The 115,316-nt window shown below is 37.6% G+C and overlaps 5 protein-coding genes across 6 annotated transcripts; 3 read left to right on the forward strand and 2 right to left on the reverse strand.

Annotated features, from left to right (window-relative positions):
• The first annotated feature begins 5,027 nt into the window (after nucleotides 1–5,027).
• On the forward strand, nucleotides 5,028–10,715 carry LOC104214299 (cytochrome c). Its single transcript, XM_009763951.2, has 3 exons — nucleotides 5,028–5,319; nucleotides 7,201–7,334; nucleotides 10,372–10,715. The coding sequence occupies exons 1-3, from the start codon at nucleotides 5,208–5,210 to the stop codon at nucleotides 10,462–10,464; spliced, it is 339 nt and encodes a 112-aa protein (XP_009762253.1). The 5' UTR covers nucleotides 5,028–5,207; the 3' UTR covers nucleotides 10,465–10,715.
• A 25,150-nt stretch (nucleotides 10,716–35,865) lies between these two features.
• Nucleotides 35,866–40,762, reverse strand: LOC138874176 (uncharacterized mitochondrial protein AtMg00810-like). The gene is made up of 3 exons (XM_070152690.1): nucleotides 40,183–40,762; nucleotides 39,935–40,086; nucleotides 35,866–36,054 (listed from the first exon to the last, which is right to left on the reverse strand). Exons 1-3 carry the CDS (start codon nucleotides 40,760–40,762, stop codon nucleotides 35,866–35,868), a joined length of 921 nt encoding a protein of 306 aa, XP_070008791.1.
• A 1,667-nt stretch (nucleotides 40,763–42,429) lies between these two features.
• LOC138886407 (uncharacterized) lies at nucleotides 42,430–44,688 on the reverse strand. The gene is made up of 2 exons (XM_070167521.1): nucleotides 43,089–44,688; nucleotides 42,430–42,768 (listed from the first exon to the last, which is right to left on the reverse strand). The coding sequence occupies exons 1-2, from the start codon at nucleotides 43,693–43,695 to the stop codon at nucleotides 42,734–42,736; spliced, it is 642 nt and encodes a 213-aa protein (XP_070023622.1). The 5' UTR covers nucleotides 43,696–44,688; the 3' UTR covers nucleotides 42,430–42,733.
• A 3,256-nt stretch (nucleotides 44,689–47,944) lies between these two features.
• Nucleotides 47,945–78,077, forward strand: LOC104214298 (uncharacterized). Of its 2 annotated transcripts, XM_070167522.1 has the most exons (20): nucleotides 47,945–48,072; nucleotides 51,030–51,088; nucleotides 57,495–57,605; nucleotides 58,054–58,110; nucleotides 58,190–58,263; nucleotides 58,695–58,794; nucleotides 60,325–60,386; nucleotides 60,603–60,703; nucleotides 60,784–60,887; nucleotides 60,983–61,036; nucleotides 61,195–61,250; nucleotides 61,943–61,981; nucleotides 62,112–62,256; nucleotides 64,257–64,438; nucleotides 64,527–64,594; nucleotides 64,778–64,850; nucleotides 64,920–64,981; nucleotides 65,066–65,990; nucleotides 66,281–66,571; nucleotides 77,482–78,077. In XM_070167522.1, exons 1-20 carry the CDS (start codon nucleotides 48,048–48,050, stop codon nucleotides 77,756–77,758), a joined length of 2,865 nt encoding a protein of 954 aa, XP_070023623.1. In that variant the 5' UTR covers nucleotides 47,945–48,047; the 3' UTR covers nucleotides 77,759–78,077. The 2 variants fall into 2 exon arrangements, with proteins under 2 accessions (XP_070023623.1, XP_070023624.1); XM_070167523.1 differs by lacking the exons at nucleotides 47,945–48,072; nucleotides 51,030–51,088; nucleotides 57,495–57,605; nucleotides 58,054–58,110; nucleotides 58,190–58,263 and having other exon boundaries at nucleotides 58,699–58,794; nucleotides 60,614–60,703.
• A 1,438-nt stretch (nucleotides 78,078–79,515) lies between these two features.
• On the forward strand, nucleotides 79,516–81,619 carry LOC104218355 (mitogen-activated protein kinase kinase kinase 18-like). The gene has a single exon (XM_009768830.2). It carries the CDS (start codon nucleotides 79,904–79,906, stop codon nucleotides 80,972–80,974), a length of 1,071 nt encoding a protein of 356 aa, XP_009767132.1. The 5' UTR covers nucleotides 79,516–79,903; the 3' UTR covers nucleotides 80,975–81,619.
• The last annotated feature ends 33,697 nt before the right edge of the window (nucleotides 81,620–115,316 follow it).

Here is a 115,316-nt window from a genome sequence, read left to right on the forward strand (position 1 = left end):
CGCCTTTACTCAGTCATCAACCTCTTTAGTCTCACAGACTCAGTAATCATGAAAATCGGTCCAAAACAGAAATAATATAACATATCAACAAGGAATAACAGAGACGGAGGTAAGATATGCAAGTAAGATTACGACTGAGTACAAGTATCAATTAACAAGTAATTCAACTGGTATCACGGCCTCTGTGGGTCCCTCCAGTACTAACACATAGCCTAAACATGATTTAGAATCAAATTTCTATAACACATGGTGAGCATATAGCTAACAATAAGTTATTCAACTTTACAGTTCCACAGAATGGACCAAGTCACAATTCTCATGGTGCACGACCACGCGCCCGTCACCTAACATGTGTGTCACCTCCAAAACAATCACATAACACATAATCTAGGGTTTGTACCCTCAGAACCATATTTAGAACTGTTACTTACCTCAATCCAAGCCAAAACTCTACTCCAATACGCCTTTGGCTCGTAAATTGGCCTCCAAATATCCCTAATCTAGCCACAAGAAGTATAATACAATTAATACGGACTAAAGGAATCAATTCTATAAGAAATTACGAAGTTATAGCTCTAAATCCGAAATCGGCTCAAACCCGGCCAACGGGACCACGTTTCGAAGTCTGACAAAAGTTACAAAATCCGAAAGTCCATCCAACCATGAGTCTAACCTTACCAAATTTGCTCAAAGCCAATAACAAAATTCCATTCAAAACCTCAAAAATCTAGCCCAAGAACTCTTCCTCATTCTCCCCAATATTCCACCCTAAATCACAAATTTAATGGTAGAATCAAAGGTATAATCATGGAAATTAACCAAATCTAGATAGAAATCACTTACCCCAAACATCCACGTGAAAATCCCTTCAAAAATCACCTTCTACCGAGCTCTCAATTCAATTTTGTGATATGAACTCGAAACCCTCATTTTGAATCTTTTAAACCTGCCCAGTTAAGCCTTCATCGCGAACGCGGAAGAATCCTTGCGTTCGCATAGAACAACTTAGACTGCCCCTTAAATTTACTCTACACGAATGCGGTGACCTTCCCGCCATCGCGGACCTCTGCCTCTTTCAATCTATGTGATCGCGTCTCACATCACGCGATCGCGAAGCACAAACATTAGAAAGCCAACTGCCATCCTCATATCTTCACGAACACGGCATAGCCCACGCGTTCGTGACTCACAGCCTAGCCACACCTACGCGATCGCGAACCCGCCCACGTGATCGCATAAGAGGAAACCAAATCAGAGACACCAGAAAACTTCAGCTAACAAGCTAAGTGCAAAAATGATTTGCTACCACCTGAAACTCACTCGAGGCTCTCGAGACCTCAACCAAACATACCATCAAGTCCCAAAATATCATACGAACTTAGTCGAACCCTCAAATCACCTCAAACAAAATAAAAAATACGAATTGCACATGGATCCAAGCCTAATGAACTTTGAAATTTCCAAATTCTACAAACGACACTGAAACCTATCAAATCACGTCCGATTGACCTCAAATTTTGTACACAAATCACAAATGACACAACAGACCTACTCTAAACTGGCTCGTTACAAAATCGAGCTATTTTTTCTTTTTGCATTTTGTATAACTATCGTAATTTATATTAGTATAAATTAAAAGTATAAAAAAAATCTTATGAAAAGAGTGTTTGAATAAATGATGCAAAGGATTTAAAATCCTTATATTTGAAATTTTGAATATTTCATTAAGAATGTAAGATAATAGAATACAATGAAGATGGAAAAAAATTGCACTTATAATTTGCAAGTGCTTTTTTTATTTCAAACTTACAAATTAAAGTTTACATTTAACAACAAGTAAATTAATGAAACAAGAGTAAATTCAAAGGTTTTGCATTGTCTTAGTAAGTTATTCATAATCAATATGAACTTCTTGGCCATCTTCTGGAGTGTTAAATTCAGATAGGTTACCATGTGTTAATATATCTCCAAGTTCCTCGTCTTTTGGTCTATCAACATCTTCACGTCCCTGATTTCTTCGTTCCGATCTAATCCAATCTCTGAAATATACTAAAACTTCTAAGGCATTGCTTCTCAATGAGTGACGGGTGTCTCCTAGTTATTGTCTTGCTTGACTAAATGCACTCTCTGATGCAACAATTGAAATTGGCACAGCACGTCCCGAGCCATAGCGGAAAGAATAGGAAATTGCTTTTCATTCTCATTCCACCATCCTAACGGTGAAAATTCATTTGTGCGAGGCTCTTTTTGCTTTTGCAAGTAGAATTGAAGTTCATCAATGTTCCTGCTACTGGTTTGAGTGGTAGAAAATGTAGAACAAATATTAAAACCATCAAGGCCTTCATCATCATCCATAGTAGTAGATGTAGTAGAAGTGGTACAATGCATAGTGGGATTAACATTGCCTACATTAAGAGCAACATCATCAACTATATTTGCATAATAATTATATTATTGATGTAAATAATCATTTAGCTTGTTCATACAACAATATATATATCTAGGGTTTCAGTTGGTCCAATCTCAATATAAGTATATAAAGCATTAATTAATTGGTGATAATCAGACATCTTAATAGAAAGATTTAAAATAGTACCAATTAAGTAAATCAGAGGAATTGGAATGAAATATTTTTTGAATTTTGCTTGCATTTTTTCAACAACATCCTTATATTTTTCTTTCTTCTTAAATTCAGAGAGTAGAAAAGAAATTTCAGCTATATATACTAAAGCCATAGTAACAGTAGGGTAATATGCTCCAGAAAACTCAACAGTAGCTGTATAAAATTTATGTAAAAATTTAACAACATCATTAATGGCCTCCCAAGTAGTAGTTGTTAACATACGGTTTGGATCAGTACAATGTGCATTAGTAACTTCAGTTATTGACAATCTATATTTGTAGCAACATTTTAAAAATAAGTATGTATAATTCCATCTAGTAACAATTTTGTCTGGCATGAATATGAGGTTAAGGTTATGCTCGGTACACTTATTCTTAAATTTTCTAATTCAAGATTGTCTATTATTTCCTTGAATAACACCAACTGCTCTTTTAACATGAGTAATCATAGTTGAAAATAAATCAAGGCCACTTATAACATAAACATGACATGCACACCTAACATGAAAATTTTCGTCAAGTGGTGATTGCAAATACAGTCTTAATATTGAAATTGCGGCATTATTGTTAGAAGCATTATCAAAAAACATACACAATACTTTTTTCTTAAGATTATAAAATTCAACAACTTTGTAAATAGTAGTACTTATAAACATAGCAATATGACTTTGATCTTCATCAGATTTAAAGCGATAATACGTTTTTGCATACAATAATTATTATATATCCAATGACATGTAATTGTCAAATAATCATTTTCATTAACAACATGGCCAATATCAGAAGCTAGAAAAACTCTACAAGGAATGTGGTCAAACAAATAACGTATGTATGTCTGATATTGTCCATGAGGTCTAAAGATATCAAATCTACAAGTACTTCTAGGGATACCTTTAAATAAAGGATTATAAATCCTTTGAATATACATAATAAGATATGATGAAAAAGCAAAAGAAAAAAGGTAGACAATCCAAAACAATCATTTTTGCTAACTCCTCACGATCCTTCATTTTATCATATTTCATAAGTTCTCCAGTACTAGGGTTTAGAGTTTCTTGATTTTCATCTAAATCAGAGCCCCATTCTATAGGATGAGTAATTCTCATATGTTTACTAAGTGTCTCAGTCCCCCCTAATTGTCCTCCAGTCTTATGTTTAAAATCATCTTTATAAAGTTTGCATCTAACTCTATCAGTATTCTCTATTTTGACAAAAAAATTCCAAACCTTACTTCTTTTTCTCCGATTAGTAGTCGGGACCACAGGTGGTCTACTACTACCACCACGACCACCACCCTTGCTACCAACTCCAGCACTACTAGGTGTAAGTGGTGTCTCATCTTCAACTTCTAATTCATTATCTTCTTTACCGAATTTTCTTGTAATTGTTCATAATCTATATTATTATCAGGTGATGCTTCAGAAACATGTGTAAAATTATTTAAATTACTACTAGATGTTGAAGTAGTACCTCTTTTTCTATTTCCCCGATTAGCAACCTTATTACAAACTCTTTTTGCAGCATTAAACATATTGTGAAAATTTAACTACTAGCAAAAATTAAATATGCAAATAAAATAGTAATTAAGAGAAAGAGTTGGAGGGAGTGCACCGAATTCCGCAATATTGAACACTTGATGATTTTCGCAACTCTAATGTTACCACGAAGAACGTCAATTGTTCAAAGTTAGAAGTTCAATTGTTCAAACTTCAAATAATAAATAATACGATAAATTAAATTCAAAAAAAAAAAATAAGAGCCAAATAATTGATTGTAATTTAGGTGAAGAATGAGAGAATGATAATTGAGAATTTGAGTTTGAGAAATGATAGATGAGTGAAGAAATGAAGAAGAGAGGGGTGTATTTATAGTTTTTCAAAGGGCTAAATTAGTAATTACTAAAAGTGTTATCTTTTTAAAAAATTGCCCAAAAAAGGGCTATTCTTGCAATCAACCCGTTGGGCAACGACCAAATTTCAAGCTGACCGTTGCCAACGGTCATATCCCTTCTTTTTTTTTAAAACTGAAAATAGTCGTTGAACCGGTCCGGGCCGGTTAACCAATTCAATAGTATTTTTTATTTATCGAGTTTGACTATTCCAGTTAACCAAATTTATTTTTATATGGACCAACCCCCTAACCCAGCTCCCTAACTATTGGTCCGGGCTGGTCCGGTTACAACCGGTATGGTCCGATTCGGTAACGGATCTACCCGGCCCGTTAAGCAGGTATATTTGAAAGTTATATAAGTCAACAAGTCTTCTATACTATAGTATCGCTTTTCCAATTTTTTTGTTAAACAAAATTCAGCTTAATTCATGGTTTGCACGGAAAGTCAGCAAACGCAAGCGAGGGGTCGTTTTGTCATTTTTTATAAAATAGAAGAGACGCGTGCCACCGCCCTCGAGACACGTTCCACTTTGCATTTTCACTAACCCGAAAAGGCTCTTCGTTGAATCAGAAAGCTCTAGAAACCTCTCCAAAACCCTGAAGAATTTCCCTTTTTATTTCGCCTGAACCTCAAAACTAAACTTGTCATTTTGCTACTTCTCAATTTGCTTTTGCTTATTGGAAATCAGAAAACAATGGCAACGTTCGAGGAAGCACCAGCAGGTAATCCCAAAGCCGGAGAGAAAATCTTCAAAACCAAGTGCGCTCAGTGTCACACCGTCGATAAAGGCGCTGGTCACAAACAAGGTATTTTTCTGTTACACACAGAAACACAGTAAGATTGAGTGTATCGCTGTGTTTTTCTGCTGTTTCTTTACATGTATTATTATTTTCTGAGTTCCTATGGTGTTTTTGGTCCTTTTTTTAGTTCACCGCTTATCATTCATCATGGATCTGAATTTTCTGTGTAGTAGATTCACGTGTCGTACAATTATAGACTCGTTTCATCGTTAGTCGTTACTTTTATATATTACGAGTATTCTGTTTGCTTTAAATTTCGTTGAGTATATATCATGTTTGTTTTTGCATGAATTTTTGTTTGCTTTCCTGCGGAGCTTTTACTCTTTAGTTGATTTGCTGTTTCTTATTCATCGCGCGGATCTGCCTTTCTATAAGTGGATTCACTGACTTTCATGGAATTTAAAAGCAGTCACTAACTTTTAGATAGCGTCTGATGGTTCCTTGTGGATTTAACTTTTTGGTTTGGACTTTTGAGGTGGTGCGTATGTTTGTTTTGATTTTCAATAAATTTATACTGACTGCTAATGCAGCATTGTTATTGAGACATGACCTGTAGAATTAAGAATTAAACTGGTTAGGTAGTGAAAGGAGAGGTTGAGAGAGGGAGAAGAGGGAAGGAATTAACTCCATGAGAGAAAACCAGAAGAGTAAGTCATATGAGAGACTTTTATTTATTTTTTTGAGAAGGATCATATGGGAGACATTTTACATAGTAATTTTTTTTTGTTTCCGCAGCTGAGGATGCAATTAGTGAATATTCCTTGTCACAGTTTCCTTGAATGAGGTTCCAATGGAGTAAAATTCGAAGTGTAAATGTGTGTCTATCCATAGTTGGTATTGGTAAACCTGTCTATGTTACTTATCAGTGTGCTGTGCCGCTTTCCATGTGTATTTTTATTTGCTTCTAGATTACTTTTTAGAACTAATTTAAGGAGGTCGTGATAAATATGTCTATAATTTTTTTATTTTTTTATTTTTTTTGATAGGTAGGTACATATCGATAAGATACACAATTTTGGTTGATATCTGCTACATTTATTATAACGAAATGGTAAATCTGTAGTTGTTAGGAGTCAAAGGTGGATCAAGGTGCCACAATGTACTATTTGAGATGCATGTGCATGATTTTGCCTTATGGACATGGATATTATAATAAACTGCAGAATTCAGGGGAATTAGCAATTGAAAATTTATGCTATATTTTCCAAATTGCATTAGACTGTGTTTAAGGAATTTTATAATTTATGATTTTATATCATGTGTCCTGGAAACAGCCTCTCTGCCCCTCGGGTAGGGGTAAGGTCTACGTACATATTACCCTCCCCAGACCCCACTTGTGGGATTATACTGGGCCCGTTGTTGTTGATTTTATATTATGTGTACCTCTTATTTAGTTTGAAATATAGAAAGGGGAAAGAAAATAAAATAGTGGTATTGAGGTATGAAACTTGCTCTTTTAATTTCTCTCCTTCGTAAGGGTTGGGAAAGGATAGGCACGTGTCGGCTGCTATAATAGTTCACCCTTTTAACTAAAATTTAGCTGCGCTTGCAAGATTTTCGATCATCGTCAGGTGTACATCATTATGGAATTGTCTTCAACTGTTCGGATTGTGCATGTATGATAGTTCAGGTATTTCAGGAGGCATGGCAATCAATATTTGTGTGGATTCTGTTAAGCTTGTTCTTGAGATTTTCAATTTTCATCCTTCTCTGTCTCTGTCCATATTGTCCTCTTCCATTCTTCTGTATTCTACCATATGGTTGATGCTTGAGCACACAATTTACTTTATGCATTTCCCTCCTCCTGCATATAATTTTGCAGAAGAGGCGGCAATTAGTCTGCTTTGCACACATTCAAAGTTTTCTAACATGTCTAACTTTTTCCAGGGCCAAACTTGAACGGGCTCTTTGGAAGACAATCTGGTACAACTCCAGGTTACTCTTACTCTGCTGCAAATAAGAATATGGCTGTGATCTGGGGAGAGAACACATTATATGAATACTTGCTCAATCCGAAGAAGGTGAGGGTCATCTATGTTTGTGTATGACTTTTGTTTTGTAATGTGGTGACTGGTTTTAGTGCTTCACATATGTGTTCTTACCTGTATGTGTTCTCACATGTGTGTTTTGTGTTCTGGCATTCTGTGTGCTTTTGAGTCCTACTTAAAGATAGTTTTGGCGGATTTCATCTGTCTGAATAATTATCTCTCTCTATGTTATCCCAATTTGTCTGACCAACTTTAGCTCTTTACCTGTGCTTTTTCCCTTACCATGCAAGATGAAACATGTGCCAGTTGAGGTCCATTTGTTATGGTCTCACACATCCATTCACTGATCATTTGGTCTGTTTCTCAAGTCAAGTCCCATTGTGATTTGGCAGCCAGTTATGTTGAGTTTTCTATTTGAATGCTTTATTGTGAAAGCGATTAAGGAGGAACGCCTTGTGGGGCTCCTTCTCGACCATGGATAACTTTTAAGGGTTTAGTATGTTAAAAAACATCCTGGTCATTAAAATAAAAGATATTTTTCATCTCTGAAACAGCTGTAGATTTTACTTAGCCTCGTAATTCTTGTTTGTTAGTTTGTTATGACATTTGAGTCTCTTGACCGCGTAAGTTGAAATGAATGAAAGAGGTCCAGATTGGAAAAATCCAGCAAAAATAGGTGGTAGCGAGAAAGTAATGAGGATAGAAATCGAGTGGCAGCCTATCCTGGTATTTAACTCGCAATAACCAAGGTGTAAAGCTTTTAGGAAGATCTTCCCCGCATGTAGTAATCGGGCATCCCCTGCTTCTCTTGGTCACTCCTGTGAAGCTGTGAGTTGATGAGCAAGTGAATGAACCATGTTAAAAAATGATCCTCTTTGTTCTGTTTCATCCCTTCACATATCTTAAAAACCCTTCTGCAGGTTGGGTGTTGGCACTTGATTAATCTAGTTAAAGTCGGGCTGTTCTGTTGAGTGAAGCTGATTTATAGCCTGTTTGGCCAAGCTTCTAAAATCAGCTTATTTTGAGAAGTGCTTTTCTCAAAAACACTTTTTTCAAAAAGTGCTTTTGGTGATAAGAGCCCGTTTGGCTTAGTTGATTTAGAGTAGCTGATAAGCATTAGGTGCTGAAAAACACTTTAAGTGTTGAAGCTGATTTAAAAAATAAGCAGTTACGTGTTTGGATAAAAGTGCTGAAATAAATAATAAGCAGCTGAAGAATTGGGTATATGAAGAATTCTGTTTTTAAAAAAAAGTATTTTAGGGATAGAATAGTAAATATTTTGGTCAAACCTAAAGTGCTTATAAGCTGAAATTTGATAAGTTGGGGAGACCAACTTATGGCTTTTGGCTTATTTTTGGCTTATAAGCACTTAACTTATAAGCACTTTTAATTTTACCAAACGTGTAGATAAGCCAAAAAGCGTTTATAAGCCAGTTTGACCAGCTTATAAGCTTAGCCAAACACCCTCTAACTAGTTTGTGTTTGGCTAATTAATTTGAAAAGCACTTTTGAGCAGTAATTAGTGGTTGGCCAAGCTTTTGAAAACTGCTTCTATGTGTATTTTTCTCAAAAGTGCTTCTCAGAGAGGTGCTTTTGGAGAGAAACTACTTTTTTCTGCTTTTCCAAAACTGCTTCTGCTTCTCCTCAAAAACAATTTTTTTTCCTTCTAAAAGCTTGGCCAAACACCTCAATTTTTTACCAAAAGCACTTGCGGCAAAAAAAAAGCATTTTTGGTCCCAAAAAAAGAGCTTGGCCAAACAGGCTGTTAGATGTAGATTATGCATACCGAAGCCCAACTTACTGAAATAAAGCTTCAGCAGGCAAAGCAAGCTTTTCCCTTTGTTCTTTGATCTTTAGTGTTTAGATACCATAAATTCCTGGAAGTCAGTTCGTCAGTGTTGCACTTGGATTTTTTTTGTTCTAACATGATGACTTTAACAATGATATCCAAAAAGATGTCTATGCTTACTGAATTAGCCGGGTTTAAGGTTTTTGAATGTTATTTCCTACTCAAGTAAGGGAGGTACTGCAAGATATTGCTAAGATGTGCGAAAATGATGGGATGAGTAGAGAACTTGAGCATTGAGGAAATCATACCTTTATCTAAGCAGCATTGTCCTGAGATTTATGCTCTTTAAGCAGAAAGTTGATGTCCAAAACCTGAGATCCTAATGTTGGAAGTGAATTTGAGATATTTGCACCTGTAGACTCGAGAAATTTTGAGTATCAATTTGTAACTAATGCTGCACTAGTTTAAATGTTTTTCACCTCAAGATGGCCTGAAATACTTACAAGTCAGCTTCTAACTATGGGCTTAAGAAACATTGAAGAACATTTTTTTTGTAGTCACTCAATTGCTCAGTGTCTCCTCTGGATTCTAAAGGTGTTAAAATTGGACCAATTCAGGATTGAATAGGACCATAAAAAATGGAGGTTGTATAGTGTGAAAATAGAGTAAACTTTAGCCGCTTGATCATCTTTAGGAGCTCAAGGCCTTCGACTTTGTTGTTCACATAGTTTCTTTTTTGATAAAGTTATGTATACATAGTTTCTTTTCTGATAAAGTTGTGGTGTTTACATAGTTGAACCACCCATCGACATATGTGATAATATGCATTTAAAGGAAAGTAAAAAGAGGGAGGTCAGAATGGAGTATAGTTACGTCCTTTTTGCGGGGTGATGTGTAGTATTCCATTTGGTGGCGTTAACAGGGGATCAATGATACTATCTTATTTTAAAAATAAATTGCTGTGGGAAGCTATATACGAGTTGAAGCCAAGCATGCATGACCACGATCATACAGCACCCAAATGCGAAAGTTTTATTTCTGCAGGTTCAGGGGTAGTCAATATCAATTGCTCTGGTGTGAAGTGACTCTGTACATTGATCCTCTGGTTGATTGCATATTTCTTGTGTTTATCATTTCTTGCTTTACATGGTCGTGCTCTTTAATTTTTTTTTTATGTGATGCTGACATAAGCAACAATTGAATGTGCTAGAATTATCTTGATATTAGTTTTTCATGAATGCTATGTGTATCATCTAATCATCTGAGGTGTTTTTTGTGCAGTATATTCCTGGGACGAAAATGGTCTTCCCTGGGTTGAAGAAGCCACAGGAGCGTGCAGATCTTATAGCTTATCTGAAGGAATCAACTGCATGAAGATCTCTTTGGAAAATCATGATACTTTTGCTAGTGGCCTAGAGTTGTATCCAATGGTAGCCTTACACATTTTATATTTTTAAAGTCATCCTTTAGCCGATCAAATAACACCACATACTTTATCATGTCATTCTTCTGGTTGAGCAAGCCAGTCTTGAGGAATTTTGTCAAGAGTTTGTTATTTGAAGTCTTTTCAAATCTTTACGTGCTCATGAATGTGTTTGGAGCCAGTTCGTTGTGAACAGCTTACATATCTGGTGTTCCTGTGTTTTATCCTTCACAAGTTGCTCTGTTGGTATTTTATTCAAAAAAAAAAAAAGGATTCTTCTGACACTATCTGGTCATAGACTAATTTTCCCCGTGGCTGTTCAAGTGTGTTTCTGGGTTTGAATAGGTGGTTATGTTGTGAAAAGATGGGGGGAGTTGTACCTGTGAACAACTAATTTTTTGAGTCCGAAATTGAAATGTTACCTTTTTGGATATAAAATACATTTATATAGTTAAAAAAAAGGTTACATTTCTACATAAAATGCAGTATTATACTGCATTTTATTAAAAAATTATTTTTAAGGGAAACGTAGTATAATATTGTGTTTAAGGAAAACGTAGTATTATACTGCATTTCCCTATAAAATTGGGCCCACCAATAATAAGAGTTTTGCAGGACTGCAGAGAATATTTGTTTTTTTAGTGTAAAACGTATTATAATACTACGTTTTACACTGAAATGTAGTATTATACTGTGTTTTATACTACTTTTTGGACCCACCAATAAGTATTCTGCGGATAACTAACATAACAATAATTCAAATATATAAAACGCGATATTATACTGCGTTTTACATAAAAAAAATTCTACATCCCGATCTCGGACTTACCTTATTTAAAGGCGTTTGATTTTTATGAAAATCCATTCAAAACTTTCTTTCAAACTTTCGTTCATACTTCTCTCTTCTTCTTATCAAGCATTTTGTTTATAATGTCTGAAGAGCCAAAAATAAGGGTTTCATTATATTGGGAGGGGGGTGAGGCGGGGGTGGTGAGGTTGTTATGGAGAATAACTCTGTGAGGTATAGCTCACCTCCACAGTGTCATGTTAAATTACCGCTTATAATGGAGTACGATAAATTGATATCGTTGTTACGTAAAAAAATGAGTGTGGGGAAACGCTCGGTGAACCTTAAAGTAACCGGTAGATTTTCGTATTCAGTGACTCCGCATGGGTTTGCTTATTATTCTGAGTTTAACATCGAAGATGATGAAACTCTTAGAGATTTTTTGCGAATTCCGGATGAATACAAAGAATTTATTGTAATAAAATTGTTGGAAATGTACGTTAAGGTTGAAGAATAATGAGGGTGTGCATAGTAGGGATAACCGGGTGGTTATTCTGGAGCAATTTTTGCCGGACAGATTGCTGATGAAAGAGCTTGCCTTGATTTAAACTTGTCACCACCGGCGAATGAGCAGCCACAAAATAATTTTTCGACTTTATTAATCCACAAGACGACTGGTAAACTTCAATTTTCTACGCTTTAGCGATGTTTATTTTATGTTTTAATTGGATTCTGTATTAACACTCTTATTTTTCATAGGGGGTACCGTCCGGATATGAATTTTACAAGTTATGATCCCGCCCCTAGTTGGAATATGCGTAGTTCTGGTGTATTGGACCACGGTGGTCCATTCGGGAGTCATCACCAACAAGAAAATATCCATCATGGAACGTCAACACAGTACGACTTGTAAGTAAAATGATATAACTGTATGTAAAGTATTTATCTGGTTGGGTAGCTTATCATTTTGTTCTTTTTGTGTAGTGAAAACGAGCAACTTGATTTTCCTGACCTCACACAGTTGCCCATAGACGACGTACTGACTCGTGATTTGGCAGATGCGCAGAGTCAGGAAGATGATAGTGATTATGACAACAATGCCGATGAGTCTGGAGATGACACACCCTTCCATGATGAGGATGATGACGAGGAGGAAGTGGATGCCGAACTTGAACTGACGAGGGAGCATGCTCCTCCACCTCCTGTTAGATCAAGAGTGTACGAGTCTCACGTGCCCTTTCATGAGCGAAATATTCCCTACCTTGATAATTTGCCAAGTATACCGGACGAGGATGCCCTCACAAGGGATGATGATGAATTTTGGTCAACGATGTGGGATGAGTCTAGACCAGCGGTGCTTGCAAAGGGCATGTATTTCCCTGATAAAGCTCGCCTAATCAGGGCTGTAAAAATCTACAACGTAAGAGAGTGCTGTGAGATGACGGTAAGGAAGTCAACTACGGAGGTATACAAGGTTGTATGCCGTAGAGACTTTATGGGTTGTCACTGGATGTTGCGTGCCAGCAAGAAGAAATCAGGTTTGTGGAAAGTGGGTAAATTTATTAGCACTCACAGATGTGAAATGGGTACATTCACTGAGAATCACTACAATCTGGATGTAGACTTGATTTCTCTTGTCTTGATTTCATATTTGGAAGTTTCCATTAGGTTCAAGATTAAAAAGTGTATTGCAGCTGTCTACCAGGAGTATGGTAGTACTATAACCAAAAGAAAGGCATATCTCGGTCGCAAACGTGCCTTTGAACTTATTTATGGCGACTGGGATAAGTCTTTTTCATCTCTGCCCAGGTACATGGCCACACTACAACACTTTAACCCCGGGACTGTTGTTGAATGGAGGTGTGAGCGGAGTCCGGACAGACCCGAATATAATTTTAACTATGTGTTCTGGTAATTTAAACCAGCAATTGACGGTTTTGTGCATTGTCGTCCTGTAATTTCCATAGACGGTATTCATGTCTATGAAAAGTATGATATTAAGCTTTTGATTGCAGTAGATGCCAACGGACAAGTATTTCCACTAGCTTTTGCCATTTGTGCCAACGAAAGCGAAGAGACATGGACGCTTTTTTTAACCACTTGAAGCAGCACGTTGTCAAACAGCGTTTAGGTATTTGTCTAATATCTTATCGATATGGTGGTATTTTAAGTTCTGTACGGCACTTGCATGAATGACAGGAACCCTATGCATACTACTGTTACTGTGTGAGGCACCTGAAGGCCAATTTCCAGAAGAAATATCCTGACAAGGCCTTGCATGATTTAATGTGGATGGCTGCAACTAAGCACCAGCAGTGCAAATTCATGAGGCGCATGGAAGCGATCCGGTAGTTAGATCCACGAGCCTATACTTGGCTGATGGGACATGAGCTTCACATGTGGACATTGCATGCTGATGGCAGCAGACGATGGGGAGCCCTGACTATAAATGTGTCGGAGTCATTCAACAGCTTGTTGAAGTCTGCCCGTGGATTGCCTGTCAGTGCCATGGTCCTCATGACATTCAAACAGAGTGCGGAGAGGTTTGTTAAAAGGCATGGAGCTGCATCGGCATGGATGGACAGAGGTGTTCAATTTATGCCAATACTGATGAGAAGATTTGAAAGGTACAAGAGGCGAGCACATTGGCATTCATTTTTACAGTACGATCACGACCGGGGTATTTTTTAAGTTAAGACCGCTATACGCGGACACCGGGGGAATAATCTGCAGACGGTGAATGAAGCCAGCAGGTTGTGTTCATGTGGGAAATGGACCATCTACCACATGTCGTGCGCACATGCCTTGAAGTGCTTTCAACAAGTTTGTTTAGAGGCAACCAACTATATTGATAGGCAATACAGTGTTGCTACATGCGTAGACACGTATAGTGAGCAGTTATAGCCATTAGGTGCTGAGCATTATTGGCCGCCGGAACCTTTTAAGATGGTGTGTAACAAGGACTATTTGCGCAAGCTGCACGTGCAAAAGAGAATGCGTATACGGAACCAAATGGATGTTGGTGACACCGTTTATGTGCGTAAATGTGGCATATGTTCGCAAACAGGACACGACCGTCGTAAATGTCCTTCAGGTGGTGTGCGTGGCGGTGGTAATCCAGCTTCTGGTGCAAGTTCGTCGAATGTACCCACTATCAAGGAAACACCTAGTCTTTTGTTTTCGTATTTTTTTTGTAATACGTGTCTGTACTTGTGTATGTTGCAATATCTATCAAATAAAATTATGTTCCGAGGTCTCGTTACATTTTATTTTTTAACATGACCTTTTGAATTGGGATGCTGATATGGTTGTTCAAATATTAAACTTATTGGTGTTAGTAAAGAATACCAATCTAAAAATTAAAAAAAAAACTATAAAATCAAGACATCCTTTATTATCCTTCTTAAAATTAAATATGTAAAGCGTGGTATAATACTATATTTTGTGAGTTGTCTTGTCGTTCTGAAAAAGCTAAAAACCATGTGAAAAAGCTGTTTTGTTCCAGAAAAATTAAAAATGTAAAGCGTGGTATAATACTACGTTTTGTGAGTTGTCTTGTCATTCTGAAAAAAACTATTTCGTTTCAGAAAAAATTAAATATGTAAAGCGTGGTATAATACTACGTTTTGTGTGTCTATAAAGCGTGGTATAATACTACGTTTTATGCGAAATTTTGCCTATAAACAGGCGCATTCTAATTATTTTCTACACTTAACAATAACCAATAGCAAATATTTTCATAAAAACAAAGTTTCTCTTTAAGAAATGTCTCAACAACCCCTTTATGTCCCAAGGTGCGAGTGCGGGAAAAAAAATACATGATGTACGATTGTTGGGAAGAAGCTGGACGCCGCTACTGGGCGTGTATGAACAAGTTTTATAGGCAACCCGACGAGCCTCCATGCAATTTTAAGGTATGGATTGATGAACCCTGTCAGCAGAAATACTACAAAGGCCAGTTGTATTTTCTTCATAATTTGTGTACAAGGTACCGGGAAAGAGAGCGTCAATCCAAGCAAGAAGTTGAGGATTTGAAGGCGAAACTCAATGAGGTGGAAGAAGAAAAAAAAACTGGAAGACCAACTCAAGTGGTTGGAGCAGAGAATACTAGGCGGTCGTGACTAAATAATGTCATGTACGTGTTGAGCGTCGTAGTGTATCTTTATATTTCCCTTGTCAAGCATTTTTATTAGTTGTACTGTTTGTGTTGTGTTAGGTTTGCTATGTTTGTGTTTGTATTGTACTGTTAAAATAAAATTGTTGTTAAAATAGAATTGTTACCATTATTTACATAATGTAGTATTTACACAAAATACAAACAAAAGTAAATCAATGAGTCCCGCATCCTGTGTGCTTCAGTGCTGCCGCTGGCCTGAGTCGCATCCTTTGTCGTCCGGGTACACTATCAGTATCATCATCATCAAGTCGCTTCTTTATGTGAGGATGTGCAGCAGCATCGACAATACAGCTGGCAGGATCGGTAGAATGGTCGTCGGGCCGTCAGCAACCTACAAAACAATTACTAAGCTTAGCATGTGAAAATGTATATTAGTATTGTACGTGTTAACTCAAAAACATTTTCTCACCATGGTCTCGTCGGCCTCCTGAGTATACGCATCCGTGGTGTTCTCATCATCGCATACAGTGGCCTCCGTGATGGGCTATGATGAAGCCTTAATAAGAAAATTAAAAATTAATTTATGGCAAATCATTAAGGAAAAGGAAACCAATTGAAATTTTACAGTAATACAAATATACCTGCGCCTGTGGTAGATCAGCATCAACCGCGGGGATGAGGCATAACTCAACCTGCGCCCGCCATCCACGTCTCGGGTTGGCCGATCCTCAGCTGTGGTCGATGGGCCTGAAAAGAACTGGCCTATATCTCCGTCGAATGTACCCGTGATCAATAATGTATCTGACGGGGTGACCTGCGATGCTGGCAGAGACAGCTGAAGGCTGTATGACGGCATGCTGCTGGAAGGCTCATCTAACTGAGGGAAATAACCCGGCTGATCATCTCCAAGATCCTCATCATGTGCCTCAACAGGTGGGTCGATAGGTGCCTCAACGCCCCCTTGCTGGGGACCACCTCCTCGCCGTCCCTCGCGACCCCGTGGGGCACCCCTGCCTCGTGGGGCAGCCCTGGCTCGTGCCCTACCCCTGCCTCATGGGACAGGCCTACCCCGATGGTTCTCCTCTGGTGCCGCATACTCAGCCTCGTGATCCAACCTCGCGCCTTCTCTGGCTTGCTGCAGGGTCCGGAGAGCCAGCTCTTCCACCCGCCAGCCATACTCAACGACTGCAGCATTGTCGCCATGCTGCTGCATCTCCTGTCCCAACCGGTAGAACATGTGATGCCCAATAGCCTGCGCAACATTTATAATATTGATTAAATAACGCTATATCACAATTATAAGATATTAATAAGCCACAAAAACATACCAGTGCCTCGTGTCTCTCGGCGTATGGTCTGTAGCGATCGCCAAGTACATGAATGGGGTTCCCAATCATCAGCCGGGTGTGACGGCGGTACCATGACATATACAATTCAATAGTCGCCTCGTGGATCTGTGAAGGTGGTGGCGGAATCAAGTCCTCTCACTGGTCCCAAATATGGACCTGCGCCTCTAGCCATCGTACATTTGGTATATCTCATTTTTTAAATTTGACTGCTCCAATTAACTATGTCGGAAGCAGGAATTCTTTGATTAAATTTATCTTCTCTATATCCTTTCGCCCTAACCTACATTCTAGAGCTAGTTGTGTTACAAAACTTAAGCTTTTTAATACTTTATTAGAGTTGTCTTGTAATCTTGTTTCACATAAAAAAAAATTGAGATACAGGAAATAAATAGTTAGAGAAGAAAGAGCAAAGTATCAATAAGAAAAAGGACTATAGTTAAAGTTTCGAATAAATTTATAACTCTAAAGCTTAAAATATTTTGGAAAAATTATTATCAAAAAAATTAATTATTTAACTCACGTAAAAGTATAATAGAACTCCATTGCCGCAATTTATTTGACATAGGTTGAACGTACTCCAAATTCAAGATAGAAAGATTAAAGGCACATAAATTAAAATATGAATAAAATACAAAAGTGATCTTGGGAGTTAATATTTATTTTTAGGACAATTCAAGTTCATGCCTCAAAACAATTTATTTGTTCTGAAAGCTCCTAACATGATCGTAAAGAATGAAAATACGGGACTTGAACTCGTGATTAATTTATTTAAAATATGGCTAGGGAATCCTTTTAGTCTTGGATATGATGTCCATGAAAATTAAGAATACAGAAATATATTTTCCAAAAACATGTCATATGTATGTCTAAGTGTGTCCAGTAATTTCTGTGAGATGCAATGCCATATAATGAACCAAAAAAATAAAATATTAACATGTCAAAAGTATACAAGGGCGAGAAATAGTATGTGTTGTGCATTTTAATACGAGAGAAATTATAATGATGCATATATAAAAATACTCTGTACGCGATAATAGTGCAAAAAACTTTATACTGTGACGTCCTACAAATCTGAAGTGCTATAAGATCAAATTCGTTGGCTCTTGCCTTACATCCTAAATGTGTATTGTCCAAATCCCCATTCTTTTTCTTAAACCTAAGCTAAAATGTTCTTCAGGTATATGTATAAAATGACTTACATATGCAAATTAAAATAAGAAGTCCAAATTAAGTACAACTAATAACAAAAAAAACAGAATCTTAAGTGATTGGTAGAATAGTAGATGGCCGTATAGGATTATAAGTCTTATTGGAACTTAAACAACGAAATTATTCAAAGCACAAACAAGAAAAAAAAGAAAACTAAATGTGCCGGAGTGGTAAATAACAAATTTGAACATAGAAGAACAAGAGTGAGGAGAAATAGTAACCACATGGGCAATTATTTTTTATACCGAATGAAACTAAAGTTTAGTTACTAAACAATTGCAACTTTTCGCCAAACGCGCCAATTCCGTGACTACTGGTAATTGGTAGTTGTTTGTAGTGTTTTTATTTTATTTTATTAAATAGATTATTTAAGTTTTCCTGAGTCGAGGGTCTTTTGGAAAGATCTCTCTATCCTCATAAAGTAGGGGTACGGTCTGCGTACACATTACCCTCCGTAGACCCCTTTGTGTGGAATAATACTGGGTATATTGTTGTTGTTCTAGAGTATTTAAGTTAATATGAGGATATTTTAGTAATTTAACTTTGATCTAAGGACTTCCCATTTTTAAATATAGTAAAAATATAGATTATTCTAGTGCTTTAAATGAGTTCCTAATAACTTGAAATAATTTTGGGTCCATTTTTTTTTAATTTGAAATAGCTTCAAGAGCTGGATTAGCTTGCTGCATCCTACTTTAGAGTTAAGAATTGATGTCATAAATGTGATTCTTTAAATGCCTCTCTATTAAAACTTTGACTCATTTTTTGCATTAATTGCTTACAATTATCACGACTGATTTTTTGGCCGAGTTGTTACTCGCATCTATACGTCCATTTTAGCGAAGATGGGCTATGAGGATTTAGAGCAAGGGCGACCCTTCAATAAAGCAACTAAAACAACTGCTTTAGGCCCTACATTTGTGAGGGCCTCATTTTTTGTTACATCTAATATGTTATGTATAAGTTTTAAAAAAAGGTTTTGTGAAGTGAAAAAATTTAATTTCTTTCTTTAACAAGTATAGAGAAGAAGGATTTACTACTGCTATGATTTCTGCCACGAAAATTGCACTTGAAATGAATATCGAACCCGAATTTCGTAAGAAACGTATGATATATAGGAAGTAACAATTTGATGAAAATGTTGATAATAAAATCTCAAAATATTTTGAAGAGTCATTTGTAGTTGATTACTTTATACATAGTAGACAAGGCTGTTTTCTTACTTCAAAATAGATTTGAACAATTCAAAGCATATGAAAATATTATTGGTTTTCTATTTAGCGATAAAAATTAAGATCGCTAGATGATAGAAATTTGAAAAAATATTGCCTTAATCTTGAATGTTCCTTAAAGCATAATAATCAATTCGATATTGATGGTTTAGATTTATTTTCAGAAATAAAAATATTAAGAAAATAGCACAATTAGAAGACAACAGATTAATTGATACACTTGGCCAAATAAAAAGATTTGATTCTTTTTCAATGCCTATATTACTTATGGAATTATGTTAATAACTCTTGTTACACTCGTTTCAGCAGAAAGAAATTTTCAAAATTAAAATTGATAAAATCTTACCTAAGATCATCAGTGTCTCCAGAAAGGTTAAATGAATTGGCTATATTGTCAATTAAGAAAGACTTATTAAGAGTTATTGATTATAATAAAATTATTCATAACTTTGTATCTAAGAAACGATAAAAAAGTAGACTTCAAATAAATAAATGAAATTTAAAAAAAAGTTAAGGCCCCTTATAAAATTTGGCTTTAAGCCACAGAATTGGTCGGGCCGCCCCTGATTTAGAGTAAAAATTACGTGGGGTGGCCATTTTTTAAAGTGATATTTATTTTTTATCTAGCATTTTTAATGTTGAGTAAAAGTAGCCACTAGTCTATTAAAATTAATATGAAAAGACGGTGTTACCCTTTCTTCTATCTCTTTTCCTTCCCAAACGGCGTGAGTGAAAGCGTCGGATTTTCATGAGCTGTAACTTGGCTATAGTCTATTCTTTGTCAGCAGTCTTCCATCCGACATAAAATTCCTGCAAGCTACTGTTATGCTCGATCTTTAGGATTTTTCTTGTTAGGATAAAGATTGAGGAAAAGTAAGTATATAGCTTAAAAAGGTGAGTGTGAAGAAGAGAGAGTGGGAATTGCAAGTTGCCTGAAAAAATAGAGGAGGGCCATCGAAGTAGGGAGGTTATCGGAATAGTTAAGGACAGGTGATCCTTAACTTAGACTTACAAGCTCATAAATTATGGACAGCTAATCCTGAACTTACAGTAACAAGTTCATAAGTTAAGGACACTTGGTCCTGAACTTAGAGTTGGAAGTTCAAAAATTAAGGACATTTGGTCCTTAACTTAGAGTTACAAGCACAGAAATTAAGGACATGCAGTCCTTAACTTAAGAGTTACAAGCACAAAAATCAAGGATAGGTAGTCCTGAACTTCGAGTTCCAAGTTCCAAGTTAAGGACATGTAGTCCTAAACTTAGAGTTACAAGTTCAAAAGTTAAGGACAGGTAGTCCTAAACTTTGACTTACAAGCTCATAAGTTAAGGACACTTGGTCCTGAAAGTTACTAGTAGAAGGTATTTGTTCTTGTTGTTTCCTGTATAGTACTTCTTATCTGGTATAAATATGGAATGATGGAAGATCAAGTTTTAACTTTTCCACTCTTAGATATATATTATCCTCTTTATCAGCTACCTACAGCAGTAACATACGTAAATATAAATGATATAACTGAAACAAAAGTTAATTCGAGCCCACTGAATTCACAATGTTTCCTTGAGGAATTTAATCCCCTCCTAGTACCTAAGGTTATGGATTATTTCCTCCCAGGATAGAACGAATTACACACTGGTGCAACGGTACTTCAAACCCCAGTATTTCAGCGAACGCAAAGTTCGGCAGCAAATCACACTTACAATTGCTTTGTTTGTAGTTTTAAAACAATGCAGAACAAGGGAGGAGAACTCAGAAGTCGAATGGAAATTTTGAGAGGAAGGAATGCAATGTATAGCTGATGTTGAATTCTTACTGAAGAGGATATCAGATTGCAATTTGTTTTTCCAGTGTATACACAGTGTATACAGAGTGTAGTTTGAGCGTATACAGAGTGTATATCAATTATATACAGAGTGTATATCAATTGTATACTGAATGTTTCGAGTGTTTTTTTCCGGTGTGTTCTTCTTTCTCTACAACTTCTGCTCTATTTATAGCAGTCATGTGAGAGAAATTCTCCCCTTCCATGGTGGGACAAGCATTAGGATATCATGGAGGAAGCACTTACATGGTGGAATGAACACTTGCTTGGTGGGAGGAGCACTTGGCCATGGTGGGAGGTGCACTAGGCATCTTGTTGCTTTCTTGGTGCAACACAATACACGGATTGGAAAATATCCGTTACAAACACGGATTATATCACGTTAATATTCACTATTAACAAATAAATTTGGTCCAAATAATTAATCAATCGATCGATCATTTGATCAAATCCGAATCCAAATCCAAATCCAAATCCCATATCTCATTCACTCTCATTTTAAGACTATTTCATCTTAAACAAAAACTCAACAATCCAAAACTCAACAATCCAAAACTCAACAGTATTTTCGTCCGAGTGAGTAAAAATTTATTAAAGTCTTGGCTTAAAACTAAAGATATTTTAAACAGTGGCTTAAAGTAAATATATGTCTTATTACTGGCTAACTGTGCACTTCATTTGGACCGTGAAATTGGCTTGAAGTGCAAGTAAGAAAGCTTAGGGGCATTTGCATCTATACCCGCTTTTTGTGTTACGTTTTAACTTGTGCCCGCTTTGCAAAAAAAATTGCAAGCGTACCCACTTTTTCGCATAACTTCAGCATACGGGGCTGAAATAGCAAAGACAATCACGCAAAACTTCAGCATTCTAGTAGACGGGCCTGAAGTAGCAAGTGTGCCGAACCAAGTGTGCTGAAGTTTTTATTTTTGTAACTGGCGAACTTCAGTTCTAGAGCAGAAATTTTTGTTTTTGTAACTGGCGAACTTCAACTCTAGTATTGAAGTTTTTATTTTGTAACTTGTGAACTTCAGCTCTAGAGCTGAAGTTCTTGTTTTTGTAACTGGCGAACTTCAGCTCTAGAGCTGAAGTTTTTGTTTTGTAACTCGCGAACTTCAGCTCTAGAGCTGAAGTTTTTGTTTTTGTAACTGAAGTTTTTGTTTTGTAACTGGCAAACTTTAGCGCTGAAATTTTTATTTTATAAATAGCTTGTATGAAAGAATAAGTCATTGCACCAGTTGAAGTAACCTTGGACAAATTTTGTTTATCAATTATAAGTCATAATTAGCTTGCTTAGGTTGATTAACTCTATTTATTTGAAAGAAAGATCAAAACTTAAGATGGAAAAAAAAAAAGAATTTTACTTCTGTTTCTTGAAAGTTTTGATGATCGTCGCAACCACTGAAGGATATAACCTCTCCTCCATTTGTTCCTTTCCATACTCCTGAAGCAGTAGTGTTATCAGTAGAAGGAAAGTCAAAATCTTGAAAAAAACTGAAGAAATTTGAAGGATAATTCTCCGGAGTGGGAAATGGGAAAGACGAAATTTCCATTAAAAGTACGGAATTTAAAAGGAAGAAGAAGAAGAAGAAGAAAAGGAAGGAGGAGAAGAAGGAGGAAAAAGGGGGCTGGAGTTATTTAAAAAGTGGGTACAAGTTAAAAAAATTTAGAAAAATGGATATAGGTTATATGGGGGCGACCAAATAAGGTGCCCCGTGCAATTTTTACGAAAGCCTAAGGTACTAAGAGTTGGGCCTCAACAAGATGGCCTGGGAACTAATAAATACATTTAATTGGCCCATTTATATAATAACTCAATCAATTTCATAAGTGTTTGGCCAAATAAATGGAATAATTTAAAAATGAATATTTTTTCATTCCTATACACTATTTAAAATCTTATTACGAAAATGTTCATATTTTTGAATTTACCCGACCTAAATACGGTTTAGCTACAAAATATATACAATCAATTATTAATACCTTAAATTAGGGGATTTAGTTATATCTTTTTCCTATTTTCTCTTCACTCATCTTTTAATAAGACTCTTTCCAATTGGGTATTTGAAGCCATAACAAACGGAACTATGTTACCCAATTGATATATGCCTTTAATTGGATGGAAGGTTTCTTCGCAGATTATATTCTGATAATTTCAGACAAGGCAAAGCATATTAAATTTAGAAGAGAAAACGAAGTTATGTTTATTATTGGGAAGATTTCTTTCAAGCAGATTCAATCCTTGCTTTGAACGCAATTTGCCAAATTTGTCCCTGTTTCCATCTCTACGATTGCTCTAGTTTATTTTTACTAAACAATTTCTTAATAAATTGTCAACCTACAACACCAGTCGCAGTTGAATCAAAAAACATAATTAGCAGATTCAAAGTTTTACTAGATGTCAAAATTTAATCGCCTCCAAACTTCGGATTCAACTTTGTATTAGTATTCCCAACAAGAATATATGCTACCTAGTTAATTTCTCACACAAAATTCAGATCTCACATAAAACTCAGTTTCTCCAAAAGTGCGACGATGACGCTTTAATGTGAAACTCGAAATTTCTCCACCTAAATCATTCAGTTCACATCAATATTCAAGTTTTTCAGTTCATACAAATATGAATCAATGCACATGAGCCTATTTGGAATTCATTCTCTATTTTATTTTCTTAATAAATCAATTGAGAAAAGAACAATATATAGCACATTAACATACAAATTATAAACAAATTTCATATAAAATTAATGCAAACTTGAATATCTACAACAACATGCATAGTAAAAAGGAAAAAGGGTCAGATTTACCCATTTACTATCAAATATTGTCTACCCCATTACTGTCTATTTTGGAGGTAAGAAAGTTTTTGCTCCTCCCACTTTTCATCTTCATTCAAACGAAGGAATTATGAGAATATGTTACGTTAACTTTCTCCTCTGCTAGCTCTTCCATTTTTCTTTCCTTGACCAGTGAACTGCATATATGAACAAAGTAAAGCATCGAAATTACATATGAAAGTCGAAGAAGGTTATTCCAGAAATTCCCAAAGAAAGGAACTAGAAATCTTTAAGTAACTTTTAGCATCACTATAATTTTCTGTTAACTTAGAGCATTTTCCTACTTTCATGTCACGTCAACTGTGGCATTATAATAGCTGGGTCCACTGCCACTTAGGAGCACCTTTTAAATTAAGGGTAGATTTGAATACTTTGCTAACGGTAGGGGTACTTATGTTCCGAAAGTACAACGGAGATTAAATATAGACAATATTTGAAAATAAAGGGGGTATTTCTGACCCTTTTCCCTAATAAAAACAAATCTCACAACTAATTATCTATTATACAACTTATTTACAAGTTATCTACAACTTTCATACATTATTTCTACATAGTTAAATACAATTACAATATCATACAAATTTTATACAATATTGTCTTTTGTATATTTTGTATCTGATTTATACATAATAAAAAAATAAATTCATACAACTAATTATATATTTTACAACTTATTTACAACGTATCTACAACTTTTACACATTATTTGTACACAGTTAAATACAATTACAATATCATACAACTTAAATATAATTTTTATACAAATTTTATATAATATGTCTTTTATATATATTTTGTATCTGATTTATATATATATTGTCTGTGGTGTATGCTTCTTCCTCTCTAAAATTCAATCAAAACTTACTCTCTTAATACAATTTTGATACATATCAATAACTTTGTGTAAAAATATTTTATTGATAACTTAAATACAAATTTTACTACAATGGTTCATATATTATACAATTATTTTTCAACTTTCATACAATATTCAAATAAAAAATATATATAACTACAACAGAATACAATTTACATACAATTATACTACAGCTTTACTACAATTTCGTAAGTATATTAAAATTCAGCCAAAATCAAATCTAATCTTCACCAAACACCCTCAAAATTGAAATATAAACTCCAAATAATATTCCCAATTGTTTGCAACAACATCCAATCCAAACAAATAATGATTTTGAAAATTTATATTCGAATTCAAAGTTTCAAAGCTTTTCAAAGTTAAACAAGTGTGGTGTCATAAGTCCTCCATTTGATGTTGGAGTTAAGGAGATTGAAGGATGGACTGCTAGATTACTCCCTTCTCGTCAGGTATGGTGATTAATATATTCACTTTGTTCCTTTAAACAATATGTGAAACTCCATTTCTGGTCATCTCCAATTACGGCTTCTATTCTTTAGCTTCCCCAATTGATTGTAGGGATGAATGTTTAGTTATGGTCATATAAGCTTGTGAATTAAACATTTGAAAAGTTTTTTTTTTTCTTTTTTGATCAATCATGATTTGCTTAATGCTTCTATACCTTTTTGGTTCGTCTTAAGCTTCAACAATTCTCTGTAATTGGGGCAAGCATCTGTATGCTCACAAAGAGAGAGACGGAAAGAGACAGCGCACACAGGAGAGAGACAGGAGGGAGAGAATAAAAATGAAAAATAATTGATTCTTTATTCAATGCCTAATATAAAGGGATACTTATTTAATTCTTAAAGTGTATATAATTGGTAAATTGTATATACCTATGTAATTAAATTGAACCTTGAGCAGGGACAGTAATAAAGTTTCAAATAGTGTATAGGAATATAAAAATGCTAGAAAAGCTTTACACATGCTTTAAATATTAGCCCATGTATTCATACCCGAACCTTGAATTGATATACATGAATTTTAATAAAAGGATCATGTGTGCATTTCCGCGTCTTAATACCTTTAAATTTAGAATTATTATGCTTTAATCATGTGTACATTCCGTATCTTTGTTTAACATTCAATTTCAAAGAAGTACCTTGTGTGCATGCCGCATCTAGATCAAAATAATTAATAAAATACAATAATAAGTTAAGTGATAATAGGCATATCATAACCAGTGGCGGAGCCACATGCATTCAAGGGGTGTCAACTGACACCTCTTAGTCGAAAAATTATACTATGTAGTGATCACGTCAACTATGCCTATTAAAAGGACACGCGGACGTTGCAAATATAATCTGAGTATTCAGCCCAGAGTCCAACCCACAAGGAATCAACCTATCAATTACTTTCGTTGGATTTACTAAATTCTACGGAATCAACTTCCCAAATGTTGCCAATAACAATTGATGGTGTTTCTACTAACTAAGAATGAAAGTAAATAAGCAACTGAAAACTAACTATGATTAAGTTGTAACCAATTAAGAGAAGGTTCTAAGGTTATGATTTCCCCTTTTGATGGAATCCCTTCCATTTATATTTCATGTAGATTCACCAAATCATCTCTATCAATCATGAGCACTCCTATTACCATAAATCTCTCCCGAGTAATCACGATAATTTACTAGACGCACTCTCCCGAGATACGCTAGCTGACTTTGTTTATTACAACTCACTTTAGATTGCACTTAAAGCTTCGTTATCCCTAATCCCGCCTTTAAACCCGTAGTTATTGATCCCTCGTATACTTTGGGAGTGGTGTTGTTCAACAACTGTCTAAATATACACTCTCTCCCAAGTTATGCACACTAAATAGGCATAGCTAATTAAGGATCCTGTCAATTGAACAAATAGAGATTAAACTGGCAAACTATATTAACATCACAAGAATTTCACCCTTCAATAGGTTCCATCAAAACCCTAGACTAAGGAATTAGCTACTCATGACAAAACAAGATGAAAATACTAAATTATTCATAATGGGTAATTGCAAGAAAATAAAAGAGATAGAAAAACTCTAATATTTGGTTGTTCTTCTCACACTTGTTCTTGCCTCCAAAATAGTCTAAAAGCAAGCTTAAAACAATCTTGGGCGGGTTTCTATAGCTTATAAGGGTTTGGAACAAGTTTTTCCGAAGTTACACTTTGGTCCAAAAATTTCTGACGCGTGAACAGTGCACCGCGATCGCGGCTCGACCGCGGTGGGAGCTGATCATTCTGCCTCGAGCTTTAGTCTGTCGCGGTCACGGTGGAATTTGCTCAGGCCATTTTCTCGCTTCTTTGCGCTCGGGTACTTCTCGAGTGGGGCGTTTTCTTCACATTATTGCCTCCAAAACACTCTGTGGTGCTTCCTCACTTAGAATATTTCCTGCGAAACAAAAGAACTCCATTTAGAGCATTTTGTTGGCAATTTACCTATAAAACAACAATAAAGCATGGTACTATTAAGGTGTAAATATCATCTATATAGCCTAATATCAACACCCCACACTTAAATCATTGCTAGTCCTCGATCAATCCACCACACTCCATCAAAGTTCCTTCCCTCAGCTTTTCCCTTAACGACTCACACCTTGAACATTTTTCCAAAGTTGCACCTAGTAGTGAACAACCTTTACCTCAAAAGTCAAATCTCTCGTACCATGCAACATTTACACTTACTCAAACTACTCTATACAAGAGTCAAGACTTACCTTTCCTTTGTGAATCACATGCCCTCACATCACACAAGAGAGTAGTTCCACATATGATGATAATTAGAGCAATTAGGAACTTAGATAGACAAAATTCGCTCACTCTCAAAAAGAACATTCACATGCCACAAAGATGCACCATAAGCTTTCCCGTAGTATAATACTCTACTAATTGAGCTCACTCAGTCTAAGATCAATAGAACTTCACGTGGTTGTAATGTAGGCTAAAGGACGGGTAGGATATATTTGGATATAGTGACTAACCTCCCTAAGCACTTTTAATACAATTATATTAACCTTCAAGACCATACTTATGTCAACCAAACACTCCACCACTTTTATTTAAAAACATCCTTATCCATTAGGTGCAGTTGTAACAAACCACCACTTATCAATTACTACATTTTACTCTTTTTTTATGGTTCTCATTCTTTTACTCTTTAACACTCTTCACATTTTCTCTATTTCAATGGTTCCACTCAAAAACCAAACCACCACCCCACACTTGTGCTTTTTACAAAATTTCAATACCATTCAAGTGTTTATGGGAGGTAAAAGGGTTCAAACAGCATGCTATTCAAACAATTGGGTAAGGCTCGCAATGTGGTTGCCAAAAAAATAGGCTTATAGGCTCAACGGGGTTGACTAAGATGTATTACATTCAGGTGGGTTTACTTTATGTGTCTGGCTCAACAAAGAAATGTCTATATCACTTCTAAAACTGAATGAAACTACTATTTCACTTTGCAAACACACAAGACAAGTTCTAGGCATCAAATGTGAATCATAGAATATAGTAAAACTCACACACACATGGCACATGACTCACTTAGGATTGATTTATCAAGACATTCCCTTTTGAGTGTTCAAGTTAGATACAAATATACAATTTTAAGGCACTTTAGCAAGATTCAACCATTGAGACTAAGCGTTACACTCTAGTGTCTATTGTGTTCAAGTGTATCAACGCTAAGGGTTTCTCCTTTGATTTTAGCTCATAGTCCATTAATCCTAATCTAAAAATTAAAAAGAAACAAAATGAACAAAAACTACCTACACCTGGTTCAAGCTAAACCATTGAAAAAGAACTGTGGCCCAAAGCAAAACCAAGGGGGAGTTACTACACTACCTAAAAATAAAATAAAAAATCTTTTTGGTATTTTCTCTAGACTAACTTCCCTCAAGAAAATTGTCTAAAGGATCCGTCATTAGGAAGAGTCTCTATATTCCCTTTTTTTCTCGACTTAGTCCCTCAAGAACCCCGCCGAAAGAGATCCGTCGTCGGGACAAGTCACTTACCTATTTTAACTTACCTAATGAACAATTACTCAAAACACCAAAACAATCAAAGAAAAACAAAACAAACTCAAACAGTTAATTGTTACAAATACATACATACAGTGAAGTATCCCCCACCCCACACTTAAATTGTAGACATGTCCTCGTGGCTTAAAAATTTAAAGAACAGTGAGGTAAAGGAACTTCCCTAGAGGATCACTTCTGATCGGAGACGGTGTCTGGGTTCACATTGCAAGCACGACCTAGAGCTCTCAGCCAGCCTAAGAATTTCTTCTCCGACTTCACCTGCCAGTCAGCCACCGCGTCTACGCGGGCACCCAAATCAGTGACTGAGGTACGCAACCCAGCCATCTCTTGCTCCAAATATGTCATGCAGGTACTTCGGTGGAGCTGTGATGGGCCCGCCTCTTCAACTCTTGGAGGTGGTGGGACCTCAGCTGCCTCAGCATCATCATCATCATCATCATCAGATTCATCATCTGATTCATCAACATTCACCACCGGCTCCATCCCAATTATGATTTTTCTTGCCAAGAACGGGGCTTTTAGTGGTAATTTCCCATCAATTCTAAGGTCTTCAAGGACTCTAGCAAGGCGGCATAGCCTGGTGACTAGAGAAGGGAAGTAGAAGCCTTTGAGCAACTCAGGTGATCTAATGAGCATCTCGTCATGGAGAAGCCGGGCCACATCAAAATCCCTGTAAGCCATGAAACAGTAGATTGTTGACGCCCGTGGTAGATTGACATCAGTCGTGTTGCTGGAAGGCAACAACCGACTGTTGATAATAGTTAGCCAATACTTAGCCTCCCAATTGATAGACTGGGAGTTAAGTGTGATCCTGGGCTTTATCCATATGTATTCTCTGTCTGGCACACAGATAGTTTCAAGAAGAGTTCCCCACAAGGCATTTGTTCGGCTAAAAGTACGATACTTATCAGTTTCTCCCCTGAATACTGGCAGCCGATAAACCCAGCGGATGGCCTCGATAGATGCATTTTCCGGAGTATTGCGCACATTAACAACCCCATTCATACGCTCCAGGCAGTTCATGTAGAACTCCCTGACCATCTGAACATTGGCCACCTCCAGTACCTCGAAAAAGATGTCCAGCTGACACCTCCTCAATTCATTGAAGATGTTCGGGCATTCCACCTCTAAGGCTTGTCTGTCAATATGCACCTCATGTAGCAATTTCTTTGCTGCCTTTGCATTGTATCTGTCCTCTGCCGGTTAGGAGACAAACCTAGTGCTGTCAAACTGTGGTGCACTGGCCTGACTCCTGGCTCTCGAGGAGCATCCCGGTCCACTAGTGGAGGACCTGGTGTTGCGTCTCTTCCTAGATAAACTCATTGTACCTGTCAAACAGAGAAACGCCTATTAGTGAGTGTGTGAAATGTGTGACTATGGGTGGTTGCTTAGACTTCACCATAACCATGTCACATTAGCCCTTATAACTCCATTGGGGCAATTTCCCAAACACCTTGTGGCAAGGCACTATCCTAACACATATAGCCCTCATGGGTACATCAAAACATCCCCCAAATCAAAGATACTACTACACCATCACACCCCACAATACTTCATTCAACACCCACAAATATACACCTTTCCAGCACATTAAACACATAGCCCATTCACCAACCATTCTCAAAAATGAAATTCACAAGAAAAACAAGAAAAAACTAACAAAAATCGACTAACATTACTACAACATTACAAATACTAGGCTAGCATATACTACAATAAAATACAAAAAGAAAAGAGAAGGGAGAGATGAGTATTACATACCTGGAAGGGTGAAGGAGTAAGAGGAATGGAGATGGGGGAAGTGGGACGAGTGAAGAAGAAGAAGAAGAGAGGGATTTGGGATTTTGGGGGGTTAGGGTTTAGAGAGAGAGAGAGGGATTGAGAGTTAGAGAGAGGGGTTAGTTGTTTATGGGGGGGGGGAGATTGTTTAAGTGGGGGTTATAAAATTAAAAAAAAAAGATAAAGAAAGAAAAACGGGAAAAAATAAAAGAAATTAAAAATACCTGGTACCCACCGCGGTCGACCGCAGTCCCACCGCGACCGCGGTGGGTTTAAAAATCGGAGGCAGAAAGGTTAGTCTCACCGCGGTCGTGGTGGGTTCGACGATGTTGAGGCAGAATGCCTGGCTTCTACCATGGTCGCGCCGCGGTGTTGACGCTATTTTTTTTATAGGAAGTTACAAAAAAACACTAACAACAACATTCGTGGGTTGCCTCCCACGCAACGCCTGATTTAACGTTGTGGCACGACACAGACAAGTGCATTTAAGGCTCGCTCGACCTCTGAGGTTCCATCAGGTGGATCTCTAACACTTCCTTTGGTTCTTTCATGCCTATGTATAGCTTCAATCTCTTCCCAATGACTCTAAATGTGTAAGAGTCTTTCTCCGAGGTAATCTCCACAGCTCCTGAAGGGAATACTTCTACCACTCGAAATGGACCAGACCATTGTGACTTAAGCTTACTAGGGAATAACCATAATCTTGAGTTATAGAGCAATACCATGTCTCCGGGTTTGAAATGTCGCTCAACAATGTTCTGGTCGTGTAACCTCTTTATTCTTTCCTTGTACAACCTTGTGCTCTCAAAAGCAAGATATCTGAACTCGTCAAGCTCATGCAATTCAGTGATTCTCGTTGTGCCTGCAGCCTCAATGTCTAGGTTCAGCTGTTTCAGTGCCCACCAAGCTTTATGTTCAAGTTCCACTGGCAAGTAGCAGGCCTTCCCAAACACCAACTTATATGGTGACATACCAATTGGTGTTTTAAAAGCAGTTCTATAAGCCCAGAGATCATCTATCTTTTTTGCCCAATCAGTTCTTGTGGCATTCATAGTCTTGGTTAGCACACTCTTTATCTCTCTGTTGGGCACTACAACCTGCCCACTAGTCTGGGGATGATATGGGGTAGCCACCTTGTGGCGTACATCATACTTTGCTAGCAACTTCTCGAAGGCTCTATTACAGAAGTGGGTGCCTCCGTCACTGATAATCGCTCTTGGTGTCCCAAAGTGGGTGAATATGTTCTTCTTCAAAAATCCCACCACCACTCTTGCATCATTAGTGGGCAACATTACAGCTTCTACCCATTTGGACACGTAATCCACAGCAACAAGTATGTACTTATTGCCAAAGGAGCTGACGAAGGGTCCCATGAAGTCAATCCCCCAGATATCAAACACTTCCACCTCTTGAATCGGGTTCATGGGCATCTCATGGCGACGGGAAATGTTCCCGGTTCACTGACATTCATTGCAGGCCTTCACCCATTGGTGCGCATCTTTAAACATTGTTGGCCAAAAGAAGCCGGCCTCTAGAACTTTTACAGTTGTCCTGACTCCTCCAAAATGCCCTCCATATGCCGATGCATGACATGCCTGCAAAACAGAAGATTGTTCTATCTCGGGGACACACCTCTGGATCATATTGTCAACACATATTTGAAACAGGTAAGGTTCATCCCAATAATACATGCGGCAGTCACGATAAAACTTTTTCTTTTGTACAGAGGAAATGTCATAGGGAACTATACCGCTGGCCAGGTAATTTCCAAAGTCTGCATACCATGGCACTTCCTCAAGACTAGTAGCGAGCAGCTGCTCGTCTGGAAAGGTCTCCAAAATATCCTCGACCTCAACTGATTTTTCAGCTCCCTCAAGTCGTGATAGATGATCAACGACTTGGTTTTCTGTGACCTTACGGTCACAAATTTCGAGGTCGAATTCTTGCAGTAGCAACACCCAACGAATCAGGCATAACTTAGACTCCTTCTTCTTAATCAAGTACCTAAGAGCTGCATGATTAGTGTATACAATTACCTTAGAGCCAATTAGGTACGATCTGAACTTGTCGAAAGCAAACACCATAGCCAACATCTCCTTTTCAGTCACAGTGTAGTTTAGCTGGGCTCCACTCAGCATTCTACTAGCATAGTAGATTGGATGCATTAGCTTGTCTTTCTGCTGTCCCAGCACTGCCCCCATTGCGTAGTCACTAGCGTCACACATTAGTTCGAAAGGTTGCTCCCACTAGGGGCAACAATGATAGGTGTTGTGAACAGCCTCTTTTTCAGCTCATCGAATGCTACCCTGCAATCATCAGAAAACAAGAAAGGGTGATCTTTTTCTAACAACTCACAAAGGGGGTTGGCAATTTTTGAGAAGTCTCTTATGAATCTCCGGTAAAAACCGGCATGCCCGAGGAAGCTCTTGATTGACTTGACTGAAGTTGGAGGGGGAAACTTTGCTATCATATCCACTTTAGCACGATCCACCTCAATTCCTTTGCTTGACACCCAGTGGCCCAAGACTATGCCTTCTTATACCATGAAATGACACTTCTCCCAATTAAGAACCAGGTTAGTCTCGATACATAGTTTTAGCACACGAGTCAGATTTATAAGGCACTCATCAAATGAGTTCCCCACTACTGAGAAATCATCCATGAACACCTCCATTATGTCCTCTACCATGTCAGTAAATATGGCCATCATGCACCTTTGGAATGTGGCGGGTGCATTACATAGGCCAAAGGGCATCCTCCAAAAGGCATAAATGTCATACGGGCAAATGAAGGAAGTCTTCTCTCTGTCCTATGGTGCAATAGAGATCTGATTGTACCCTAAGTACCCATCCAGAAAACAGAAGTGTGACCTCCCTGCCAATCTGTCTAACATCTGATCAGTGAAGGGAAGTGGGAAGTGGTCTTTTGGGGTGGCGAGATTTAACTTTCTGTAATCCATGCAAATTCTCCAGCCCGTGACGGTTCTCGTAGAGATCAGTTCATTATTTTCATTTTTAAATACCGTTATGCCACCCTTTTTAGGTACACATTGAACCGGGCTAACCCAGCTGCTGTCAGAGATTGAGAAAATGATTCTTGTATCTAACCATTTTATCATTTCTTTCTTCACCACTTCCTTCATATTGGGGTTCAGCCTTCTTTGGTGTTCCCTGGAAGGTTTGTCTCCCTCTTCCAACAGAATTTTGTGCATACAGTAGGCGGGGCTGATCCCCTTTACGTCTGTCATATTCCACCCAATGACAGTCGTATACTCTTTGAGTACCTGCAAAAGTTGTTGTGCCTGCACATCTAACAAACTAGATGAGATAATAACAGGTAATGTGGAGTCAGGTCCAAGGAACTCATACCTGATATGGGCTGGCAGTGGCTTTAACTCCAGCTTTGGTGGCTCTTCGATGGATGGCTTGGCTAGGGGAGTTTCTCAATTTTCCAGGTGTAGAGGCTCAAATTCAAGAGTTCTATCCCAAAACCCTCTGCCCTCTAATGCCAACACCCATTCCACCAGTTCTTCTCCATTTACCTCATCTAAATTCATCAGACATGCAGTAAGAGGGTCTTAATAGTCAGCATCTCAATCATCAGTCTCTACAATTACATTCACGACATCAATAAGATAGCAATTGGCAAATTCACTTGGTCGCCTCATAGATTTCTGCATATTGAATGTTATCTCTTCGTCGTTCAATCTCATCTTTAGCTCCTAGTCTCACAATCTATGGGAGTTATCCCAGTGGCCAAGAACGGCCTTCCCAAAATTATGGAAATCTCTTCATCCACTTTGTAGTCTAAGATCACAAAATCTGCAGGGAACACAAACTTCCCTACCTAAATCAACACTTCATCCAGGATACCAGAGGGTCTTTTTACAGTCCTGTCAGCCAGCTGCAACAACATGGAGGTGGGTCTAGCTCTTCCAATCCCCAGCCTCTTATAAATTGCCTGGGGTATAAGATTTATGTTGGCCCCTATATCGCACAGTGCCTTAGCAAAAGCAAAATTACCAATAGTGCATGAAATTGTAAATCTCCCTGGGTCAGACAGCTTTTCCGCAATTGGTCTAGTCACCACTGCACTACAGGTCTGAGTAAGAGTAAATGTGGCCAAGTCTTGGAAATCGAATTTTCCGAACATCAAGTCCTTCATCATTTTTGCATACCCAGACATCTCTTTCAAAGCATCAATCAATGGAATATTTACCTGGATTTGTTTCAGCATCTCCAAAAATTTCTTCTATTGCTCCTCTTTTTGGTACTTAACCAACCTTTGAGGGAATGGTGCAGGAGGTCTATTTTTTCCAATGATTTGGGATTGATCTTTGTCAGCTGCCACCTCAACGACTGGTTCTTACACTGTCTCAACTTCTTTCCCAGTCTCAATCTAAATGTTATTTTCTTCCTGGGCAGGCTGGACTATCACCTCTATCAGTTTCGTCGACTCATCCAGCTAAATAGGCACTGGTATGAGTGTCTCAGCCTGTCTGGTTTCTTGAGCCCTTTCTTGCTCTACATACAAATCTCTGCCATTACGTAGACTCACTACCATCAGCTGCTTTGGGCCTTGATCTTTTGGATTTATCTGGGTATCAACAGGTAATGTCCCATGAGGACGATTGTTCAGAGACATCGAAATTTGGCCCATCTGCATTTCAATATTCTTGATAGCTAAATTGTGTGAATCTACTCTTTCACTAATTTTTGCATTAGACCCAATAACCTACTGCATCATTGCCTCAAGTCTAGCAAACCCATCTTCTTGTCGTCCACCATGCTGCTGCTGAGGAGGGTGATACCCCTGTTGTTGATTCTGATTGTTATATCCTTGTGGCCTTGGGTAAGGTGCCATATTGTTAGGAGGTCTCATACCTCCCATGTTCCCATTGTTGAACTATGGCTGGACTGGCCTGTACGACTGATTTTGTTGGCCCTAATTCTGACCACCCTGTCTCTAGCCTCCATAATTAGACACATAGTTCATGTCTTCAGGGTAGTGATGATGATCATGTTCTGAATTCCACTGGTTATCAATTGGCTGACTAATGCAAGATGTGCACAAGCCCCCATTGGTAGTATCTACGATGTGTACCTGCTGCTTCTGCCCTGACTCTTCCACATTTTTAGTGAGTATATTCATCTGTGTCAATAAAGTGGCCATATTTTCAGCCATAGAGTTGGATGGATCTAAGGGCACTGAGTGAACCACTGGAGTGATAGGTGCATTCCTGGTTGTCCATCCCGAATTCTGCGTCATCTTATCAAGCAGACTCTAGCCTTCTCTCCATGTTTTGCTCAAAAATTCTCTAACAACTGAAGTATCAACAATGTTCTTCACGCTATCTGACAATCCCATGTAAAACCGCCACCCCAACATTAGATCTGGAATACCATGGTGCGAACATATAACCAACATCCCTTTGAAACGTTCCCATGTTTCATGCAGTGTATCCATTGGTCTCTATTTAAAACTCAAAATTTCATCAATTTGTTGAGCAGTCTTGTTGGGTCGGTGGAACCTGTTATGGAATTGCTTGACTAACTCCTCCCAAGTTATTATGGAATTTATGGGGAGTGAGTTTAGCCAGGTCTGGGCAACTCCTGTCACTGAGAATGGAAACAATAGCAACTTGATTGCTTTCGGAGTTATATTGGGCTGCCTTTGGGTTTTGCAGATTGACAGGAAATTCTTCAAGTGTTGTTGAGGATCTTCGACTTGTGACCCCGAAAATAGCCCCTTGTTTTGCAACAAGTGCAGCATGTTATTCGTGATTTGAAACGATTCAGCCTGTATCTGCGTGACTACAATCGATGTGGCCAGATTTTTAGCTGTGGGTTGTGCCCAGTCATAGAGAGCAGCCTCTGGCGCTATTGGTACAGTTGGGTCTACTTCGTGATCTCCCATGTCTGGTTCGAATTGTTCAGTTGTTTATTGTTGTTTGTTTTTATGGTTCGCCCGATTCAAGGCCTTGAAAACTTTCTTGGGATCTGATAATACTTCAAATACTTCACCAGTTATCGATGAATTTCTAGGCATACACCTGTACAACCAAGTCAACAGACGTTAAAATTTCAATGTATAGATTTGGTGTAGAGAAAATTGACTACACTAAGAATTTTTGTATTTCGTTCAATTGTAATTGATAACACCGTTAATTCCCCGGCAACTGTGCCAAAATTTGATCACACCCAACTATGCCTATTAAAAGGATACGCGGACGTTGCAAATATAATCTGAGTATTCAGCCCAGAGTCGAACCCATAAGGAATCAACCTATCAATTACTTTCGTTGGATTTACTAAATTCTACGGAATCAACTTCCCAAATGTTGCCAATAACAATTGATGGTGTTTTTACTAACTAAGAATGAAAGTAAATAAGCAACTGAAAACTAACTATGATTAAGTTGTAACCAATTAAGAGAAGGTTCTAAGGTTATGATTTCCCTTTTGATGGAATCCCTTCCATTTATATTTCATGTAGATTCACCAAATCATCTCTATCAATCATGAGCACTCCTATTACCGTAAATCTCTCCCGAGTAATCATGATAATTTACTAGACACACTCTCCCGAGATACGCTAGTTGACTTTGTTTATTACAACTCACTTTAGATTGCACCTAAGGCTTCGTTATCCTTAATCCCGCCTTTAAACCCGTAGTTATTGATCCCTCATATACTTTGGGAGTGGTGTTGTTCAACAACTGCCTAAATATACACTCTCTCCCGAGTTATGCACACTAAATAGGCATAGCTAATTGAGGATCCTGTCAATTAACTACAACAAACACGTAGTTGAACAAATAGAGATTAAACTGGCAAACTATATTAAAATCACAAGAATTTCACCCTTCAATAGGTTCCATCAAAACCCTAGACTAAGGAATTAGCTACTCATGACAAAACAAGATGAAAATACTAAACTATTCATAATGGGTAATTGCAAGAAAATAAAAGAGATAGAAAAACTCTAATGTTTGGTTGATCTTCTCACACTTGTTCTTGCCTCCAAAGTAGTCTAAAAACAAGCTTCAAACAATCTTGGGCGAGTTTCTATAGCTTATAAGGGTTTGGAACAAGTTTTCCCGAAGTTACACTTTGGTCCAAAAATTTCTGATGCGTGAACAGTGCACCGCGATCGCGGCAAGACCACGGCTCGATCGCGGTGGGAGCTGATCATTCTGCCTCAAGCTTTAGTCTGTCGAGGTGGAATTTGCTCAAGCCATTTTCTCGCTTCTTTGTGCTCGGGTACTTCTCGAGTGGGCGTTTTCTTCATATTATTGCCTCCAAAATATTCCGTGGTGCTTCCTCACTTAGAATATTTCCTGCAAAACAAAAGAACACCATTTAGAGCATTTTGTTGGCAATTTACCTATAAAACAACAATAAAGCATGGTACTATTAAGGTGTAAATATCATCTATATAGCCTAATATCATGTAGTTCGGTACTTTCTTTAAAAATATGTCTATATACTATGTATTGACACCTCTTGACTTCTTGATGAATTTATTTTCTTATATTTTGACTCCCTTTCATGAAAATCCTGGCTCTGCCATTGATCATAACCAATAAAATACAAGAATAACCAAGAATTGATTTAAGCCTTACATTAGCCAATAAAAGCGACTGTGCTAGAACCACGGGAATGGAGGGATGCCTTACACCTTCCCCTCGGTCAACAAAATTTCTTACGCAGTCTTATGTTTTCGTAGACAATAAATTAGGAATCAAACCTTCTATTTGACGAGGGATCCAAATAAAAGGTGACTTGGAACACCAAAACTCAATTCCAAATGGCGACTCTAAATAATAAATAACCCCTTTTCAAAACGTCACTTTAATTGGAAAACTCTTTCAACCCTCCGGGGTTGGCCGGTGGTAATTCATGTTACTTATGTCTTCCTTTGCTAACTCTACGAGTCTTTTTCATTATGCTTTTACTATGATATAAGAATGATCGTCAATCGTTACTGCTCAAAATTATCAGTAGATACACTGCCTCTAGCTTTATCCTCACCACTACTTGACCTGCAGCAATATTCCCATCCACCATATACTTGATATAACTTTTCTTTCCTCTAGAGAGAAAAAAAAGGTTTTGTATTGTAATGACCATCAGCTAATAAGGTTGCCTTGAAAATTAAGATAGTGGGGCCATAAATGGCATCTTAATTCTTGAAGATAAGATGGGAATAAGTCAATGAAAATATGCTATAAGAATAAAACTAGTACTACTAATATACTAGGGTCTGCCGTCCAAAAAATTACACTTGTGATCATAGCAAATGACATTCATTAAATTGAACTTATAATTTTTGTGGTCGTAAACTCCCGCGAGGATTCAAATTCAAAGATACGCACACAGAAACGCGACGAAAATTTATCTATCTATTTTATATTATACTAAAAGCGAAATATCGTTCGTCTTTTTTACTCTTTTAAAATAGAGTTTACATTAGACAAAATAATCACTGTTATCTTATTATTTTCCTAATATTTAGGATTGTTAAATTAACTGAAATTTTAATAAATTTTAGAAATTTAAATCTTTCCATGACTAAAATATTCTCAACATACTATAGAAGAAGTAATCACAACTAGGCGTTAATGATTACTTTAGTTTTCATTAAAAAAACATTTTTTTTAAAGAGAAATTCGTATTCTTTTATTTTCATAATAAAAATAAATTAGATTTGGAAAACCACATTGGGATGAAAAAATTAGCAATAAATACTCTCTGATATAATAAATAAAGCTTAATAATCCGAGCATCAAAGTTAGCCCCCAAACATCTTATTGTCGATATGTATATAATACTTTTCTTTTAAATTACCCATTGAAACAATGTCCTCGTAAGGCTAGTTTTAATGGAAAAGAGAAACTTGATAGTTTAACGGCGTGCATGATTTTGAAGAATTAGGAGAAAGAGAGATGAAGAAGACGACGTGCATAGATAGAAGAAGAAAGGAGGAAGAAGGCTCTGCTATGAAACCGTTTCATTGAAGCTTAGAAAGAAAAATGAAATACACATATATATACACCCCATATGCTTAGTTGTCACCAACTAATTAACCTCTCCACTAACTACTTACTTAAACTAACTAACCAACTTAAATAATACAAAGTACAGCTATTGCTTTAAGTCTTGTTACTCTCAATACTCCCCTCAAGCTAGGTGGTTCAAGTTAGGTGGTGCAAACACATTAAGCATCCCTAGCTTGGAACAAAGATATTCGTGCTGAACTCTGCTTAGCCATTTGGTTCGCAAATCTGTTGATTGCTCTTTGGTGGGAATGTACTCGGTTCTTATCAGTCCCTTTGTATTTTTTCTCTTACAAAGTGGCAGTCAATCTCTATGTGCTTGGTTCTCTCATGGAACACTGAATTGGCTGCTATTTGCATTGCTACTTTGCTGTCAATGTAAACCTCAACCGGAAGTTCCACCTTTATTTCAACTTCTTTGAACAGCCTCAAAATCCATGTTAGTTCTGCAATTGTGGATGCTAGGCTTCTATATTCTGACTCAGCTGAGCTTCTAGATACAGTACTTTATTTCTCGGACTTCCAAGATATTAGTGAATCACCAAGCTTGACAATGAAGCCTATTACAGATTTGCGAGAATGTGGACAGGCTGCCCAATCAGCGTCACAGTAGGCTATGACTTTTTTGTCTGCTTTACTTGACAGAAGTACTCCTTGCCCAGGATGGTTTTTTACATACTTGACCACTCCTAGAGCAACTTCAAGATGTGATTTCTTTGGTTGATGCAGAAATTGACTTAAGGTTTGCACACTGAATGCAATTTTTGGTCTTGTTATGGTTAAGTAGAGTAGTTTGCCTATAAGCATTTGATAGGAACTTGCATCAAATAGTAACTCATCCTCCCCCTGGCATGGACCAGCCAAGTGATCATCCAACTCTTTAGTAGTGAGCCTTGCATTTGTTTCAAGTGGTGTAGTTGCTGGCTTTGTTGCTCCCAGTCCTAGTTCAGAGATAAGCTCTAGAGTGAATTTTCTCTGGTGCATTAAGATTCCCTGCTTGAACCTTGCAAATTCAATCCCTAAGAAGTATCTTAACTCTCCTAGGTCCTTCATTTTGAAGGTCTGCTGTAAAGAAGATTTGGCTTCTCTAATCAATGCTAGATTGTTGCTAGTAATTAGCATATCAAGACTAGGATAAGTACAAAGTCACCTCCTGATCCTTTGATGAACAGAGAACGATCATGTTGACTCTGAGTAAAACCAAAGTGTAACACAACCGCGGAAAGTTTTGCATTCCACTATCTAGGGGCCTGCTTGAGACCATATAAGAATTTGATGAGTCTGCATACCTGCTGCCCCCTGGCTCACAAAGCCCTAAGGCAGGTCTATGTAGATCTCATCATAAAGATCACCTTGGAGAAAAGCATTTGACACATTCATTTGATGAATGTGCCAATGTTGCATAGCAGCAATGGAAAGAATAGTTTTGACTATAACTATTTTGACAACAGGAGAAAAGATCTTCTGATAGTCAATGCCTTCTCTTTGGTTATAGCCTTTGGCAACTAGCCTGGCTTAGAACCTGTCAATTTCACCAAATGCCCTATACTTTATCTTGTACACCCATTGCATCCAATGAGTTTCTTACCATGAGGTAAGGGCACAACATTCCATGTATGATTATCCTCTAAAGTAGCAATCTCAGACTTCATAGCAGCTACCCATCTGAGATCCTTGATTGCTTCAACATAAGAAACAGGTTCAACTTCAAGAGAGGAAGAAGCAATGGAAGCCTGATAATGAGGAGACAGGTGATCACAGGACAGATAGGTTGATAGGCCATAAGGAGTATGTTAATTGGCATGAAGAGAAATAAAGTCCTTCATCCATAATGGTGGATGCTTGTCTCTAGCTGATCTTCTAAGGGCAGGACGACTAACTTGAGAGACATCAACACCTGGTGATATATCAGCTGGTAATGATCTTGCACTTGAGTCGGTGCTGCTAGGAGAGGAAGAGCTTGCATGTGGTGAGACTGAAGAGTCATGTGCAGTAGAATTCTGGTTGGGTTCTGCTGAAGCATCTTGAGCATTCCATCACTTAGTAACATTGGTAAGACAGAAGAAGATGTATTAGGAAACACAGACTGTTTGTAAGAGGAGAACTGCTGAAATGGGAAGATAACTTCCCTGAGTGTTACATCTCTGTTAACAAAAAAGGAGTTAGTTGACAAGTTAAGAAGAATGTATCCCTTATGTGAAGAAGAGTAGCCCATGTGAACAGCAATGATAGCTGTTGGTTGAAGCTTATCAGCCTTATTGACAATCTTGGCATAACACAAGCAACCTAGGACCCTGAGGTGTCCAAGCAATGGCTTCTTTCTGTACAATAACTCATAAGGAGACATGTGACTTAGTTGTGAAGATGGCATCCTATTGATAAGATAAATATCTGCCAACACACAGTGCCCCCAAAACTTTAAAGGAATGCAACTTTGAAACCTTAGAGCTCTGCATACTTCTAGAATATGCCTATGTTTTCTCTCAACAACTCCATTTTGCTGAGGAGTATAAAGACAAGTTCTTTGATGGATAAGGCCAAGGTTTGTGAACAAAGTATGGCAGACAGAATTGACAAATTCAGATCCATTATCAGTCCTAACACACTTAACTTGTTTTGTCAAACTGAGTTTTCACATACATCAGGAAATCATGTAGGACAACACATACATCTGACTTGAGTTTTAAGAGAAAAATCCAAGTCATTCTAGAGTAGTCATCTACTACAGTTAAGAAATATCTATTGCCATCAATAGTTGTAGTGCTATAGGGTCCCCATACATCCAAATGTAGTAAGTAAAAGGAAGCTACACTTTTATTTGTACTGCTGGGAAAATGTAGTATAGTCAATCGAGCACATGGACAAACAGAGCAGTTTTTTACAATAGAAATACAGCTTTCCTATTTTATTGAAAATAGTTTGTTTAGGACTGAGGAAGACACATGACCAAGTCTTTTGTGCCAATCCACATATGTAGGTGTTCTCTTAGAGAGTATATCCTCATTCTGTGTGGCTGCTAGTGATGTTTCTGCAGCATGCTTGTTGACAGTTAATGAGTTCCAAGAGGGTAATATGTAAAGACCTTTATCTTCTCTACCAATCGCCTTCACCCTCACACTGAAGAGATCCTGGAATATGCAAAAATCAGGATAAAAGGCAACCAAACACTGCAGCTCTTTGGTTACCTTTGATACAGACATCAAGTTAAAGTTGAATTGTGGTATATGAAGCACATTTTTGATAATACTCTTGTCTGAGATAGCACTAGTACCAATATGTTTAACATATGAAACACCACCATTAGGTAGGAATACCTTCTTAGAGTAAGGAGGATCAATTGTGTTAAACGAGGTTAACAGGCTAAGATCAGAGACAATGTGATCAGTTGTACCTGTGTCAATAATCCACTCTTGAATATTATTAGTAGCTAAGAATGTAGTACTTATACCTGCAACATTGGCAGTAGATGAAGAGCTGGATTCCTTGTTGAGAAACTGAAGTATTTGATCATACTGATCCCTAGTAAGAGTTAATAGAGCCTGTGTAAATTCCTGATTCATTGATGCAGATGAAGCTGCAGCATTGCCTGTAGTATTGCCCTCTGTAAGGTGAAGGTGAGATGCTTCTGGAATGCAGCATGTAGTCACACACATTTGAGGTGTGGAATTCTTTACAACATTAGTAGTTTCAGAAAACACATTGTAAGCATTACTGACAGTGGTAGGTGCTCCCCCTTCCTTCTTGTATTTGTAGTCAGGTGGATAGCCAATGATCCAATTCTCTTTGCTATGTTTCTTAAGCTTGCAAAACTCACATTGTATGTTATAATTTTTCCTGAATTTCTGATCTATAGTTGGTTTAGAACTATAAAATGCTATAGATTCATAGTGACTAGCATATTCATTAGGTAGAGGACCTGGAATGCCAGATGTGGCTGCTACAGCTCTTTGACTTTCATCACTAACTAGCATAGCATAAGCTTGATTCAGAAATGGTACTGGCTTCATCATAAGTATTTGGCTGCGTGCTTGCGAATAGGAATCATTCAAGACCATGAGAAATTGATAAAGTTTCTGTTTGTGCAAATACACAATAAAATCCCTAGACTTAACACAGTCACAACCAGGTTTAGGCACTAATGCTTCAGCTTCACCCCAAAGATCTTTAAGCTTAGAATAGTAAATAGAAACAGAGGAGGTACCTTGACTGAGAGTAGCAATTTCTCTGTGCAAATTGTAGCATCGAGTGTCATTTACCTTATCAAATCGCTCTTATAGATCCATCCATACTGCATGTACATTGGCGGCATAAGCGATTCCCCTGATTAGGTTTGGAGCAACTACATTCATTAGCCATGAAAGCACAATTACATTGCACCTTTCCCACTGATACCAATATTTTTCACGAAATCGTTCCTTTTTCCATCTGCCATCCACAATTCCGAGCTTGTTTCGATCAAGCAAAGCAATTCTCATAGATCGATACCACAACGAGAAGTTGTCCGTACATGTAAGTTGAAAAGCGATAAGAGAAATTCCACTGGTATCTCCAGGAGCGAGATACAGAGGATGAGTAGCAGTGACTGTAACTCCTTCTTCAAATTCATCATCCGATGAGATTTGAGAATTATCAGCTATAGTAGTTGTATTTCCTAAATCTAAATCATTTTCTGCCATTGTTGAACATATTAGGGTTTCGATGAAGAAATTGAGCAAAAACAACAAAAAACGAAATTGAGAGGAGAATTCAGAGAATGTAAAGCAGGTGTTGGATCGAATTGATTATGAGCTACAATCCATAGCTCTGTGCTCTAATACCATGAAGAATTAAGATAAAGAGAGATGAAGAAGACGACATGCAGAGATAGAAGAAGAAAGGAGGAAGAAGGCTCTGCTATGAAACTGTTTCATTGAAGCTTAGATAGAAAAATGAAATACACGTAACTTCTATATACACTCCATATGCTTAGGTGTCACCAACCAATTAACCTCTCCACTAACTACTTACTTAAACTAACTAACCAACTTAAATAATACAAAGTACATCTATTGGTTTGTCTTGTTACTCTCAACAAATTTACTTCTTGGATTTCCCTTTTTGATTTGCCTGAATTTGTCTTTCTTGTCTAGAGAGGCAAATAAGCAAAACGTCATATAAGTAGCTTAAAAGAAAGGAAAAAAGGGATCTACTTGACAACTCTCTTTGACCCAGAAACCTATTTATCTTTTTTTTCCTTTTTGCCTTTTCTCCCTATTTTTTCCTCGTATAGTAAGAATGAAAGCCTCAATTATTACTGCCTCAACGTTTCATATTCCTTAATAAATGCAGACAAGGAAGTTTACTGCTGGTTTATTAATTTAATAATTGCTTCTTTATGACACCAAATAACATAATTGTAGTTTACAAAGAATTTAGAGAGTCAAGAACTTCAAACGGCTTAAAGCACTAGGAAAAGCAAAGAATGTTTTCTTCAACTTCCCCTCACTATCTGATTATAAAATGCATGTCTTTGTATTTTTCGGTTCTATGGATAACTAAATTGCACTCTCTAAATCTCTTCCCAATTTATAATGGTTATTGAAGGATGTTTTCAGTGTGTGTTGGTTGTGCTTGGTGTGTTTAGCAAGGGTAGGTTAAAGGTGCTTTGTACTAACAATTGTCGTAATTGGAAAATGTTACTTCTGTTATTTAGCATTCCTCAACACATTATAGGAATTTATTTTGGTCGATACCAAAAGGAATGTGAAGAGTTCTCAAGCTTGTAAGATAAATCCTCGAATAAGTCCTCAGGCTTGCAAGATAAAAGGTCTTTTTGCTTTTTCGTTTTTCCCTTTTATATTTATTCATTATATTTGAAATTTGTTCTTTTTTGTTCACTATTTTTTCTTCTCTCTTAGGTAACAAAACTAAATTTTCTTGACGATTTTTGGCTTTTTGAAGAAATTATAAAAAAAAATGCACGAGCCAATCACAAATTAACCTGTAATGTATCTAGAGCAAGAGCTTTATATAAGTCCAACATGAACATTTGATATACTCCCTATTTACATGTTGAATTTGATTATCTTCTAAAATAAATTATAATATGTTTAAATAAAAAATATTTTCTCTAATATATAGTATTATTTATGTATACCTGATAATAGAGTGAGGTGTATAAAGCTCTTTATAATAGTATTCATGTACTTTGAAGTTTTGTATACGAAATGTAGTATTAAATATTTATATGTTACTTTTAGATAAAAATTTACTCACATCAAGTTATGTTCTATGAATTATAAAATGAGTTTTGAAGAACTTATAGCGACAATCTATGTGAAAAAAAGTAAACTGATTGTACTTTGTTTCAAGCCAATACGTCTTTGGTAATTCGTTTGAATACTCATTTAGCTATTAATTACTACTACAATATGTTAGTATTAATTAAACAAAAGATAACCGCAGAAAATAAGAAAGGGCCAACAAAGGTTGGTGTGATCAAGATAGTGTGAGTTAGTATTTGTAATGTGATAGTGAATGTTCATCAATTTCCTTTTTTTGGTCAATGTTGAGTTCTCGGTCAAGGACGTTAATGAAAAATAATAAGTTTTAAATATCTTTTTGTAATCTAATAGTATTATGAAATTATTATTTTATAAATTTAATGAGATCTTTTACGACCACGCGAAGCGCGAGCAAATTAACTAGTATAAGAATAATATACTAAAACTAGTACTACTAGTATACGATAGCGTATGCCGTCCAAAAAATTGCACGTGTGATTATGGCAAATGACACATTCATTAAATTGAACTTATAATTTTTGTGGTCATAAACTCCCGCGAGGATTCAAATTCGAAGATACACATAGAAAAAAAAGGGAGACGAAATTAAGGCCTTGTTTGTCCATAATTTTTTTTTTCAAAAATATATTTGTCCATAAAATTTTATAAGTTTTTGAAAAAAAATTCGAAAATGAGTTTTTTTTCAAAAATTACTTTTTAAAATTTTTAAGAAAAATTTTCTTCCTCACTCGCAAAAGTGCAATATTTTTTCACGTGAAATATGTGTCCAAACATAATTTCAAATTTCAAATACCATTTTTCAACTTAACTTCAAATACAAATTTTTTTCAAATATATATTTTTCCTGTATATAACGGAAAAGAGAACTTGGATGTTTCACGGAGTGCATGATTTGCTTCTTGGATTTTCCTTTTTGATTTGTCTGAAATTGTCTTGTCTAAAGTGGCAAATAAGCAAAACGTCACATAAGTAGCCAAAAAGAAAGGGAAAAAAGGAAAATCTTATATGATTCTTCCGGCAGAAGGTTCTTTTATTTACTTTCTTGACAAATGTAACTTTCAAGTCCGCTGTATAAAAATACATCTCAAGATCAAGTGTAATCTGATACAAATAAACGTCATTTGGTTAATCGTTAACGCATTGAAAACTTGTTATTCAAACGCAATAAATATAATCTTTACTTGAATAGTACGATAAGCAAAAAAGTATATATATATATATATATATTACAAACAACAAGTTGAAAAGAATAGGAAGATACCCGTGGAGTGACTATATTAGAATTACCTATACTCCCGAATTTTATCAAAAAATTAAAAATTTGTGACACCTTAATAGTTTGTCCCTAGTACTCTCTTCCCCGCCACATGCCATGCCATTGTCAACTTGAAAAAAGTCTAAAATTTTATATATTGGAGTAGTTGGTTTAACATAAAGTAGGAATAGATAATGTGTTAGGGATAGCTAGAAAACATTAAGGCCCGTTTGTCTAGATTTTTTTTTAATTTCTAAAAAAAAACTAAAAAATGTGTTTGTTTATGAAATTTTACAAGTTATTAGAAATTTTTTGTCACTCACAAAATTGTAATATTTTTTCAAGTGAAATGCATGTCCAGACATAATTTCAAATTTCAGATACCATTTTTCAATTTGACTCCAAATACTACTCTTTTTTTTTCAAAAATTACAATTTTTATGTCCAAACACCTACTAAGTAGCACTCCTAGAGAGTGTTTGAATTAGCTTATTTTAAGTGTTTATTAGCTTTTAAGCACTTTTTTTTTAATTTTTGTATTGTTTGATAATGATAAAAAGTGTTTAAAAGCACTTGCTTTTAAGCATGAAAAGTACAAAAATAAGCCAAAAACCAAAAGTTAAGTATTATCAACTTATAACTTTTGACTTTTAGCTTATAAACTACTTTTTAAAAACGGACCCAAACACCCTCCTAGTATAATAGTTGCGAAATAGTTAAAGGGACTGATTCACAAATGAAAGAAGCTAAGGGGCAGAACTCAAATTAAGAACTTTTGACTGATAGATTAAAGAGAGCACATAAAGATCCGCAAATAGCAGGAGAGAATAAGCAACGTCTATTTCCATGCTTCTTTGGATTCTGAATTATGACTGATTCACTTGCTTTTTCAGGTTAGGGTTCTCTTTGATCATCTATTTCATTCTGTAGACAAATCATCTGTTGTTCATGCATTTCAATTCAATGCTGATGAATAAATCTGAATTTAAAACTTTTTTTTTTGCAGTTTTTTTCTTTATTTTTAAAATCACGTTCCTTATTTGACTTCTGAGTTTGTAACATTTGATGCCTTAATTTTGAAATCGAACTGCTCAGTTATAACATATTGAAAATACATGTGTTGATCAACAAATGGAAGTGGCCTTAATTTTGAAATCGAACTGCTCTGTTATAATATATTGAAAATAGGTGTGTTGATCAATAATGGAAGTGCTTCGTATGCAAAACTATATATGGGTAGAGTTAGTCGTGGTGTACGCAAGCTGACCAAGACGCCAAGGTCATAAAAATAACTAAATAATTACTGATATTCGTACTGAATTTTTTCAATTTTTTGATAAAGTATCCATAGCATGATTTTATTGAAAGAAAAGAAACTTTGCAAAATGCAACGAGAAATGAAATACTGACATTTCTTTTTTTTTTTTCAACAAATACTGACATTTCTGAACCCTCAGGGGTTGGCCTAGTGGCAATTGACTTGAGCCTTGGGGTTTGCTCCCTTTCAAGGTCTCAAGTTCGAAACCCACTGGGTGCAAACAATTTCTGAGGGTCATCGGACTGGGTAAAACCTGAATTAACCGTGGTGCACTTGCGGGAAACTCCTTGCCGAGGGCCTGTGCACCCCCGGGATTAGTCGGGGCTCTTAGAGACTCGGACACCCAGTGCAAATAAAAAAAAAAAAATACTGACATTTCTGATCGTCATAAAAATTGGAACTTTTCTTGTTGGATTGCCGGTCGTCAAATATTGTTTTAACTGAGTGCACTGTTTCTAGACCATTTTGGTGATGTCTGTGTGGAAGCAGTCTCTTTGCATAAATGCAAGGAAAGGCTGTATAGGGTATGTGTCCACTCTCTTCTAGCTCCCTAGTCGGGGAGCACTTCATACGCGAGATAAGCCATATTTTGGACTAGGAATAATAAGTGCTTTTAGGATATCAGAATCATGTAGAAGAGCAGACTAGAATTTAGTTGACATTAAAATCAAATACTTTTCCTGGTATATTGAAACATTGTCTTGCAACAATGTAAATCAGTATTTCCGTTAGCGAGGTAAATATCCAGGGGCAGGGAGCAGGGTGAACAGGTTGCTTTTGAGCAATTCATCTAAAACTGGACAGTTGCAAATGCTATAAATCTTGTATTTCGAAAATATAATTGCTCTGATAAATACAACAGCAGTAGCATCATTAATATCACTCTGGTTGTATACCTAGATTGGCAAGATTTCCTTTCTACTAAACAACACTTAGTGGGAATACATAAGCTTAGGGAGAAATTCAGTAAGGCTTTTTTTTTTCATTCTAAAAAAACAAAAAAAGAGAAAAAGGGAAAGAAATCCAGTGAGGCTTAGCTTTGTGATTTTTATGAAAAGCATGCAGTCTGACTCCAGCCAATAGATTGTCTTACTTTTTCCATGAATTGTTCCAAGATGATTTTCACTTTGTTTCAATAGTCCGTTATTCATCGCTTTTTCAATATTATATGATTCCAATTGAATTGGACCAGATTATGTTTTTGCCAAAGTATTAGAAATCGCAAAATCATTCAGAAGTAGCTATTAACTATTATATCCACTTTTCCTTAAACTAATACATATATTAAACTAAACATGCCCAGCGAAAATAGGGACATAAGCACGGGATAGAGGGATTACACGTGAAGGGAGAAAATGCGAGTATGGGTGGTTTTGTTTGCAGCTCCCTACTGGGGATGTGCTTATCTTTAGCGTTCTCGCCTTGTTAGCTATCTGCAATTCTGCATAGCAGTAGTTGCTTCAGCTGCAAGCTTATATACTTTATAACTCTAGAAAATTATGCTGGAAATGGACTGCAGGGATAGTTTCAATTCTGTAACTTATTGCTTTTTTTTTTTATGACCGTGAAATCCGTCTGGGGCCGATCCTTTGGACCAACCGCTGCTTTCGAAACTCGGTGGATAATGGGCCCGCCCCTCTACCCTTCTCCACTTAAATACCAGGCTTTGCTTTGCATGGTGTGGGGCCTTGAACCTGTGACCTAAGTCACAAATCCACCACCCTTTGCCACTTGAACTAGGCCCTGGGGGCTTCTGGGACAGTTTCAATTCTGTAACTTATTGCTTTACTCGTTGCGTTCTGTCACAAATGGTGACACGTGTACTACTTTACATTCTTGAGTAAGGCATTTCACCATAGTAGTGGGAGAAGCTTAAGAACTTTTTTTTTCTGATTTTGTTAATGATGGAATAGTCCTTTTTTTTGGCTTAGAAAATATTGGGCTAGCTTATTAGCATATATTGTTCTTACCTTTTATTTTCAGAAGAGAAAAAGAAAGAAGAGCTAAACATGTTAGACTTATTAAGTAAAACTTGTTAGACTTTTGGGAAGTTGATGGTGCATTAGTTTTTGACCATATAGACTAGATTAGAGACTTTCTTTTTCTAGAGAATAGGGAAATACGTTAGTCTGTTGATTTTATATAGACTAAATTAAAGACTTTCTTCTACTGGTGAAGTGTGAAACATGCTAGACTTTTCAACCAGCTGATAGATCGTTCTCCTTGTGGACTAGATTCTAGTGGTGAGGTTTGAAACTTGTCAGACTTTCAAACAGCTGATGTGCATAAAGCTTTGGCCATATAGCCTAAATTTGAGACTTTCTTCTACTGGTGAAGTATGAAAAATTGCTTCCAACTTGTCGGTTGATGACAAGACAGAGAATGATGATAAACCTGGGTCTTGTTGATATATGTATTTTTCTATGGAATTATTTGAACCTTGCTTCTTTCTGTAATGGAAATTGAGAGGAGAGAATTAGGGGCCTTGATGCTTTGAATATAACTGACGCCATATTTATTGGTTCAACACAGGAGATATGTTGATTGATGGATTTGATGAAGGAGAAGGAGAATTTCGCAAACATGGGGAGGTACTCTGCTTGCTTTCCCTACTATAGTGTGCGCTCTGAGGAGCTTTTCTTTGTTTGTTGTTGCTTCTTTCTCTTTTCTCCAATTAACTGTGATGGCATGAGAAAATCGATGGGCCACATATACTTTAGGTGCAGCAATACACAATTGTGGCACCTTCATTAGGTCCCTCATGCAAAGCACTTAACAGTAAAGGCCTGTATCCTTTATTTGCTCTTATTCATGATTATAACAAGAACCATCGTCTATTAACTTTTGACAGTGGCCAAAAACCATGTAAGCAAAGTGTATTATGTTATTACTGGATAAATAGTTCGAAAGAGTTATACTGGATGAGAAGAAAATATTTAGTTAAGAGTCTGAGTGTTGTTTATGAGTTGGTTAGAAAAGAAAAGATCTTATGAGCTTTGTCGATTTCAGTTTTATGTATCTAGACAATCAATTTTGATGAGAATGTACTCTGTGTGAACTATTTGATTACAAATTTCTGTTTATGTTTATTATCTATCACTTTTGTGGGATTACATTGGGTTTGTTATTATTGTTGTTGTTATCTATTGTCACGACCCGGATTTCCCACCCTCGGGAGTCGTGATGGCGCCTACTGATGAGAGCTAGGCAAGCCAACCCTTAACTACCTTTTTCGTTAACCAATTTACTTCCTTTAACCATTATCAGTAATAGCATGAAAACAACGGAATTAAATAAATAAGCGGGAGACTTAAATTAAAGAAACTGAACAATAATGCGGAAATCAACATAAGCCTCTACCCAAGAACTGGTGTCACATCATTCACGAACTACTAAGAGTACTAAATACAACCGTTTGATAGAAATATAAATTGTTTGTCTCGAATACATGATATAACAGAATGAAATAAAGATAGATGAGACGCCGGGCCTGCGGACGCCTGCAAGGCTACCTCGGTGTCTCGGTGGACTGAAGGTTGGCTCTCGCGCTACTGCTGCTGTCCAATACCTGGATCTATGCAAAATAGCACAGAGTGTAGTATCAGCACAACCGACCCCATGTGCTGGTAAGTGCCTAGCCTAACCCCGGCGCAGTAGTGACGAGGCTAGGACCAGACTACCAAATAAACCTGTGCAGTTCAAATATACATATATATCGGAAAAGAAATACAGGAAGTAACCAGTCAATATGGGAATGGGAAACATGTTGTGGGGGTAGTAACAGTTCCAAATGGAAAACCTCAATAAAAGAAAGAAACAACAAAGCCAGAATATCAACAAGAATCAGAAATCGACAATTTGCACGGCATCACCCTTCGTGCTTTTACTCTCGTCCTCACCAAATCAATCGTATCATAATAATGTGCACGACATCACCCTTCGTGATTTTACTCTCTTTCCTCACAATATAGTCAATGAATATCGGTACGGAATGGTACATCGTACGGCACGACATCACCCTTCGTGCTTTACACTCTTTCCTCACAATAGCAAACAGTGCACGACATCACCCTTCGTGCTTTACACTCTTCCTCACCCAAACAACAATCACAAACAAAGGGGCAAGGGAGTAGACAATTAATGGTAGAAATCCCGGCAAGGGAATACAATTAAACAGCTAAATCCGGGCAAGGGAACAATATCAATAAATCTCAACATCCCGGCAAGGGAGATAATCAACAAAACGACAAACATCCCGGCAAGGGAACAATTCAATAACTCTTTCGCTTTCTTTCACTTCTTACTTTATAACTCACTTTACCACTTGAGCCAATGCTCCAAAGGGTTCAATTATCTCATATACTTTCACAACTCGTATTATAACTCGAGCCAATACTCCTCGAAGTTCAAGGATTACAATTCCTTTCACATGCTTTTTTTTTACAACATATAGAAATCATCATTAAGACATGAAAGATACAACAGAATCAGAATATCCGCAATATAAAGACTCACGGTCATGCTAGACACCAACGTATAGATACTCGTCACCATGCCTATACGTCGTACTCGACATTTAGCACGCAGCAAATAAGACTCAACTCCTAATCTCTCAAGCTAAGGTTAGACCAAACACTCACCTCTAACTTCCACGGCAAAATCAATCCTCAATTACCGCTTTCCCTCTCGAATTCGGCTCCAAATCGATTGTATCTATACAATAATGACTTCAATACATCAATAAATGCTAAACAATGCGAACCCAATGCCTATTTATAGCTTTCCAAGCATTCTTCCCAAAATCCCAAAAATCGACCCCGGACCTGCTTGGTCAAAACACGAGGTTCGGACCAAAATCATATCACCCATTCGCCCACGAGCCTGTATATATAATTTGTTTTCAAATTCGACCCAAAACGAGGTCTAAATCAAGAAAAATCAAAAAGCCCTAACTCTACCAAATTCTCTAATTTCTACCCTTAATTACATGTTTTAGGCCTAGAATTTCAATAAATGTTGAAGGAAATGGAAGAAAATAAGCTAAGAATTACTAACCCAAGAGGTTTTGATGAAGAATTGCTTCAATGGTCGCCCAAGAGCTTGGAGAAGAAAGGTTTTGTGAAATTTTTGGTGAATCCCGTAATGATACTGTTCTGGAATTTTAAAATTTAACTGGGCGAAATTACTCATCGTGTTCGCGACAGGCTGGTCGCGTTTGCGATGAGTAACACTTAGCAGGCCATCGCGATCGCGAGAAGAGGAACGCGAACGCGGAGAGTAAAAATGTTGTGGCCCAGAAATTGTTCTATGCGAACGCGTGGGCCATCACGCGAACGCGATTATATGCACGCGAACGCAATGAGGAAAAGAAGACTCAGCCCTCAGCGTCAAATAACACTACGCGAACGCGAGGGCTGGAATGCGAACGCGAAGAAGGAATGGGGTCTGCAACAGCTGAAGCAAAATCTGCAATTTTCTAAGTCAAGGACCACTCCGAAACACACTCCGAAACACTTCCGAGCCCTCGGGGTAACACTGTATTCTGGGCCAGGCCCGGGCCTTCGTGGGCCAAACGGGCCGGTCTTTGTGGGCCTGGGCTCTGGCGGTCCCGGGCTTCGTGGGCTCACCTGGTGGAACCGGCCCGTGACGGGCCTAAGCCCATGTGGTCCTGGGCTAAACGGGCCGGGCTCGTGGGCTTCGCGGGCCTAGCGGTTTTTTTTGTTTTTTTTGTAAGGCAATTTATTGTAGTATCATGTCTATATTAAAAATATATATGTAGTATATATGTAGAAATCTAATTATTAAAGTGCTTGACGAAAAAGAAAAATAACAAAACAATAGTAAAACACTAAGTTGTCATGCATAATAAATTAATAACAAAGTACAACATGAAGCATATTAATATATATACATATATATATATATATATAGTATACTAGTATACAATGTTATGTATATATATTTCATTGTATATTTTCTTGTAGTATATATTGTATGTTATGTATATATATTCTCTTGTATATTGTCTTGTAGTATATATTGTATGTTATGTATATATATATCCTCTTATATATTTTCTTGTAGTATATATTGTATGTTATGTATATATATTCTCTTATATATTTTCTTGTAGTATATATATTGTATCTTATCTTATATATTTTCTTGTAGTATATATATTGTATCTTATGTATATATATTCTCTTGTATATTGTCTTGTAGTATGTTATGTATATATATATCCTCTTATATATGTTGTTGTAGTATATATTGTATGTTATGTATATATATTCTCTTGTATATTGTCTTGTAGTATATATTGTATGTTATGTATATATATTCTCTTATATATTGTCTTGTAGTATATATTGTATGTTATGTACATATATTCTCTTGTATATTTTCTTGTAGTATATATTGTATGTTATGTATATATATATCCTCTTATATATGTTGTTGTAGTATATATTGTATGTTATGTATATATATTCTCTTATATATTTTCTTGTAGTATATATATATTGTATCTTATGTATATATATTCTCTTGTATATTGTCTTGTAGTATGTTATGTATATATATATATATATCCTTTTATATATGTTGTTGTAGTATATATTGTATGTTATGTACATATATTCTCTTGTATATTTTCTTGTAGTATATATCGTATGTTATGTATATATATTCTCTTATATATTGTCTTGTAGTATATATTGTATGTTATGTATATATATATCCTCTTATATATTTTCTTGTAGTATATATTATATGTTATGTATATATATATCCTCTTATATATTTTCTTGTAGTATATATTGTATGTTATGTACATATATTCTCTTGTATATTCTCTTGTATATTTTCTTGTAGTATATATTGTATGTTATGTATATATATATCCTCTTATATATGTTGTTGTAGTATATATTGTATGTTATGTATATATATTCTCTTGTATATTGTCTTGTAGTATATATTGTATGTTATGTATATATATTCTCTTATATATTGTCTTGTAGTATATATTGTATGTTATGTATATATATTCTCTTATATATTGTCTTGTAGTATTGTATGTTATGTATATATATTCTCTTGTATATTTTCTTGTAGTATATATTGTATGTTATGTATATATATATCCTCTTATATATGTTGTTGTAGTATATATTGTATGTTATGTATATATATTCTCTTGTATATTGTCTTGTAGTATATATTGTATGTTATGTATATATATATCCTCTTATATATTTTCTTGTAGTATATATTGTATGTTATGTATATATATTCTCTTATATATTTTCTTGTAGTATATATATTGTATCTTATGTATATATATTATAACTTATTACTTATATATTTTCTTGTAGTATATATTGTATGTTAGGTGTATATATTACCTTATATATTTCGTATGTTATGTGTATACAAAAAAAAAAAAAATTTAAAAAAAAAATCCGTTGGGCCCGCCAGGACAGGCCCAGGCCCGGCTGACGGTCCCGGGCTAAACGGTCCCGGGCTCGTGGGCTAATCTATGAAGACCGGCCCGTCACGGGCTTCTCAGGACCACCAGGCCCGTTAGGCCCGTTAGGACTGCGGGCCCGGTCCGGTTGAGGCCCGGCCCACCAAGCATCATTACCTCGGGGCTCCTAACCAAACACATGAACTAACTCAACAACATCTTACGAACTTATCCGAGCGATCAAATCGCCTAAATAATCTCAAAAACAATGAATCAAACCTCAAAATCAAGAATTTTTCCAAAACTTCATCAAGTTGAAAATTTAGAACTTTAAGTCCAAAACACGTCAAATGATGTCCGATTTTAACCAAACTTTACAGAAACACCTTAAATCATATATAAGACCTGTACCGGGCGCCGGAACCAAAATACGGGCCCGATACCAACACGTTCTAATCAAATTTCATTTCACTTTTCCTTAACAATTTCAGAAAAACAATTTCCTTTAAAAAATTCATTTCTCTGGATCGGGACCTCGGAATTCGTCTCCGGGCATACGCCCGAATCCCATATTTTCCTACGGACCCTCCGGGACCGTCAAATCACGAGTCCGAGTCCGTTTACCCAAAATGTTGTCCGGAGTCAAATTTATTCATTTTAACATCAAAATTTAGCATTTTTCACGGACTTTTTATATTTAGGCTTTCCGGCTACGCGCCCGGACTGCGCACGCAAATCGAGGCGACTCTAAATGAGGTTTTCGAGGCCTCGGAAGCACAGAATGAATAAGGAAACAGGTGATGACCCTTTGGGTCGTCACATCTATCACTTTTGTCACCCAGGTCTATAGCGTTTCTGGCTGCTGAGGTCAGGACTCTACAGTGATCATAGGCTTGTGATATATATTACACCTTAAATGCCTTTGCCTTTATTAAATTTTTTGAATAATTGATTAGAATTCATTCTTAGTTCTGTTACTCAAGTTCCTTTAAGAAAGTGTACCTGCACACCAGTTTAAGCCTTTTGGTTTTGAGTTATTTGGCTTATTTATTTGATTTTAGATAATGCAAGGGGTTTGTCCATGTTTTATCTTTTAACTATTTCCTATAAAAATTCCTTTTAATTTTGGCCCTTTAATTCAGAAAATGACTGCCTCATCTAGTGCATTTCTTTTGCGCATGAGAAGCTACTTATAGTATTCAATATGAAAATAAAATGTGATTTTGAAGCCTTTCTGTTTAGCACCTATCTAGATTGGTCAAAATAAGGTTTGCTCAAACGTATGCTTCCATAGTATGTGCAATTTATGGAACACAGATACTTTTGATCTTTGTTGTCCATTTCCTTTAGATTATATTCCCCCCCCCCCTTTATTGGTTATCTCTTGTTTATGTTGTACAAGAAAGCTTGTCCACTTATTCCAAATCAAGTAGGCTGATGGGTAAGTCTACATGGAGTTCATTAGCTTAGATAATCCTTTTAACCAATGTACCGTTGATAATTTTTTCCTTTTCCCCCTTTTTCTCCAGGTTAAGGTTGATCCAGTGAAACTTCCATCTTTGACTTGGCAGCGCAAGTTAAACTGTGATGATATTTCCCTTTCAGAATTCAGTCTTAAGCTGAAAGAAATGGTTTCTCTGGTATGTGGATAAACTCTGACCTGGTTTCACTGCTCGAGCAAAGTCTTTAGCGGTAACGTATTGAGAAGTATTTTAGAAATAAAGCTTTTGTGTGAATACAGTGAAGAAGCATGTTTTCCAGTCTTTAGATCAAATTCGGAGCCAGCTAAAAGCCGTTTTAGCTTTGTGGGAATTTTGCTGATCTAATCCTAGATTTGTGTCTAAGCCAATCCTACTCATGTCTTTATGTGACTGATTATATACCTGTCTACAGAAGTATCTGAAGCAAACTGTAACTTAAGTGCATGCATGAACTTATAGCTAGTTAGACATGTTATCAAATAACATAGGTACATGAAAATGCTCGCACCACGGGTGTAAGTTGGTAATGTGATATCTGTGAAAATTTTCTCTCTTTTCAGCTTGAGCTCATTGTTTGTTTTCTTGTGGTGCTTTTTGTTTCATGTAGGCTCCTCTAGGTTTCCGCCTGTGGAGATTTCTACAAGAAGAAAAAGCCAAGGGAAAGGTGATTTCTTTTGTTGCAAGTTTAAGTATCATCTTTCTAATTATAAGATGCATTTGTCACCTATAGTTTCGTCTCGCAGGATGGTCTGTTTATCAATCCTTTCATAAAAAGGATCTACTCATCATGCCAAGGAGTTCCTATTGGTGGTATGGGGTATGTCACAAGATATTGAGCATTTTTTTGTCAAGAGAAATTGCTGTAGTATTACAATCTTCTGCTAATGGACTTTACCGTGATTTGACTTGGAATATTGTTCAAAATACAAATTTGCTGCACCTACTGTTGCTATCTTAAATATTAACATTTTCGTCATGCTTGCATGATGATCCATTCTCTCCGTACAAAATTATATTACATTTTCATGTTACCGGTGCACTGTATTCTGCTCCCATTACAATGTTAATGAATTCATATCATTTGATGGATCAGCAAGAATTTCTTTTCCCTATTCACTATAAAAGGGGTTAGTTACCCTACATTTCTGCACACTGATTAAGAAGATATGTGATATATTGCTAATCTGTTCCAGCTAGTTCAAATGAATTATTTGATATGTGTTGTATAAAAGGGGGAAAAAAATACAGTGCAGGAAGCATAGGAAGAAGCTTCAAAGGTGAATTTTTGCGCTGGCAAATATTTCCTAGGATATGTGAAGATACACCAGTTCTGGCAAACCAATTTTCTGTAAGTTCTATGAAGTATGACTATACAATGCTTTGCATTTCACAAGTACATACTGTTTCCTTCAATACTTCAGATGATCTACTTTAACAAGAAATTTGATGGGGAAGTTCAAATACGATATTGCTAGTTGCTACTTTACAAGAATAAAGCATTCCAATCACTTTTGTACGCTAAACAAGATATTTCTTAGGAAAGGCTTACATGAAATGCTGTTCACAAAAGGTTGCATTTTTTGTAACTGTATCCTTCCATTTCCATTTCTTTCAAATACATAACAAGAAAAGATCTGATAGAGGACTTCAAATGAGCAGGTCACATTCAACTTTAATTAATGCAACATTGCTACATAACGAGAATAAAGCATATCAATCATTTTTGTAACAAGATATTTCTTGATCCCTTAAGCGTGATGCTGGTCACAAAAGGTTCTGGCATTTCTTGTAATTATATTCTGCCATTTCCTTTTCTTTCAAATACATAATAGCTGAGATAGGTCATGCGCATGATGTCATGCTATGTGCATTGTTTCCAGAGGTAATTTTTTGGCATTTGAACACTTTGGCTAGGATATGTACATAAACCTTTATTGCTTCTAACCTTGATTATCTACGACGACCTTTATTTGATCTTATATTCCTATATTTGTTAATTCTGTTTCAACACCCCAGCAGCTTTTGGGCAATTTTACATTGTTACTGGTTCAGAATTTGTTTTGTCATATAGACTTCACATTGCACGTCATCTTTTGAAGGGTAAAGAGCCATTGCTTTGTCGCTTAAAGCAATGTGAAGTGAGGCGCTTCATAGGCGAAGCCAAGTGATTAGAGAAGTTTGCATTTGCACTTCAAACAATGGTGCACAAAGTGATTGCAATGAGAATCAATCACTTCTTTGAATCTCAACTTTGTGGAGTTGGATTAATATTTGCAGTTTTGTATATTGGATACTGAAGTTTGTTTTATTTAATTCAAATTTAATTTTTGTTGTACTAAATTCATAGATGTTTGATATTTTCAAAATTTCTTGTAATTTGTGTGTTTTACTCAAAGAAGCGTGTGCTTCACTTTTTTGCTTCAAGGCCCATGGACCTTGTCGGTTTTGGCACTTTCTGCTTCTAAAAATACTTGAATATACCTTTAGCTTGGTCCACTTTACTAGGATCCAATGTACATAGACACAAAAATAGTAAACTTTGAAAGATCATGCAAAAAGATTAATTAACCAACGAGTTAAACAGTTCTATATATGAGTACAATTCCTTTGTATGGTAAAGAAGGTATAGGAAATCTGAAAATTAGAGCTTCACTTTGTGATGGCAAGAGAAAAGAGAAATTTCTCTAGCATGGAGTTTCTATGCTTGTTAATTGCCACCTTTATTAAACTAAAACTGTTATATTAGTCACTGCGAATAAAACATTGTCACTTAAAACATCATTATTCTGAAAGTCCTTAAAACTGAAAAGCACGGAATACCTTATTTGCTGTTATTTTTCAGCATGTGGCCTCATTTGAATATGGATAACTTTTGCAGATATTTGTTAGACGTTCAAATGGTGAAAATTATTCTACTGTGTTATGCCCAAGAACTCCAAAGTAAGAAGCTATTCTTCTCTTTGCTCTTAGATGGTTTTAGTTCTTGCTATTATCTTGGCTTCTCGCAATATTATTTTTATTTTTTTTGGTGATAATGTTGTGTTATTTGGAAATGTTGAAGAACTAGTCGAAGGAAAAAAAATTGTATCTATTTTGAGTATATCTTTACGGAGGAGATTCAGTAGTAAGGTCCATTAATAGTTTGTGAGTAAACAGTGATTCTGCAGCTTGTGGAATAGGATCCTGGGACTGGAATCTGGGTGGCCAAAATTGTACATATCATGCTCTGTTTCCAAGAGCGTGGACTGTATACGAAGGTAATTTCATGTTTGACCAGCATATTCACTAGTTTGATGTGCTTCATAAGGTTTGTCTTATATTTTTTATATTTATCAAGGGGAACCTGATCCGGAACTCAGGGTAGTATGCCGTCAGATCTCTCCTTTTATCCCCCACAACTACAAAGAGAGCAGCTTACCTACAGCAGTCTTTACTTTCACGGTTGGGAAATATCAAATCCTCTTTTATCCCTCCATTTTTCTGGTGGGATGTATTTTGTAGCATTAACTTTGCAATTTGAATTTGATTTGTTTCAGGTTCATAACTTGGGAAAGACGTCTGCAGATGTCACTTTGCTTTTCACCTGGGCAGTAAGTTCTCTTGCGTGACTTTGATTTACTCAGTATTTAGATTATGAATGCTAATGCTTCTGTTTCCTTCTTTGGTAATTGTTGTATTTACTCATTCTTAAGAATGGGAAGATAGTTGTAAACCATTTTTTTTTCATCTTTCTTTTTTGTGTTCCCAGAATTCTGCTGGTGGAGATTCTGGAATTTCTGGCCATCATTTCAATTCAAAGTTTAGGTCAGATCACTTTTAGCAAGGTTATGACTTAGTCTTTAAGTCCCAATACTTTATTGTACTTTCTTTTTTGTCATCAGTAGACATTGCCTGCTTTTCTAAAGCTGAAACTTTACAGAGTACTATTTTCTGAACGTAATACATTGCCTATCAGTTTTGCCATGTCCTAAAGTAGATGTGCGCCTTCTTTTCTGAGATCTCCCCTAATTTTTCCTAAAACTGAAACCTTTGGCCCACAATTCATGCATAAATGGTTAGACGGACTTGCTTTTACATTTCTCAGTATGGCTTCATCCTTCATTTTGTCCGTGAAAAGTCAAAAAGTAGCTTGCGGTCCTAACATATTCCCTATTTTACAAAAGCTAAGACATTTTGAAGTCTGCCCTGAAAGATCCTGCCAAATCCTTACAGGTAATTCGATGTGGGACAGTGTATAAGGGACACACTTCACTCGTCGATCTTGCTCTAGCTTTACGGGCATTTCACTTACAACTTTAAGCTTTATTCTTGAAATATGTGCCAATTAACCTAACACAAAAATAACAGGAAATGGAGAACTAACTATGTTCTTGGAAATATTGACTTGCTATTCTAGAGAAACACTTCCCATCCACAAAAGAAAATGTTTAATATTTTCTTTAAAAAATCTTCTTTTGGTTTTTGATGATGATTTGTTCTTTGATGATGAATTTTAGAATGGAAGATGGAGTCCAAGGCGTACTCTTGCACCACATGTAAGTTTCATCTTCTTGTTACAGGAAAAATGAACGGAAAAAAAAATGAGAAACTTGGTTAGGAAAATTTTCACACTTGAACAAAAGATTACGGGGTTCTTGAAAATTGGATTACCATCTGTGAATGCAGGACTTCCAAAGAACGGCCTTCTGTAACTTTTGCAATTGCAGCAGAGGCAAATGATACAGTTCACGTCTCTGAGTGCCCTTTCTTTGTGATATCTGGAGACTCCCAGGGAATTACAGCAAAAGATATGTGGAATGAAGTAAAAAAGGTGGTTGCAATTGCTTAAAATTAATCTATCTTGTTCATTTCAGATTCTTTTTTTCACGGAGTTCCATATCTGGACCTTTTCACTGCCTGCCATATTACACGTACATTGCCATTAAATCAATGATGATTTTAATCATTTATGCTTATTTTCTATTTTTAGCTAATTTTCTTTGTGATTTAAGATGCTGTGTGTCTTGAAATATCTTCTGATCATTTCTTTCATTCTAAAAAAGATAGATAGATAGACGGGCAGGCAGGCAGACCGGACTGGAGAGAGAGAGAGAAGGAGAGGGGGGGGGGGGAGAGAGAGAGAATCCTCAAAATCATACTTTCTACTCCCTCCTTAGCAAAGAATCTAGAAAAGAGGACAAGAATCCCTGTGTCTAAAGGGCCTCACTGATTACCATATTTCCATTTATTCAGCTATTTGACCAGTACCAGAAATAGGAAGAAGGGAAGTGTCTAATTAGTAGATGGCCTAAAAACCCTATTTAATTGCAGATTAGAATCTATTCATGATGCTTCCAAAAGTGGCTTAACAATTCCATTATCTGCTTAATACTCTCTTTGAAATTTTGTATACTTGTCTCTGTGTGGCTATATTTGATACTTTGTCTCCTTCGAGCTATCTACCAGGAGGACCTACGCAAATTTAAACATGCGTCTGGTGTTAGAAGTTTCCGCTACTGCTGGACGACTAATTGCTTACTCTGTGCACCTAAAGCAGTTTTCACATCATTATTACTAAGGGTTCTGAAGACTTCATGAGGACAATAAGAATATTAGTTTATAGAATATAGAGCCAGCAAACAATCAGTTTGTTATGGTCTTTTTTCTGAATTTCTTTTTTGGTGTTGAATTGATATTATTTCTCATGTCCACCTTGAAGGGGAAGTGTACATGGTTTCAGTGGCATACGCATGATTTTTTGTAAGTGGTGTCACCATTTTAAAAGTGAACAAATAAACAAATTATTTTAATAACATCATATTCAAAACAAACAACACCAAAGGAAAAAAAAACAATAACAAAACTTACAAAGTAAGCAGCAGCATCCACTGCTTTGGTGATTTGATAATGGCCTAATAGGTGAGCGGTTCTAACCCCTCTGGTCCATTTTGGTACATTTATCGGTGGCGTACGCAGGAATTTTTGTAAGCGGTGTCACCATTAGACGTGAAAAACAAATAAATTAAAATAATATCATATTTTAAAAAACAACCAATAAAAATACAACTTAAAAAGGAAGTTGTAATGTGTTGGTCTCTTTGTTATAACTTCGGATCCACTAAATTCCGTGCTTGAACATAAAATGTTCCTAAGGCAGGTTTGAACTCGCGACCTCACTAAGAATACTTCAGCCTCTGACCGGTTATGCTATAGAGCTCTTTGTGACAAGTGGTGTCACTTTATTTGTTTTTATTGTTTTCTTGTTTTTTCATTTGAATTATATACAAATAATTAGTAAAGATTTTCGACGAAGCGGTGTTACGTGACACCGCTTGGGTTAAGATAAATCCGCCCCTGACATTTATAAGATGAGGCGCTGAAGTATTAAAATAAAAATGAAGCTATAGCGGTTCAAGCCTGCAGCCCCGCATAGGAAACTTAAGCGTCTGACTGAATGAGCTACATAGCTTTTTGTTACAAGTGGTGTTACCTTATTCTGTTTAACCTGTTTTTTTGGTTCTACATTTTAATTATATATACATAAAAAATCGACGAACAGAGTCACATGACACCACTTGGGCTAATGTAGATCTGTTCCTGCATGGCTTAAACTCATTCTATATTGAAATATTTAATAAAAGAATTGTTTCTCATTTGCTTATCCAGTTCTTTTCCTTGTCTTTATTTTAATATCATTCTTTTTTAGGTTCTCTAAATTTTGGTATACTGCTTGTATACTAGAGATTTTCCTGTCATTAACAAAATTAGATTTTATCAAAGGAAAAGAAATCATCAATCTTGACAGAATTTGACCTGTTCCTTTTCTGATAGAATGGATCCTTTGATCACCTCCAATCTGAGGAAATGTCAATGCCTTCTGATCCGGGATCACTTGTTGGAGCGGCAGTTGCAGCTTCACTAACTATTCCAGCAGATGATGTAAAAAGTGTGACATTCTCATTGGCATGGGCCTGCCCTGAAATTAATTTTGCAAGTGGTAGAACTTATCACAGGCAAGTAGTTATAACTTATAACTTTCTACAAGTTTGTATACATGATATAACATGTTTCTTGTGCTTTTCCTGATTAATGTTGCTGTAGGCGCTACACAAAGTTTTATGGTACTACGGGGCATGCTGCTGCAAAAATTGCACATGATGCTATCCAGGGTAAAGTTTCATTAAAGCTACCATATTCTCAACTTGTGCTCCTAATCATTTAAAGATGGACTTTCGGATATACTGGGTTCCATTTGATATTGTCTTCATCTACTGATACAATCATCTAAGATCCTCAGGATGTACATATCCAAAAATACTTCTTTTATATATTATTTTATTGATGGAACTCAGAGCACACCCAGTGGGAGTCACAAATAGAAGAATGGCAGAAACCTATAATTGAAGACAAGAGGCTTCCCGAATGGTGAGCTTTAATTTTCTTATGTGCACCATGCATTACCAGATTTTGAGAACTTCTCGTCTTTTTTTGCAGGTATCCAATAACTCTCTTCAATGAGCTCTATTATTTAAATGCTGGGGGGACAATTTGGACAGGTATTTTGGTTTCATGTGCTTTAGTGGTTCTTTAATAAACTAACTGTAGCATTCATGTTCTTTTTTTTTTATTTTAATTTTTAGATGGATTGCCACCAGTTCAAAAATTATCAACAATTGGGAAAAGATTTTCCATAGATAGATCTAGTTTGGATGTAAAAGTAAGTGCTGATCCAACCCAGTCAGATGATACTGCTGTTCTCATTCTTGAAAGGATGGGCTCGGTGCTTGATGAACTTCAAACTCCTGTCTCAGTAAATGCTGCTGTCGGGACAAATCTTCTTCAGAAGGGAGAGGAAAATGTTGGCCAGTTCCTCTATCTTGAAGGGATTGAATATTATATGTGTAACACATATGATGTTCATTTTTATGCATCTTTTGCCTTGACTATGCTATTCCCAGAACTTGAACTTAGCATACAACGAGACTTTGCAGCTGCTGTGATGATGCATGATCCAAGTAAGAGATTGCTCTTGGATGATGGAATGTCTGCGACAAGGAAAGTTCTTGGCGCTGTTCCTCATGATATTGGAATGGATGATCCATGGTTTGAAGTAAATTACTATTGCCTGTATAACACAGATAGGTGGAAAGATTTGAATCCAAAATTTGTTCTTCAAGTTTACAGGGATTTTGTTGCGACGGGTGATAAAAAGTTTGTCGAAGCTGTTTGGCCATCTGTGTATATGGCAATGGCTTTCATGGATCAATTTGATAAGGATGGGGATGGGATGATAGAAAATGAAGGATTTCCTGATCAGACATATGATGTATGGTCTGTCTCTGGTGTGAGTGCATACAGTGGTGGCCTATGGGTGGCAGCTTTGCAGGCTGCATCAGCCTTAGCTCGAGAAGTTGGTGACAAGGGTTCTGAAGACTACTTTTGGTTTAAGTTTCAGAAAGCAAAGGAAGTTTATCAAAAATTGTGGAATGGTTCTTACTTTAACTACGATAATAGTGGCAGTGCCGTAAGCTCGTCCATTCAAGCTGATCAGTTGGCTGGACAATGGTATGTGTTGGAGTCTCTTTATATATATATATCAAGACCAAAGGATAAATATTGAAACAGAATGTCACCCTTGTTTTTCTTCAACGTTTTAAACATTTGTTTTTATGTCATTCCATTTATTGGATCATTATTTTTCTGCACCATTCTTTTTATTTTGTGGTACATGCCCCTGCATTCTCCTATGTGCATTCCACACGGATCATGTCTCTGTTATACCAATGTAGGTGATGCATTTGATTAAGTTATGGTGCCTCTTCTTCTTTCATGATCACCATTTGCTTTATCTGTAGGTACGCTCGAGCATGTGGTCTTCTACCAATTGTTGATGAAGAAAAAGCTAAAACTACATTTGAGACAGTGTTCAATTTCAATGTCATGAAGGTCAAGGATGGGAAACGAGGAGCAGTGAATGGGATGCGGCCCAATGGAGAGCCTGACTCATCTAGTTTGCAATCAAGGGAGATATGGTCTGGAGTTACATATGCTGTTGCGGCAGCCATGATTCATGAAGACATGGCTGATATGGGATTTAAAACTGCAGCTGGAGTCTACGAAACCGTTTGGTCTGAAGATGGCTTTGGGTAAGCGAAGATCCTGTTCTTTTCTTCATTTGTTTAAGGCAACTTCAACTTTAAAAATCTATGTTTTGTATGCTTTTGGTCATTGGACTTCAAGAATTAGGGCTAAAACTTTGCATAGTGGTACGAAGTATTTCAGGCTGTTAGATAATACAATTGTCCCTAAAGGGGATTATAATCTATTGGGCTGCTCCACTATGTTGCGCGGACTCTTCAAAATACTGCCGCACCCGTGTCGGATTCTCCAAAAATACACTGCTTTTGGAGAATCCAGCACGCACCCGACAATATTTTCGGAGAGTCCGAGCAACATAGCTCCACCATTGCTTTAAGGTTTTGAGTCGGATGTTCGGATTGCTTTAACATGATATCATAGCCAAACTTTGGTAAGCCCACTTTCAGAGTCATTTTCTCTATACATTAGTAAATTTTTTTTTTCTATGGGCTTCTCTCTCTCAGTTCAACCGGTCGAGACACTAACTTTTCTCCATACCCATTCCTTGGCCCATTGAGCCTACTCTCTCTCTCTCTCTCTCCCTCCTTCAAGTCTAGTCTTCAGATTTACTCCCCAAAAAAAGCAATAAAAGTCTTCAAGTCTCCAGACTTAATTCTATTCAGCCTATCTCTTCACTTCAAGTCCACTCTTCAGTCTTCTCCAAAAAAAAAAAAAAAAGAATGAAAAAAAGTCTTCAAAGTCATGTGTCAATCCTAGAATTGTGTTACACGTGGAGGAAGGTGTTGTTGGATAATAAAATTGTACATTGGTTGTGTAAGGATTTTGAAAGGGATTATGATATCCTGGGGTACCCCACCCATTGTCTTAATGATTTAGGTTGGGTGCTCAAATTCTTTCACGGAGGCCAAGTTGAATGTATTTTGTTATGAGCCAAATTATGAAATCAATAGTTAGGGAATTGAGAGTTATAACTGCATTTCAAGTTTTGAAATTAATAGGATTTTTTTCCCTAATCATCGGGTTATTAAAATATGAACTTTTTCTTCTTTTTTCCTCTAAATTCTCCCTCTCCAATTGATTGATGTTATGGATCTCCCAGTAGTTTTTGTTCAGTAGCAATTCTTCTCCCACACTTCTTAGAAGACTCGGATTTTCTAATTTTCTGAGACATTACTGTTATGATGAAAACAAGAAAGGACAGAAACTTCTTAAGAAACAGGGATGGGAATTACTCCTGTACAGAAGTGTCAATAATTGCACAGAGCTTTCCAGAGAGAGGAAGACTTTCAATAACAAAATCAGCAAATGAATTTGGAAACAAAGGCTGGATTTGGAGGTTCAGGGTGTCACATTGTTTTTAGCATAGTGAATATTTACACGGCTCAAATAGTGTATACATCGGTTCGGTTTGACCTATTTTCAGTTTGTTTTTGGGTTATTCGTCTTTTCGGGTTTTATAGACAAACCAATGGAACGAATAAAAGTTGTACTGAAACTGCTCTCCTAGAAAAAAGGGTTTTTCACTATCTATTGATAAATGATAATGGTAGATACAAGCAAAATAATGCAAAGTTGAAATGGGGTAATATGAGATTTTGATAGCATAAAGAAGAAGAAAGAGAGAGTTACCAAGAATTAATAAAAGGAAAAAGGTCAATAGGAATTAATTGAAAGAAAAAGATCATCAGGAACTGCCGAAAAAGAAAGAAAACAGAGGAGAAGCCGTCTCCTTGTCCTAAAGGCAGCAAACGGAATAAATGATAAACAGTGCACATGACTGGGATCAAACTCCCATCTTTGGGAGCCAAAGTTGAGACTTTGCCGATGCACCCCCTCCATCCTTAATAGATCCGCCCCTGTTTGAAATACAATATGGTTAAACAACTTCTAAGGCAGTTATAACTGCCAATTCCCAATTTCTGATTTCACAATTTGGATGGAAACAAATACTTCTGTGAGAAAGCATGGGAGAAAATATATTATTGATTAAAATTGGCAATGATACAATGAGCCCTATATATATAATACATGTCCTACTCCTAATACATATGGGATTAGGATTATATACTACTATTTAACTATCAAACTAACACTCCCCTCAAGCTGTTGCATATAAATCATATGACCGAGCTTGTTACATATACAACTAATACGAGGACCAGTGAGGTACTTGGTGAAAATATCAGCAAGCTGATCATTCGACTTCACAAATTTTGTAGCAATATCTCCCGGGAGTATCTTTTCTCTAACAAAGTGACAGTCAATCTCGATGTGTTTAGTTCTCTCATGGAACACTGCATTTGACGCAATATGAAGAGCAGCTTGATTATCACACACAAGTCCCATCTGACTAATCTCACCAAATTTCAACTCCTTGAGCAACTGTTTGATCCAAATTAGCTCACATGTGGCCATAGCCATTGCTCGATATTCTGCTTCTGCACTAGACCAAGCAACCACATTTTGTTTCTTGCTCTTCCAAGACACCAAATTTCCTCCTACTAAGACACAATATTCAGACGTAGAACGTCTATCAGAAGGTGATCCTGCCCAATCAACATCTGAGCATCCAACGATCTGCTCATGGCCTCGATCCTCAAACAATAAGCCTTTGCCTGGAGCTGATTTTATATACCGAAGAATGCGGACAACTACATCCTAATGACTATCACTGGAAGAATCCATAAACTGGCTCACAACACTCACAGGAAAGGAAATGTCAGGTCTAGTCACCGTGAGGTAATTTAATTTACCAACCAACCGCCTATATCTTGCAGGATCGCTAAGAGGCTCCCCTGTCCTGGCAGAAGTTTAGAATTCGGATCCATCCGAGTGTCAACAGGTCTACAACCTGTCATTCCTGTCTCCTCAAGAATATCTAAGGCATACTTCCGTTGTGAGATCACAATACCTGAGCTAGACTAAGCGACCTCAATACCCAGAAAATACTTTAATCTGCCCAGATCCTTAGTCTTAAAGTGCTGAAAGAGATGTTGCTTCAACTTACTAATATCATCCTGATCATTGCCGGTAATAACAATATCGTCAACATAAACGACCATATAAATATAGAGATTTGCAGCAGAATGTCGATAAAATACAGAGTGATCAGCTTCACTACGAGTCATGCCAAACTCCTGAATAATTGTGCTTAACTTACCAAACCAGGCTCGAGGAGACTGCTTTAGACCATAGAGGGACCGGCGCAACCGATATACAAGGCCACTAGACTCCCCCTGAGCAACAAAACCAGGTGGTTGCTCCATATAAACCTCATCCTCAAGGTCACTGTGAAGAAAAGCATTCTTAATGTCCAACTGATAAAGGGGCCAATGGCGAACAACAGTCATGGATAGAAAAAGGCGGACTGATGCAGTTTTAGCCACGGGAGAGAAAGTATCACTGTAATCGAGTCCAAATATCTGAGTATATTCTTTGGCAACAAGACGAGCCTTAAGTCGATCAACCTAGCCATATGGACCAACTTTGATTGCATACACCCAACGACAACCAACAGTCGATTTACCCGAAGGAAGAGGAACAAGCTCCCAAGACCCACTCATATGTAAAGCAGACATCTAGTCAATCATAGCTTGTCGCCATCCGGGATGAGACAGTGCTTCACCTGTAGACTTAGGGATGGAAACAGAGGACAAAGATGACACAAATGCACAATGGGATAATGAGAGACGATGATAACTTAAACCGACATAATGAGGATTAGGATTAAGCAGTGTTATTAAAAGCGCTCGCTTCTCGCTTTAAGCGATGAAGCGACGCGAGGCGCAGTGGTAGCGCTTTTCTGTTAAAAAGGTGACTCACATTCAAAAAGCGTGCGCTTTTCTCGCTTAAGCGAGAAACGACGCGTTAGAAAAAGCGAGAAAAAGCTCGCTTAAGCGAGCAGAAGGCATCAGCTAGGGCTTTTTTAAAAATTTTGGGCAAATAAACCATCTGTTACCAAAACATACGCTCTTCAAGGTCTTCTCCAGCGAACTCCAGCGACGACCACTGCTGCTCCAATGACTTCTTCTCCAGATCTTGGTAAGTTTCTTCTTCTTCTTCTGTTCTTCTTCTTCTTCTAGTCTTCTTCTATTATTCTTCTTCTCTTCTGTTCTTCTTTCAATTTTTTTCACTTTTTAAGCGCTCATTTTTTTCCCTAAACGGCTTCTTTTTCTTCTGTTATTAAAAGTGCTCTTTATGCTCTGTTTTCTTCTGTTATGCTCTCTTTATGCTCTGTTTTCTGTTATTAAAAGTGCTCTTTATGCTCTGTTTTCTATTTTCTTCTGTGAATTAATTGTTATTTTTTTGGTTGTTGATTGTAGTAAATTTAATTTGATTATTCAATGGCATCAAGCCAAAAAAGAGATCCAGCTTGGGCGTATGGAGTTGTAGTTGGCAATAATAACTCAAGAGTGCAATGTATCTTTTGTCAAAAAATTTATAACGGTGGAATACATCGTCACAAGAGACATCTAATCGATGGTTTTAGAGATGTCAAAGAATGTCCAAGTGTTCCGGATACTATTAAGAAAGAAATGTGAGATTATGTTGAGAAAAAAAATGAGTTAAAAAATCCAATGAGCCATGGAGCATCTATGATTAATCTTCTTGATGAATATAGTCAAATGGATGAGGATGACCTTGAAGTCAATGATATAATGAGGTCACCTCCCTCTAAATCTCAAAGAAAGAATTCAACAAGTGGAAGTGGATCATCCACCGCCGGTAGCAATGTGAAATGTCCTCTTAATCTTTTTTTCTCACAAAAACCAAATGAAAAGAGAAAGGGTGAAGCTGTTGACCTAGAATCTTGTAGGAAGAGTTTGAAGGAGCGTGTTGTAGCTGCTTTTGCAAGGTGGATGTATGATGCGGGGCTCCCTTTTAATTGTGTGAATTACACCCGATAGTTTTGGTGAATTCATTGAGGCCGTTGGCCAATATGGCCCGGGAATGAAACCCCCTACCTATCACGAAGTAAGAGTTCCTTGTCTAAAAAAGGAGGTGGAGAAGACAGACAAGATTGTCGAGGAGCATAAGGCGCAATGGAAAGTTTATGGTTGTTCCATTATGATGGACAAATGGACTGCAAAAAATGAAAAAATGGTCATTAATGTTTTGGTGAATTCTCCGAGAGGTAGTGTGTTTCTTGAATCTTATGATGCTAGTGACTCCTCAACCAATTCCAATAAAATGTTCAACTTGTTTGAGAAGACAATATTGAAAGTTGGACCGGAAAATGTGGTTCAAGTTGTCACTGATAACGCAAGTGAGAATCAAAAAGCGGGTGACACGTTGAAAGGAGTTTTCTCAAATATTTATTGGACTCCTTGTGCTGCACATTGTATCAACTAGATGTTTGGTGACATTTTCAAGTTAGCCCCATATTCTACAGGCGAACAAGCGGTTCTTATTTTCTATTTTAAGTTTTTAACGTTCATGTTAATTGCTTATACTTATTAACTATGAAATTTGACTTCCTACAGTTTTTGCTAAGGCGATCAAGATACATTCTTACATTAGTCAAAGGCCGTTATGTTCAACATGATGAGGAGATACACAAAATAAAGAAATTTAGTGAAACCGGCTAAGACAAGATTCGCAACAACTATCTTGACCTTGCATAGCTTTTACCTGCAAAAGCAAAATTTGCGAACCTTGTTCTTGTCAACCGAATGGAGTGAGAGTATCTATGCAAAGGAAGCTCTTGGGAAAGAAGTTGCGAGATTTATTATTGGTCCATATTTTTGGAATGACACTGTTCAAGCACTTAAAGTTAGTAATCCTTTGGTTATTGTACTTCGTTTGGTGGATGGGGAGAAAAAACCACCAATGGGATACATTTATGAATATGGACCAATAGATACCTTTGGTCATGTTGCTATGGCAAGTGGAGTTGAAGAGAATGTTTATGGTTTTAGGGGAAGTACTTTAAGGAGCAGAGAAAGAGTATCTACAAGTATAAGTACATGTACAAGTAGAACCCTAATTAATGAAGCCTCCGATGAAGAAGAAGATGATGATGACCAATATAATAACTCGAACATGATGACACTTCAAGAGTTTGGAGATCTTGTTGAAAAATAGGATGTTGCTCCTTTTGTGATTTTGTTTTGCATTTGCTTAATATGTTATGACTTTTTAGGATTATTCACTATCTAGTTTTAGTATCTATTATTTGCTTCTTGATTCATGAATTCAAACATTTGCTTAATATGTTATTTTTAATGAGTTCTTAGCCATTTATCTATGCCTATTTTTTTTTTATTTATGTGTTAAATTGCGCTTCACAGCAAAAAAGCGCGCGTTTTGCTTCTCGCTTCTGTGAAGCGAGGCCTCGTCGTTTTTTTGCGCTTAACGCTTTCCAAAACACTGGGGTTAAGTGTGGACCGTATACCTTTTCGTAGTGCAATCGGTGATTAAGAGGAGACAAGTCCACAGTATTAGGAGGGTCAGGTGCAAGACGTGAATCAGCTGGGCCTGATGCTGGGGGCGGACGACGATGATAAGTCAGGAATGGTGGAGCTATAGAAGGTTGAACTAGACTAGGTGGTGGCACTGGAGCTATAGGTAGTGGAACTGCAACTAGAACTGTAGGTGGTGGAGCTATAGAGGAAGATGAATGGGAGATAGGGACTGAATCTCCAAAAGAAGGGACGGGTAGCACCTCAGAAATATCTAAGTGATTAACTGGACCTGTGAAGTATGATTGAGTTTCAAAGAAGGTAACATCAACAGACATAAGAAATCACTGAAGGTCAGGAGAATAACATCGATATCCCTTTTGCATTCTCGAGTAACCCAGAAATATGCACTTAAGAGCACGCGGAGCTAACTTATCTTTTCTTGGAGTAAGGTCATGAACAAAGCACGTACTCCCAAAGACACGGGGTGGTAGAGAGAACAAAGGTAAGTGGGGAAATAGGACAGAGAATGGAACTTGATTTTGGATAGCTGAAGATGGCATACGATTAATAAGATAACAAGATGTAAGAACTGCATTCCCCCAAAAACGTCGCGGAACATGAGATTGTATGAGTAGGGTACGAGCAGTTTCAATAAGATGTCTATTCTTTCTTTCAGCTACCCCATTTTGTTGGGATGTGTACGGACAAGATGTTTGATGAATAATCCCTTGGGAGTTCATAAACTGCTGAAATGGAGAAGACAAATACTCTAGGGCATTATCACTACAAAATGTGCGGATAGAAACCCCAAATTGATTTTGAATTTCAGCGTGGAAAGTCTGGAAAATAGAAAACAACTCAGATCGATTTTTCATAAAAAATATCCAAGTGCACCTGGAATAATCATCAATGAAACTAACAAAGTAGCGGAATCCTACGGTAGAACTAACCCGACTAGGACCCCAAACATCTGAATGGACTAAAGTAAAAGGTGACTCTGCTCGATTATCAAGACGTCGCGGGAAATGGGAGCGGGTATGCTTACCGAGCTGACACGACTCACACTCTAGAGTGGACAATTGAGATAAGCCAGGTACTATTTTCTGAAGTTTTGACACTGGGATGTCTTAACCGTTTATGTAATAAATCTGGCGAATCAGTAACGGGACAAGTTATTGGAGGAAGACAAGATGCGAATCCATGTGATTTTGCAAAGATAAGGTAATAAAGTCCATCTGATTTACGTCCGGTACCAATGATCCGCCCTGTACTGCGTTCCTGTATAAAAACAAAGTCATCAAGGAATAAAACAACAGATTTAAGTGATTTGGCTAAGCGACTAACGACTATAAGATTAAAAGGACTACCAGGAACATAAAGAATTGAGTCTAAAGGTAAGGAAGGAAGTGGACTTGCTTGACCTATTGCAGTTGCCATGGCTTGAGACCCATTGGCTAGAGCTGCTTATCGGGCGAATTGGGCGGTTATTTACTCTTAACGGTTTGGCTTATCGGTTATCGGCTTTTAAATGTATTAATCTGCTAGCCACCCGATAAGATATCGGGCGGATTGGTATCGGTTTAGCTCTTATCGGGTGGTTATCGGGCGGTTTATCGGCCTAATTCAATCAAAATAAAATAAAATTTAGTCTCTGTATGTTTAAATTTGTGGTCGACATACTAAGAGGGACGAAGCAGAAGAGACACCGTGATGGATAAATCATCAGTCTAGAATATTATTTATGTTTATGCACATTGGCCTTAGTCCATGTGAAAGATTTCCAATTGGCCGTTGTTAAAACAAATGTTCGTCATACTTAGAATTCTAGGATGCCTTAAAACCCAGGCAAAGTTGATGAAGCAGTGGTGTAACTGGTGTTGTTATCTTGTTTCAGACAACAAATTCTGTCTTTTGTCACAGTTAGATGACTCCTTTTATTTGGCTTCTTTTATTCTAATTCATTTTGATAGAGTACTGGAGGAAGAAAGGTTTTTGATTATTTAATATATATATATATAGATAAAAATAAATTTTATATGTGTGTGTGTATATATATATATATATATATATATATATATATATATATAAATATATATATTCTTAACGAGTTAACGGATTATCTGTTAAGAAAATTGAATAATCCGTCCCCAAACCGATAAGCCGTTAATAAAAAATTTCAATCCGTTCCCCGTCCGTTAAACCGTTAACTCGATACCAATAAGCCAATAAGCTTCAGTTTCGGTTCGGTTTTCGGTTTTGAACACCTCTACCATTGGCCATTGTGACAGTTGGAAGAGATTGAGAATATGAGATACTAGGGAAAAGAGATTTGTTACCAGAAATATGATCAGATGCACCTGAATCAATGACCCAAGACTCAGAAGGTGAAGATTGGGAGACACAAGTCATGCTACTATTTGTTGGAACAACGGAGGCTAATCCTGAAGATGTCTGTTTACGTGCTTTGTACTGAAGGAACTCAATATAATCCGATAAAGAAACCATCTGGATTGGATTTAATGCATTCCAACGAATTGTGAGTCAAAGGCTTATAATAAGAATGACATTATAATGTTCACGCCGGAAAAGGTCAGAAAATTGTTTGGAAATCACTGTTTCACTGTTACTGTTCACCGGAAACACTGTAGCTCGCTGGAAAATAAAAAAGTCGTTGGAATCTGATGTAAACTTGATGGATAGGCTCGGAAAGGCCACGCGAACAGGCTGTCTGAAGGAAAAAATTTGAAATTTGACCGGGAAAAGGCCACGCGCCGGCGCATGGGGAAAAACTCGCTGGAAAAAAAGACTTCTGGTCCGCGCGTGAGAGGTCTGTTGCCGGAGATCTTTGGTGGGGTTTGGTTGCCTAAGCCTTGGGAACCCTATGGTGGTGTTGGTTTTTGCACAACACCAACGGAAAGTGATTTTGTTACGGACAACCTCTTAAGTCGTCGGAAAATTGCACGGCGACGAGGTCTTTCTTCCCGGAAGTCGTTGGAATGACGCACAGCGATAATTTTCTCAGTGAAGCTCTGATACCATGTGAGAAAGCACAGGAGAAAATATATTATTGATTAAAATTGACAATGATACAATGAGCCCTATATATATAATACATGTCCTACTCCTAATACATATGGGATTAGGGTTATATACTACTATTTAACTATCAAACTAACAACTTCATTGTTTGAAGTGACCTTGTCCTCAAGGATGAAATGTGGAAAGGGAAATTTGGATCCTCCAGCAATTATAAGAGTTTGAATATGCTGCAACAAAATTTTCAATTGATCCCTTATCCAGTAAAGGATCACCATATACTAGCATGGAACTGTTATTGCTCTGTTCTTTTACATTGCTAGCAGAAGAAACTGGCCTTGTAGAAATTGGGAAATTGGAATTTAAAGGATGACAGTGTTTGCTTCCTCATCTAAATCCATATGTCTCATTTTCCTTTTCTTTTACGAAGAAAATTCCTGGGGAGCACTATTGTAGAACAGTTATAACTGTCAATTCCCTAACTATTGATTCCATTATAGGCTCGTAACATGCATTTTCTTTTACTTTGCTTATTTTGATATTTGTCCCAGTACCAGCAGTCACATGCCTAATCCCAGGCCAAACTTATTTGTTCTAGCTGCCTCAGATGAATTCTTGGAAAAAGAGGGAGCGAGCCTATATAAAGTAGAAAATTAAATAAGGAAGTTCCATGAATAGATAGAGTCAACAGTACAACAAACAACGCTGCCTACACGCCAATTAGCTTCTGAGGTTTGAGTAGTCTCAATTTTACTACAGGATTTGCAAATGAATGTTGGGCTGGGCCATCTCGAATGGCATGAGCAGCACACAAGGAGACACACGGTTTTTGGGGCGATCTGCTCGCCCTAATTACACCCCAAACCCAAAAAAAGTGTCCCTAGGTTGTTTGGTTAGTGGATCTCTTTTCAACGTCATATAGTCCCTTTTATTCTGCTACTTAATAAATGGTATTTTAGTACAAATGAGGTTCTATCAAAATTAGAGATTCTCATGCAGTGGGTGCAGACTTTGAAGACCAGATTTAAATCCCATCAGAAACAAACAAAAAATACTGGGTGATTCTTCCCATGTGTCTAAACCTTGATGGACAGAGTTGTTCGGCATTTGTCACACAATTTCTAACCAAAGTGTCTCCTGTCAACACTAGATCTAATGTCAGTGCGTCAATCACGAATAATCTTCTTCCTGACTAATTTGGGATTGTGGCATAGTAATTGTTGTTGTTGTTGTTGTTGTTTTATCCTGATTTTAGTTAATAACTCATTTAAGTGATTAATCCTGCACTCTGATGGGCAAGTTGAAAAAACTTAGAGTTTGATCTTTGACATTAAATTGAACTACTCTTCAATAATCTTAGTGTTTCTACTAAATAAATGGATGACGCCTAAAGCTTTAGCACTTACGTGTTCAGATTGTGGGACATGGTTTCGTACTTTTGTTTTTCTTTTTCTTTTTCAGTGTTTGTGAGATTTGTCCTTATTCCTTTCTTGCTATACTGTTCTTCTTGTTCCCAGCTATGCTTTTCAGACCCCAGAAGGCTGGAACACAGAAGGCCGATACAGGGCTCTTGGTTACATGCGTCCTTTGGCAATCTGGGCAATGCAATGGGCATTAAACCCACCTAAGATTCCCAAGCAAGAGGTGAAACCAGAATTGGAGGCAGATTCATTGTCTAGACAACATGCTGGTTTTCAGACGGTAGCTCGTTTTCTAAAGCTGCCCAAAGAGAAAGATGCTAGAAGTGTTTTTCAGGTCCTTTTCGATTACACCTGTAAAAGAATGACAAACTAAAGGAGGCTCTCTGAAAGAGCCTGCAATTCCCAGATACCAGAACAATAATTATTTTTGATCAATTCATAGTACATAATCTTATTATTCATCTGAGTAATGGGCGGAAAAGGTATAGTTACAAAATGATGTTATGTGGTTGGACAAGTCAGAATTCATGTTGAAAGCCAGTTGCCAACTTGTGCTTTGATGGAAAGTGTTTCATAGATTTTAACATACTATGTGCCTTTTCCGATTTTGTGATGCACATGAGTGCAACTGTCCAAAACCCTGAAAATTCAGTTACCTCAATGTGCATATATCTTAAAGGTTTTAGAGCTCAGAGTGCCTTGATAGTTGGTCTTTAGCGATAGAAGTAACAATGAGAAAGCCATTGCTGGCATGAAAGCACAAGAACCCATTGGGCTTTCATGTTGCCGCTATTGAATTTCCTTCCCTGACATTATGCTGGCATTGTTTGCATAAAATCCTGCATGTGTTACTGGACCCGAGGGGATTTATCTCTCTTTGAAACGGAAAGCTTATTCTTGCTCGCTTAGAGGAATGTAGTATTTTCCTCCTGCAGTTAGAGAAATATTGTTGAATTACTAGCTAGGCTTTTTACTGGCGCCTTTCGGAAAGATGGCCAATCCTTTAACTTAGTAAAATGGGGGGCTGAGGTTTTAATTAGAGCATTTTTGTATAAACTGTAATCCAGTACTATGGAGGAAAAAAGAAGAAGAGTTTCATCTTACAAGTTACAACCAAATTAAGAAAGCTAATAATATAATTTACTGGACAAGTGAGGGTTGCTCAGTTGGTAAAGCACCTCCACCCACAACCGTTAGGTCCTGGGCGCGAGTCACGCTGAAGGGGAAATGTGGAAACACTACAAATCCTCCTAAATTGGGAGGGAATTTGAGAAAAAAATATAATATACTATTCCCTCCGTTTCAATTTAGATGAGTTAGTTTGACTCGACACAGAGTGTAAAAAATAAGACTTTTGAAACTTGTGGTCTTAAAATCTTAAGGGGTAAAAGTTTTGTGGGACCATGACATTTGTGTGCTTATATAAGCTTCTCATTAAAGGTAAAATGGATAAATAAAGAATTTAAAGTTGCATTATTTCCAATTGTAGAAACGTGACATTTATTTTGGTACGGACTAATAAAGAAATTGTGTCGTCTAAATTGTAGGAGAGGCAGTAGTAAGGAGAGGTTCCCGAGGAAAACTCCACTGAAGCTTGTCCTATTACAGATTCGAACCTGGTATTAAATTGTAACTTTTTGACCATTTGCTGTTTTCTTGTATATGAGAACTAATAGTACTACTTGTCTTTTAAAATTAATGCACGGCCCCTTAATTAAGTTATTTAACACTGATAGTAAAAATATTTGTCTATACTATCATTTATCTCTTAAACATCTTATTTAATTAACACTCTACTAATTAAATTTGCAAGACCGAATTTAAAAAAGAAAAGGTAATACAATGCTTCGTGTTTTTGAAAATGTCAAATATTTTTTGAGCAGATTCAGTTTATCAAATGTAGTAGTAATAATTAATTACTGTATGTTTAGACACATTTAATCAAGTTTAAATGTGACCTTCAAACATCCCCCTTAGAAAGTTCTCCTTTAGTCAAAATTCAAAGAACATGAAATTAGTTTAATGTGGCAGTTACTGTCCGTTTATTTCCAAAATTCTTGGATCATCAGACACACCCCTTATAAGTTGGATCTTGTATACAAAATCATACTTCTCCCTTTTTACTTTCTTCTTTCATTCCAAAGAGAAAATTATCAACACTGCCAAAAAAAAAAAATCAATCTTCCTATTGATTGTATACAAGGATTACTTGATGAGAGCGGTTTTCCATTATATGGGAAACCGCTCCTTCAATATTATCCCTGGTGATCCTTTGAAACTTTTGTCAATATACAACAACTTTTGCTATCAAATTTCCTACTTTTGTATTTTCTGTGAATTGTTTGGGACTGCCCAGTTTTTGTTTTATGATATACTTGTGCATTATGCAGTTTAGATCAAATTTAGAAGAAGTTGAGATCTTTAGTCTAGATTGTGAATTGAGTTTTGACACCCAAATCAAGATTGATCATTTGATCTTAGGTATACCATATATATACCATAAAGTGAGGAAGAAAATATGGCTGGAATTTGTAAATGTTCATGTCCTCAACCTACTAAGTGGTTGAAGGGAAAAGTGATAGGATCAGGATCATTTGGGAGTATTCATTTGGCTATGGACAAAGCGACAGGGGGACTTTTCGTCGTAAAATCTGCGGACTCTGAGGCTGGACTAAAGTGTCTCGAAAATGAAGTAAAAATTCTTGAGAATTTGGGTTCACCTCATATTGTCAAATTCATAGGTAAAGATTTCTCTTTTGAAGCAAATGGTAAGAGAAAGTTGAGTCTTTTTATAGAGTATATGACAGGGGGGAGTTTAGCTGATGTGGCTGAGAAATTTGGAGGGTTCTTAGATGAAGAAGTTATAAGTTTGTATACAAAAGGAATTCTTAAGGGTCTAAAGTATATTCATGAAAATGGGATTGTACATTGTGATTTGAAGTGTAAGAATATACTATTAGGAACTAGTGGAGAAGTAAAATTGGCTGATTTTGGATGTGCAAAGAGAATAAAAGACAATAAGGTAAATGGTAGTCCAAAATCTTTGTCTAAGTCTATTGGTGGCACTCCTTTGTGGATGGCACCAGAAATTTTGAGAAATGAAGAGTTAGATTTTGCTGCTGATATTTGGTCTTTAGGTTGTACAATTATCGAAATGGCGACGGGGAAGCCTCCCTGGGGAGGGGATATTTGTACAAATCCCTTGGCTGCAGTTTTGAAAATTGCTTGTAGTAATGATATGCCACAGTTTCCAGCACATTTTTCTGATGATGGTTTGGATTTCTTGGCTAAGTGTTTGGAAAGGGACACTAAAAAGAGGTGGAGAGTTGAACAATTGCTTGATCATCCATTTGTATCAAAGATGTCAAAAGGCAAGAATTTAGAAAAGATTGATGCTAGTACACCTGCTAGTGTTTTAGATGCTAGATTTTTCTCTGAGATGGATTTCTTAGATGAATCAAGTGATGAAGATGATTCTATGAGTGGAAATCCATTCTCAATGAGATGCGATCACGAGTTTTGGATCTCGAGAAGAGGAGGGAAAAATGACTTGGAATCATCAGAAAGTTGGATCACGGTGAGAAACTAGTTGAGGATGATGTAAATACATTAGGTGAAGTATGTATGATATGTGGAAATGTACAAAAGATAGGTGAGCTTGGCACCAGAGTCGGAGCCAGGATTTCAACCTTATAGGTTCTAGATTTTTGGATCACGACTTCAAGTGTTAATGACTGGGTTCTAAATTTAATATTTATACATATTTCATGACTTCAAAATACCAAATATACTGTTTGAGAAAATACAATTGACCGAACCCGTAGGGCGACTTGTGCCTCCGCCCCTGCCTGGCACAACGGTAAGAGTTGTCGTCGTTTGACTAAGAGATCATGGATTCGAGTTGCGGAAACAATCTCTTGTAGAAATACAATAATAGACCTAATTTAGTCTGGGCATCCCTAAACGCCGTGCATAGCATGAACGCGGACTGCCTTTTCTTAATATAGAAATATAAAAAGATAGAGGTTAGTATTGTGCCATTCTTCTGTATGAAATTGTAGCAGCAGCTATAGACAAGAAGATTAAAACAATTGTTAGCTGCCTTAGTTTGTTTTAGATTTTGACAGTATTTTTCTCTTTAGTATATGAGGGCTACTTAGGGATGTGAATTGTACAATTGGCACATTGCTAAGTTGATTCTCATTGAATAACATTAGCTTTTTGTTTTAAATCAGTTGGCAAATGCATCTTACCTTGTGTTTTAGTTTATTGACAAAGTTAGTGAACTAAATAGCAGTAGATATTTACATGAACTCTCATAAGTTTGCCGTTGAAACTAGGAAAACAATTAAAGACAGCCAGTGAAATTGACATGGAGCATGTAATGTTGGTTTTCTTTTGATATCTTTGAGATTTTTATACGTTAAACGTGAAAAAACCTAATTACACCTGTTGTTTATATTAAATCAATTATAACATGGCATGTGTCTTCAACGTTGAGTTTATTCACTTGAACTATAGTTAATCAACAAGTAGTTTCGCTTCAATTTATCAGTTGACAATTACTACTATAAATTGGTGCAGTTTAGATAAACACCATTGTTTGGGCAAAAAAGTTTAGGATTCTTTTGTCAAATCCAATTATCAATAATAAAGAAGGTAAATCTTAGCCAAGCATAATTAACTTCGGATTCAAATATACATAGTAGGAAATAACAAAAGATCAGAATGTACCATATTTATTGATGTCATAATCTTATATCAAACACGAGAATTGGGCTTACATCAGAGGCAGAAAAAAATTACAAGTGAGAGAGTAAAGAGGAAAAGCCGAGCCACTGTTTCTCGTGTGAGATCCCTTTTTATTAGTGCTTATATCCATCTATATATAGTTACTAGAACTTCTATTAGTGGTCTTTGACCAACATGCTTTCCTACGAATGACCTTTTCGTCATTACTCGAGTATAGTATTGACTTAACATATGCTGTCGATGATTTGACCCCGAGGTCGGTCGTGGCGTTCTTTGCTATTTCGCCACCTAGGCGAGCTCCCAGCTTGGTGATAATAGGTGAATTGGACTATAATTAGGCCCTAAAGAACCACCTTCTTGTATAGTTTTTATGGTAAAAAGTGATAACAAAATACTCTGATTAGTGCTTTTCATGCGTTGCAGGCTATATACAATAAAAGAAGTCTATAGAGTACTTTTGGGATCAATTACAGAGAAAAAGAGGCCAATAGTACAATATCCGTTAAGTGCACCACGGAAGGCAGCAAAACCAGAACTGGAGATGGACTGTCGCGGTCCCTGCGTAACCGCGGTCGGACCGCGGCAGAAGGCTGTTGCGGATTCTGAGAGGCTAGTTGGGCGCGGTGGCGTAACCGCGGTAGGACCGCGATAGGAAGCGGAAAATTGAGGGACTGAAGTGCAAAAATACGGGATTTTTAGCCCAAAACCCTATATTAAACAATAGAACTGGCCCAAGGGAGGCATGTAATATTTTAGAGAGTACTTTGGCAAGAAAAACAAGTGTGAGAGATCACCCAAAACATCATATTTTCTTCTTCTCTTTATTTTTCTAGCAATTTTGATCATGAATATTTTCATAGTTTATCTACCCATTGTCATGAGTAGCTAAATCCTTTGTCTAGAGTTTTGATGGAACCTATTGAAGGATGAACTTCTTGATTATGTTAATATAGTTTGTCAGTTTAATCTCTATTTATTTAACTACGTGTTTGTTGTAATTAATTGACAGGATCCTCAATTAGCTGTGCCTAATTAGTGTGCATAACTCGGGAGAGAGTGCATATTAGGTGATTGTTGAACAACACCACTCCGAAAGTATAAGAGGGATCTATAACTGCGGGTTTAAAGGTGGGATTAGGGATAACGAAGTCTTGGGTGCAATCTAAAGTGAACTGTAATAAACAAAGCCAGCTAGCGTATCTCGGGAGAGTGCGTCTAGTAAATTATCGTGATTACTCGGGAGAGATTCACGGTAAAAAGAGTGTTCATGATTGATAGAGATGTGTTGGTAAATCTATATGAAACATAAACAGAAGGGATTCCATCAATAGGGGAAATCACTACCTTAGAACGTTCTCATTATTGTTCACAACTTAAGCATATTTAGTTTACAACTATTTATTGACTTTCAATCTTAGTTATTAAATATACCATCAGCTGTTATTCACAACGTTTGGGGAAGTTGATTCTAAAGAATTTAGTAAGTCCAACGAAAGTAATTGATAGGTTAATTTTCTGTGGATTCGACTCTGGGCATAAATACTCAGGTTATATTTGCAACGTACGCATTGTCCTTTTATAAGGCATAGTTGGGCGTGATCAATTTTTGGCGTCGTTGCCGGGGAATTAACGGTGTTATCAATTACAATTGAAAGAAGTGCATGCCTAGAAACTCATCGAGATCTGGTGAAGTATTTGAAGCATTATCAGATCCCGAGAAAGTTTTCAAGGCCTTGAATCGGGCTAATCGGAAAAACAAACAAAAACCAACAACTGCACAATTCGAAACAGTCATGGGGGTCACGAGGAAAACCCAGCGGTACCAATAGTGCCAGAGGCTGCTCTCTATGACTGGGCACAACCCACAGCTGAAAATCTGTCCACAGCCATTGTAGTTCCACAGATACAGGCTGAGTCATTCCAAATTACGAATAACATGCTGCACTTGTTGCAGAACAAGGGACTATTTTCGGGGTCGCAAGTCGAAGATCCTCAGCAGCACTTGAAGAACTTCCTTTCTATCTGCAAAACCCAAAGGCAGCCCAATGTAACTCGTGAAGCAATCAAACTGTTATTGTTTCCATTCTTAGTGACAGGAGCTGCTCAGACTTGGCTAAACTCACTTCCCATAAATTCTATAACAACTTGGGATGAGTTAGTTAGGCAATTCCATAACAAGTTCCACCCACCCAATAAGACTGCTCAACAAATTGATGAAATTTTGAGTTTTAAACAGAGACCAATGGAGACACTGCATAAAACATGGGAGCGCTTTAAAAGGATGCTGGTTATATGCCCGCACCATGGTATTCCAGATCTGATGTTGGGGCAGCGGTTTTACATGGGATTGTCAGATAGCATGAAGAACATTGTTGATGCTTCAGCTGGTGGAGCATTTTTGAGCAAAACATGGAGAGTAGGCCAGAGTCTGCTTGACAAGATGGAACAAAATTCGGGATGGACAACCAGGAATGCACCTATCACTCCAATGGTTCACTCAGTGCCCTTAGATCCATCCAACTCTATGGCTGAAAATATGGCCACCTTATTGACACAGATGAGTATACTCACTAAAAAGGTGGAAGAGTCAGGGCAGAAGCAACAGGTACACATCGTAGATACTACCAATAGGGGCTTGTGCGCATCTTGCATAGTCAGCCAATCGGTAACCAATGGAATGCAGAACATGATCATCACCACTACCCTGAAGACATGAATTATGTGTCTAATCATGGAGGCCAGACACAGGGTGGTCAGAATTGGGACCAGCAAAATCAGCAATATAGGCCAGTCCATCCACAGTTCAACAATGGAAACATGGGAGGTATGAGACCCCCTAACAATATGGCACCTTACCCAAGGCCACAGGAATATAATAATCAGAATCAGCAGCAGGGGTATCACCCTCCTCAGCAGCAGCATGGTGGAAGGCAAGAAGATGGGTTTGCTAGACTTGAGGCAATGATGCAGCAGGTTATTGGGTCTAATGCAAAGATTAATGAGAGAGTGGATGCACATGATGCAGCAATCAAGAATATTGAAGTGCATGTGGGCCAAATTTCTATGTCTCTGAACAATCTTCCTCATGGGACACTACCTGCAGACACCCAGATAAATTCAAAAGATCAAGGCCCAAAGCAGATGATAGCGGTAAGTCTATGTAATGGCAGAGATCTGAATGTAAAGCAAGAGAGGGATCGAGAAACTAGATAAGCTGAGACACTTATACCAGTGCCCATTGAGCTGGATGAGTCAACGAAACTGATAGAGGTGCCAATCCAGCCTGCCCAGGAAGAAAATAGCATTCAGAATGCGACCGATAAAGAAGCTGAGACAGTCCACGAACCTGTAGTTGATGTAGCAGTTGATAAGGATCAATCCCAATTGATTGGGAAGAAGAGACCTCCTGCACCTTTCCCTCAGAGGTTGGCTAAGTACCAAAAGGAGGAGCAATACAAGAAGTTCTTCGAAATGCTGAAACAAATCTAGGTAAACATACCATTGATTGAAGCGTTGAAGGAGATGCCTGGGTATGCAAAAATGATGAAGGACTTGATGTCCCTAAAGTTTGATTTCCAAGACTTGGCCACAGTTACTCTTACTCAGACATGTAGTGCAGTGGTGACTAGATCAATTGCAGAAAAACTGTCTGACCCAGGGAGCTTTACAATTCCATGCACTATTGATAATTTTGCTTTTGCTAAAGCACTGTGTGATCTAGGGGCTAGCATCAATCTTATGCCCCTGGCGATTTACAAGAGGTTGGGCATTGGAAGAGCTAGACCCACCTCTATGTTGTTGCAGCTGGCTAACAAGACAATGAAATGACCCTCTGGTATCTTAGATGATGTTCTAATTCAGGTAGGGAAATTTGTGTTCCTTGCAGATTTTGTGATCTTAGACTGAAGAGTGGATGAAGAGATTCTCATAATTTGGGAAGACCATTCTTGGCCACAGGGAGAGCTCTCATTGATTGTGAAACCGGGGAGCTCAAGATGAGATTGAACGATGAGGAGATAACATTCGATGTGCAGAAATCTATAAGGCGACCAAGTGAATTTGCCAATTGTTCTCTTATTGATGTCGTGGATGTAATCGTAGAGACTGATGATGAGGTGCTAACCATTGAGGACCCCCTTGCTGCATATTTAATGAATTTGGATGAGGTGAATGGAGAGGAACTGGTGGAATGGATGTTGGCATTAGATGGTAGAGGGTTCTGGGATAGAACTCTAGAATTTGAGCTCTTGCACTTGGAAAATCGAGAGACTCCTCCAGCCAAGCCATCTATCGAAGAACCACCAAAGCTGGAGTTAAAGTCATTGCCCAACCATCTCAGGTATGAATTCCTTGGACCTAACTCCACATTACCTGTTATTATCTCATCTAGTTTGTTAGATGTGCAGGCGCAACAACTCTTGCAGGTACTTAAGGAGTGCAAGACTGCCATTGGGTGGACCATGACAGACATAAAGGGGATCAGCCCCGCCTACTATATGCACAAAATTCTACTGGAAGAGGGACACAAACCTTCTAGGAAACACCAAAGAAGGATGAACCCTAACATGAAGTAAGTGGTGAAGAAGGAAGTAATAATGTGGTTAGACGCGGGAATTATCTTCCCAATCTCTGACAGCAGTTGAGTTAGCCCAGTTCAATATGTACCTAAAAAGGGTGGCATGACGGTAGTTAAGAATGATAACAATGAATTGATCTCTACAAGAACAGTCTAGGGCTGGAGAATTTGCATGGATTATAGAAAGCTAAATCTAGTCACCCAGAAAGACCACTTCCCACTTCCCTTCATTGATCAGATGTTAGACAGACTGGCAGGGAGGTCACACTTCTGTTTTCTGGACGGGTACTCAGGATACAACTAGATCTCCATTGCACCGGAGGACAGAGAGAAGACCTCTTTCACTTGACCTTATGGCATTTATGCCTTTCGGAGGATGCCCTTTGGCCTATGCAACACACCCGCCACATTCCAACGGTGCATGATGACCATATTCACTGACATGGTAGAGGACATAATGGAGGTGTTCATGGATGACTTCTCAGTGGTAGGGAACTCATTTGATGAGTGCTTGATAAATCTGACTCGTGTGCTGAAACGGTGTATCGAGACTAACCTGGTTCTGAACTGGGAGAAGTGCTACTTCATGGTACAAAAAGGCATAGTCTTGGGGCACCGGGTGTCAAGCAAAGGAATTGAGGTGGATCGTGCTAAAGTGGATGTAATAGCAAAGCTACCTCCTCCAACTTCAGTCAAAGCAATCAGAAGCTTCCTTGGGCATGCCGGTTTCTACCGGAGATTCATAAAAGACTTCTCAAAAATTGTCAACCCTCTTTATAAGTTGTTAGAAAAATATCACCCTTTCTTGTTTTCTGATGATTGCAGGGTAGCATTCGAGGAGCTAAAAAAGAGACTAGCATACGATTGCACTTTGGTATTGCTGAAGTTTTCAATCTGTTACTGGGTTATTCTACTGGTTGTCACTGGTTTGCGGTGTTGCTAAACCTGCTGTTGCTGTGTTATTATTGCTGCTGACTTCTCCTTCTTTTGTTCTTGTACTGCCATTTCCAGGTACACATTTGTACACTTTCGGCTTGAAGCGAAATGAAATATTAATCAGGCTTTGTTCCTGTTGAATTCCTCCTGTTTGGATTTGTGTTTGAATACAATTTTCCTTTCTTTATATAAAAATGTAGTCGATTGAGCAATGAGTAATGAGGCTGCATATGTTAGCTTCTTCATCTAATAATGTTAGTTTAAATTAATCGAAGAATAGTTAATCTGTTTTGATATTATTGTGCGTCAATCTCATGTTCCAGTGTTATTAAATAGTAGAATATAGAACTAAAGCAATCTCTCTTTATACAAACTCCGTTGCAATTTTCCATTTGTATCAACCGTAAACTAATAACTAATAAGTTACGTATTTTTCAACATGTATATTGAGGGATTTTCTTTTATTTTAGAGACGAACTTAATAGAAAAAATGTAGTCACTATAGGTTTATCCTTTTAAATAAAACGAGACGAGCCTCGCCAAATAAAACACACATATTGCGGGGCCCTCACAAAAATATATGTGTTAATTACTTAGAATTCGGGAGAGCCGTTTAGCGAATTTTACGGCCTTCCCAGAATAATAACACGATAGTCTCTTTAGGCGCGTGTTTAATAATTTACTTTCTTAAACATGGGTGTGCATTTCATGCGACCCAAATCCAAATCCCAAAACATCAAATAAAATGTGTTCCGGATTGTGGGTGATTTCATGTGACGCAGCCCAAAGACATGTTTTAAGCGATGTTCACATTCTTTTAAAATAATAATAATAAAGTGGTAAAAAGTTAAAATTGGCACATCGGTTCATAATTGTATAAAAATCAGATAAATAAGCTGAATATGACAGTTGAGCGACCGTGCTAGAACCACGGAACTCGGGAATGCTTAACACCTTCTCCCGGGTTAACAGAATTCCTTATCCGGATTTCTGGTACGCAGACAGTAATATGGAGTCATTCTTTTCCTCGATTCGGGATTAAAATTGGTGACTTGGGACACCCTAAATCTCCCAAGTGGCGACTTTGAAATAAATAAATAAATCCCGTTTCGATTGTCCTTTAATTGGAAAAAACTCCTACGTCCTCGCGGGGGCGAAAAAAGGAGGTGTGACAGCTCTGGCGACTCTGCTGGGGACAATACCCAGAACCACTGGTTCAGGGTTAGAAATTCGAGCTTATATAAATTGTTATATTTGGTATTATCTGATTTTGTTACATGTTTTTGGCTCAATGTGCTAATTGGTTGCCTTTTACCGCTTTGATATTTTGTGAACTGTATATAAACTGTGCCGAACCCATATCCTCTCTGAGTCTTCTAAATCATGAAGAAGGGTGTACTTCGTACGACTTCTTTTCTGTATAGTGTCAAATCCCAATTTAGAACGAGGTTCGGATAAGTTGCTAAGCCGGTGAAGCTTCTGTATTCCCGGTACGCTGCCCCCTCGGCTCGAGCTGTCCGCTCGGGTAAGCCAGGTCTAGAACAAACACCCAGGTTCTGAACCTAGTATAACAAAGCCACATGCCGGATCCCTAGTAGGAACGTTTGTTTGCATCACGTGCATCTGACTTTGGAGGCTCAACACAGGGGTTGGGTCTGTCTAGGACAGGTGCACCAAAAATGAAAATAACCATCCTGGTGCATCTTACTTGCTGCTACTTGCGCATTTATTCGATTCGGACTTGTGTGTTGACCGATTTTTGAATATCAGGAATATTGTGAAATTGAGGGAAAAAAAGAGAAAAAAAAAAAGAAATAGCGGTTAGGGAATTGATTGTTTATTTTTGAAAAAAAACAATACACAAATACTGTCAAAACTTTGCCGAAATTTTGAGAAAATGAAAAAAAAATGTCTTATTAGTTTGTTTATTAAAAGCAAAGGAAAAATAGAAGAAAAAAAAAAGTCGTTGTTCCGTCTTGTTTTTCAAAAAATATAGAAAACATAGTTTGTCTTGCCATAAAAATGAAAAAAAAAAGTCTTGTTTTTAAAATGGTTTTTATTATTATTTTAGTTATTTGTTTATGAAAATGCCAAAAAAAAATAATAAAAAGAGTCGGGCGTTGAAAGTGGTTTGCATATATATATATATATATAAATCCAAAAAGTTTTTCTTTATTTTTAAAAAGAAAATATATATATATATATATATATATATATATATATATATATATATATATATATATGTATGTATGTATTTGTTGCAAAAATATTTATCTTGCCAAAAAATCTAGAAAAGTTTTCTTAGACCCCCAATTTTCAAAACAAAAAATCCAAAGATATTTTTCATTATTGACTTCTTTAGAAAGTTTTTTTTAATTATTTTTTTAAAAAATAAAATAAAAAATATATATATATATAATAAAAATAAAAATCCGAAATATTTTCCGTGTTCTTTCAAAATTGAAATGAAAATTCAAAATTCAAAAAATACTTTTAGAAGCCTTTCTTTCATTGAAGGTAAAATTCCAAAAAAAAAAAAACATTTTCTTAGAAATCTTTCTTTGTAAAAATGCTCCTTCTCTTAGTTCATTTACTTATTCATGATTCGCCCGAACTACGCGGGTTTGATTCTCACCGGATGTGAGATACGTAGGCAACCTTCATCGGGTCCAACCCCACCTTATGCTAAAATAGCCAAAAATAAATAAATAAATAAAAACATGTCAAATTTTAATTCTGTCATAAATAAGCCAGGTGATTCTGTTTTGTCATAAATAGCCGAATGTTTCCGAAAGGGACGCTGGAAGGCTGACTTTGCATAAACAGCCACTTTTTGGGTCATGTTTAGGATTTTTGGTCTAGTTGACCCACACAGCCCTATAAATCTTCGTCCCCGAGGCGCTGAAGGGCCGTGTTTGCAACACCAGGTTTTATTGTAATTTGAAAAGAAAAAAAAAAGTCAGCGGTCGGGTGAATACAGGTTGGATTTTTAGACAAAATAAGCCGAGCCAGCTTCGGCAGTGTCTTAAACCGTTCTTGCCGAAATAGCCTTAGAGTATCTTTCAGTTGTCGAAAGGCTATTTTCGTAAAAGAATGGACAAGTTTGTAAAGCGTCATAAAATAATCCTCCCCGGCCTCAAAATTCATGTGAAATTTGGAAGGGGCCACGTTTGCAAAAAATAACCGTTCGGTTGCATTTGTCAAACAGAGAAAGGAAGTTGGTTGTTTGTTTTTGGAGTTTGTAAATCTTTTAATTAGAATACGTGGGTTGTTTTATTTTCGAGTTTGTAGGTCATCTTCAAACCTTTGAAACCCAGTTTGTTTAATATGAAAATTGAAAAAAAATGTTTAGTATTGTTTATCTTTTATTGGTCCGAACTACGCAAGGTCTGATTCATGCGGGGTCATGATACGTAGGCAATCTCCATAAGATTCGACCACGACAAAAAAAGCAAAATGAAAAAAGCAAAAAAAGAGAATGAAAAATGAAAAAAGAGAAAAAAAATGGAAAAAAGAAAAAAAGAAAAACATCGAAAAAGAAAAAGAAAAAAAGATGTTGTTAATAATGAGGACCGACTGAGTCCATTCTAACCTGTTTGTTTCGCAAATAAAGTTAAGGTGGTTGGTTTGTGGTAAGCCGGACAATGACACTCAGAATCCTTTACTTGCACCTCATGATACACACTCTGCGGGGATCAGGCCTGATAACAGAAGCACTTGAATCCTATTGGGAACTTGTTGACGGAGGTTGATGATATTGAAGTTGGTAATGGTCTTGGCAGTATTGATGCGAAGCTCAGTGGCTAAGATGCCAGTTTTGATAAAGTGGGAGGACGCTGCGTTCCTTGGTTAGCAAGAGAGAAGCTCGTGGTAGCTTATTTTGTTGTCATTTCTGTTGTTCGGATTCTTAGGATTGTAATTCGGATATTGTTTTGTGTCAATATCTTTCCGCTTATCTTTCCATTTTGTCATAGCGGTTTGTTTAAGTTTTGTCCAGGTTGTTTAGGATTTTATTCCGGTTTATTTTTGTTTTTTTTACCATTTCACCGGTAGTCCAATGCAAAATCCGGTCTTTTATTATTTCCAGTCATCTTTTTGTTTAGTCCTTTTGTCATTTTGTTCAGCGCCGATTCTAGTGACATGTCGTGCGCACACAGTTTGGGCCTAATCTTAGAAGTTAAATCATAAAATCCCGGAAAGGTGATCAGAACCTTTAAAGAAAATAAGGACGGTTTGAGAATGTTCGGAGCTCGAGTCATGTGGAACTAGGGCAAGTTAAACACAAAGAAAACCGTTAAAAGCAAGATTCACCTTTCATGATAATAAGAGTGAGAGTGTCGCCCAACGGTGCTTTAGAAATGACAAAGGAAAAATAAAATGTTTAACATAATTGTCAAGTCCAGCACCATCGGAAGAGACTATAAATCTATGTTCAATTATGTTGTTTGCACTTGGCATATTTTGAAGACTGGAATGACGAAGGCATTTTGTTCTGCTACCTAAACACTTTATCCTTTATTACCCCTTTTGAGCCTTATTTATTTTCTTTCATACCCCTCGTTCGGAATCAGTAGCAACGAAAAAAAAGAAAGAGAGAAAGAAAACAACAAAACGAAAAAAAAAAGAGGAAAAGAAAAGAAAAGAAAAATGATAAAAAAAACAAAGGAAAGTCAAATGAAAATAGAGGAAGTGGGAACTACTTTTGACCTGATTCCTCAAAGAGGATACGTAGGCGCTTCACGGCTCGGTCATAGTTTTAAAAAATGAAAAAAAAATCAATTAAGTTATCCCCAAGCAAGAAACTGGGGCAGAGGTTGTGTTCGTTGTAAATAAATCTGGTTCCGAAGGTTGTAATTAATAACCCAGAATTGATGCACTTTTGAGCCTTTAATACCCTTTCTTTCTAGCCCTATCCAAAACCCACATTACGGTCCAAAGAAAGACCTTCTGATCAGTCTTCGAAAGATGTCAAGTCAGGCAAATGAAGAGTCTTACCAACGAACATAACATTCTGTTCCACAGCAGAAAGGACTCTAATCTCCAACAGAAAGAGTCATACCGGCAACACTCCAAATCCCCAGATGGAGAGAGATATAAAACGAGAGAGTCTTATTGGTGAAAACCTTCACAGGCACCATAAGGCGATGAAAGTTGAGAGAAAAACCAAAATGAGAGAGGCTTGATAGTGAAAACCCTTCGGGCACTACAAGTCGAATAAGATTGGAGAATCAGATGAGGAATCGCCAATTGAGGGTCTTGAAAGGTGATTGACGGCGGAGGATAGACAACATATGCATGTCATGACCATTAGAGTCGGTATCTGCATTTGATAAGTTTTTATTTATATTTTCTTTTGTTAAAGAGTCATTTTTCCTTTTGTCTTTTTATTCTGTTCCCTTTTATCTTTTTCCTTTCATAGAAAAATCTCCAATAGAGATCTGACTTCAAAATAGGCCATCAACTTTCCAATCATGCAAGATGAGATCTGACTAGTACGTCCAAGTGGTATAGTCATCAAGGACCAAGCGCGAGGCCAGTGTCAAAAAAGGATATCCCCAGCAAAGGGAATTGACAAAAGGATTGACGAGTGTCAAGAGGATACCCTTGTCGAAATCAAAGGTTATAAACCTCAAGGCCAAGGCTCGTGAACAAAGCAAGGAGAGCAGTGAGCTATGCCACAAAAGAAGAGGGATATCCCCATCAGAAAGGGATTATCCCCCGCAAATAATATCATCCCCAACAAGTTGTGGAGCGCAGAGCAAGGAAGGAGAAAAGGAAAAGTCATCTCAGTAGGAGTATCACAACCAACCACCATGTTTTAAACTAACAAATTTTGTTTGATTTGAAACAGGTAAAGGAAATGGCATTGATGCCAGAAATACATGCCACAAGGGATATTATCAAACTGGGGCAGAAAATTTTCCTTCCATTTAGAAAATTTTCTTGAAGTCAGGTACACATTCGGGGAAGAATAAAGATAACGCCAGTCTCAAGGGAAGTGGTCTTAGAACTAGTGTTGCCCCCAACATAATAAGTTTCAATGGAGGAAGTTGTTCCCCAGCAAAGGGATGAAACTTGAGCTCAGAAAAAGCAAGAGGCCAGCATCATTCCCAACAGCCTTCCGAAGAGTGAAGCACTAGTTCTGAAGGAATCAGAATCCCCCAGAAGTGTTATCATCGACAGCGTTATCCCCAGCTGATAACATTTTACCCCCCAACAGGTAAGTAAATAATTCCCCAACAGTGTTATCCCCAACAGTTTCGAGGAGTCCAACACCAGTTTGGTGAAAATCGGTATCCTCAGCGGTTCCTTTCGGGGAAAGGCAAAATGAGTCTCAAGGGAGGTAGTCTTCGAAGGAAGAAGCTATGCAAAAAAACAAAAAAAAAGAATAAAAAAGAATTTTTTTTTTAAAAAAAAAAAGGGAAGCAGTTGCAGAGGAATGAAACATCCTACTCAAAAGGAAGTAGTTCTAGAAGGAGTAAGATAACATATTTACTCAGCAGAGTTATCTTCATCAGTGTTATCCCCAGCGAATCATCAAGATGTAGAAGCATCTTCGACAGATTTTCGACCAAGTTTCAATAGGGTCATAATGGGGAAGGAAGAAAAGGAAAATTCATCCCCAGCAAAATAATCCCAAGCAAGTTTTCGAAGTAAGACATTTTCAAGTTTTAAAGATATTTTGGGTTCATCCGCCCTCGAATAGGATATTTTGGGTTCATCCGCCCTCGAATAGGATATTTTGGGTTCATCCGCCCTCGAATAGGATATTTTGGGTTTATCCGCCCTCGAATAGGATATTTTGGGTTCGTCTGCCCTCGAATAGGATATTTTGGGTTCGTCTGCCCTCGAATAGGATATTTTGGGTTCGTCCGCCCTCGAATAGGATATTTTGGGTTCGTCCGCCCTCGAATAGGATATTTTGGGTTCGTCCGCCCTCGAATAGGATATTTTGGGTTCGTCCGCCCTCGAATAGGATATTTTGGGTTCGTCCGCCCTCGAATAGGATATTTTGGGTTCGTCCGCCCTCGAATAGGATATTTTGGGTTCGTCCGCCCTCGAATAGGATATTTTGGGTTCGTCCGCCCTCGAATAGGATATTTTGGGTTCGTCCGCCCTCGAATAGGATATTTTGGGTTCGTCCGCCCTCGAATAAGATATTTTGGGTTCATCCGCCCTCGAATAGAATATTTTGGGTTCATCCGCCCTCGAATAGGATATTTTGGGTTCATCCGCCCTCAAATAGGATTTTATTTTTCAAAGTTGTTGTTAAAGACAGGCGCCCACCTGAATAACGAGAGGAATACTTTTTTTTCTGTCCATTTCATATTTTAGGCGCCCACCTATATAACAAGAGAATACATTCCACGCCTTTACCAATAGGAGACGCACTTCCTAGGTCTAGTTTTGCCAATAGGAGACGCACTTCCTAAGTTTTGCCAATAGGAGACGCACTTCCTAAGTTTTACCCATAGGAGACGCATTTTCTAAGTTTATTTTACCTAGAGGAGACGCATTTCCTGAATTAAGATTTCACGCATAGGAGACGCACTTTCTAAGTTAAAGATTTCATTAATAGGAGACACACTTCCTAAGTTTAGTTTTACCGATAGGAGAAGCACTTCCTAAGTTCATTTTACCCATAGGAGATGCATTTCCTCCTAAGTTTACTTTTACCCATAGGAGACGCATTTCCTCCTAAGTTTAGTTTTACCCATAGGAGATGCATTTCCTCCTAAGTTTAGTTTTACCGATAGGAGAAGCACTTCCTAAGTTCATTTTACCCATAGGAGATGCATTTCCTCCTAAGTTTACTTTTACCCATAGGAGACGCATTTCCTCCTAAGTTTAGTTTTACCCATAGGAGATGCATTTCCTCCTAAGTTTAGTTTTACCGATAGGAGAAGCACTTCCTAAGTTCATTTTACCCATAGGAGATGCATTTCCTCCTAAGTTTACTTTTACCCATAGGAGATGCATTTCCTCCTAAGTTTAGTTTTACCGATAAGAGAAGCACTTCCTAAGTTCATTTTACCCATAGGAGATGCATTTCCTCCTAAGTTTACTTTTACCCATAGGAGACGCATTTCCTCCTAAGTTTAGTTTTACCCATAGGAGATGCATTTCCTCATAAGTTTAGTTTTACCCATAGGAGACGCATTTCCTCCTAAGTTTACTTTTACCCATAGGAATACTTTTCTGTCTTTTCATTTCTATTCTAGGTTGCCCACCAGTATAATGCGGGAATACATTTATGTTCTAGGTCGCCCACCAGTATAATGCGGGAATACATTTCATGTTCTAGGTCGCCCACCAGTATAATGCGGGAATACATTTCATGTTCTAGGTCGCCCACCAGTATAATGCGGGAATACATTTCTGTTCTAGGTCGCCCACCAGTATAATGCGGGAATACATTTCTGTTCTAGGTCGCCCACCAGTATAATGCGGGAATACATTTCATGTTCTAGGTCGCCCACCAGTATAATGCGGGAATACATTTCATGTTCTAGGTCACCCACCAGTATAATGAGGGAATACATTTCTGTTCTAGGTCGCCCACCAGTATAATGCGGGAATATATTTCATGTTCTAGGTCGCCCACCAGTATAATGCGGGAATACATTTCATGTTCTAGGTCGCCCACCAGTATAATGCGGGAATACATTTCATGTTCTAGGTCGCCCACCAGTATAATGCGGGAATACATTTCTGTTCTAGGTCGCCCACCAGTATAATGCGGGAATACATTTCTGTTCTAGGTCGCCCACCAGTATAATGTGGGAATACATTTCATGTTCTAGGTCGCCCATCAGTATAATGCGGGAATACATTTCATGTTCTAGGTCGCCCACCAGTATAATGCGGGAATACATTTCATGTTCTAGGTCGCCCACAAGTATAATACGGGAATACATTCATGTTCTAGGTCGCCCACCAGTATAATGCGTGAATACATTCCATGTTCTAGGTCGCCCACCAGTATAATGCGGGAATACATTTTTGTTTTGCATTCAGGCACCCACCTGTAATACAAGAGGAATACTTTTGAGTCTTATACTGCAGATCTTGAAATCAGTAACCCATTTCAGTTCTAGGTCGTCCACCAGTATAATGCGGGCATACATTTCATAATTTTGCATTGAAGCAACTTTTTAGTCTTGTATTACAGAGTTTGGAATCAGTAACCCCACCAGAAGGCGGAAGGTTACAACAGGAATCCCCAGCAGTAAACAATAAAATCCCCAGCACCGGGAAGCAGAAGGTTGCAACAAGAGGTCCCAGCATAAACTCAAGTCCATGTGTCAAAAGGAAGAAAAGCATCGGAAGAAAAGCACCGGAGGAAACACAAGCCGACAAGAAAGCAAGGCAACAAGAACAAATTTTAGTCTAGCCTAGCTTCTTGTTTTCTTTTAAGCACGGTGTAACAAGGAGATCGGTAAGCAGTGATAACAGCATGTAGCAGCAGTAACATTGCAGTCCCACGGTAGTCCCAGCTACCAAAACTTCCCGAACTACATTAATCTGATTCCCCTTTAGCCAGGGATATGTAGGAAACCTTTGAAGCAAAGGTTCGGTTAAATCTTTTTCAAAAAAAATGCTTCACACGGAGTACTCGGATGGGCAAAAATCGCTCGCTTTATCTTTGCGCGAAAACCCTTCGTGTCTTCGGGCAAAGAGGGGCAGCTGTAAGCACGTGATTTTTACCCTATATGAGAATTACTCCCAAAAAATTCAAAATTAAATGATTTTCCTTGGTGTGCAATTTTGTGAGATTTTGTGATATTTTTGGATAATTATTTGTATTTGTCCGTATTTGTTTATTTGTTAAATTAATAAAAAATACAAAAAATATGCCGCATTTTGCATGTAGGATTTAATTCTACAATTGTTAGTAATTAAATTTGTTTTACAAAAATTAAAAAATTACAAAAATAGGCATCTTTTGCATTTTTATCATTTAATGTCCAAATGAACAATTTTATGCTTAATTATTACTTAATTGTGCGTTAATTGTTATTGGGAGTTAATTTGCATTTCTATAACTTAATTTAGTTCTTAATAATAAGTATTTTTAGAATTTAGTTTTAGAAAAATAAAAGAAGAAAAGAGAACAAAAATACAAAGAAAAATCGGATTGGGCCACTTCTTCAATTTTCAAACCATAGGCCCAAGTAATTGCCCAATCTTCCCCACGAACCGGTCCACTTCAAACCGGGTCGACTCGGTCTGCCCCATTAACAAAAAACATCCGTCCAAAGTCCAAACACCCCTATCTTGCAAAAAACAAAACCCAAAAACCCTAAAAGACCTAAAACCATCCCCCCCCACTGTGGCTTCTTCTCCTCAAAACTCCAAAGCACAACCATGGCTGCCCTCGACCCCACTCCCTCTCGTCCAAACGCCACCAACAAACAGTTCATCATGTCCAAACGACCCCAAGAACCATAGCTGCTGCTGTCCACGCAGCTGTCTCTGCGTCGTCACTTCATCTTCTTCGTCCTTCGTCAAGCTCGAGCTTGAGCTCGACATCCATGGCTGCCCAGTTCCACCAAGCAGTCCGCCATTTCCCTCGTCGACCACTCGCTTCCATGGCAGCTGATTCCGCGTCGACTTCTACTTTCTGCTTTATCTTCTCCGTCCAAACAACCGAACGCACCCCAGCTGCTTCTGTTTCGCGTCAACTGCTGCTACTGTCTGCTCCTCCGTCGTCACTGTAACGGCTGTTGCGTCCAGCCATAGATCACCGTCGCATCTGCCTTACCTTCATCGCATTGCTGCCCACGAGCAACTTATTTTGTTTCAGTTATGCTGCTGCCACCATTTCGTTTGGTCGAGTTTTAGTCGAGGTCGTCAAGCGTCGTCTTGAGTTCATCAAGTTTACAAGGAAGGTGAGTTCGTCGTTGAGTTAGTCGTTGAGTCCGGACAGATTTATTCCCATTCGAGGTTTGTCGAAACAGTCCGTACATATTCGTGTCGATCTGGTTGGTAGATTTTGAGTTTTATTTTGTCCGTATTTTGTTTTGATATTCTCGAATCTAAAATCGGCAAATGACTCCATATTACAGTCTGCGTACCAGAAATCCGGATAAGGAATTCTGTTAACCCGGGAGAAGGTGTTAGGCATTTTCGAGTTCCGTGGTTCTAGCACGGTCGCTCAACTATCATATTCGGCTTATTTATCTGATTTTTATACAATTATGAACCGATGTGCCAATTTTAACTTTTTACCACTTTATTATTATTATTTTAAAAGAATGTGAACATCGCTTAAAACATGTCTTTGGACTGCGTCACATGAAATGCACCCACAATCCGGAACATATTTTATTTGATGTTTTGGGATTTGGATTTGGGTCGCATGAAATGCACACCCATGTTTAAGAAAGTAAATTATTAAACACGCGCCTAAAGAGACTATCGTGTTATTATTCTAGGAAGGCCGTAAAATTCGCTAATCGGCTCTCCCGAATTCTAAGTAATTAACACATATATTTTTGTGAGGGCCCCGCAATCTGTGTGTTTCATTTGGCGAGGCTCATCTCGTTTTATTTAAAAGGATAAACCTATAGTGACTACATTTTTTCTATTAAGTTCGTCTCTAAAATAAAAGAAAATCCCTCAATTAATTACATGTTGAAAAATACGTAACTTATTAGTTATTAGTTTACGGTTGATACAAATGGAAAATTGCAACGGAGTTTGTACAAAGAGAGATTGCTTTAGTTCTATATTCTACTATTTAATAACACTGGAACATTAGATTGACGCACAATAATATCAAAACAGATTAACTATTCTCCGATTAATTTAAACTAAAATTATTAGATGAAGAAGCTAACATATGCAGCCTCATTACTCATTACTCAATCGACTACATTTTTATACAAAGAAAGGAAAATTGTATTCAAACACAAATCCAAACAGGAGGAATTCAACAGGAACAAAGCCTGATTAATATTTCATTTCGCTTCAAGCCGAAAGTGTACAAATGTGTACCTGGAAATGGCAGTACAAGAACAAAAGAAGGAGAAATCAGCAGCAATAATAACACAGCAACAGCAGGTTCAACAACACCGCAAACCAGTGACAACCAGTAGAATAACCCAATAACAGATTGAAAACTTCAGCAATACCAAAGTGCAATCGTAGTCAAAGCAGAAGAGAGACGGATACAAGATGCAGTAGTTTACTGATTTTGAATAACACTCGAGAAAAGCAAACGGAAATTATTCAAGTGAAAGTTCAAATTGTCTTTCTCTTTTCAAAAACTTTACCACACTTCTTCAGATTTTCAGAATGTATTACTCTCAAAATATTCTCCCCAAGAATCTCTCTAGAAAATAATCCTCCTAATAATCTCCAAGTCCATCAATAATGTTCAACCTCCGTCCTCAAAATATGTCAAATGACCCTATATATATAGCAAGATAAGTCTTGAATCCCCAACCCCAAATTATTCCCCCAATGGCATGCTTTGTCCCCACTACTTAATGTTTTATTTATTTTAAACCTTGTCCCCCATGCCTACATTAAATAAATACAACCACCCCAACCCATTACAATTTGTCCCCCATGCCTAACATAAACAAATGCAATATTCCCCTCCACTACTTTATGTTTTGTCCCCCATTATATTAAACAATTATATCAAACACCACCCCATTATATTTTGTCCCCATGCTTAACATAAAGAATAAAAATAATGTTCAATTACCAAACTACCCCTCCGACCTTATTGCAATTTACCAAAATACCCCTGAATGTAATGCAATCTACCAAACTACCCCCATCAGTTCTAAACAATCAATTAATCATAACTTAACCAAAATATAGCCAAGATGACCAATATCTCAACAATCTTCAACAACAACTCATATGAACACGATGAACAACACAACTCAAAATTAATGGAATGAATTAACCATATTGGGAACCAATCCTGGTTAATTTAGACCAAAAATGGATGAGCAAGGATACAACAATACAAACAACAAAATACATGATTCAAACTAAATCAACAAATCAAAACAAACAAACTCATATTAAATTACTGGACGAACTTCAAACAATGAATAATCATGCATTAAAATCTATTTTAAAACAACAAACATGACGGATTAAATGATTCAAACAACATTAATAATTTCTGGAAAATACATAACAACACATGAAACAAATTGAAGAAATAATTAATTAAATTTTAATTTGAATCTAACAAACATTAAACTAACAAATATTTACCTAAACAATAATACAAACATGAAATAAACATGAAAAACAACTAATTAAACTTTCATTTGAAATCTGAAAATTAATTTAACAAAGCACATGAACAAACTAAAAAATTAATTCAAACGATGAACAAAACAAACATTTGCCGATTTTAGATTCGAGAATATCAAAACAAAATACGGACAAAATAAAACTCAAAATCTACCAACCGGATCGACACGAATATGTACGGACTGTTTCGACAAACCTCGAATGGGAATAAATCTGTCCGGACTCAATGACTAACTCAACGACGAACTCACCTTCCTTGTAAACTTGACGAACTCAAGACGACGCTTGACGACCTCGACTAAAACTCGACCAAATGAAATGGTGGCAGTAGCATAACTGAAACAAAATAAGCTGCTCGTGGGCAGCAATGCGATGAAGGTAAGGCAGATGCGACGGCGATCTATGGCTGGACGCAGCAGCCGCTACAGTGACGACGGAGGAGCAGACAGTAGCAGCAGTTGACGCGAAACAGAAGCAGCTGGGGTGCGTTCGGTTGTTTGGACGGAGAAGATGAAGCAGAAAGCAGAAGACGACGTGGAATCAGCTGCCATGGAAGTGAGTGGTCGACGAGGGCAATGGCGGACTGCTTGGTGGAACTGGGCAGCCATGGATGTCGAGCTCAAGCTCGAGCTTGACGAAGGACGAAGAAGATGAAGTGACGACGCAGAGACAACTGCGTGGACAACAGCAGCTATGGTTCTTGGGGTCGTTTGGATATGACGAACTGTTTGTTGGTGGCGTTTGGATGAGAGGGAGTGGGGTCGAGGGCAGCCATGGTTGTGCTTTGGAGTTTTGAGGAGAAGAAGCCACAGTGGGGGGGGATGGTTTTAGGTCTTTAGGGTTTTTGGGTTTTGTTTTTTGCAAGATAGGGGTGTTTGGACTTTGGACGGATGTTTTTTGTTAATGGGGCAGGCCGAGTCGACCCGGTTTGAAGTGGACCGGGCCGCGGGGAAGATTGGGCAATTATTTGGGCCTATGGTTTGAAAATTGAAGAAGTGGCCCAATCCGATTTTTCTTTGTATTTTTGTTCTCTTTTCTTTTTTTATTTTTCTAAAACTAAATTCTAAAAATACTTAAATTTAAGAACTAAATTAAGTTATAGAAACGCAAATTAACACACAATTAAGTAATAATTAAGCATAAAATTGTTCATTTGGACATTAAATGCTAAAAATGCAAAAGATGCCTATTTTTGTAATTTTTTAATTTTTGTAAAACAAATTTAATTACTAACAATTGTAGAATTAAATCCTACATGCAAAATGTGGCATATTTTTTGTATTTTTTATTAATTTAACAAATAAACAAACACGGACAAATACAAATAATTATCCAAAAATATCACAAAATTTCACAAAATTGCACACTAAGGAAAATCATTTGATTTTGAATTTTTTGGGAGTAATTCTCATATAGGGTAAAAATCACGTGCTTACAGCCGCGACGCTAAATCAGGTACTGCGTGGGGGGCAACCCACGAATGTGTTGTAAGTGTAATGCATAACTTCATGAAAAAAAAAGTAGCAGGAACACGCCCAGACCGCGGTCCTAGCATAACCTCAGTCAGACCACGGTCAAGGACCTCCTCTGAAAGAAGTCTACCACGGTCCCAGCGTAACCGCGGTAGGACTGCGGTCAAATACCCCCTATGAAAGAGGTCTACCGCGGTCCCAGCGTAACCGTGGTAGGACCACGGCAGACCAACGCGGGCCAGGTAAGTTGCAGATTTTTTTTCCTTTTTCCCCCCTTTTTAATAAACCTAACCCCCCACTATTCCCCCATCCCTTTCTTTCTTCTCTTCTCTCTTTCACACCATCTCCTATCCCTCAAACCCCCATTGTTGCCCTTCCTTTCTTCTCCATCTCTCTCTCTCCACAACCTATCCCTTCCATTCATCCTCAAGGTAAGCTTCTCTATTCTTTTCTCTTTCTTTTACATAACTTAGTGTAATGAGTAGTCTAAATTAGTTTCAATTAAACCCTAGGTAGTGTTTTAGTGTAAATTTTTTCTTTTTTTTCTTTCTTTTCTTTCCTTTTCTCCATTATTTGCTTCTTTTGGCCATGATTGATGTTTAAATGGCCGGGTTTTCATTGTGCTTAACTTGGGGGCAATTTTTAGAATGTTTGGAGGCCTAAACAAATTTGTGCGTATGGATGACATGTCTCAGCGGCAGGCCAGGTCTGAGAGTCGGATGATAGCTTGGTTCCGTGCTTTGGGGAGGGCTTGTCATGTGGATCCCAACACCGTTTCCGACTCCGAGTGATGCTCAGGGAAGTCTTCTTACCCTTCTGCACTTTATTTGTGTTATGACATGGGGACATGTCATATTCTTTTTGTGTAGGGTGGGAGACTTGCTTTAGTGGTGTATTGTTAGTGTACATATACATTGGTTGTAAAATAAATAAATGTAGGAGACTCTTCCTGAGGACGGACTACTTGGACATCACTCTTGAGGAAAGTAGTCCATTTAGATTTTTTTATTTTATTTTTCTTTTTAGGTAGTGTAGTAATTCCTTCTTGGTTTTTCTTTTGACCACGGTTCTTTTCCAAGGGCTTTTCTTGGACCGGGTTAGGTAGATTTTTCTTTAATATTTTTAGGACTCTTAGGACTCTATTGGACCAAGATGGGTGAAGGCAAGAATGCAACCCCTAATGTACACACCTGCAAATAACTAAAACGAACTTGAGGGTGCGACGTCTAGGCTCGTTTGTAGACTCGTAATTTTATGCCTTAATTCTGCACACCTTGTCTTTCTTGAACGCTCATGTGAGTGTGTTGACAAACTAATTCGGAATGAGTTACATGCCAAGTGTGTGTGAGATAATACTTGTATTTTGTGCTTGCATGTGATACCTAGAACTTGCCATGTGTGTTTGCAAAGCGAAATAGAAGTTGTTTGGCCTTAGAGATGATTGAGGCAGTTCCTTGTGTAGCATGTATAATTATGAACCCACATGTACATATTACCATAGTTAACTCCTTCGAGCCTGAAGCATGTTCTTTGATAACCTTACAATAACCTACATCCTTGTGTTTGAATAGTTTGACTGTTTGAACCTGTACCTCCTAGAAGCACTTGAATCGTTAAAGAGCATATAAAAGTCAAAGTGTGGGGTAGTAATGGAGTGAGAAAAGGAAAATCAGGAAAATACTTGAATGGTGCAATGGCTGTTAAAAAAAAAGGTCAGTTGCACCTAAAGAAAAGTGGGGGTAGCCTATGAAACAAGTGTGGAAGAATGATTGGGTTGAACATGAAAGTTGGAATAAAGGGAACGATTGTATTAAAAGTGCTTAGGGAAGTTAGTCACTATATCCAAATATATCCTACCCGTATCTTAGCCTACATTATAACAAAATAAAGACCTCTTGATCTTGGATTGAACAACTCGATTAGTAGAGTATTACACTAAGGGCAAACTTATGGTGTATCTGTGTGGCATGTGAATGTTCTTTGCTGAGAGTGAGTGGATTCGTTCTATCGATAGTTCCTTGTTGCTTGATTTTATGTGTGTGGAAGTTCTCTCAGAAATGTGATGTGAGGGCATGTGACTCAAGAAGAAAAAGCAAGTTTTCACATCTGTTTAGAGTAACTAGAAGCACGAGTGTGACATGGCATTAGAGTCTTCATCTGAGGTGTGGCTGTTACACTACTTAGATTGTTCTTTCATAATGGCGGGTGTGACATAAACTGGGTAATGCATCGAAAGATTAGGCCTAGAAGTGTGGTTCAACTTGCTCGAGGACGAGCAAAGATTTAAGTGTGGGGTGTTGATAATAGGTGAATTGGACTATAATTAGGTCCTAAAGAACCACCTTCTTGTATAGTTTTTATGGTAAAAAATGATAACAAAATGCTCTGATTAGTGCTTTTCATGCGTTGCAGGCTATATACAATAAAAGAAGTCTATGGAGTACTTTTGGGATCAATTACGGAGAAAAAAGGCCAATCGTACAATATCCGCTAAGTGCACCACGCGAAGGTAGCAAAACTAGAACTGGAGATGGACTGCCGCGGTTGGACCGTGGCAGAAGGCTGTTGCGGATTCTGAGAGGCTAGTTGGCCGCGGTCATGGTGTAACCGTGGTAGGACCGCGATAGGAAGCGGAAAATTGAGGAACTGAAGTGCAAAAACACGGGATTTTTAGCCTAAAGCCCTATATTAAACAATAGAATAGGCCCAAAGGAGGCATGTAATGTTTTAGAGAGTACTTTGATAAGAAAAACAAGTGTGAGAAATCACCCAAAACATCATATTTTCTTCTTCTCTTTATTTTTCTGGCAATTTTGATCATGCGTATTTTCAAAGTTTATTTACCCATTATCATGAGTAGCTAAATCCTTTGTCTAGGGTTTTGATGGAACCTATTGAAGGATGAACTTCTTGATTATGTTAATATAGTTTGCCAGTTTAATCTCTATTTGTTCAACTACGTATTTGTTGTAGTTAATTGACAAGATCCTCAATTAGTTGTGCCTAATTAGTGTGCATAACTTGGGAGAGAGTGCATATTTAGGTGATTGATGAACACCACCACTCCCAAAGTATAAGAGGGATCTATAACTGCGGGTTTAAAGATGGGATTAGGGATAACGAAGTCTTGGGTGCAATCTAAAGTGAACTGTAATAAACAAAGTCAGCTAGCGTATCTCGGGAGAGTGCATCTAGTAAATTATCGTGATTACTCAAGAGAGATTCACGATAAAAAGAGTGTTCATGATTGATAGAGATGTGTTGGTAAATCTGTATGAAACATAAACAGAAGGGATTCCATCAATAGGGGAAATCACTACCTTAGAACCTTCTCATTATTGTTCACAACTTAAGCATATTTAGTTTACAACTGTTTATTGACTTTCAATATTAGTTATTAAATATACCATCAACTGTTATTCACAACGTTTAGGGAAGTTGATTCTAAAGAATTTAGTAAGTCCAACGAAAGTAATTGATAGGTTAATTCTCTGTGGATTTGACTCTGGGCATAAATACTCAGGTTATATTTGCAACATCCGCATTGTCCTTTTATAAGGCATAGTTGGGCGTGATCACTTGGTCGACCACTATGGCCAGATTTTGACCTATACAGTTAGTCCCTTCGTCTGTCGAGGTCGTATCTTAGTGGGCTCGACGGGCGAATTCTATTGATTCGAGAGTTAGGAGAAATCTGAATGTTTACACCTTGAGCGAGATTTTTAGGTCGGGGTGATGGCGTAACGCTTCAATGATACATTTGGATCGTCACATCCGTTCGGAGTTGAACCGTTGTGCTGATTCGAAACTTCGTTTGTAATCATTGTCACTATGACACACGTTCCCTATGGATTGAACCATTTCTCATGCCCTATTAGTTTTGATTGACGACTCTCGGGTTTCCCGCTCGGTGCATTTATGTTCCTATAAGTAGCGGAAAACACCATTCAATTGGCACACCTTTTCGATCTATCAAAGGAGCTTTGTGAGTCTTTACCTTTTCTGATACTTCAGATTTTTAATTCACTCTCATGTTAGTCGGAAATTGACATCACCGTCTTCCCTCTTACTTCCCTTTGCTTATTCACTCTGTTCAATTGAGATAAATGGCTGGTACTTCTTCCCGCGTTGGCAGTCTTGCCGAAGTTTCGGCGTCAAAAAATGATGCTCTTACTCCCGGAGGAGTGGAGGTGGTGGAGGATGAGGGGGTTCCAAAAATGGCCGAAATATTGCCCCGTCCGGGGAAGCCATGGACTAATTTTAACAGCCCTGCCGAAGAGGAACCGGAGCCTGTTTCCTCTATTGTGGATGAAGCGGCGATTGCAGAGCTTAAGACCAAATGGGGGATTCCACACCATGTTGAGATGTTGCCGGCAGTAGGAGATGATATTATACATTTTGACCGCCCAGGATATTGTGTGTTCTATGCTTATCCTTCTATTGTCGGGTATATGCTTCCTCTCTCTTCCTTGGTGGTAGACTTCTGCCTTTTCTACGAGGTATGCCCGACTCAACTTTCGTTGTACTTATACAAACTGTTCCTTATGCTGCTCAAGTTCGCGGAGCTTGCCGGTCGGGAGATCACTCTGGGGCATATGCTCAATATTTTTTCCCCTCAACTTATTCGAGGCACTATGATACACATGGGCTATCGAGGAATGAAGAGTCTGGTAGTGAAGATGGATGACATAGCCAATCGTCGTTTCTACGAGAACTATTTTTATATGCGGACCGAACACCTTGTGACGGACTCTGCAGGGTTCCCTGAGAGGTGGAACTTCGCACATAAGTTTTTGTATCTCCTGTCGGAGTGATGGTCGACCGCCATTCTTCCTCATATGGTGGGAGTTCGCGAATGGGCATCTTTTTACGAGACATACATATATAAGCCCCTTACTGGTAAGCTGACTTACCGTAGCTTTTCTATTTTTCGCCTTGCAATTTGACCGCGTTGCTTATATGACCATTACCGTTATTAGGGAGAGTGCGAAGGGCGAGGGATCCTCCGCTTGCATTCCGTGCCGACGTCTTCCGCTCGGCCTGCACCAAGGTCTGTTGCCCGAACTATAGCGAGGGTTGCTCAAGTTGAACCTACGACCGGAGCCGTATGCATGGAAACTGTTCCCAAACTGGGACTCCGGCTCCTACCACCCGCTCAATGGGTGAGTCTTCCCGTGCTGAGGACGGGGAAGGTCCGTCGATGAGACAACGAGTGAAGTCCAAAATGGCTCCCCTAGCCGCAGTATATTCAAAGGGAAACATTCCCTTGACGGTGTTTGAAATGGGTGGTGATGCTAACCCGGCCGCAAAGGTAAACCCGACGACCGTGACCAACCCGATGATAGAGGCTTCGGCTGCTACTATTGATTAACAGACTACTGCGACGGGAAGTCAGGACCCCGAGGCCGCTGTTGCTACTTTGGGCGGGCCTTCGTCGTTTGGATCGAGTCGTGCTTCTTCTTCAGCCGCAGAGAGGGGAAAGGGTATCGTTGTCGACGACTACGAGTCTGAATCCTTGATCCTGATGATGTTAGAATGTTTGAGGAGGGCCTTACCCACACGGTGGTAAGAGCGGGAGGTCCGTCCTGTACACTTGAGATTCCGTCGGAGATTAACCTTCTTGGGGACACGGAGAACTTGGTACCGCAGTTTGACATTTTGTGCTCTGCCGCAGAGTGTGAGGCTCTTCGGGACGTCTGTGACGTTGATTTGATGCATGAGATGGTTGTTATGGGCCTGAGGGTAAGTTTCTCCTCTTTCATTTTTGTGTTCCTTTTGTTTTTGGCAACCTTGACCTTTACCGACTCTTTTCGTCTTTTTTGGGCTTTCAGTCATACATGGTGGAGATTGAAAGTACTCGCAGGGCCGACACTCGGGCCAAACGTTTTTTGATGATGTTGGAGAAGTATCGGTGCTACCGTAACAAGTGTTGTAAGATGCACGAACGACTTAGGGCGAACGCCTGTAATCAATCTCTCGGCGAGGACTGGAGAAGAGGTATCAGAAGCTGATGCAGGCTATTCGCAGGAATAGCGAGCTCGAGGAGCTACTTCGTGTAAAGGACGAAGAACTTAAGTTGGGAAAAAGGGTCACCGTAGGGTGTGAGCATCTTCAGGCAAAGGTGCTGTCATTGCAGTCCGAGTTGGATCATAACGCCATCAAAGTCGAGGCTTTGAGTACATAGTGGATGGGGAAATTAACCGAGCTGGAGAGAAAGGTCTCCGAGTTGGAGAGAGCCGAGAGTGCTTGGGCGTATGCTTCAACGATGGCTGCGGCATTGGAGGACACTATCTGCGTCCTTCAATCCAAGCAAGAATCCGAGAGGGCAACGACTATGCTAAGGGAGGCGAGGCTCGAAGAACACATTGGCGAAATTGATCGAGAAGCTTCAACCTTGGGAGATCGGGTTGCTGCTCTTGAGGCCGAAAAGGCGCAATTGTTGGCCCAAGTTGAATCTGTCTCCGTCGTTGTTCCTTGCTATTTGCTCGAGCTCTGGGTCCATGTTGAAGCCCAGCGTGACATATACAAGAGATTGTGAGAAGCGGGCAATGTTTCTGAGGCCACTTATGAAGGAGCTCGGGCGAAGGTACGCGAGGCTCGTGTTAATTGTGGCTACGATCCTACGACACCGGAGGCCAGCAAGGATGTTCATCCTGAGGAGGAATTTCCTGGAGATGGTGATGGGGAGGACGACAGTGATGACACCGAGTGAAAAGTTGTTACCTTAGTCTTTTTTTGTATTTTCTGTACTGGACCGGTTTTAGCCGTGTATAATCTGCGGCCATTTGCGCAACTGTCTAAATAAAAGGAATTATCGTCGTTATACGTTCTTTGTATTTCTCTCCCTTCCCCTTGTTTCATACATCTTTAGCGTAGATTTTCGGATTTTTGCATGGTGAATTCCTGAATTTTTAAGGAAGTTAATTTTAACCGGACCGATTAGGATTTCGTCGTGTGAGTCCAAATGGAGTCTCATCGGATTCGCCTATTTGGGCGAGATCAACTTTTGACTTATCGCTTTAAGTAGATTCATCCTTGACTCCAACGTGGTTATATCCGGATTCATTGTTTTGGATAAATTTAGTCTTGACTTGAGTCATTCGAGTGGGATCAAACTATTGTTGATTTGGCGATGGCCCTTGGCCATAGGGGTGTTATTTCGAGCTAATGTCAAAATGTTAACCTGTTATGATTCGAACGAGGTCGAACTCTTCTTTTTGGCGATGGCCCTTGGCCGTAGGGGTGTTATTTCGAGCTAATGTCAAAATGTTAACTCGTTATGATTCGAACGAGGTCAAACTCTTCTTTTTGGCGATGGCCTTTGGTCGTAGGGTTGTTATTTCGATCTAATGTCGAAATATTAATCCGTTATGATTCGAACGAGGTCGAACTCTTCTTTTTAGCGATGGCCTTTGGCCGTAAGGGTGTTATTTCAAGCTGATGTCGAAATGTTAACCCGTCGTAATTCGAGTGAGGTCGAACTCTTCTTTTTGGAGATTCACAGGCTACTATACTGTTTGTAGACATCAGAGAGGATCTTGGCGTATTTGATTTTGCTTCTTTTTTTAGAAGAGTTTCGGGTGTCCCCTAGAGGAGTCCCAGTTTTGCTTAACCTCTGTGTTTTCTGGGTGAGTCCCAGTTCGCTTAATTTCTGCATTTTTTTGGGTGAGTCCCAGTTCGCATAATTTCTGCGTTTCCTGTGTGAGTCCCAGTTTGCTTAATTTTGCTTGTATTGGAGAGTATGATGTCAGAGAGTATAAAATGTTGTTATTTTGCTAACTGGGGGGGGGGGTACCGTATGTCGTTTCATGCATATATTGGAATTTCCCCGTATCTAGTCCCTTCATCGTCCGGCCTGGAGAGCTCATCGCTAGGCGGGGTGATGAATTATCCCTTGAACTTGGATACGTCCCCCTCATCGCCTCGTTAAAAACCTCCCCGAGAAAACCCAATTGGGACAAAACCCGGGTGAGGGAAACAGAGTACGACTTAAGGAGCGTCATTTTTCAGAAGTTGAAGTGTTTGAGATGGGCGATATTCGAGTTATTTTGTAGTAATTTTCCTTTCAGTGTCTCTAATTAGAATGCTCCTTTGCTCGCTTGCCCGTGCGGCGCTTGTGTTCCTGTTTAAGCAAACAACAGAAGGTAAACCAAAATGAGATTTTCCTTACCTCGATCCAATGAGTCGGTGAACGACGATAGCCTTATAGCGTTGCTCACTCTGCCTGGCGTTTAAGTGGGTGATGGAATGGTGGTTTTTAGATTCGGCGGTTGTATTCAACTCTCCTTTCCTTTTTAAAGGTGTACTAGCTCAGCGTGGGTTGGGTTAGCCCTAACTGTTGCGGTGTAAAAATTGAGTCACAGTTCGATTTCATCTAATTCGTACTCATAACAGGGGAGACATGTCGTATCTTGTTCATGGATCATCCGATGTGTGTGGGGGGGGGATGTCAGAGTAGGGCAGGATGTGCCCATTCTTTTATAGGATTGAGCAGCAGGTGTCGTCCTCTCGTGTGGGCTTTGCGTGGATATTGGTTATAACTTCTGCTTTTATGTAGCAGGCTGATCTGGGTTAGCATGTGAGGTTTGCTTACCACTCTTTTGGGTGGGGTGATTATGTTTCACCGGCTTTGGATCTAAAGGAAACTAGAAAATTTGGCTAAGAAATTCCCACATACGGCGCCAAATTGTTTGGGCAAAAAAGTTTAGGACTCTTTTGCCAAATTCAATTATCAATAATAAAGAAGGTAAATCTTAGCCAAACATAATTAACTTCGGATCCAAACATACATAGCAGGAAATAACGAAAGATTAGAATGTACCAGATTTATTGATGTCATAATCTTATATTAAACACAAGAATTGGGCTTACATCAGAGGCAGAAAAGAATTACAGGTGAGAGAGCAAAGAGGAAAATCCGAGCCACTGTTTCTCGTGTGAGATCCCTTTTTATTAGTGCTTATACCCATCTATATATAGTTCCTAGAACTTCTATTAGTGTTCTTTGACCAACATGCTTTCCTACGAATGTCCTTTTCGTCATTACTCGAGTACAGTATTAACTTGACATACGCTATCGATGATTTGACCCCGAGGTCGGTCGTGGTGTTCTTTGCTATTTCACCACCTGGGCGAGCTCCCAACTTGGTCGACCACTATGGTGAGATTTTGACGTATACAACCATATGTATGTGAGGTAAGTTTGTTTCGTTTACTTTTCTACGGTTGTTAAGATGTGTTTATTGTATTGATTATTGAATATTTGGTTCTTCATGTTTAATCTGGACATACTAGATCTAATTTAACACCAAACGATTGATTTTTAATTCGATGGCAACTTGTTGCTTTTAACAGTAATATCCTTGACTTATATTAAGATTATTCAATCGTACACGATCAAAGCTAAATAGCACAACGTAATTTTCTTTTTGTTACACTTGTATTAATATTTGTCTTATTTTGCTTTTCAACATCAGTTTGATCAATTTAATAAAAAACAAAATCATTGTCTCAATTAAATACTATTAATTGACGTACCCTTTAAGTTAAATATCAAAAAGGATACTCTTGAGGAGTTTTGAAAAAAGAGATACTCCTAAACATTGAAATGGGAGTGTGTGAAGATTGGGAGCAGTGTAATCTTTCTTACTATTTTTTTTGGTTTTCATCCGATTTTCGGCATCCGCATTGAAGTCCGATTATATCCGGATTTACATTGCGTAGGGCCCTATTCTGGGAGAAACGCTCCCTAACAAGGATATTTTCATACTCAGGGCTCAAACTCGAGACCTCTAGTTAAGGGAAGAGTAGTCTCATCCATTGCATCACATCTTTTAGTGCTAATCTTTCTTACTGCTATGTTGTAAGTTGTGACCTGTAAGTGACGGCACGACATTTTCGACGGCAGCTAGCTTTGCATCAATCTATATTATCTATGATAAGTGTAGAACCAATTCCAATGCCAAAAGGAAACGAAGTTGCTTATCATAGACGGCTTCACGCAAAGTCCTATTCATAATTGGGCAAAATACAAAATTGTTCCGTGGACCGATAGTAATATCATAGACACTTCACAACTTCAGGCAAGTATGCAGTGGCTTATTTAAAGTTGGTTAATAGGCTGAAACTAATTATATTTTCTAACATATATATATATATATGATCAAACATGTTGTTGTATATATATATATATAAAAAAAAAGTAGACAATACAAAAGAAAAAAAAGTCAAAGAGAGAAAAAAAAAGATAAGCGGAAGAATTCATCTTTGAATTTTTTTTGTTATGACGTAAGTGCTTACGTCGGCATTTCTTATGACGTAAGTGCTTACAACGGCAAGTTGAATTCTTTTCTTATGACATAAGTGCTTACGTCGGCAGGGCATTCAAATGCCTATAAAAGGAGTCTGCATTTTCATTTGTAGATCATTCCTCAATTTCTTATTTCTCTTCAATTAATAAAGAACTTTTCTTTGTGTGATCGTGGAATAAGCAAAAATTTAACGAACCATGTAAATCTTGTCTTGTCTTGTCTTCTGTAATTTATTGCTTTTCACTTTTAAATATTTTTTCTCTTCTATTAGCCTGACACGCTTCCCAACAACTGGTATCAGAATGCAGACAATGTAATTCTGGTAGAAAAGTATGGTATTGGTGCAGGTACTATTCACAAGAATAATGTGACGCTATTGATCATCATTATTAACACTATTCATTAACAGTGATAGTACTACTCACCAACAACGATTGTTGTCTACCTTATACGGTTGTAATATTTTTTCTTACACGGAAGTATTCGACTTTACTATTCACAAGCACTATTCACATAAAAAATTGAGAAAAATGGCATTGGAAGAAGGGAATGTTAAGATTGATAAGTTCAATAGCAAAGATTTTGGATTCTGAAAAATGCAAATAGAGTATTATTTGTACCAGAAAAAATTATACTTACCTCTGACCGAGATAAAACAAGAGAATATGACCAAAGCGGATTGTGATCAATTGGATCGCCAAGCTCTTGGTGTGATTCGTTTGACACTAACACGAAATATGGCGCTTAACATCATTAAGGAGAAGACCACTGCATGCTCGATGAAGGCGTTATCAAATATGTACGAGAAGCCATCTGCTTCAAATAAAGTCGATTTGATGCATCAATTGTTCAAGTTAAAGATGACAGAAGGTGGATCTGTCACGGAATATATCAATGAGTTTAATATAATATTTAAGGCAAAGTCAGGGCATTTATTCTACTATCATCTCCACTGGAGAGTTGGTCTGCAACGGTAACTGTAGTTAGCAGTTCATCGAGAAGTACCAAACACAAATTGAATGATATCAAAGACTTGGTTCTGAGCGAAGATATTAGCCGGAGAGAATCAAGTGATTCCCCAGGATCTGTTCTTAATACCGAAAGTAGGGGAGAATCAACCAAACAGGACAAAGTCATGGTCGTGGCAGATCAAAGTCAAGGAGAAGAGGGCAATCCAAAAATCGCAAGGACATTACTTGTTGGAATTACGATAAAAAGGGTCACTACAATAGTCAATGTAGAGAACCAAAGAACAAGAAGGAAGAAAATTCAGCAAATGCATTTGCTGAACAAGTCGGTGATACACAAATTTGTTATGCAGAGAGTCCAATCGAATATTAGATTCTGGACTCAGGTGCATCCTTTCACTCTACATCATGCAAGGAACTATTGCATAATTATATTGCTGGAAAATACGGAAAAGTTTATCTAGCAGACGACGAACCTCTGGATATTGTCGAGAAAGGTGAAGTTCATATAAAGACTTCACAAGGCATGCTATGGAACTGTAAAATGTCCGACATATTCCCGGCCTCAAGAAAAATCTTATATCTATGGGTCGGATTGACAGTGAAGGAGTCCTTAATTTTTTGAAATCATAATTAATGTAATTTTACACGATATACTAACTTAGTTATCATTTATTTTAGGTTATAGTAAACGAGTAATCTATCTATCTACATCTATACTTTGTTAAAAATAAAAGTCCCTTAGCTAAATATCGTTCATCATGTTTTATTTTTTAAAAATAGGTTTCACATTCTAATATATGAAAATTTGAAATCAACTAAATGGTTATTTATTTAAATCTTTTTTTATTTAAAATATGTAAGAATTTAAGACTTTCAAATTAATAAATATTTAATTCGTATATTAAATCTTTCTTTAATTGAAATGTATAGGAATCCAAATATTAAAATTTTTAAAATCGAATAAAAATTCTTAATAGTAAGTCATAGAGATAAAAAACACGACTTATTTTATATTTTATTTGAGGTGAGATATATAGGTAAATTGTATGATACGTGATCATTTGCAATATCTCAAATTATTACCTAATTCTAGCATTTTAAAAGATAAAATACCCCTAAATTATTATACACCTAAATAATTCACTAATGAATCAGTTGATCAATTCGATAATTAGTCGTGATAAATTTAGTCAAGTAATTTTTTGTTTAATATTATCCATTTAAAAGTAACTTCATTTATCAGCTACGTTATTTGTCCTTGATCGTGGATGCAATTTCATTTGTAATGTTCTCCTTCAATTAACTAACTAGCTTAGACTTTTATTTTACAACTTAGATATAGTTTTTTATCTAATATTTATGCTATCTTTTACAAAAAAAAAAAATACCTTTGAGATTAGTGTTTATTAAAGGGAAACTATCAAACTATGTTCATTTATAAGTAACTTATTACAAAAATTGGTCAATTCATAAAATACTACTAATATTAGAAAAATATTATCAATATTAGACAATTAGCTATTTGTAGCACAAAAAAAGGTCAAATTTTTGCTTTCTTTTGGGTGAGTGTTATTAGAATAGATTGAGTATATCTTAAGGAGCTTGAATCTCACTTGTGGGATGATTT

This window comes from Nicotiana sylvestris, chromosome 1, assembly GCF_000393655.2.
Source record: "Nicotiana sylvestris chromosome 1, ASM39365v2, whole genome shotgun sequence".
In the NCBI taxonomy this organism is placed as follows: domain Eukaryota; kingdom Viridiplantae; phylum Streptophyta; class Magnoliopsida; order Solanales; family Solanaceae; genus Nicotiana; species Nicotiana sylvestris.

What these genes read in the sequence shown, in the direction of transcription:
- LOC104214299 (XM_009763951.2), top strand. Translation starts at nt 5,208, where the DNA reads ATGGCAACGTTCGAGGAAGCACCAGCAGGTAATCCCAAAGCCGGAGAG. An exon ending in AGGCGCTGGTCACAAACAAG is followed by an intron (nt 5,320 to 7,200) that starts GTATTTTTCTGT and finishes AACTTTTTCCAG; the next exon opens with GGCCAAACTTGAACGGGCTC. An exon ending in ACTTGCTCAATCCGAAGAAG is followed by an intron (nt 7,335 to 10,371) that starts GTGAGGGTCATC and finishes TTTTTTGTGCAG; the next exon opens with TATATTCCTGGGACGAAAAT.
- LOC138874176 (XM_070152690.1), bottom strand. Translation starts at nt 40,762, where the DNA reads ATGCTAATTACTAGCAACAATCTAGCATTGATTAGAGAAGCCAAATCT. An exon ending in AGGCTTCATTGTCAAGCTTG is followed by an intron (nt 40,087 to 40,182) that starts GTGATTCACTAA and finishes CCACAATTGCAG; the next exon opens with AACTAACATGGATTTTGAGG. An exon ending in TAGAGATTGACTGCCACTTT is followed by an intron (nt 36,055 to 39,934) that starts GTAAGAGAAAAA and finishes AGTTTTAAATAG; the next exon opens with AGACCAATGGATACACTGCA.
- LOC138886407 (XM_070167521.1), bottom strand. Translation starts at nt 43,695, where the DNA reads ATGGTCTTGAATGATTCCTATTCGCAAGCACGCAGCCAAATACTTATG. An exon ending in ATCTACTGCCAATGTTGCAG is followed by an intron (nt 42,769 to 43,088) that starts GTATAAGTACTA and finishes TGCATATTCCAG; the next exon opens with GATCTCTTCAGTGTGAGGGT.
- LOC104214298 (XM_070167522.1), top strand. Translation starts at nt 48,048, where the DNA reads ATGACTGATTCACTTGCTTTTTCAG. An exon ending in TGAAAGAAATGGTTTCTCTG is followed by an intron (nt 57,606 to 58,053) that starts GTATGTGGATAA and finishes TGTTTCATGTAG; the next exon opens with GCTCCTCTAGGTTTCCGCCT. An exon ending in GGCGTACTCTTGCACCACAT is followed by an intron (nt 61,982 to 62,111) that starts GTAAGTTTCATC and finishes CTGTGAATGCAG; the next exon opens with GACTTCCAAAGAACGGCCTT.
- LOC104218355 (XM_009768830.2), top strand. Translation starts at nt 79,904, where the DNA reads ATGGCTGGAATTTGTAAATGTTCATGTCCTCAACCTACTAAGTGGTTG.